The sequence below is a fragment of the Ammodytes marinus genome (assembly GCF_949987685.1).
Source record: "Ammodytes marinus genome assembly, chromosome: 12".
NCBI lineage: Eukaryota > Metazoa > Chordata > Actinopteri > Uranoscopiformes > Ammodytidae > Ammodytes > Ammodytes marinus.
This window is the reverse complement of record NC_137216.1, coordinates 21368569-21501613: the sequence shown is the minus strand read 5'-3', so window position 1 is coordinate 21501613 and position 133045 is coordinate 21368569. Positions and strand designations below refer to the sequence as shown.

Sequence of the window (133045 nt, the reverse complement as noted above, 5' to 3'; positions counted from 1 at the left end):
TCTAGCTCAGCTGCTAAGGCCAGGGGATAACCGTGCAGCTGTCTGGGCACTGCAGGGGCTATCGTGATGCTAAAGCCTGGCGCTTTACTTCTGCTGCAAATACAGACGTGTGGAAAGGTCAAGTCAGGCAGACCCCATCATCACTAGTGGACGGTTAATCATTAATGCCACAGCAACCAATTGGGCTGGAATTTCTCTGTGTCATCCAAGATCCAACATGATCCTCTGGAAGAACTTCACTTGCGCTACAGACGGTCAAACATCTTGAAATGGATACTGGCAACTGATTTCAAGAACGTGCAGCGTCATAATAAAGGTCTCAACTGGGCAATTAGTACTGATGAAGAGGGACGGATTCATTTTTGGGCTCCCACTGTGGGAATAGAGTATACTTGCGGCTTAGCAAGTGCACAGCAGGAATTTGTTTCAGGCTGCCAAAGCCTTGATTTGCATCGAATACTTTTCTTGCTGAGAGAAAGGTGAGAAGGAGGTTGCCACCCTAACAGTATACATAGCTGGTCAATATAAGGCTACATCCAGCAGCCGCTTAGCCAAGCTTAGCACAAAGGCTGGAAACAGGGGGAAACGGCTAGCCCAGCTCCGTCCAACTGTATCCAAATGCACCTCCATCACCTGTACAAGTTTAAGTGAGCGGTTTTGAGGGTCTTATGTGCCAGAAATGTGCCTACATTTTTTTGCCAGAGTCTTCAGGGAAGCTACTGCTCACAGCCAAGAATAGTCCAGACAATGAGGAAAAACCTTAACTTTGCTTTTTGTACTGATTTGTGCTATAAGCTTGGCTAGCAAGTGGCTAGCTGTCGCTCTATTATACTGTTTGTATATATATAATATTCTTGGCAAGAATGTGAATAAGCATCACTAACATTAAAACTATTGCAAATAAGCCCAAACAAGTTAAGCTAAGCCTATACCTCTCAATCGCTTACCACATAATGGCCCTTGTGTTGTGATTAATGAGTTTTTGTCGATTTGTTTGTTTTTTAACAGGCAGCAATGCCTAGCAGGTATTCCATCTACCTGTACATTTACTGTCTATTAATTAGTTTTTTAAGAAACGGCAGGAAAGTGGTGTTGAGGGAATGCAGGAGTGAGAGAGAGGGAGTAATTGTGGCATTGAAAACACAGTGGAGAGGGAATCACAAGACACTGGTGTAGGCTATATGCTGGGGTACAGCCACAGGCATCACACACTTTCATGAAATACCTTACATTTAGGAATAATGTAATCTTCTCTTATAGCTTAATTATCGGCCATAATATTCCGTAATGGTTAAATCAATGGCTACATGTTCTTTTGAGTAATCCAGTTCTGCTGTCAATGGGATGGGTCATCTGACTATTACAATAAATAAATCACGAGGAAATACTGTGTTCCTTACCCTACAAAAATACTTCAAGCACTGGGAAAATATATAACTTCCCTCGTCCAGTGGCCAACTACTGACTTCGAATCCTCTCATTTTAGATAAAACTTTTTCATGTATGCTTTTTTTTTCTTCAAATATGGACTCACTTAGTCCGACATTGCTGCGTCACCTCCTCAAATTTTATTTTATGAATTATGAAATGAAAAACATTTTGATTGCCCTTGCGCTGGTAAAAATGTGACTCTTTTATGGTTTCCTTAGATGAGAAAAAGTTATGTCTTTGGACTGCCAACAATTCAGAGCTAATATCCCAAATAGAAGGTCTGTCCAGTCCGAGGTCCCATTGTTCATTGACAAGCTAGACAGGGATGTGTGGGTTACCTTTTATCATATCTTAGCACTCAGTGTATTCGTCTGCAGCACAGTGGCTTAAAACCCAAACCTTGTTATATTCAAATACTTTGAAACAGTTTAAAATACAAATTTATGGACAAGATTTCTGTTGTGTTTATATCTATAATTTAGTAAGAAATTATTCTCTTGCATATTTGCGTTAACCCTCTGAGACCCACTGTTGTAAATTTGCAACATCTATTGGAAGCTGTTTTGTAGTCATTTTCCAGGACTAAATGTACACAAATACTACATATTCCAGCACTCCAGACTATACAATGTATCAAATCACCAATTTCGGCGGGAAAATATTAATATTGTAAGAACAGCAACATTTCAAATTCAAACAACATGGATGACTCCCACTGAGCTCCCAGCTCTCTCTGTTGGATCAATTTTAACAATTTTCCAAGTAAGTACTTGACCTTTAATATTTTTTTCCTGTATTGTAAAGTTGTTCTGTAACATATTACTTCAATAACCAAACTAAAAAAGTTAAATTTACATGATTTTCAGTGATTTCTTTTAATGTTGCAAAAACGCAACACTGGGCTTCAATGGGAGTAATTTTTCCAAACAAAAGGCCCAATCACTTATCATGAGTAAATTGTGTATTATTTGTGTTTTAAGCTAAAGTTCACTAAAGTTTAAGGTTTAAAGTCATTTAGTTTTATATAAAACTAAATAACCTTAAACTTTAGCCTAAAACTATAACACAAATACAAAACTTTTGTTTTGAAAAATTACTCCCATTGAATCCCAGTGTTGCTTTATAGAATAATAATTTACAGTATATACATGTGTGAGATCTGCAAAAGATAAAAAGGGTAACCCTAACCCTAACCCTCTAACCCTAACCCCAACCCCAACCCTAACCCCTAACCCTACCCCAACCCCTAACCCCTAACCCTACCCCTACCCCTAACCCTAAACCCAACCCTACCCCTAACCCTCTAACCCTAACCCACATTCCAACAAAGGAACCTTTTAACCCAAACCCTAACCCCACCCTAACCCTAACCCTAACCCTAACCCCAACCCCAACCCCAACCCTAACCCTAACCCATAAGGACCCACGGTGACATCCAGGTCACACACACTTTGAATGTCCCAAAATTACGTATACGTCACATCGGGCCGTGAGCCTCAAAATAGTCAAAAAAATTTGGAGTGACGTATTTGTCACAATAACAAAAATGGTAATAAGCTAATCAATTAATTTTAGTGTTTCATTTATTTTGAATTAATATATGTTCTTTTGCTAAATTCAAATACATTTGAACAAATCTAAACAAAAATTAATGACAACACATTGTAATATTAGGGTTAAAAAAAAAAATTTTGGATAATATTTTGGATAAAAAAAAATTAAAACTTCCAAAAAAATAAAAAATAAATGAGAAAACATCAGAAATGTGTTCTATGTGGTCTACTTAGTCTGTGTTCCATCCCTCATATTTTTCCTATAAGTAGAACTGGGTGCGGGTTCTTATGGGCTAAATTTGTAACCACTAAGACCCGTTGTTGCAATTTTGCAACGTTTTCACAAAATCCTCAGGAATTATAATTTTTTTTTTTTAAATATATTTTCCTGATCAGAGGCTTGCTAAAACAATTTTAAAAAGGAGAAAAAAATCCTACATCAACAAAATCAATGCTTGGGTTTCACAGGGTTGCTTCTGCTCATTAATTCCTGCATCATTTTGTCCATGCATATAAACCTGGCTTTTTATTCCGTAGTACCTGCCAGGCAGGCAGGGAAACCATCTGGGGCATCCTACCACTAATGTTGCTTTTGCAAAAGCCAAAAACCATTGCTAATATTTCTCAAATATGTACACTTTTATACTAAAATATTACTTATGTCTGTTCTCAAATACCATTTATCTTGTGCACATTTCTTTGGTCTGAGTGGTTGGCCCCTGACATTCATCTCATGTCCACGATTAAAAGCCTCCTGTACTAATTTTCACTCTTTCTCCTTGCAGCGCCATAGCAATGATGCAGTTCTATATATATGACAGAGCAAATCTTCAGTCATTTAGCCTGGTGTTGTGTTCCCAGAGCGCTAAATCCCCGCAGAGATTGGTGGGATGTTTCAACCCCCGCAGTCACCACACACTTTATTTAGATGCTGAAGTTTGTCTTTCCACTTTGTTCCTTTTACTTTTTACGTATACAATCACGCAAAAAGTCAACCTGACACCAACATACACAGAATCACTAGGATCTGCTTTCCTCTGGAATCGGCTGGAAGTTACACCGACACTTGAAAGTATGGTTGCCAAAGCTTTTTTTAGAAGATCTGCAATTAATATGGAGAGCTTTTTTTACAAGTAGAGCAGGAAGGATACTTATAACAGCATTCATATTTAAATATGGGAAAATGATTCCGGATTAACGGATCTGTTAATGTCGTTATCATGTTACTGCCTTCCCCTGAGAAAAGCTCTCTTCTATACTCACCAGTGAAGTAAGGCAACTTAAATGAATGATCAGTATTATTTCCTTGAAAAGTAAAACGCATCTATTTTATGAACTAGTTGGAAGTACAACGATATTTTGCAGATTTTTTCCTTCGAGGTGCTCCAAGGTACTTTCAGTTTGTGTTCAATCTTGTATCCCCTTTGGATAAATGCGGTACTATTTTTACTACGCCCGCTGGGTGAGCGTACCCATGACAAACGCATTAGAACAACGACATAAAATAGCATTCTTTGCACTTATTGTCCTGTTTGCTGTTACATGGTAATTTATGATCATCAGAGAAAAAAATAGACTATTTCAGAAATATTTTAAAGTTCCTCGTAGCACCTTTTACTAAAAGTTCTCATCTCAAGGGGACACGTTATCATCTCCTCCCTTTCTGATGCTACCTCAGAAGAAAATCCTGCTCTTCTAAATTAGTTTTTGTGAAAAGTCCCAGTCTTACTAACATGGTTGTTCTGTTATGTTCCCTTCACTAAGAGGGTAAGGGACTGCTGTAGGCTCATCTGACCTCACTTATCTGGACACAGCTAACAACTGGGCCCCTCTGTCTCTGGCGGCGTTTATCCTACTAATTCTGTCCATTGCAAAGCAAGGACAGCTGTCATGGTGGCACTCTCTGGCAGCTTGTACCGAGCTCCATGACCCAGAATTTAGACGCTGTTGGAAGATCGAGGCTGTTGGTGCGGTGGCAGCTGAGGGCCAATTTTGCCCTATTTTGTAATTGTGTATGACTTTTATCTATTTGGCTATTCTTACGGCAAATGCCTGTTGGTTTGGCAAGATAGATGTTTTAATACCCTAATCCTAACCCTTGCAGAGTCAAGAAATTATCACCCGGAAGACAGCCTCGCTAAACCAGCCTGATCTTGTGGGGCTTTACGTTTGTTTCTCACCTGCAGATCTTTCAGGCCTTTCCCCAATCTCCATGAGGAACCCTTAAAAAAAAATGCCCGGGCCAATCAGGGCTCACATTAAGACCTAACATTTGGACTGCAGCTTGTGATTGGTTTGTGAAGCCATCAATCAACTTGTGTGAGACCAGCCTTATCTCAAGATATTATTTGTCAATCAATGTTTACATCGACGGTAACAATCAGGGGCTGCCTTCCACTCTCGGACAGAAAGTGGGGGAAGGCCTGGTCCGATTAGGGGCTAGATTGACGACTTCATGAACCAATGAGGCGCTGCCTTCCACTAACAAATGCGGCCGGGATCCTCCCCAATGAGATTGGAGAAAGACCGGACTGATCGGGGGAAGAGAAACAAATGTGAAGCTCGCTCGAGATCAGGCTGTTCTCGTACCAAAGACGCACATGAGTTTAAAATTAGTCACGGACTATTGATATATATTTTCCTTTTGGTAATAGTGATCCACCCTACCAGCAATCATAAAACCATGATAGGTCTTATCCCCAGAAGACATTTATGACATGACATAGCTGGTAGAGCACAGGTGTGAAATGATCCACAGGGCTGCACTCCATTTATATTTTTTAGTACAAGGGCCGTGCCACTGTGCTAAATCACTGTCAGCTTATTGTTATACTTACATGGAAAAGATCCATCATTAACTGGAGTATTAACACCTGTGCTTTTCCTGCTCTGTCATCTCAAACTTTTTGCTGCAAAGTAGGTGTTTCGTACACACTGGCTGGCTCACTGTCACATTGTCGTTGCTCACTGGGCAACTTGAATAGACCTGAACCATAATTTACTATGAAAACCTGTGCTCCCTCAATATTTTCACCTTGCTCTTATTATTATTATTATTATTATTATTATTATTATTATTATTATTATTATTATTATTATTATTATTATTATTATTATTATTAGTAGTAGTAGTAGTAGTAGTAGTAGTAGTAGTAGTAGTAGTAGTAGTAGTAGTATTAGTAGTAGTAGTAGTAGCAGTAGTAGTAGTAGTAGTAGTAGTAGTAGTAGTGTCATTTATTAATTTTGAATCAGGTGCTTTATAACATAGAAGCAGGGATAGAATGACATAAGAAAATATGATGGAAAATAAAACACATAACGTAGCAGAAGTTAGATAAAAGGAAGTATGTTAAAAAAGAATGCATTAAAACTCTCCACACTTTACTTAAAAAAGAAAGTTCTTACCTTGCGTTGCCTGGCCTCCCATTTTCCAGACGGACACATATTCACCACCAGTCTGGATTAACTAATATAATTGTGTTCCCCATGATGACAGTGACGTGCAGTACTGTTTTCGACTCAGTACTAAATTCAGTCAGTTTGGCCACCAGTAGTGATAGAAAGTATTTTTGCTAAGCAGTTGGCTGTAGCTTTAAACAGACATTTGTGAGAATGGTATCAATCTTGTCATATATCTAAGATAGTAATAGGCAGATACCAAAATGTTGCCAATTTAGGAAATAGTTACAACTGGGGTTTATAATAGGTTTTTTTAACATCACCACCATGAGAAACTTGTTTTTATTGCAGGACTGTCACAATTAACAGCTTAAGCATGGTATTCTAAATAAACTGACTGGCACAAGTGCTTTTAAACACTTACAAACGAATTGAAAGATTGAATCAGTGAATGTAATCATATCCCTGAGCAACAACATGGTAGCAGTGTGGTGGTAAATCTTTATTTGCAAATAGTAGGCCTACTCTTGTGTCCTGACATTCTTTTTGTTATACTGTAGAATGGTTTGGAGAAAGATTAAAATAAATACAAACTACTTTCAACTTACTCATCTTGTACATTTTACTTGATAAAGATTCCACTGGAGCCATGGAGGTCGCGCAGAAAATAAAATGTAGCACGGGAGCTATTATTTACTATCTATGCACGGGAGCCATTGCTTCATTCTGTACGTCATCACTTCCAATCAAGTGGACTTAAAGAAGCCGGGCTACTTTCTGCCAAAAATAAAGGTCTAGTTTCATCAGCATTGGAAACTATAGCTCTGCTCAGCTGCAGGGCTCTCAGCAGTCACTCAGCGTGATGATTTGATGTGGCTGGTGTCAATACGGGGTGCGTGGATCTAAAATGGAAGACATCCTGGTTATAGCAGTGGCAGATAAAGTGTTGACAAGTGGTACTTAGCCATGATTAATAAGTCAAGCTCTCCCTGGGCTTAAGAGAGGAGGGGTACGAAAGACAAACTATTCCAATCATTTTGAACTTTTGCAGCAGCATTGAATCCCCCCCCCACCCCCCACCCCCATGCACAGCACTGATGCTAGTATATAATGTTTCTGTCACAGACTATAAGACGTCAAATAACTTTGAGCCATAATCTAATTAGACCAACTGTAGGTCCGATAGCACGCATGTCAGCTCTTTCCAATTATCCTTGAATAGTCTGTGTTAAAACAAGCACGAAGTAAAACTTGTACAACAAACAAGCATGTGCTTGTACTTAAGCATGTTATTGCTGTCTAATCAAATTGATCATGAAATGAAAGTCTTCTTTCTGTGTTGCATTAGATTTGGGAGTTGCCAGAGAAAAGGTTGAGCAGTGGGTTTGTTATTGTAACATCCTCACACCACAGTAATTACCCGGTAAAAGTTGGTTTGTGTGGCGTGCACAAACGATGATGATGAAATAGTGTTTTGCTTTTTCTTCTTCTTTTTTTTGCTAGGGATGCTCTGCCCCCTTGTGATGGGGAAATTCAAACACAAAATAGTTTTATTATTATTATGAATGTATATGACTTCCTTCACATTTTACTTTAGAAATAAAAGTACTGTTTTTTCCTCTAACCAGTCACATACAGTTTGGTATCTCATTATCTCTGATGAGTATCTCAAATCCTTTAGTGCACATTTTCCAGTGTAGGAGTAATGATTGGACACAAGGGGGCGCTGTAGAACAAGTGATTAAATCTGATTCAGTGTACCTCGCATGAGAGACATGGGTGAAGTGGGAGGTTGTGGCTAGAGCTGATTCCAGTTTGTTTAGACTAGTTTCAGGTGTGTGTGGTAGGTTGAGAGGCTGGTGTCTATAGCTATAGCCTCGTTCGACTTGGAGCCGTCTTGCTCAGACCTGCGCAACTATGACGCGCGTCTTGCTGAGCGCACAACAAAAATGCTGCAAAAATGCTGTGCGCTCAGCAGTTGCGCAGGTCTGAGCAAGACGGCTCCAAGTCGAACGAGGCTAATAGGTTAGGTCAGTGGTTCTCAATTATTTTCTGTCATGCCCCCCCTAGGGGACAGGAATTTTTTCGCGCCCCCCCTAAATTGAAATACTATTGAGAACCTGCTAATATTTATTTATTTATCTGTACAAAACCACTTTATGAGTTTCTGGCACGAGCATTCTGCATACAATCACCTTATTATCAAATTAGATAACAATTAGCTGAGATAACTTCTGCAGCAAAAAAATTCAAAGTTCAGTTTATCAGCTCAATTTGTAACATTTAAACAAGACTGCTCAGTCTGTGTGAATCTCAGGACAGAGAAACAAGAGCAAATGATTCACTGAGGTTTGCATTTCATTCAAAACATTTTTAAATGTTAAGGTGGTGTTTTTTATTATTATAGGCCTTCTGTGATGCGATAACCAATAATTAATTAATGTTATTATTAGTCTACTTGCTTGATTTCTTTTTAAATAGCCTACAGAGACACTTGGAGACACATGTGGACATTTATTTACTGGAAATTGCGGCCTTTTGCGCGGATATGACCATACACAAGCATACATCGCGCTTGCTAGCACTTAAAAAAAAAAAAAAAAAAAAAAAAAAAAAAAAAATGTTTTGGTCATTTGGAAATCAAGGCAGCCCGCGCCCCCCCTGACAACTCACGGCGCCCCACCATTTGAGAAGCACTGGGTTAGGTGACCTAATATGCTGCAATCTCCATTGTTATGTCATGAAAAACAGTGAACAATTAGTAAATAATAACCTATATACGTTTGTGTGTGTGTGTGTGTGCGTATATTCCTATAATAAACTTGTTTGTCATCATTAATTACTTGTAACTTCTTGATTTGAGAGATAAAACAGAAGGACTTGGATTTTTTTATTTAAATTATAGGTCTAATTATATTTATACTTATTTCTCACAAATAGAGTCCATGAAGCCAGATATCTGAATTTCTATATAGAGGGATTTTGGTATGTTGGTGCATACATTAAATATTTGCATATACGATTAAAATATTCCAAAATATTTACCAACTACAATTTATGTTCAGAATGTAATAACGTGAGATAGACAGATAGGGCCTACTATTTAATTTAGTACTATGCAACACAAAAATTAAAAAGAAATGCTACATGAGTATGCATGATTAACGTTGATCCTAAATGTCAACCTTCTTTTAATACCGAGAAAGGATTGACTCATGTTTACCTAGTTGTAAAATGTAGCATGTGACCAGTGACTCACTATTACTTGCTACAGGCTAAAGGTTTAGTCATCAAACAGTCATCTATTGAGGGCGAACCACTCACATTGTGACGATGTATTTCAGCTTCTTGCATGTCACTGATGAATATATGAAAGTGGAAATTCCCCCAGGAGGGAATCTCATTTCTCTCTGATCATGACTGAAACCCTCAGTATTTTTAAATATGACACCTGTTTATTTAACGTCCTCAGTGTTCAATATTATTAGGTAAAAATCTTTTTTTATTTACTCAACATCCCAGGACATAAAGCATAAAGGCACAAATCTGTTGGAAAAAAATATAATAATACATATTAATTAAAATGTTATTGATTTATTTCATTTAACAATAATAATAAGACTCGGTGTTTCATAGATATCACTTATAGCCTATTATGTTTAAACACTGTTTTATTCATGTTTTTTGTTGTAATAGCTTATATAAGCCCATATATTGTTCCCTTATGCACCTAGCCTACTTTTGTATTAATTCTGCTTCTGTGACACTTCTTTGAATTTAATTAAAGAGTTGATCTCAATTTATTTAAATGTAATCTGATTTTGTAAACTAGAATATAGTTGAAACCAGTTTTGTGTAACCGGATTACACAACCAGAGTGAAAACATTTTATATTGTAAAATGCCTATAAATAAAATATAGGCTAGGCTATAAAATAAATGTTTTGATAATTATATAATATTTCTACTAGGCCTATTTAGTGTAGGCTAAATAGGCTAGTAGAGACAATCCAAAGGTAAACATACAATAAGATATGGTAGCCTACCCAGATTTGCACTTTGTGCAATGACAATAAAGAGATTCTGATTCTGATTCTGATTCTGATTCTGATTCTGATTCTGATTCTTTACTTTTCCGCCGCCGTTGTAGCCTACTAGTCCCGGCGTTGGTGACGTCACCAACGTGACCGGCTATTAAGGTAACCCAGGTAACCGAAGACAGCACCTGAACCTGGGTGATGTTCATTCGAAATACAAGTTTTTTTGAATGGAGCAAAATGCTGAAGGAGGTAAACTGCACAGAGGATATAGAAAATTAAATACATTATTATAAATGAATACAAAATTATTGTAAAAAACAGAACAATAGATGATAACTAAGTGAAGACATTAGTCAGCAAACTCGGTCACAATCACTTCAGCAAACTGCTCACGTTATTTAGGCTACAGGAACAGAACGGGGGGATCTTTAACCAATTATTTAAATTTTTTCTGCTATAGCCTAGTTTAAGGCATTTCAATAAAAACAAGTGTAACCTAGGCTACTTGAATTTTATAACATAAAAAATTATTAGCCTATAGCTAAACGTTTAAAACCAACCAGCAGTTATTAAATTAGTTATATTAGCATCACCCCCAACACTGAAATATAGGCTAGCCTACTTGAATAAACTGGCAGGCTAATAGGCCTTCTATTCTGCCTGCATGACATGAGTAGTTCACTTTTATTTTCTTGATGCATTGATTCTCACAGCACCATGTGGTAGGCTCTATGGGTAGGCTATAGCCTCTATGTGACAACTAAACTTGAAACTTTAATTTTTCATATTTTTTGTGTATTTTGCTGATAATTGCCTGGGCTACTTAAACAGTAGCCTACATTTACACAAGTAGTAGGCCTACTTTAATTGTGACTAAGACATAGCCTAAGTTGATTTCAATGTGAATATTTCTTACAACATAATTTGCTGATTTTTGGCAAAACGATATTTCTTATTACTGATATTGAGGTGTTTTTTAGGGACACAATTTGTCAGTAACACCACTGAAATGTGTTGCTTATCAAAATACTCGCATCTACTGCCTAGTGTTTTATTTTGAAATTTGAGACCGGGAGTCGATTGTTCATGCGCACTAGCTTGACCGTAGAGATCGATGTGGAGGCAGTCAGCCTGCGACAGAAAACAAGCGAGGGTTGGTCGGGCAGTACATGCTCAGTCCGTGGTTTAAAAAAATAAATATAGTGGAAACCGAGGATATGTGGATTTAAACCTTGTTTCTGTCGCTTTCACGCGGGCTTAGTTACTTATTGTTTGGCGCGCGGGTTCCCGTTTCGGCGTGAGGAGCGTGTCGCCGTCTGCCCATTCTCACTGGAGTGAACACTAAGGTAAGCCTGAAAACGCAAACATACTGTGTGGCAAGTTGGTGCTGTTGGGCGGGTTACTTTGCAACCGCAAGCGCCGTTTAAACGCATGCCCTTTGTTTTCATTTCCCACAAAGAATGAACAAACAAACAGCAAACAATCGTAAAAGTTGGGAGAGAAATTGCAGCTCGCTCGTCTCACTTTCTCGATCTGACGCTAGGTCTTTGTCCACTCAGTCAGATGTGGTTGAACCGGGTTGAACAAGACGTTTTGCCTGAACCTCGCTTTAACCTGGATTTATGCTTAATTCCATAAAAAAAGCGCACTCTGATTGGTTTAGTTCTTCAAACCTTGCAACCGAAACTGGTAGTTGGAATGTAAATGTTGCATTATTTGCACGGTGCCACTTAAAAGGCCTGTTAACGTTGGCTACCCCGACGATCCTACAAGATATCTCTGCTCTCCGAGACATCTGTTTTCTTTTGATTTTACTTTCTACATGTCTGTTATTCATTTATTCAATACAAATCTAATTTAGTAATTTTTTCCATGTCAGAGCCTATGTTTATAAGCATAATAGCTGACACACAATGAACCACATTTGCCAAAACACCATGGAGTGGCCACTGGTGCCACATGCCAAGCTTGTCAATGTTATAGTGGCGCTTCATGGTAACTACACCTTGTAGCCTATCATTCCCATTTATCTGACGGGTTGCATTGTCTTCCTTGCTTGTTTAGTTGCACACTAGCCTAATTCCCTATTCACGAGTTCTTTCTCTGGAAGAGACTAAATCAAGTTGTTCCCCCTTCACTTGCAATGATACAGGTAAATTGAATGGACTGGCAGCAATTGCTCGTGCAGGTTCACTTTCTTGGCACACCTTTTCTGCAGACACACCCTCTGTTAAGGGAACCATGGTAACGCAAAGTGTAGGACAAGGTTCGCTCAGCAATGACAGGTATGTGGAAGGCAAGTGCAATAATAGACTGCTGGGCCTGTATTACAGAAACTTCCCACCTTACCTCATAGGTCAACAATTCGCATGGTGATTCAACATGCTTTGAAAACCTCATATTTTCAACATTTTATAAAGCATACTAAAAGGTTAATACTCACTTGGTTGCAGGGAACACAGAGCAAGACAATGTTGTACTTGCAATACATTCGAGCTATAGCCTACTTGAACAAGGTATCTCCATATTATGCAATTTTTTAGGCTAGTTCAAGGCTACTCCACTACATTTCACATTGAAATATTGTACTTTTTACTCCATTACAATCATCTGAAAGATTAAATTAATATTAACTTTGCAAATTCTGTTTTGAATTTTAAGAAATATTTTGAATACATGACTTTAACTTGTGAAAGAGAGTAATTGATACTGTAGTGGCAGATATTGCATATGATATATCTCTGGACTCAAACGTTGGAATTCTTATTAATGCAATAGGAAACATTGTTATTGTAAAACATGGGAGGGGTCAGGTTGATCTGAGTTGGAGGAACAGGCAAGGGGGGGGGGGGTAGGAGACAGGTAAACTGGGTGGGAGAAAGGAGGGGGAGACGGTTGGGAGGCAGACAGGTTTAAGATACAAACAATGGCTTCAGTTCACCATAACAACAGCCCCTTTTACACAGAGATTGCGGCATATTGACGGAACAACATCACTCCAAAATGCCGGCTTTGCTTGCTTCTGTGTTATTTACACAGAACCAAGCAACGCCGGCCTGCTGGCGCATCAGTAGCTCCTTTTACACAGCGTTCCGGAATGAAAGAGGTGCTTGTAAACAGCGTCAGGTGTGACGTACACATTTAGCGCCGCGCCGGTCAGCTGCTTTACAACAACAACACTGGCTGGTGAATTGAGAGCAGAAGTGCTGGAGCTTGCAGTAAGAGGGCCGTATTGACAGACCGCTGTCAAGGGTATAATGACCGTTGCTAAGGATCTACGTCATAGTTTTGATGGATAGACGTCTACAAACAGGGCTACTACTCGTTCAGAAAACAATGGAATACTTTTTCAACATGACTCTGCATGTATCAGGAGAGCAGGGAACACAGGAGTCATGGTTAATGTCCGCAGGAATCCAGTCAAGACGACGTGAGTATGTTTGGCTGCATATTGACAGTTAGACAGTAACTTCAGGCTGCAGCCCGCAATGTAAATGTTCCGCAGTAATTTTCTCCGTCAATTGTGTTATTTATGTTGGGGGATAATGCTTTGTTAGCTAGATGGAGCTCTTGTTAAACATATTGGCCGATTAGAATTATTATTTGTAGAGTGTGCGGGTCTTGAGTTGTGTTAGCAAAACAGTTACTCTGTGGGCCGTTCACTATACTTTATCCCTTACTTAGCCTAGCCTAGCTTTCCCATTGTACAACTTCTCCTGGGCAGAAATAGACTCATACACTCTGCAAAATGAAGCGCGGGGGTTTGGATTGAGCAACGGACTTTATGATCAGCTAGATTATACGCCGTTCCTTTTATTTGGTGATTTTTACGGGACATCAGGCCGCCGTGATTAATGTTAAACACACGTCCTTCAACTGCTAACATGGTCGCATGTTTAGAACGTAGGCTATGGAACGTCAAACGCCCCCCTGTTCCGCAACAACAAGCTGGAGCATTTAAACAGAGAGGCGGAACTGATTGTGTCGGGAATCTTACTACCCCCCGAGGTAGTAAAATTCCCGGAACAATCTCTCGCACCTTTCTTCCCTCGTTCCGCAACTGTCGCATTTAAACAGCAGGGCGGAGGGCCGAAAGGCCGGCATATTCCCGGCTTTCACTGGCTGTGTAAAAGGGGCTAACAATGCAATGTTCTCAATTTGGCCAGTCATGTGAGGGGGGATGGTGGGGGGGACAGTTTGAAGATTCAACAGGGGGCATAGTACAATAGGAGAGGTGTGGCCCGTCTGAGTGGTTTGTTGGATACGCATTTGAGGAATCTACATTTCAGTTTACAATTAACCAACATGCAATATATTTCATTACACTTATAAGTCTATACAAGATAATAACAATGTTTCCTATTGCATTAATACGCATTCCAACGTTTGAGTCCAGAGATATATCGTATGCAATATCTGCCACTACAATACCTTTACTGAATTAATAGGTGTTTGTACATCTTTCACCATTGCCTCATATAGTAGCTCCATTTAGTTAATCCCAGATTAGTTAATCTGCAACAATTATTGTCAATTAATGGTTTAATTGCTTCTTGTCATTTTTAGCGCAACAATTAGGCAGTATCTGGTTCCAGCTTATAAAGTTGAGTAATTCGCTGGATTTTTGTTGTATTCTAGGGTAGTAACCTGAGTGTTGGTCGGACAAAATAAGCAATATCAATACGTCAATTTGGGCTTTGGAACTTTTTATTTTCTGACATTTTATGCATTAAGCAGTTTGCTGATTAATCGAGAGTTGCAGCCCCACCCTGTTCTACTGTTTGTATTTGGCTTGACAGTAAGGCTCAGCTTTACCCACTGTGCTTGTCAAAGGTCGAAACTTCAGTTGAGCTGAGAAAGTTGAGCTGTCAACCATTAACTAGTTACTGCTTGTAAAAGAAGCCTGGAAGTCAAACACACATACAAACATGAGTCATTTACTGAGTATTGAAATAAGATAAGCCCATTTAGGCAACAATTCCACAGAGGTGCAACATCATTTCTCTTCAAAACATATACTTTCTGTATGTGTTGGAACTTGGTAGAAATCACTTCAGTTTAATGTTTAAAAATGGAAGGGAATGAGGGTTCATTGACTTACCCTGCGTTCCGAATCACATACTCTTTTTACTCTCATGCCTCTTGCTTCAATACACTGCCTCTTGCTTTTAAATCCGTTGCATCCCTGTTTGTTTTCATATGGAGGCTTTGTCGATGTGACGTCACTTCACGTGCGCACCGGATTGTGGGTCAGAATTGCCCAAATAGGATGCCATTTTCAACACAAACAATCTTGGCCGGATGATGTAGGACATCCGGGTACTTCTAACCATCCTAAATCTGGCCACAAGAATCGGGACATCCTAAATCTTTTTTCTACATACTATATAGTAGAAATTATGCGATTCGGAACGCAGGGATTGTTGCAGAAGATCTGAAGCGATTCATTGATTAGTCGCCCTATTTTGGTTGTCGATTCATTGTTTTATCAAATAAATGTAAAAAAAAAATATGGTCCAAGCATTTGCTGCTTTCATTCTTTGCCTCAAGCTTTGTTGACTGAATATGTTGTGCTTATAACATATTTTAAAACATTTCTGTGGAATATGTGATGGACATTTTCTTTTTTATTTCCTGGCATTTTACGGATCAAATAGTTATTGATAAAATACTTTACGGATGAATTTATAAAGAAAATAAACTGTAGTTGCGGTCCGGTATTTAATGTTTCAGTAAATAGCGTACATATCTTTACCTGTCAGAGGGCGAGTAGAAGACACTTTTCCAAATGAGTCACTTTAAATTACCCCATTTAGCTTCACAGAGACGAAACCTAATGGTGCATTCAGACGGCTCTTATTAATTAGGACACTCTAAAACTTTGAAAGTTATCCTCCAGGAAGTTGTCCCCATTAAGTCAACAAAGAAGTCAACACCAGATACACTTTATCACGTTTTAGTTGACCAGAGTTTACCCTGCGATGATGGATGTTAGTTTAAAAAAATATTGGAAAATTAAATACCAGGTTAATGTTAAATATATAAAGATATATCACATAATTCCACATTCATTTGTATAATTATTGCAACACACTGCATATGTGTAATGATTGACAGAATATCCAGGCTGATACAAAGAACAAACAAAACAGACGTTAACGCTTGACCTTCATAATTTACGGCAGTTCATTTGATGTTTTTATTTACTATTGACTGTCTGATGACCACATGCAAACAAACTCCAGGCAAATATAGTTGTGACCGGTGGTGTCTTACACAGTCGATAAAAGGAATGCAGGATTTCTCTGAAAACTGAATTTGACATTTATTCCATATTCATAATTTCATAAAGTCTTCACTATATTGCCCTATTTATGTTTGTGGTGTTGGTCTTGAGTGACATAGATCACTAGAAACTAAATTTCTTCTCTTTCATTAGTTGGCATCCTGGGTCGAAACACATGACGTACATATTTTGTCATATGAGCCACATCTTTACAGATGAATTAATCAGCCCAATCCTTTCCTATTTCTTCTCTGTGATGAGCCGAGGCTAATTACTCTGCTTGTCTCTCACACGATGCCTAATGGGCCTAAAATGTCTTCACACAGTGTAAGTGATTAAATGGCACACATTGCCTACGCACCATTTTATTCAACTAATGTTTTGAGGGGGTGTTTTACTATCACTTTGTGTGTACGGTAGTTAACTTGACATTATCTTGTAAAAGATATGATTCTAGCATAGTTAACTGCACACAATCCGTTCTAATTATGAATTTAATAGTCTTTAATAATTTAATAATGAAAGATTCATACTTTAAATAGCTAAATAATTTAAGACATTTCAAAATGGAGTGAAAAATCTGCATTTGTGTGTGCACGCTGTGAGAAAAGAGTTTTAAAGTTGATTGCATCATCCTCTTAGATTTTGTGACCCGTATACCTATTGAGTTTCTCATTGACATACACTAAAACACTTAAATTACAATATGGTGTTTTCAGAGTTAGTAAAGTTAATTTATATATTTTGCGTCCACTTATTTTAAATCTTTATCATATTTTTCGCCTCAACTGCATGTTTTTCATTTGTCTTGACATCCAAAACAAGATACCAAGATTTTTTTTTATATGTGACAATCCGCATCTCCTCTGTGTATGACAAAATAGTTTACAGTTCCCTTGAGGTTTTGCGACTTGCCCTTCGCTTTGAGTTTTTCCAGTAGTCCCACAGGAAGCTACAGTACAGCAGGGGAAAACCATGAAGGCAATAGAGATCACTGTCAAAAATAGTATTTAGTCTTTGTGGAAAGTGTAATGTTTGCCTCCCTTTAGGAAATCCTAGTCTCTCTAGGAGGGGACAAAGATTTAATAAGTGCAGGGTAGGCACAGATGGGCAGTCAGGAGATATAGAGCCATACTTATTAAGCATCATGTTGTTAGTATTATAAAGGTCATCCCATTGTCTTTCGTGTAATCTGGGGAATGGCCTCAGTAACCATTAAACTGACAGTACAGTCATGACAATGGACCCCTTTCTATGACCCCATGGTCTAGGAAGAGAAAGAGGATTTGTGCTACTAATCGGGAGGCACAGTGGGCGTTGTGCCCTTTTCAAGCAAAATCAATATCTAAATATTTTTAATTTGTGCTGTGTTTGCTTTCAGAATTTATATTTTACTTCAAAACATTGATTATTACCTTCACACCAGATAGACTGCTGCAAAATGTTTTTCTCAATTCTTATTTTTTTCAATTACAATTGTTTCAATTACCAGGGGATGGACATATCGGTCTGTCCATCACTTTGTTCCAAACTGTCGATTTGGAATGGATTGCCCCAATGACTTTAGTGAGTCCCTAACATGTTCCTCTGCACTATGACATGTTTGTTTCTTTCTCTGGACTCAACTGTTGGTTAGATTGATATTTGGAACAGCTATTTTTCACGTTGCCAAAGGTTAAATCCTAATGACTAAAGTTAATACAGTAAGTCTTACTTTTCTTGTAATACAGCAGGTCAAATGTTTAACTTATTACTGTGAAATATCTCAAAACATCCATTTTGGATAGACCAATGTTCACCAGACAATCATGATTCCTATGTTATGTATGCTAATGTCATGGGTGATCCTTTGACTTTTCTTTTAGCAACATCATCATGTCAAAATTTAATAGTTTCCCAATACTTCCTACTTCATGACAAAATACAAAGATAATGATATCTTCAGCTGCATCTGTACTCTGCCATAAGCATTCTCTTTTGTTCCTGTTTGGCCTTCTGAAGTTTCTCCTCCTCATCCATCTCTATCATCACCTCCCTCCTCTGCCAGCAGCCTTGAGTTTCTAATTCATGCCCAACAACTGAACTAACAGTCTGTTGGCTCCAGTGTCCTTGTGTCACCACTGGGCACTCTCAGCCTAATCCTACTGTTGGACACTGGTGGGCAGACTGAAGGGAAGGGAGGCAGGGAAATGGAAGTGATTAAAGATGGTTATAGCCCAGTGGGGCAGTATCTCAACTTTACACTCACTCCTGTCCACAAAGCCATAGGAGTGGTGTTGGTAATCTGTTGATGGTGCATTGTGATGTTAAGGCCTGAGATTGGAGGTGATCACAGAAGTGAAGGGGTTCAAGTATCTGAAACATGAGGATGAATAAAGACAAGAATGTGGGAGTAACATGCAGATTATTTTAAAACACAAGAAAAAGGCAACTGCTTCTTGCGGATAACCATGAAGTGTACTCTCTAATGCTGGCAGTGTTTATTAATAAATGTAAAAGATTAAGTGGAGCCGGGACTGTAAATGTGCAGTTTTCAGGGAAATTACTTTGGAGATTGTAAACCCGACTCTTCTTCCCTTAACAGAGAATTGTAACCATAAATGTATAAAGAGACTGAGAACTGCTCGTTAAATAGTAATCAAGGGCCTACGGCTACCCCACACTTCCCTTCAGTGCGTATGGGGTTCATATTACATAGCAGAAAATTAGTACTTTCTGTCTCTCCGCAGGGAGAGGCAGAATGAGAGGTGAAACCAAACACTTCGGTGTAAGGTTGTAAACAAAAGTTCAGGATCCTACTAGCTTCCTCTACAAAACCTCAGAGCTCAAAATATTATTAATAACAGACAAGGACATACGCTTTACCCTTCAAATGCTTGCTTAGTCATTTTTATTATTATTATTTTTTAAATAATCAAATGACCAGTGCATGTTGTTTAGATAGCAAAAGTTTTGAAATGGAGCAGAGGCTGTAGCCCATACATCAATGGAGATTCTGTGACTCATGAAACAAGTTAAGATGTTATTTGAGTTCGTTCCATCATGTTGATTTCAGCTGAGGCTTCGGCAGGCCCTTCATGCTCTAATTGATTTAATTAAGTGGACGTTTTCCCCTTTGGCTGTGCTGTTGCACAAATCGGCACTAGTATGCAGACAAACATTGAGTTATCTCTCACCCAGAGCACAAGGGCTTTGCTTATCTGTGTTTCACAGAATGATCCATGTTCCAAGTTCTCCTTAGAGCATCACAGCCCACGTAAGAGGCAACCCTCTGAGGTTCAGCCTAATTGACAATCTCTTACCACTCTCTAGTAAACATTAAGATAAGGGATTTCTCTAATGAGAGATGAAGAACCGTTCCACACGCCGCTCATTGCTTTTGTGACAGGCAGGCATACACTGCTTTCCTTTATTTCTACAACAACCTTGAGATAATTCTACTCTCCTAGATCTTAAGAAATATAGTGAAACATTTGTCTTCCTTCTATCTTCTAATTATATCTTCTTTGCCCTGTCTTGCGTCCAATTAAGAAAGACCAATTATCTATGTGCTGTCAACTCTAATGTTGGCCTGGGGAAGGCTGCACACAGACACGTGCCTCTTCCATGACACAATGTGTTTCCAGCTGTTCTTTTCTCTTGCCAGTAGCAAACTTCACCAAGAAGAAGTAGCATGTACGGGCTTCACGCTGTCCCACCCAGTTCCACCCCCGACGTTGGTGTACTAACCACGAGGATTGGCTATTGCTGCAGTCTTTTCTAAAATAACATAGTTCTCATGGTCCTCACATTTTTCGGCAGCTAGTTATACTGTATTTAAAAATTAATTGAAAAAAGTAATTGAAATTCAAAGAAAGAAACGCATGTTTGTGCAGTCCAACAAAATTCCAATAGAGTGATAATTTGTCTTAATCTAAACCATCAAGCTATTTGCATTGCATCAGTCCAGGTCGAATAATCTGGACATTTGTGTTCACACATACAGCTCAGTTACATGTGTGAAAGGGACAATTGACTCATGTGACCTAAGCCCTCAGGGAGCATTAGGAATGTGTAATGTCTTGTCTAAGTAATTACCTACAAGATAATTGAGAAATTACTGTGATTGAACTGCCCACGCTGCCCAAGAAAGTAAGATCTCTTGATGCATTAATACGGCCTGTGTTTGCCCGGACACAGACTATAGACCCCTTATCAGTCTACGTCACACAGCGTCACTCCCCGCTCAACTGCGCATGTCAGCCGCAGAAAGAGACAAGAGCGACACGAGCCACAATCATGTCTTGTTGAGCTGTTGGATGCACAAACCGTTTATTTTTAGTTTGAATGGTGATAAAGCTAGTAAATGCCCAAATGCACCGCTGTATAATTACATAAATGAGTTGTGAAATGTTTACAATAAGGACAGTGACCGGAGACGAGGCTATAGCAATGGAAAGCAATGGAGGCTTATTTACAATGACCCAGACGTTATACATCTCCGTCCTCTTCCCTTGTGTTTGACTCTATGGTTTGACTAGGCTGGCAGTAGGGGTTTGCACGTGTACACGTGTAGCCGGAAAGTAGGCTAAATCATACCATTTAGGAAAAATCAATAAATGAAAACCGAGTGGGGTCGACATGTGCTAGCCTACTGTAGGCTACTAAAGCAGATAACACAACACATTATTGTGTTTGGTTATAATATTTATTCATTTAACTATTTAACTGCTCCACCATAAGTTTCACTTTCCTTTTCATCTCCGTCTCAAACAGCTGGTCTGATAAGCTGGTCGGCTCGTGAGCCCAACGCCCCGAAAGCAGGAGTCAGTCTAAAAACAGATGATCACGGCTAGTTACTTTTAAATCAAAAAGCTAAATTATGAAATAAAGGCATCTCTGCCTCTCTCTGTCTATCTGTCTGCCGGTCTTTACTGTCGCTCTCCAACAGCAGTCCGGCCACTGAAGTCGTCGGGGCCATTTCTTCTCATCATTTATCTACTCAACTGCCGGCAACGCATATAGGTCATTAAGACGTATCTCGTTCAATAGTGTTAATGTTTCCGCATAACCAATGTTATCACTCGCTGATAAACTGTTTTTAGTAAGCTGGCAACATCGCTATTTAGCACCATGGACCTATAAAGAAACACCGCAACTGCAATATAACCAAACGGGTAACCATGGCAACCAGCAAAAAAAAATTCTTTCTGCAGCTATGCAGCGCGCGCATCCGCCGTGTTGATAAACAGATAAGGGGTCTATAGGAGGGATTTTAAAGCTGTAAATCCACTTGAGCGAAAACCTGCCACCAGCTCGGCTTCTCTTATAATGCAGGGGCCAAACATTGTGGTCCGAATTGCACTATGAGCGTCACAAAACAACACAGAAGAGCCAAGTGATAGTATGCTGGTTTCTTAATCTGAGACCTGACAAAGGGTACCATGTAGAGGGCTTTGAACTGCCTTCTTTCACACTTTATTATATGTTAATTATTTTTGATCAGTTTTCGGCCCTTGTGTGCAGGACTAACTGCGTAAGACCGCGTTAAGGCCGACATTCATCCTGTATTAAAAATTGGGTGGTTTTCTGTCCGACTGCCCACTGAAGGAAGAGTACCTTTTTTGTCTTTTATTCTGCAGCTGTAGTGCATTTACAAAGAAGTCAACCGACGAGTGCCTTTTTAATTTTTGATGAGTCTCACCTGATGTGTCCCACATTCTGAATATTTCTCACATCAGAATTCGGTTGAATTACTGCCGTGCAAAGGCAAAAGACCGTAACTTCATTTTTTTCAAAAATTAGTTTTTGTCATTTTTGGAACACTGGCCATCAGTTTTATCATGTGAACAAATATCTTGAGTCAATTCTGTTGTTTTCTTATCAAAATAAGATGCTGTTTTTGCCGTAACTTCCAAAAGCAGAGGGAAAGCCAAGGCAGAAGACCGTAACATCAGTTACGGTCCTTTGGCTTTGTTTTTGCGTCGCTATGGAACGTTCGGATGAAGTTACAGCTGAGTTACGGCGCTCTGCCTTTGTTTTACTTCTTTATATGTCCATGGTTTTACAAAGCACCACAGTGGAGTTACTGTTTACAGCGCTGGAGTTACGGTGATTTGCCTGTGTATTGCATGTAATTGAAGCACTTCTGCGCTTCCACATTAAAAGCATTTCACTGCCATCACATTAGCATTTCACTGGACAAACGTGAGTTGGCTTTTATTTTGAAGTAACAGGAAGGTGGGCAGCACCTTCACAGAGCCCACTGAGCTCGGCAGCGCTCCAGTAGCAACTAGCAAGACCGCTGTCTCCACACAGCTATCGGATACATGCCAGATTATAAAACACGCATTTAAAAATGCAGGCTCACTGTAATTAACAATGTGGGACAACGTCTCAAAAGTAATTGAAATGCGTGACTGCCCCGCACAAAGCGGGACATCTGGTCAACCTACTTCTGTCACACACACATTAACTTCAATAAAGTAAGTAATAAGCTGCCTGCCAATGACAGTCCAGTCCACTCACTGACTGAAAACAACGCGAGCGAGATGGCGATGCCTCAAGACACACCTCCCTGGCTCGGAGAAAACATAGCCTGAACGATAAACCAATCCAGCAGATCCTAGATCGCAGTTTACCTTTTCTTGAAATCTGGTCAAAATCCATGGCAAAAAAATATCCACTGAGGAGAAAAATCCATTGTCTAAATCCATAAAGAGTTATCAGTATTATTAGTCCATTCGCTGGCTTGTATATTTTCCCGTGCGGTGCCATAAAGTGATCAGCTGTCATAAAGTGATTTTGGTCTCACGGTAGGCTACTTGCTGAATACCACTTTTAAACATATGTAGTCTAGTCTAAAAGTAGGCTATGTCTTCATACAAGAACGCAAATTTGCTCGTGCTATCTCTGGATTTTCAGGGTATGAAGTGGGGCCTAACCAAACACCAATGTGTTTGTGAAAGTGTGTATTACAAAATGTTTTTTCATTTTTTCATATTTATAAAGAGTAGCCTATTAGAATAGTTGTGGGAAGAATTAAGTCCCTGAAATCCGGACTCTCTCTCTCTCTCTCTCTCTCTCTCTCTCTCTCTCTCTCTCTCTCTCTCTCTCTCTCTCATACACATATACATACATTTTCTATTCCATCAAAAACGCATTGTTTTTTCACTGACTCTAGAAAACTTGCACATAATGGCATCAAACACATATTCCTATACGTTTATCAGAAAATTATAAATGGCATATAAGAGAATACATTTTACTGACATCCAACCTTTCAAATGTAAGAAATATAGGTGGATACTTTTAAGTGTTATTTTATCTCAAATAAGTACAACCATAATTTTTTTTTAATTTTCCAAAAATTAATAATTTTAGCCATAAAATTAAATTTATTTTTATTTTTTTTATATTCAATTTGTGTAGTATTATGCCTAACAAGACACCACTCACTTAATGCTATCATTGTTATAACAGGAAATGTTGATATAGAGTGATACAAATCCAAATTGTCAATAGAATAGAAGTTAAGGTCTTTTGCCTTTGCATGACCCATTATTGTTTCGCAGATAATACAAAGGCAGAGTACAGTAACTTCCGAATAAGGGTCAAAGGTCAAGTTAAAATTTTAGATTTTTGGGGGATAAATAACTTCCTTTTCATACAATAACATGCCAAATTTTCAAGTATCTACCTACAACTGATTTGGCAGGACAACAAAATAACTTTGAACTCATTTTTCTCAGTTCTACACTCTGGTGAGTTAAGGTCTTTTGCCTTTGTAGGGCAGATTATCCGTTCTATCTTCTGTCTCTTTCCGATTACATGCTGTCCTGTTATAATTCAATCTTTGGCTTGTCACATTTTTATTCCATGACGATTGTTCTGTATGTCCTGGAGTTAACTGTAATTTACCAGCTGTTATAATCTCTTGGTATTTTTTTAAAATCTTAAAATACCAATATGTCGACTCACATCCAGCCATTGACACTAACGGTTGCCCGCTTGCCCGGGGCAAGTGAAAATAATGTTCGGGAAAGTTGAGATTGCTTTTTGTTTGCCCGGACGGGCAAGTGGATATCAGAGGGGTTGTCAGTAGTCTAGGCTATTTATTCGTGTGTTTTAGAGTCCGAAAAACAATTTTTTTCCCGCTAACCCACACAAAATAGATAGGCTATGCTATATTTGCAATTGAGCAGCTGCTCGCGGCAGCCAGCAGCATCACGCTCTCTCTCTCTCTCGCACTCTATCTCTCTCTCTCTCACACACACACACACAAAACAGCATGTGTGCGCGCAGTTTCGCTGTCTACGTTCCGAAAACCGGCTCTATTAGGGTATACGGACCTGGTTCCGCTATATTCAAAACCCAGAAATCAATAACGTTTGAGCTTATCGATACCGCTATGGAGTCCAGTAGGTCACATGATGTCATTTTAAAGAAAGAAACTCCTTCAACCCGCTTCAACTCCGTCTCCAAAACAAAAAAAAAACAAAAAAAACCCCGTCCGCTGAGCCGCAGCTCGGCACCGTCTCTTCATTCATTCAAAGCAGCGGTGATCAACAAACGAGAGACTGTTTAGCAAGTCCCTAAATCCATATTAAAATCTGCAGGATAATAACTAGTTAGCTTTAAAAAAAAAATTGCAAACGGTTCAAATGTGATGTGTAAAGGTCGGCTCAGTAAAATGATTAGGCAAAGGTCAATAAAAGGACATCATGATGTGTTCAAATGTAACATCAAGAAAAAATTATTTTTAGTTTTTCGCGAGAAGCTTGAATAATACAGTTTGGGTGAAAAACTTGTTTTCCCAGCAATATAAAATAATTAGTAGGCCTAAATATGGAATTATGACCTGCTTAAAATCCTTAGCTCTGCTCATCTTATAAGCAATTAAAGCAATAACACCAGTTCTCTTTAAACAAAATAATAGAAAAGCATCGATAAAGATTTGGATTGTGGAGTCTTTTATAATGGTATCGTTATGAATAGAAATGAATGATCCCCCTCCCTACTTACAGTGTAACTGGGCAATAGCTTTAACATGGTGGACTTTAATCATTTTATGGCAGACGATCACTTTTTGGCACAATGTGACCGTTTTAAATAAGTAAAAATGTTCTGAACATATTTGTGTGGAAGCTAACATTCAGCTTGACTCTGAGCTAGACTGAGTTTTCTGAGACCCCCAAAACCAGGCCAGGTGCATGGCAAAAAGAGGCCCTTTCACGATGCTGCAGCAGGACCAAGCTCTTGGCTGTATGTGTGATGTCATGATATCTAGGCTTATATGAATTGTTGTTGGTTTTATGTGGTTAGGATGAGACAAGTAAGCAGTGTTTGCATTTAAGAGATAAGGTTCGCTAAAATGTATATTTTAATAAGCATATATCACTGTTTAACATTTTTTTTGTTTTTTTTGGGCAAGTCAACACGACATTCGGGCAAGTACAACATTACCTGTACTTGCCCTATGGGCAAGTGCTTTTGAAACCTTAGTGTCAACCCCTGGGCATTGGGAGTTCACATTTGAACTGGTGGGAATGTGGTCCGAAACATTGCTTCTTTTCTGTACTTCACTTTCTCTGTGATAACAAATGTAAATTCAGTTTAAAAAAAAAAGTCTCAATTCCAACTTTATTTATTCACAACACTTTACACACCCCATACAATGAAACCAATCCCTACCTCCCTCTCCCCTCCGAATCTGCTCCCTACAACATCCAACCTGTCACAGTTGTCACCACCAGGGCATCGCGTGGGAACACTGTTGTGTGTGTGTGTCTCAGAATAAGCATGTGATATCCTTCACAAGTCGTAGCAGGGAGGTTAGTCTAGTAGTGTGTTTTATTTTGTGTGTGTGTGGTAGGGCTGGCCCGAATTATTCGAATATCCAAGTATTCGTTTGTTAAATTAGTATTCGGAGCTCAATTCAGTATTCCGAATATTATTATTATTATTATTTTTCAAAAAACATATTTTCTTTTTGCAAAGGTAGCTCAAACTGCAACATATTGTCAGAAAATAATATTTTAGATACACAATTTATACAACAGTTGTAAAATACAACAGACGTTAATTTAAAATATATTATCGAATAATTTGAACTTTGACCTAGTTGGACGCTGACCTTTCAATGCGCAGCCGGTGATATCAGCTGTAGGCTACGTGATGGTACCATAGCGAGGCAAACTAAAAGCGGCACCAAGCCCAGTTAGGAGAGAGAGATGGAGGAAGAATAGAGTATATGTTCCTCTTAACTCTATATATAGAAAATATAGAAAATGTTGTGGTATAGATACCACAACATTAGCGCAATTTTGGAAGGGAAAGTAATGCTTGGCGTAATGCTAACGTTAGCTTAGTGCTGTTTGTGAAGGCTACGTTCGCAATGCAGCACTGCTATTGCCCATCATCTACAGTGACTTGCTTGCATTATGGGAATACGTGGTCAATAATGGATATAATATTATGGACACAAAAGCCTATCAATATTGGATCTTTGTATGGATTTATAAATCACCGAAACAATGCATGTTACGGGATGAATTGAAAAGCTCCTGTAAGGATTACGGTGACAGAGAGGCCATCTGATTTGGAACGGAACAACAGTATATTACGTTTTTGTTTTTGAAAAGTGTTACTTAAGCACACTTAGGCCATGTTTTGACTCGACATTACCTGTCGGGATGGCTGTTGTCTCGCTCGTTCTATTCATCTCTCCTTGCTCACCCAGATCATGGGCTTTCACATCATCTCATTTGGTCCGCACTTTCTGACGTTTACTTTTGGTCTTAATCAAAATGACATGTGTAACCCCGAATCAGACCAAACAGCCTAATCCTGGTCTGTCAAAAAATCGAGATGCACCGATACACTATTTTTTTGTCCGATCCAATTCCAATATCTGGGCTTTGGATATCGGCCGATATCGAGACTGTCCGATAACATAATTATTATGCATTTCTTTGTTGTTCGTGATGTTATGTGTAAATTTAGGAAGGCTTAAGTAACACAGCAATTCTGATTTAAAGAGCAACAAAAATACAAAATGCATATAGGTTTATCTTAACTTCTTTGCACTGTTTGAATGCAGAAGAACATCAAAACTTAACTTTTGAATTGCTAAATTATAAAAGTTATTTGTACTATATCACATATATTTTTTTTAAATCCGATATCCGATGCATAGATTGCAGCCATATCGCACCCTTTCGATATTTGAACAGATTTCAATATTTTTTATTGAAATATGGTCAAATTATTTGATAAAGTCAACTGGCAAGAACCTATAACAATTCTGACGCTTTCCAAGTATGGGAGAAAGATACGACAAGGACGTTCATTTGGCGCATTTAAACTAGTCTTGGCTACCTTTTGGTTTGGACTTTAAGGTGCCTCTAAAGTACCAACATTTGGCAACATTTTATTTCACGTGAATCAGTACTCTGTAGAAATGAAGTAGTTGGTCTGTAACCGTAGACTACAGAGTTTGGTTATAGAACATACACATCAAATCTTTTTGTTGGGTATAAGAGAACTGCTGCATTAAGAGATTGTTCACCAACAAGCAAACAGCATGTGACGACCTCTCCGAACTGTCAAAATCAATCACCTCAAACTTTGGGACTATACATGAAAATCTTTAAGGGGAAAGATAAATGCTTTGGAGAAAAAAAAGCTTAATTTTTAATGAATTTTTCTCTAAATATATTTTAATATTTGAATGAAGATGATCAAGTGGGAGTACCCGTTCATGTATTTTTGAACATGTGTAGGCTATAAAGATATCATGTTTTCTTTTCTTAGTCCTGCAATGTGCCGCTGCTGCGTGCTTGGGAGGTGATTCGGTTGTTCAATGGAGCAATATGATAGGCCTCCTCCAGAGGTGGGTAGTAACGCGCTACATTTACTCCGTTACAAATACTTGAGTAACTTTTTGAATAAATTGTAATTTTAGGAGTAGTTTTATTGCAACATACTTTTACTTTTACTTGAGTAAATATTTGAAGAAAGAACGGTACTTTTACCCCGTTCCATTTGGCTAGGTGACGGTCGTTACTTTATTGTTTTTATATATTTTTTTTATTACATGCGAGAGCCATTTCTGTCATGATTTCTCTCCCCGGGGACGTCTTCAGCCAACATCTCTATCACGTGACTATTTTAACCAATAACAACCACATTACAAAAGCTTGCCAATCAAATGCAGCCACTTGAGTCACATGACAAGTGTTGTCATGTTGTCATAGGGCTCAACAATGTCCGCGGACTTTTTTAACAGCTCCGGTGTGAGTACCAGATGTGCTCGGCTGCCAGATCGGCTCGGGGTCCTCACACCGGTTCCGCACCGATGTTGTGTCCATGGCCGAGCCATGTAGGCTCCATGCAGATTTTACAGACTATCTGGGTGAGTCGAGAAAATGGAAGAAACCGCTGATTCCAAGGAGCAATAACCACACCCCTGGCCTCACATACAAACTCACAAGCTCTCAATTACACAAACTCACAAAATAACAATCACACAATCACATAGACACAGACTCCCACACACTCGCAATTAGGCCTACAGAGACACTGTTCTTCTTTGACACATGTCCTGTTCTCCCTGTAGTTTACTCACTGGCCCCCAGTCTGGCTGTGTGACAGTCTGAGTGGTCTCTTTTTTTCAGCCTCTCTGTAGTTTCATACGTTAAGTGAGTGTGCCAGCAGGTTTTGGTGTGTAACGAAGTTTAATTTGGTGTGTTTTATATTTTTGACACAACACAACCTAGATAATTTTCTCAGGGCCTGTGACATATTGTAGGAATTAGTTTAAAAATGTGTATGTGCAAAACAATGTTATAAGTATATTGGTTTTAATTAATATACTTTTGGATAAACCTAATTTATTATAATTGTATTTGAAGGGAGATGTAGGCTATTTAATTTGGCAAATAATTAATGTATTATTGTTTTTGTTCAAGGGTTATTAATTTTATTTTTAAAAACCTTATTTATTGTTTCATTTTAAAGGATGTTATTTAAAATATCTTTATTTGAACATTGCTGTTTTATATTTTGTTCGTGTCTATTTTGTACCGTTTGTGTTACTCTGTAATTCAGTAGGCCTACTTGTACTCTTGAGTACTTGAGTAGTCTTTTCACTGCATACTTTTTTACTCTTACTTGAGTAATTATTTGTATGAGTACTTTTACTTCTACTTGAGTAATTATAATCTTAAAGTAACTTACTTTTACTTGAGTACATTTTTTGGCTACTCTGCCCACCTCTGGCCTCCTCTAATCCATTTGTGCACTTTCTTTCTCACTTTGAGACACACACACACACACACACACACACACACACACACACACGGCTGCAGCTGAAGGAAATCCTGCTTTATTTATGAGATGCGTAGCTCAGAGAGCCATAGGGTTCTCCTGAGAGTTCAAGACTGCACACACACGGTATTTGGCCTTTGGTGTCTCTTCTTTGTTGTTCTCATACACACAGTCATATACACTTGCTGCAGGCGATCTATTTGCCCTATCTGTGGTTTTGGCTCAGCAGAACCACAGTTGTTTGAGTGTGACCTCGGTCCTTCTCAGCAGTGCTTGAGGAGCTGCCGGCAGATGCTCGCTGGATGTGGTGCTAAAGTGTTTTATGTGGCAGCAGTTCAGTGGAAAGTGATATCATCTGCATGTAAGAGAAGCAGGAATGCCATCCCATGCTAAGACCACACTAAATCACTGTTAGGTTGTCCATATGATTCAGAGGTGTCAGGTGAAATTGTTCTTGTCCATTACAGGGAGCATTTAGCCAGGTGTCACATTCCTTTTTTTGGACGTGCTGTTATAAGTTTGAAGAGAGCAACTGGGGCGACTGTGGCTCAGGTGGTAGAGCGGATCGGCCAGTGATCAAAGGGTTGGCGGTTCGATCCCTGCCCTGCCACTTTTGTCATGGTTGTTGTGTCCTTGGGCAAGACACTTCACCCACCTTGCCTCGTGTGAATGTCGATAGTTAGCCTACTATCGGTCAATGTGTGTGTGAATCGTAACATGGGAATGGGAACAGGTCTCCCTTGCAAAAGAGTCTCCGGTCTCAGTGGGATTTACCTGTAAAAATAAAGTTTAAAAAAAAAACTCAAAGTGTTAAAACCTGTTACAAGTGGAACCTTAAAGCAGCTATGTATATTGTTAAATTAGGGGTAGCTCGTAGAGACAATGAAAAGCAATGAAAAAGGTGACGTATTCAGAGCGACCTGAGGCTATCTGGTGCATTAGACCTTTGCCCTATCTGGTCGGCAAAAGAGCAAATGCATCTTTCTTGCTAATGAACTGCGTCCTCTGTTAATTTTTTTAAATAAAAAGCTAAGTCCAAATAGTTAGGTGTCGAGGCCAAAGCCGTTTCAAACAACATATCCGCAGCCATCTTTGTTTTACTATCACAATTTTGACGGTTACGCCCACCATATCACTGAAATTTCTGACAATAGTTAATGAGCTCCAAAATAGGGGTGTGCACGGTTACACGTGTACACGTGTACACGTTTGTAAATCATAACCGTTTAGGAAAAATCAATAAACGAAAACCGTTCTTTTTTTTTTTCAAATTTTCTTTTTTTCAAAGTTTTTAATTATATTCTGGAGACACGCATTTATTGATTTTACCTCACTAATAAAGTCATTGGGGATGATAAAAGGTAGTCTGCCGAATCTGTCTGTCCCTCGGCGAGTGTGTGTGTGTGTGTGTGTGTGTGTGTGTGTGTGTGTGTGTGTGTGAATGAGTGTGTGTATCGGCGCACACACACACATAAGGGGGGGAGTCGCCGTGCTGGGGCTCGTCTCACAGCCACGGAAGAGAGATGAAAGATAACGTTAATATTAAAGTTACCCGGTTGACGTGAACTACGCTCGTAAGTAGCCCGAACTTAATAACACCTGTTCAACCTGCATACACGTGGACATGTATAAATCGTAGAAATGTGCGATAGGCTATATTAATCAGGAAATTAATGAAGCGCGATAATGACGGCGCACATGACAGCCAGGCGAACGTGTGTAGGCTATGTGTGTGCCATGGACCTATTATAAGAGGTTTGTAAACCATAGAAAGTATATAAAAACGAGCGTGGTTCATGTCAACTGTGTGTTTACAGGCGAACGAACGCGTGTGTGTGTGCGCGCACCTACAAGACGGCGGGCGCACGAGGACAATGACGTCACGGTTAACCGTGTACACGAAAAAAAATCCGTCATGTACACGGTTAGACATTTTTGTAAACGTTCACACCCCTACTCCAAAGGTTTGCTCCCAAGATAAGCTGCAGAGCATATTTAATATTTTTCTTACTTTGGAACGATCTAAAAAAGCCCTAACTCAGACATGCGTTGGCACATACATGGCGTTTCAAAGGAATTGTTGCTGATAGAATTTCTATCAACTTTTTAAAATATGCTTTAAGACGGGATGAAGAGGACAGTATATAGACGGTAAAGGATAACCATATTCAACTCATTATTGCTGTGTTATTGTTTCCTGGTCTCATTCCCATAACTTTTTTCTTGAGGCAGGATGTCGTTACAGAGGTCATTGCCTTCTCCAGAGGTTTGGCTCTGATGCTGTGTAAGAGAGTTACGGAGAACAACAGCCTGCATGAGATTGCTGTTTGCCTCCAAAGAACTGACACGTATGTGGTCTATGTATACATGGAAAAGAGATGTAGCCTTTAAATATGGCATTTCCATTTACGACATGCTGTTCTGGTCTCCGCAGCTTTGAGATCAACTCAACATTATGTAACATAGACAAACAAACATGGGCAAAAAAAAAGACAAGGGGGATACCAGTTACAATTCTCCAGTCTTGCTCCTCAGAAAGAATTCCCACGTGTCTCAGAAAACCTGGATAAATTTAGACTGTTTTCAGTCACTGATGGAAAATAACAGTCTCTAATGGAAAATAAATAACATGTTAAAATATCCCAGGTCATTTTCTATTGCCTGAAAATATTTAGACACATTTTCTATCAATCTGCAGAATACTCAAGAGCCTTCATACTTATTTTTCGTTATCACCTTCAGCCTGAAATAATAATCATCACGCTTTAGTTTGTATAATCCACTTTAGACCTATTTCGTGTCTGTGTCACAGACTATGCAACCATTCACTGTGACCGTCCACTGAACAGTTGACTTTAAATAAATGTAGTAACCACATCTGTACTTGGGAGATGAGGGTGTCATGCATTTAACAGGTCTGCATTGCATTGAACCTGTCTCTCTGCATTGCTCTTCAACATTGCTACAGCATCAGTATGAGCTCTCTCGGGAGCCTCCAGGTAGCACCTGATCAAAGAGAATAATTCAGGTCCAGAGCCAAGGGAGGAGTAGAAAGAAGACCGATGGAGCAGAAGATACAAAGAGAAGGTGAAGCTCAAACTGGGATTGAGTCAACAGTGGTTTGTGTAACCCAGGGAACAGGAAAGGGGTAAGAGAGATTTTTTGAGAACTTTTTCTGACCGTATCCAATAAGGGAACCTCATTTTACCACATATTCTACCACAACTTCTCCCGAGAGACGTTTGTTTTAAAATAAAGTTGGCAGCCCATTGGGGATTATTTGGCAAGTTTATTTCCTCCTGCAGCATAGGTTTATCAGTGATAGAAAATGCCTGTGTACTCATCATATCACATGGAGAACATGGTAAATTAACTCAAAGATGCAGATTGTGCACTCAACACAATTACACAGAAGGCTTGTTTAGTTTCACTCCCTCTTACCTCTTTAAAAGCTCCCCCCTCCCAATGTATTGCTTTCAGGGAATCTTATAGATGCACTATTACATATATGAGTGCACATTAGATTTTGTGAGATTTAAAATCCATTAGTGAATTCCTCAAGGAAAGTATTTTTTACCAGCGCTCTATTTTTCCTATTTCAGCCCTCTTTTTAATCCAAGCACGCACTGGTCCCACAAGGAAATCCACACTGAGGTCTGTGGATTAAATAAAGTAACTGGGGCATCATTTCTGGAAAGAGACATTGCTGCTGAGTTTTTCAAATGTAATTTTTCACTTCTGCGGGCTTTGCAAATGTAACATTATTCCATCTCCTCAATTGTATCGAAGTGGTGGCAGACATGTCAAAACCTGGACCAATAAAACCAAAACTTTCTGCATGGTTAGAAAACAAAAAAGTCAGGAACATTATATATTTGTGTGGTTTCAGTGAACTGACCGTTGAATATAACCAGTGTGATTGTTTTTACAGTTTAGACACTGTCTGTTGAGTGTAGTTCGATTAATCGATTATTAAAGAGGACCTATTATACTACTTTTCTGGTCTTAATTTCTTGTTTTACACTGCTATAGAGCAACCTGACACGAATCACATCACAAAAAACTATGTAGATTTTCGGGAAGCTCTTTCTCTTATTTTGGCGATCCAGCACGTCCTGTCAACACTTGAGTGTGTGTGCTTCGGCAATCTCCGCTCCCTCCGCCTGTGATCGGCCATCTCCTGCAAACCCCACTCCGTTGTGATTGGTTACCTTCCTTCCGGAACACTTTCAGTGGCGGGAAGCGCGAGCATGGACCTATAAGGGCGCGAGGCAGACGCGAACAGGGAAGTGACAGCATTACCATACATGGAAACATCCGCGTGGTGACTTCACAAAGTTACATGCGACGTCACAAAGTTACGGAAGCTTTGAACACGTGACTTCTCGACTGGCTAGAATAGTGTTTAGTGCTCTGCACAGACACCCCAGACGGTCAGCAGGGAATACGTCGAAATGCATGTAAGTCATTATTTGATAATTTAGTATGGTTAAGCATGACTATGAATCATCATAACAACGTTTATAGGTCATAAAAGTCAAAAAGCATCATAGGTCCGCTTTAAAATAATCGTTAGTTGCAGCCCTAACTGTTTTACTTTCCTATGATAATATCATGCCTCTGGACTGTATTGACTATATGTGGTGTGAGAAAAGCTGAGATGAAGAGCTTGTTTTCCTCAGGGCATTTTGTCTATTTGATTATACAAGCAGCTTAGTTAACAAAGTAAAGTTTCCAAGCCGATAAGACAACAGTGAGGAAATGTTTCTTGGCTCCAGTCTCAAAATGCTCAAGATGGCTCGGAGAGCATCGCTTTTCTCCTCCCATCTTGCGGCACTTTTTTTCTTCTTGTCAAACTGTTTTTCTCCACATATTTTGACAGGAAATGGATTTGCAAATCGCTGTGAGAGAGAGAACACCAGGCTGGCTCATTTTGGAATTGCAGTTTATTTAAAAAAAAACTATTTTGAGCATGGTTTCACAAATCGACATCTGTAAAAAAGAAAAAACAGCTAAATCTTAATGTTATTAAGTGATAACTTAATTCCTTGGCCGTGCTATAAACAATTAAACCATCTTGTTGATGGCTGTTCATCTCCATCCAACACGATATCGGTCAAAGCTTCAGAAACAACAAGTAGGTCTGAGGCTTTCTTGAACCTTTTCAATGGTCAAAAACGAACCTGAAAGATCAACAAAAATACAGCAAAGTCGAAACTTCTGAATTGTGAGATATAAAATAAGCAAGACTTACTGCCCCCAAGTAGGTTTGCTTCATAAATCTTTACAAAAGCTACTTTCTCATCGCCCACGCTAAAATGTGTAGCAGGCTTATTATGATTTATGCACTGTGAATACTTGTTTTCGAAAATCTCAATATTTGGGCATCCGTATTTGTCTGGATGTTCTCCAAGAGAAGCTGCTTTTTGGTAAGGGGTGGCATTTTTTTAAATATTTAGTGTAATTCAGTGAACATTTAAACAATACTGTAGTTTTGAACCATTGCCAAATCTTTGCTGTTTGAACTGGAAGTGAACTGTTTATCATCCACATTTTATTTCTCTCTCTCTCTCTTTCTCTGCATTGGACACAAACACAACTTCACCTCTGGGTTTTTCTGTCTCCTCCAGTAAAAGGAAAACAAACCTGCATTGTACATCAAAGCTGTGTTCATTGCATTTGCCTTACAGTGCTTGCCTTTTGTTGTTGTGCCGGGGGAAATGCAGACAGTCACATATACAGTTAAAAATAGAGGTTTCCCACTCCCCACCCACTTTACTTATGAACCAAAGCTCCAAAAACAAAGTTGAAAAAGACGTGAGGAAACACTGTTAATAGATGATGGCATGCATCATAGAGACATTGTGGAGAGGATGGTGTTGGAAAAGCTTTCCAGAGAACAAGCTGAAAGGCGCAGAAGGGACGTCTCATCGTGTGTGTAGAGTGCGGGGAGGCGTGCAAAGTGAACAAATGCTGTGCTGTTATGGAAGGAGGTAAAGTGGGCATCGAGGAGTAGAGAAAACATCCCAAATTTTGAAGTCGGCTATTTATTGCTCAAGAGAAGTAGAGAAAAATAAGGATATAATAAGACTTCAGGAAGGATTCAATGTTGTTTATAATTGTTCAGCGCAATCATAATAATAGAAAAATTATATCAGATTAGCATGATGCAGTGGTGCCTTAACTAAACAGATACTAATTAAAACAGCAACTCGCATAATATGATCTCTAAGAGATTATGGAGGTTGATGGATCAGTAGGGTAAAAAACGTCAATACCATCTGTCTGTTGCCCAGATAATGTGTGATGCAGGGATTTCATAACAGTGGTGCAATCAAATTGTATCGTAGTGCCATCATGTTGCTGTCAAAATAGGGTGTTGAATGCATATTCTTGGGTAATTTTATTATGGAATACATAACACATATTGGTAACTCCATTTAAAGATCTCTCCTATACTCTCCTCTTTTCTTTGAATTTAATTAAAGGAAAGAAACCCCTTTGTTTTAACCATCCCGTGGTTTCAATCTCCTTTTTGTAGAAAGAGAAAGTTGATCCTTTGTAGATATAGATTGCAAATCGAAGAGTAAAGGGATAAATAGTCCAATTCTTTGGTAATAATGGGACCACCCAGCGATTGTTGTCATGGAGACTCCCTCAACAATGTTGGCTCTACTCAGGGGAGAAGGGCTGAAGCAATGACAGAAAATGGAAGTGACATGAAAAATTGCCCCTGAAGAAAAGGTTGGGGGGAAGGGAGGAGCGGTCAAAGAAAGAGGGGGATTCCACTTTTCCATCATCATCCATTTAGGGAAGTAACATTTCAAGGCATTTGTCTAAAAGTGTGTAACAGTGTAGAATAGACATGAGTTAACCAGTCATACCAATTATTTTCTTAATGAATCTTGGTTAATGAAATGAAAAGTGACATCATCAAATTGCTTGTTTTGACTGACCAACGGTGCAAAATGTAAAGGCATTAAATTTACTATCACAAAGAATGATTAACCATGCACAAGTTTGGATTGGCTGCTTGGTCGGCTTGGTTGGTTAATATGGCACTACAATACCCAATTGTGCTTTGTAGAAAAACACGTTTTATTTCTCAAAAGATAAGCTAAATTTCACAACTGTTGCTTTAGTAAATTATTAAAATTGTATATTCCTGATCGCAGAATGAGTAATCAAGATACTAAATTCAAACTTTCAGCGCTAATGATATTTGGTGCAATGTGCACATTTCAGTCTTTCATTTCGATATCCAGTGCCTCGGGAAACGTTTAGATCACAGCTTATTTTGTAGGCAGTCAAATCATTTTACACCAGAATCAGTCATTACACTAACTAACACTATGTGATCTTTTAATATGAGTGAGCATGCCAGATATCATTTGGTGCTTTTGAGTAGCACTGTCCTCTGTAAAGTCTGTGCCATCTGTGTGCTGAATGCACAAGATGATGATGGCTCATGAGCCTTGTGGGAAGAGTCAGGTGCTTTTGTGCTTGTGCAGCAAGAAAGTAACCGAGGCTAAAATAAGACAAAACTGAATTCTCTCTTTGTTAAGGATGGCTGTGGTGCTTAAAGTAGCTATAATTTGAAAACTTTCATAATAAGAATGTATCAAATGTCAATGGGAAAGGGGTTGCTTGAAGTGATCGACTTAATGCGAGAAAGCGAGTTCTCAAGAAATGTCTATGTTGGGTGACAACAACGTCTGTTATTGTTGGTTTAAGTTTATATTGCATTATAAATGTCTGATTATCAGACAGTATGCAATCATCATCATATAGGATTTCTTCTGTCTTCAAATATCAGCAGTGTCAGTCATGGGATGTGGTGATGTATAGGCTTTATTTGTGTGGTGCCTTCGTCTCTTCTCTGTCCTATTTTGGGCTGATAGCTTGAAAACCCTGGTCGGTGTCATATTTGAGATGTCCTTGTGTAGTTTTTGGTCTTTTTAACATAATTTTAATAGAATCCACCCGTACGGAGCCCATCCCCCCTCCTCCCCTCTGAAACTGTACAAAACCAACCAGCACCAACCTCATCACAGAGAGGCAGCTGAGCTCATGCCATACACCACACCCTCTGTTTGGGGCCTTTGAGTGTGTGACAGATATGGAAACATTATTGCATGTGTGTGAATGGCAGATTGAGAGCTTGTTTACATTGTAACATATTGCCTGTTTCACAATATAGCTGTCACTTCATTTTCATGGTTTTGTTACTAACGGGGGATAATGTGAGGTGACAGAGACGTCCGTACATGTTGGAAAAAATTGTCAAACTGATTATAATTGAAAGGCATACAGTATTTCTGCACTGGTCCTTGGTTTTGTTATTGGAGACAATTATTCTGTGATGAAGACCGTGATAATATCTTCCTTAAATCATGGAGTCATGAGTATCTGAGGTGGCTATAACAGCCTTTTCAGTTCACTTCAAATGCTTCAGACACTGACAGCCATAACAGTCCCCCTTCCTGTTAGAAGCAGCTAGTGTGTGTGTGTGTGTGTGTGTGTGTGTGGAAATGTTCCCCATTGGCTGTGGCCTCCTGCCTGTGTTTGACCTGAATGCCAAACACCCCTTAAACATCCCCTCTTTTTTAATAATCCTCTTTTACTTTCTCTTTGTGTTGTTTTGAAAGAGCCTCTGAGTAACCCCAATCCCCCTTCCACACACCCCCAGTGTAGGGAGTTGTGAAGTGGTGGTGAAGCCTGGCTCAGCACTCTGTCGCTCCTCTCTCCTCTTCCAACTCTCAGCAGAGGAATGGGGGGTCACGAGGAGCATGAGCTCCCAGGCTTTTCTCTTTTTAAACCCGGGTCTCTCTCCCCGATCTGTTTGTTTTGCCTTTGTGTATGTTTGTTTGCGGCTCTCTCACAGGAAAAGCCTTTTCGTGTTCAAAGTTCTCTCTTCGTCATATCAAGGAGCCCGAGGTTTCGCCTCTGAATAAATGACGAATTTATCATACAATGTTCTGTAGTGGATCCACTTTTCACCCAACCAAAGAGACTTTCAGATGTATTTCCGCACAAACCGGCCCTCATGGATTTCATTGGCACATCCAGAGTGACTGCACGTTTCCAGGCATCAGATTGAGCAATGGTACAGCCGCCACTCTGACATACGCAATTGCCCATAGAAGAAGAGGGTCTTGATTTGGAGTGGCATTCCCATCGCTCTGCCAAATGAACAAGGTTGTCATGGAGACGGAGTAAGCCAAGAACCCGTGCAGGGATGGAAGAATATCCCCGTCACAAATGGAAAGAAATGACGATAAGTTAGATCAATTGTGGATGATATTCTTGTGTTATGATATCCCTTAAGAGGCCTTGATACCTCACCTGTTTGTTTTGGTTTGAACTAACTGGTGAATCTCTAACAACTGTGCCTGTAGTCACGAATAATTTCCATAATCAGGTATCAGTCATGTATAGATCTTTGCTAATGCAATACAGTAAAAAATGTGGTTATTCGTAGTTCTGATGATGTAGGATTATATCACCATATCTTTCCAATGAAAAAGTTACGATTCGGATGACCTAATTTGCCATATGACTGTAAAAAGCCTGTGTGAACACAAACCACACTAGACCAAAAAAATAACGGCGGAAACACAATTTTCTTTTTTTACTAGTTCCTAGCCAGGGTGACCTTCTGCTGGTGTTAAATTTGCATGACGGTAACACTCTTTTGAATCATTGCTGTGTATAGGATGAGAATGAGGGGAAATAAAGCATAGAATCCAACCTAAGCCAGCAGCATACTACTACAATAGAACCCTTCTGAGCTGCTTTGTATTTCAATATCTCAGACGTAGAGACGGTAATACTGTGGAACATCCCAGCAGATGTCATCGGGTTGGCTCATCCTTCCATCCACACCATGTAGAATGAATGCAATAAAATGAAAGGAGAGAAGTGTCCTGGTCTAATCCAGCAGTTATATAGCCCTGAGGTATATAGAGGCAACAGCAGGTTCACATACCTCCTGTCTTTAGGAAGAGTTGACATCACCGTCCCTCATCTCGTCATAAATCTGCCCATTCGCTCTCTTTTTTCCCCTCAAATAGTTCCGGCGTTGTTTTTGTCTCTTCCTGTATCTTGAACTGACCCTTTGGCCACCCTCCTTATGGCTTTGTTGCTGTAGCCTATTTCAAGTTGTCACATCCTAGAAAGTTGAGTAACTTTAAAGTGAACTTAACCTAAACTTTCCCAGTGTTAGGTTGCACAACTCCCCCTCCCTCCTGCCTCCTCTCCCCTCCCATCCCCTCCCAGCTTAACTGATAGCAAGCAGAGACACATTCACAAGTGCAACGCTACTGTACCAACTGTTGTACTATAATTTTGTTTGCTCTTTGTATAGATGGCAGTCTGCTCTAATAATGTGTCAAGAATATATTCAGTGATGGCTGCGCTGTCTCTGTGGTTGTGGCCTAATTGAAGTGAAATTGAGTGTCTTGGTTGAAAAAAAAACAGACAGCACTTTAGAGTGTTCCCATTTGCATTTCATGAAATGTAGCCCCACACAGACGATATCAATCTTTCCACCAGTAATGGAATCTTTTTATATGACCCAATTTGTGCAGCTTTACTTCTCAAGAGTCATAATTCTCCTTTGTGGTTACGCTTTATCCGTGCTTTGCCCTCTCATTAAAGAATAAAATGGAAATGGAAATACGAGTAAGGGAATATACAATCCCACTGCATCTTAATATGTGTTGCTTTTTCCCTATGGACAACTTTGTGTTGATGCAGCACGTATGCTAAATATGCGTGAAGATACTCTTGCACGCATCTATCAGTACTGTTTTCTCCTATTAACTGTGTTTTGATTCAGAAACACAGTTATGCTTTTAGAAATGATGTCACCATTATTAAACAGCTCTATAAAGTATCTTTATTATGTCATTGTGTAGAGGACATCAAAGCACAATAGAAGTAGCTTAGCCTCACATAAGATAAGTAATGATATAGACATATTTGTATTATGTCTTATTTGATTATTTATGCTAACTAATTGCAGACATAAAAGCTTTACAACACAACATGACTAATTGTTCTGTATCTTCAGCCCTTTCTTCATAAAACCTCTTTTCATCTGAACCATTTTTGCGTTTGTTCATTCATTCCACTGATCTTGTCTCCAGGCGCAGACTCGGATTGCACGGATGGTTCTCATACCGTGAGTGAGACGCAGAACAGGAATAGATAAAACAATCTCAAACCGAAACCATCTCACTCATTCCAAAGAAAAAAAGATGATAATCCTTCTCGTCGTTGACCTGTCTCAAAACGGATACCTTTAATTCCTCAGCAGTTGAGAAAGTAAAGCAATGCCATGTCAGCGCCTAGTCTATAGAACAGGCTACATGGATTGATTTCTTGTTTGTACTGCTGATCTTCATTCAAGGAATGATCAGGTTTAGTGTCAGTATTGGTGCGATTATATTACCACAACCTTTAAACTCAGTTTGAGCGTTGTGATGTTATGTAATGTTGCTTTGTGATGATGGACTGCCAACCTGTCCTGGGAGTATCTCCCCTCTAATGCCCTATGTGAGCCGGGATAAGCGGTTTAAAAATTGTGCGTGTGTGTGTGGATGGATATGGATTATTCTGTAATGACTTGTCACTTGTTACAGCAAAACTTAAGCCTTGCACGACACACACACAGACACACACACTCGCACATATCAAAAATGACCCTTTATATTAGCAATAATAAAACGTTTACAGACATAGTGTCATGTAATAGGTATTTTATGTGTTTCAATGTTGATGCCCTCCATCCATTGTGCGGGATTTGGCACAACTGATCATCAAAAGATACATTTGTGTGGGTTATTTGTCCCTATTTAGAATGCTTATTATAATGTATCTTGTCAATAACTCATTGGCACATAGTATTTCTTGATAATTGTATTATTAATTGATATACATTTATGAATTTATGTTCCAATGATTGAGTCATCTGACCTCTAGTGGTGAGCTGAATGTTCAATGTTTACAAATGGCTCTCTAAAGCCAAATATCTCACTATTAGTCTTTTCAATCATCTTTACCCCTGTGAATTTGTTCTTGTGCTAATGCTCACTTTGAAGCTGTTGTGTGCCTTCTGGTGAGGCAGTTTGCGAGGCGTGTTCCACCTTGACTCACCGCAAGTCCCCATCTTCTCCACAGGAGGACTCCATGAAAGATGACAGAGGAGGTGATTGTTGTAGCCAAGTGGGACTACACGGCCCAGCAGGACCAGGAACTTGACATCCGTAAAAACGAGCGTCTTTACCTCCTGGATGACACAAAGACCTGGTGGCGCGTCCGCAACGCCTCCAACCACACGGGCTATGTGCCGTCCAACTACGTGGAGCGCAAGAACAGCTTGAAGAAGGGCTCGCTAGTCAAGAACATCAAAGACACACTGGGTAAGAAGAATGCACTTTAACTCTAGACTAGATGTTAAAGGTGGAGTCAGCGATCCCGGGGAATGCTTGTTAAAATCACTTTTTGTCAAAAATCTGTGAATATCTCCTCACGTCCAGAATAGCTGATTCCACCTATTAAAGGTCACATATTATGCTAAATGCACTTTTTAAATGTGTTCTAACATATCCATGGGTCCACGGTGTGCCTAGAGACTGCCAAAATAAAAATAAAAATAACAATCTCTCCTTTTCTCACTCTCCCCCTTTCTGAAACCCCCACCCCTCCCCCCCAATATACTCGAGTCAGAATTCTCGCCGACTATTACGTCACAGTCGGCACGGCCACATCCCCATATTTTCTTTATATGTCCATGCTTCCCCCCACATTAGTAACCAGAAACGTCCACCGTATGATAACCCCCCCCCCCCCCCCCCCATTTCTTATTGGTCCACGGCCCCGATGGAAAAACAGCCATGTTGCTTTCCCCGCTAAGCGACAAGATGCCCATAGTACAGCCTGAATGTTACATACACCAACACAGAATGCTTTTGCTCATACTCCCACTAATTTATCTTAACCACAGCAGTTTATTAATGCCTCGTTTTTAATAACACAACGGATAGGAAGCTACTTGTGCTTTTTTTTAAACGGTGAAACTAAAATAATTGTTTTTATTGGTATTTTTGCCTGCCTGGTGTATAGCTATTAGCTTTGGGACAAGCAACCAGCTTTTGCTCATAACACGCTGTTTATATTCCCCACAGCAGTCTGACAAAGCCTCGTTTTTAGCAAGACAAAGCATAGGAAGGTAATAGAGTCGAAGTCTAGCTTTGAAGCTAATTTTTTCACTGATTTTCGTGATATTTTTATCCGTTAGCTTCCGAGCTAGCTTCGGGAAAAGCATTGATATTTTGCCCATAACAAGCTCTTTATATTCTCCACAGCAGTCTTAAAATGCCTCGTTTTTAGCCAGACAAAGCATAGGAAGGTAATAGAGTTTAAGTCTAACTTTGAAGCTCATTTTTTCACTGATTTTCGTGATATTTTTTAGCCGTTAGCTTCCGTGCTAACATTCAGTACAGGCACTGTGGACAGGCTACTACTACAGGCTATGGACCCGTTGCTTCCAGAGAGGGGCGGGGGAAGCTCATAGATTGTACAGTGTTTCCCGCAGGATTTTTTTCAGCAGCGGTGCTGTGGTCCCCGAACCCTCTAGGGGGGTCCGGGGGCATGCTCCCCCGGCCGAATTTTTTTTGTACCCTGTACATTGGAATGCACAAATCTGGTGCACTTTGATAGGAGAATATGCACTTAAATCCTATTCACACAGTCCTGTGTATTACTGTAGATAGGATTATTGGTGTTGTAACTTTGCCTTTTGTGTCTTCATTTACAGATTTTGACATTTTTGTATAGAAATGAATATTTAAACAAAAAATGCCACAACGCAAAAATAATTTGCACAATTTATTTACAGATTTTTGCCTAATGCTTAAACACTAAAAGTGGTTGCTATGCCCAAAGCATCACAACCTCTGACTTTTGTAACCATGCCCTAAACAAAAGCACCAACCCTACAAACACAATAAGTGCTTGCACTGTGTTTGAAATTCTCCAACGCACTTCTTTCAAAACACTACACACTGTTTTTTACACAAGACACATTGTTCAAAAATTAAATCTCCTGCAATCACGCATGGGCAAAACACCTCTCAGGATCTACCACTGCACCCTCTCTCTCTTGTTCTCCTTGCTTCTCTGTCACTTCTCTTTCCTCTCTTACATGGTCTACCAGTATTTTCTGTAATAAACTTGAGCACTTAAACAACAAGTAAGAAATGCTAGAAATCTTATTTGTTTCCTTCAAATTACCCTATATACATGTATTTGTAATGTTCAAATAATATCACCTAGCATTATGCATTCAAATCCAAAAGAAAATTCTCATTAGCTTGAAAGTTTGCTTCCCTAATTTGCTTTACTAACCTCAGCTCCTCCATCGTCCCCGTCTGCCTTTCTAATCACCCAGCTTTTTAGACTCATCTGCAAATGTAATATATATTATTTAACTATACATTGTGCACAGTGCATCCATTAAGAGCTTGTACCAGCCTTTTAACCTTTGAGCCCTAAGCCAATTTTTAGACGTTTTGGTTTGCCTGGATTTATTCTCTTATTAAGATTGCATTCATCACCCCTATAATGCATAGCTGTCAAGCTATCATTTATTTGGGTCACAACCTGGACTATCAGAATATGTGTGCTGCAGTGATGTCGTTTGAATGTAGGAAATTATCAATTAGACAGTAAAAAAGCAAAAAATATCTCACAATTATTTATTGATATAACACAAAAAGGCAAATGTATTAAGCTTGTTATTGCTTAAAACACTTCTTCTTAGTCTTGGTAGTCAAAAAGTGATGAGAAAATTATAAAATAAATATAAGTTATACATAATAGAAACTATTCTGCTCTTTTAAAAAGTCCATAGGCTTTTTCCCTTTCCCTGCATTTATGCTAATGACCACATGCTTACAGGCGATTAGCATAAATCCCAAACTAAAATACGCGATGAAAACGGATTTTATATGGCAATAAAGAACAACATCGGATCTAACAGTATGGATTCATTTTTCAAAGTTCCCGAAAATATACACACACACACACACACACACACACACGAAAAACGGCACGGTTGCGGTTTATAGCCTAGATAAAATAAAATAACGATAGGGCTCAGAGGGTTTTTAACACTGGTGGTCATGTAGCGACACATTTTAGCAACTTACTCTCTCTCTCTCTCTCTTTCCTTCTTTCTTCGCTCTTCCGCTTCACTCGCTGCTTAGTCTGGCATGACCACTTCCGCCAGCGTCTATTCGCTTGCGTCGAAAAGCTACGCAGCCCTGACGCAGCCCCCTCCTTTTCCGGTTGCTGGCTTTCCCCTATTGTGATCCCCCTCAAATTCGGAAACAATACGCTCACAGTCAACCCGTGTGCTTATGTGCAGCGCTCTCTCTCTCTCTCTCACACACACACACACACACACACACACACACACAGGGTGTGAGAAGTCACATTACTGTAGACAGAAATAAAGTGTGGCGATACTTCGGGATAATAATATTGGCGGCGGCGGTCCGGGATGCATCCTAGCTTAGCCTAGCTGTCCAACTTCATTGTACAACTACCCCCGGGCAGAAATACCCTCATAAACTCTGGAAAATGAAGCGTGGGGGTTTGAATTGAGCACCGGACCTTATAACCAGCTAGATTAAGATCCGCCGTTCCCTTTCTTTGGTGAATTAGGGACTATGCAGCGGTGTTTTAGCGACGGGGAAAGATTCCAACGGCTTCCACTATCACCTAGCAACTCTTACGGCTACTTGCTGCAGTTGGTGTAGCGCTCACAACGTCAAAACCCTGTTCTGCCTGTAAACAGACGGACTACGGCTCTGACTACAGCGATAGGAGGTGGTGACATAAGTTCTCGAATGCTAAAAATTCTACTCGACCGCCGTAGCCGTCCTCTCAACCGCCGATGATAATGTTACCAGAGATAACACTACGTGGGTGGCTAGTTAACTCCGGTTAAGTTATCCCGTGAGCTCCTCTGGGGCTAAAGTGTATGGTGTCTTGACATGCTGGTTAGAAAGCAACACACTATGTATATTCCTTTTGTCTTTAATAGTTTTTGTGTGGCGTTTGCGGGTTTAGCCATTTCTCTGACAGTCTCTGGACGTGAAGACGTTCCATCAAAATAAGTCCCCCCCCGGCACTATTTTGCAGGACACCGCTGCTGCTTCCCGGGGTTAGCCCCGCCCTAGATGATTGTGATTGGTTTAAACAAATACAAACAGGCTAGCCCAGTTTCCCCCGGTTTCCCCACCCGAATAGACGGCTCTAAACAGAGTGCTTCCAGACCCTACTACTTGCTGTAGTTTGGTCTGGCTTTGCGAGACTACTCGCTGCTAGAATCAATAGCCTCGTTTGAGAAGGAGCCGTCTTGCTAAAACCTGCGCAATTATGACACTCGTCTTGCTGAGCGCACAGAATTTTTGCAGCATTTTTGCTGACGCGCATCATAATTGCGAGGGTCTGAGCAAGACGGCTCCTGCTCAAACGAGGCTATTGTAACTTTGCAACCGTGTAGGCTACTACTGCCAACAACTGCCACACTCGCTGTTAGGTTATTTTTCTTCTTTGATGTTGGCTACGTGATGATGTGCCGCGTGCTGCGCAATTTACGTTACGTGCTGCCCATTTTCTAAAAGGAGCTACGTACCAAAAAAATAAATAAATAGAAAATGCGGAGGAGAAGGATTTTTATAGCAGCGGCGCACGTTCACTCAGCAGCGGCGCACGAGGGGAGCTGCAGCTCGGTTTCAAAAATAGGCCATCGTGAGATTAGCTGAACATCAGGGTATATAGGCATACTACAATAAATGATCTGAATGTTTTTTTCAGCAAACAACTAAAGAAAAACGTATTAGGGACCTCTAAGACCATATAATATTGACAGAAAAGTGTACAATATGTGAGCTTTAAGAAAGGTTACCTGTGTGTACAAGTTCCCACTGTCAATCAGGCATGCAAACTCGTCACCTTTCGGCGAAATCCGCCAACTTTGTGATTCGTGGAGATCCGTTGAGAAAATATTTTTTTTTGGGGGGGGGGGGGGTCTGATGGCCAGCATTGTGTGTGTGTGGTGCATGGACCTATTAAGAAAGTGGAGTGACTAACTATGATTGACGGATGTTAACTCCTATCATGAGTTTGACGGTCATTTGGCCAATCAGAAACAGTATTTGTCATTGAGGGGCGGTGACATCAGTCAGTCAGTGTCTGCAGGGAAGTTTATATTTTTTTCTCTCCGAGTCATGGGAGCGTTCAAGTAGCTGCAGCCGCAGCACTATTTTACCGTGTTAATGTGCCTACTCGGTTTATGTGAATCACTTTTTAAATAAATTCACAGAGTTTGCCAACCGTTGTTTTACAGCCATTTGCATTGCTTTATGCGCGCGCTGATTAACGGCCATGGTTGGCGGATTGCCACTGCAGATTAACGTGTCACCTCAATAATGTGCTTTTGTCTATTGCTGTTTTCACGGTTTTTGAATGGTGAGTGGTGTTCTGGCCAACACACCTGAGGTGAATGTAGTGATTTTAGCAGATCAGCGCCGAAACAACACACTCACTTGCGTCCTCCACTATCGTCCCATTTTGCACCATTGGGTTCCTGGGCACGACTGAGGTGTGTGTGTGTGTGTGTGTGCGTGCGTGCGTGCGTGAACACGAGATTAGCTGTGGTGACAGAGTGTATTCTTATGTGTTTGATTTATGGTTGCGTAACAAAGATGAGGCAAATCCTGTTTGCCACAATATAAATAGTTAGTTTATTGTAAGGGAATTTGGTGTGATTGATTTGAGGCTCCATGTTATTTTCTGTCTTATTTAAAGCTAGTTTTGCCAGCATTTTTAACCGTTTTTCTAAGCTGTTTTTAACGTTTTTCTTGGTAAATAGGCTACCTACACACTTTGTATTGTAAAAGTCAAGAAGGTTGGCTTACTAACTTGTTTTGCTCATTTTACTATTCATCTGACAACGTTTCTTTTATCCTTAATTCTCTTTACCAGAATACATCAAATTGCTTCTCTTAAAGGTTCAAATCACAAAAAAAATCTTCTGGGGGGGATGCCCCCAGACCCTCCTACCGGGGTTTGTTTTCGGACGTTTGCATGCCTGTGTCAATAGATTATTTACAGTAAAAGTGGAAAAAAATCTCTGCACTTCTTTTTCAATATCTCCCTGGTAGAGGAGATAAGATGTGGTCATAAACGTGTGTGTGTGTGTGTGTGTGTGTGTGTGTGTGTGTGTGTGTGTGTGTGTGTGTGTGTGTGTGTGTGTGTGTGTGTGTGTGTGTGTGTGTGTGTGTGTGTGTGTGTGTGTGTGTGTGTGTGTGTGTGTGTGTGTGTGTGTGTGTGTGTGTGTGTGTGTGTGTGTGTGTGTGTGTGTGTGTGTGTCTGAATCTCCTCAGAAGTAATATGACACCCTCACTGTGTCTCCGTCCTAGCTGGGAGCTGTCACTGTACACTCCAGGGATCCTGTTGAGTTGGCCGTTGCTCTCAGCTGTCACCACATGCCCTCTCAGTCCCCATTCATGACTTGAATAAATAAGACTGTGTATGTAACCATAGCTGTCAATCTTTTGAGCCGGACTGTCGGTGCATGTATTAGTGGTTGATATAACTCAAATTGTGCAAAACAAAAAATGCTAAACATGCTATTATTAAGCTCATTAAATAAGTTATTTTAAAGCCAGCGATGGAAATAAAATGGTTGTCATATGCACTTTGTGTCTATTTATAAAGCTTGCTTCTTCATTTTGCAACCAACCCATCATTGTCAAATCTTTTCTTGCCCCGTCACGATAAACCAGTAAAAAAGCACCAGCATGTGACGTCAGGGAAAAACAGAAAACATGTGATACACTTAAAAAAAGGGAAATTAATAAAAAACTCAAACTAAATACAATTGCTACATAAAGACATGTTATCCCCTAGAGCCGGAAATTGCAATACTTTAAAGTATTGACTGAACTCTGTCCTTAGCCTTGAGTTTTTACAAGAATGTTTCTTTAGTCAAAAGGTGATAGTAACATGTACACACATATAAGCATAATTGAAAAATGTATTCACATCAGCATGTGCTTAAAACCCAAATATACCGGTATTGCCTGAAAGCAGAGCTACACATGTCTCTGTGTGAGTGTGTGCGACACACATAGCTCCCCTACGTGTAGCTGAGCAGCGTCTTTAACCTTTTCCCAACACAATTATCTTGAGCATTGGCATTTTGATATTTGCCACTGAGCTCACTGTTACAGCTGTCAGGAGGAAAATGCCACCTCCCAGCCAAAACATCTGTTATTATGTCATTCGGGCCTTTATGAAATTTGTTCAATTTACTCTGATTGATAGTTGGGGCAAACTATCTCATTACCAGTTTTTAAAAGATATCCAGCTTCCTAACTACATATTTTATGGTTTCTTTTTCATGGACACAACATTCTATTTGCCAACAAGAGAACACAAGCCACAAGTGTGACGACCACAGTGCAGCCTTGACAGAATGAGACGTCATCAGTTATAGATGTGTGCTAAATGAGATGTGTCGTATGTGGTTCAGGCCAAGAAGTAATGAATCAAGCAAAACACGATGAGCTTGTTTTACTGTCTTGTAGCAGGAAAAGAGCAGGATGGCGCGCGGCACAGACATTCATCTGTTTTGACAGGTAAACTCTCAGTAACAACTTTGTTAGGATGGAAGCGAAAGAGAGAGACAGAGACCAGGAGAAAATAGTAAAACATGTGGCAGTTTTTCTAATGAGTCAGAATAATCAACAAGTGCACTTGCAGAAAAGAAAAAAAACATGCCGCTGTGGAAGGTAGCAATATTTCAAATAATGGGGAAGCTGGGTGAGGAGGGGGTGCGGGGGGGGGGGGGGGGGGGTGAGATGGGTGGAATGTGCTGATTTCCCTCTCGGCTCCATGGATACCAGCCCTCTGGGAAGCTCTGTGGCTTTATGTGGGCCAGCAGCAGCAGCAGCGTGGCACAGCCTGCCACTGTCACTCTAACCAGGGTTCATTCATTGTGCACATAGACGTCATGCGTCTCTCCCCCCCCCCCCCTTCAATAATGTTCCCATCTCTCTGTCACTGTGGGTCCCTGCTCTTCTATGATCAGTAGATTGATTAGTGGAGACATCAGCAGCCTAATGGTTGTCCTGGAATGACGGATTACCTCTATGTGTCCCTTCCCCCAACAATGTTACATATCGACTTCAACATTATGGCCTACTTCCATTTCAGTGTAAGTAGTTTGCTTCAGACCAGAAGCTCTTTGGTTCTAAAAGCCTGAGCACATCCATGGAGCGAGAATATTTTCACAATGAGGTGATGAGCAATAGGTGAGGTCAGGGGGCTAATGGAAGTCATTACGTCATCCTGTCCATAGTCTCTGGCTCTGTTTTCTTTCTTTCTCAGGTCTTCGGTCATTCTGCATTGGTATTAATATGCACCACGCATTGCTGTTATCTCCAGCTTTGCCTCTCCATTTACTGTGTTTTAATGTGGTTGTATCATGGACATTCACCCAGGCAGAATTGACTACCTCTCACAGGAAATAAAAACAGTAATGGGTGAAAGAATTCAGCAAAGGTCCTATGTGTTGCTGAAACTGGGACAGCACTCACCAGTACATCGAGCTTCCAAGTTCAATATCTCTGACCTGAGTTTTTAGATTGTTGCTCTTCTGCCATCGTTGTGTGTGAGTGGGTGAATGTGAGGCGTTTAAAAGCACTTGTATGGCCTACCTGCAGTTCGTTTTACTAGGTAGTACTTTCTAATGGAAATATTGTAAGTAATGACTGAACTAGACCCATTTTAAGCTCATGCAAGGCTGTTATACGACTGTGTGGTCATGTAAAGCACACTATGCAGCTCTATAGTAGTTTACTTAGAAAACTAGAAATAAGAACTTAGATTTCTGCCGAAGCCTCCAAACTCTTCTGTCTGTTGATGGTCTATGCAGAGCCTAGCAGGTATGGGGTACATGTTATAATTATTTTCTTCTCATGCAGTACCATTCATACTTGTGGTTGCTATTTAGGGATTATGTGGGGTAATCTGGTAGCCGAGTGGTTTTAGACAAATTCAGGTAGATATACAACCAAACTTCCCCTAGTTTAATTCCTTCATTTCATATCATATCTTGTGCACCCAAATATGGAGAACAGGGCAACACTGCTAGGGTTATTTAAAGGGCCACACATAGCTCATCACTTCAAGCGCTCTTTAAAGTCACACCACTCGCTGAAATAGCGGTAATGCTTCATTTGGGGATTTTTATTTATTTATTACAGTACACGCTCAAATGTGTGTGGTGGGTGGTTTGTTAATGTGTGTGGGTTTATTTCGTACAGTAACTTCCACACTATGCGCTCCACTGTCGCCTGTGGAGTGAAGCAATATGCTGCAACATGTAGTCACCAAGGCTTTCATCAACTCACTCCCCTCTGAGTTGAAGTCCTCTGGGCTTGAAAATCTAGTCTCCTTCCACAAGATGAAAAAGGGTAGGTGAATGTGTGGGAGGAGGGAATGTAGCCCGCTGTTGCTCTAACCAGCAGGCCGGTGCCTTGAAGTGGAAATGAGTGAAGGAGAAAGTGTGTGTGTGTGTGTGTGTGTGTGTGTGTGTGTGTGTGTGTGTGTGTGTGTGTGTGTGTGTGTGTGTGTGTGTGTGTGTGTGTGTGTGTGTGTGTGTGTGTGTGTGTGTGTGTGTGTGTGTGTGTGTGTGTGTGTGTGTGTGTGTGTGTGTGTGTGTGTGTGTGTGTGTGTGTGTGTGTGTGTGGTTAAAGTGTTTTTGCTTAGCTCAAGAGGAGTGAGTGTGTTCCCCAGCCTGCATGTGTGTTTCCCCTCTGAACCCGATGGTAGTAGTGACAGTTTATTTTATTTTCCCCAAGAGACTATTTGAAGTGGTCCCAAGAATCTACTTTTGTCTTTGCCTTACAGTCAGTATAGATACAGGATCCTGTCACACACACCGCACAGCTATCAGATATTTAGGATACACAGTGCTGCTATCCATAAACATGATCTGCTTGTTATTCCCGTCTCATCCTATCTCTTTGCGTTGTTGTCAGCTGTGGCCTCTGGTGTGTGTGTGTGTCCGTCCGTGTGCGTGCGTGCTTGTTCGAGATTTTGAGAGAAACAGCTGCCAAGGGACCCCTCGTCTTGTTTCCCAGTTCTCCTCCTCTCCCTCTTCTCTCTGCCAACAACTTTCATGCTACTCTGTGTGAACCCAGTCATTTTCCAAACAATGTAAATGTTCTATTCACCAATGACATTTCTGTGGCATTTTAGCTGACTCTGCGGAGGGGGGAAAAATGCGTGATTAGCTGTCGAGAAGCTCACTGTTAATACTATAGCACACATGAGCATACGCGACAGTTGAGGCTGACACCAGCCTCAACTGTCAAGTTAAACAGTGTAAATGTTGTCAGCCTCATAGTGTATCATTAATATTGGAACAAGAGTTTGAAGAACAGACCTCCTTGTCTGTGTTCAGCTGGGAAACTTAAAAAACTTAACTGTGTGAAGTGTGCAGACACATGTTTTTTAAAGATGTCTTTGAAAGTGCACACATTTAAAAGTTAAAGATGGGGAAGACAGGAGCTGACTTTGTTCCTGGATCTGCCTGTCACTATCAAGCCCATGGTGCCTGCTCCACTTTTCATTCCCTGTCTACCTCCTATTTTCAGCCTTTTGATTAGTATGGATGTGTATACTGCATCCGCAGAATAAGATGTAGATGGGAACCTTTTTATTTGATTGGGTATATATTTTAAGTTGATGTGGCCACCACTGTGTACATTCTAAATATCAATCTGCCCTTCACCGCTGGGGTTTCTCATAGGAGATCTTGTATCCCCTATTTTCTAAAGTAGTTTTTGTTTTCTGTGCCTCCAATGGCCCACACCGAGTGCAACTTGCAGCTTCAATCAGGAAACTAACTTTGGCTTCTCCCCAGGGAGCTCAGGCCTCTCCCTGCTTTCCAAAAACCTGCTTTTCAGTCTTCACATCCTCTCACCAATGCTCCATTGCAGAAATACAATAGTCTTGGACTCATAAATGAGGAGTGCTGTAATCAATATATTTATAAAAACTAGAGATCACATGACTTCTTCTAAAAGGGGTCCCCAGTTTATGAGACCCATCACCTAACTGCAGCTCTCCTCTGCTTTATGTAACATTTTAGCATCTTTCACCTCATTGTTTTGACTTCACGGCTTGCAGACTGACTGTTTTGGTTCACTGGTCCCCACCATTTCCATCAGCATGGTTTACAGAAACAGCAGGCATCTGTTCAGTGAACAATTTTTGATAAATTGTATGTAAGATTGTATCCTTCCTAAAGTTCCGTCCCAGCAAAAAGCAGAAAATAGGACAGTTATCGTCCAGATAGCGAACATGTTGGAACATTAAGAAGACCAAAACAGCCATAAAGAGTGTGAATATTGGACTTCTATTCATTAATGGGACACAAACATGCTTCCTAATGAATGCTAATATTGCTCCATGTCTGCTGGATTAAACTTTTTACCACCAAGTTTTGCCATATTTAAACGTTGTGTTTATGGTTGTTTTCAATCAGTGTCACCATTATAATTTTTTCCTTTTCACACCGCAGGTTTGGGGAAAACCAAGAGGAAGACGAGCGCCCGCGATGCTTCCCCAACGCCCAGCTCCGACACAGAGTATCCTTCCAATGGCAGCGGAGGAGGTGGAGGTGGAGCGGCTGAAAGAATCTACGACCTCAACATCCCTGCCGTGGTCAAGTTTGCCTACGCGGCAGAGAGAGAGGACGAGCTGTCCCTGCTCAAGGGCTCCAGGGTCACCGTGATGGAGAAGTGTAGTGACGGCTGGTGGCGGGGCAGTCAGGCGGGTCGCGTGGGCTGGTTCCCCTCCAACTACGTCCAGGAGGAGGGGGTGGGGGCGGACGACAGAGGGGAAGGAGGAGACACCTCGCGGGGCTACCACCACGCGGGCTCCCAGGGCACTCTCTTGGCCAACGGGCGCGCCGGCGGCAGCGATGAAGTGCTCCACTTGGTGCAAACGCTCTACCCCTTCAGCTCCGTGACCGAGGAGGAGCTGAACTTTGAAAAGGGAGAGGTCATGGAGGTGGTGGAGAAGCCCGAGAACGACCCCGAGTGGTGGAAGTGTAAGAACTCTCGCGGCATGGTGGGCCTGGTCCCTAAGAACTATGTGAGCATGCTGGACGAGCGGCCCGGCCCCCCCTCATCATCCACTTCGAGCTCACCGCAAAACCGCCTGCTGCAGCCGGCAAGCTCGGGGAAGTTTGCCGGCATGGACTGGTACTACGGCAACGTCACCAGGCACCAGGCCGAGCAAATACTCAACGAGAGAGGCGAGGAGGGAGATTTCCTCGTACGAGACAGCGAGTCGTCGGTGAGTGTGTGTGGGGTGAACGGTGAAGTCATGGCAGAGTTGCATTAGGAAAGGCTGGCAGAAGCTGAGGAAGAATAGGAGATTTGACACATTTTAGTTGAAAGGAGTCCAGAGATTGGAAATAAAGATTAAAAGTAAGACATGAGTTAGTTGCATGACATTAAGGGTCATATTTAAAGGTTGTTCAGTGATTCTGGAGCACGCTTGTTGACAGAATTACTTTTTGGCAACATCAGTGAGTATCTCCTGATGACCTGCTACCTGTCCATACTGTGTGTTGAAAAAAAAATGGTTTTACTACACTGCCTAGGCTCTTTAAACAGGTATGTAGACAAAGGGTATTGTTTGAGAAACCCCTGGAGCTCTTAATTCTGTATCTTTAATTTAAGTGGAATTGTTATAGGCCAATGTTATTTAATTCTTTTTAGATTAGAATAAATAAGGGAGCTTTACCTATATATTAAAAGTTCAAAACTTCACAAGTGGCAGTTTCATAAATAGGATGCCCAGACATTTAAATGTGAGAACACACTGCCACCTGCTGGAGTAATGTAAATCTTCTGTCGGTGTGATCTTTTTAACCATATATCAACAACTGTCTCCCTCTTTATTTTCGCAGCCGAATGACTTCTCTGTGTCTCTGAAGGCGGCCGGTAAGAATAAGCACTTTAAAGTGCAGCAGACGGAGGGAGTGTACTGTATCGGCCAGCGCAAGTTCGGCTCCATGGATGAACTAGTGGAGCACTACAAGAAAGCCCCCATCTTCACCAGCGAACATGGAGACAAGCTGTACCTGGTCAAAGCACTGCTGTGATTCACACACCCTCACACCTACACTGGATCTAACACACACTCAAACACACACTCTTCATACACATAATACTAATGCCACTCCCTAACTATCTATGGACCTATGGAGCTATGGCGCCTGTACTACATCCAGATCCTCAAGTGTCATCTGTAGCAACAGGTGCCCCTCCTTCTAGCTCCACAACCGAGCAGTTGACCCAGAGACGGCGAGCACTGTGCATAATAAGCCTCTGTCTCTTGGATGATTTAACATTCGCAGCGACCACATCTGCTGCTAACAGAACTCTGGATCCCTTGTTTGGGGGGCGGAGCTCCTCTTCTGATGTCATTCATACATGTCCATTTACTACCACGCACATTATAGGTTACACCATTGCTCTTAATTCACGAAGGAGGACAGATGTTTACCAGTTCAAAAAAGGACTCAAACTTCTTTAATGGACCTTACTCTGGTGTCCATTTGTTGGCCATTGTTTTATTTTGTTGCTGTTGAAATGCTTGTTCCTGAGTTGTTGTTTCTTTTGTTTTTTTAAAGCTAATTTAAATTCCTCTCTGGAGGTTTGAATCATTGCTCTTTCAATACAATGACTTCACAAAGTGACCAGAATCACTCTCTTGCCTTTTTCTCCTCATTTTTATCATTCCTCTACATGATTGCTCTACCTGTTTGAACTTGTGTCTTCTGTAACCTTTTCAAATTCCTCCTTGTTTTCTGTCTCCACAGACCCAGTCTTTAGTAGTAGAGTCAATATCACCATAAGGTGCCTTTGAGACTTCCCCATTTCCAAAATAAAAAGCTGAGATTTTCCATTGAACTTCATATTCATTGTATTAAGTAGATGTTATGCTGTTAGAAATGCATGTTGGTCAAGCTCCAACATTTTTTATTAATTAACTGCAAGCAGACAATGTCCATGCAAACAGCAAAATATGTCCACCCTGTCGTGGACAAATTCAAAGTAGAGTAAATACATTGTAATTACATAATGATTATAAAATGTACATTTTCAGAAAGCCATTTAGTCCCTTTCTCAACAATATATTTTAGTTAATGGGAAAAGTATTAGGATAACAATGAAATTATGGCAAACTATTTGTTTCTCTATAAAATCTGCGAGAGTTGCACTTTCTTTTCTAAATAAAATCTAACAACAAGGATATCTGGTCAAACTTTCAAACAATACTATTTGGGGCTAATTTGTTTAAAAAGGAATCATACAAAAGGTTTCACTAACTTGTGAAAATATTTGGTTTATTTTCATAAAACATGAACATCACAGGGTGGACAATGACATGACAGGGTGGACCTTGGACATGACAGGGTGGACACGTTGTGAAAAGTCATCGAATGGCCTCATAAATGCAATAATTCTAAAGTAAGTGATGTATAAAAAAAATGTCAGAGGTCCTTTTCCCATGTAAACTAAACTTAAAATGTGTTAAACTTTGTACATCATTCTGCACAGTAAAAGTCAAACATTCAACTGTAGAACAAGAAGAAAAAGTGGAGAATGGTTGATTTAAAAAAAAAAACGCATGTTACAGAGGGATCACACACCAAACAGTCTCTCCCTTTCTGCAGATATGTGGCTTAATTCTGCAGTTGCTGTTCCACATACTTCCAAGCAGACGCTTCAATCTGTACAGAGCGCTTGTTCAGAGCCTGTGGTTCTGGTATTAGGCAAAGTACCTGCCCGTCATGGTACCAACAGATGTCCTCCCGGAGACTTGGCCAGTGGAACTTGTTTATGCCATTGCGGTGCATACACTTTACTTTCACACTGTGCCCTTCTGCATCCATGATGAAACCTGGGTATGCTTCATTGTCGTAATTTACGACGCACCACTCGCCAATGTGCTTTGCCTCAATCATTTCTGGTCTCCTAGGGTTATCTGGTGTCTTTCCACATGCTGGGGACTCAGATGAAACAGGAACATCAGCTAGAGTGACCTCTTGAAGGTTAAAGCAGGGGCAGTCCAAAACACCTTCCTCCCTTTTACACAGACATGAAATGTCTCGGTATTTCATCTGGCCGGGTGTCAGACTGATAGCTTGGTGGATTCTCATAGTGCCTTTTATGGCAGCTATTGCAGGTACCTATAGTGAGGGGGTGGAAAATCAAACATTAATACATTTAACTTAACCACAACACATGAAAAGATCAGATTTGACAAAACTAGTCTGTAATCTGGATGGGAGAGAAACCGGGACAGAAGGACTATGGGTTGCATTGGATAATGGATTATAGTTTTTACCTCAGTCTTTGATTCAATATCCCTCTCTGGGACGAAGAACAGCTCGACAGATGTGTCCAGGCTTTTCAGCTTTTCATACAAGCTCTGGGCATCAGGGATGTCTCCTCCATGGGCCACAATCCGGTCTGCTGACCTCTTGAGGGCCCCACCCACACCGTCTGGTGCCCCCTTCCCATGACTAGCCTCAAAAAAATTCCATGTTATTTCTTTGAAGCCATACTTGTAGGGTTCCGTTGAGAGGTAGAAGAAATTTCCCTTTTGTCGATACTGCGTTGCAGGCCCGTCGCTGAAAAAATGAAGTATGCTGACTTGAGGGTGTCGTTCTCTCACTACCTTCAGCACTGGATCAAGGTGGGCCCAGATGGCCACAGGGTCGTGTCTTCTGGAGGGTGATATGGAGCAAAAGGTGTGTGGCGCTTGTTCACCAGCGGTGTAAAGCACTCCAGTGTGCAGACTGGCCTGCTGATGTGAGCCTCCAAAATGCACAGATTGTATTTCTTCGCTGTACTTGCATGAGTAATTTTCGCTAAAATCTATATGCAAGAGGGACTCATTGTGCTTCAGGCTCCTCCTGAGCTCCCTGTAGGCATCAAACTGCCATTTAATGTTGAAGACATGGCGCCTAAAATGGAGAAGCCTCTCCTGGAAATCTGTGTTAAGGTCATGCTCCTTTGTTGTTATCTCCCTTTTCACTGTGATTGTTGACACCTTCTCATCCTTTGTGATTTTCTCTGTCATCCACTGAGATAAACGAATGTTCCCTTCCCCAGGAGTTTTCAGCATCGGGTGACAAGTTAGGAGGCATTTACTGCACTCACCGTAAGCACAGACCTTGGCTTTCGGGTCGCACATGGTTACTTCAGACATTTCCTCAATGTTTCTTGAGGACAGCAACCCTTGGCTCTGCAAGGCATTGGCCATGAATTGCAAGTTCTCATGTTTTTTGCAGAGACATGTGTCACGGTCAGAGGAAGAGGGGGTTACCACCCAAAAGGGTCTGAGACGGCAAAAGGAGGTGTATGACATGTGGCCAATGTGCTCAGAGAGAAACCTCCTATGCAAGTTCTTCATTGTATCGGTAAGCAACCTCTTCTGCATCTTCTTCTTCAGCCGCGTGACTGTTTGTTTGCGGCCAGTCGTCATTCGACTAACATCATCTCGAAGAAAAAATGATGTAACTTTCTTCCTAATCTCATTTCGACTGACGCACCTCCTCCCATGGTAGGTGAGATCCACAGGATACTTTGCTCTCTTCTTAGAGTAGCCAAAATAAGTCTGGGCATGCTTTTGGAGCTTGTACTTATTCAGAATGTTTCCACTGACCACTTTTGCAATCAACTGCTTCTCTCTGTTTGTTTTTGCATTTTCATATTTACTTCTAATATCTTCAATCAGGGATGTATGGAAAAGAAGAGCTCTTTTGATGGGTGAATTCACTTTTTGACGTCCCAACAAAGCCTTGACTTTTGCACGTGGTGATTTGGACGCACTTTCTTTCTTGGTCCTATGGAACCTCTTCTTATATTTCTCAGTTTTAGTTTTCTCTTTTGCGAGCTGTGCCTCCAATATTTTGATCTGTTTTTTCAGTTTCCTCTTCGAACTCCTTCGAATGCTTTCCCCTTGACGCCGTTGCCTGAAACACAAAATATTTGTAAGGATTTTTGTTAGAGTTTAGTGAGTTAGCTATCAATGTGTAATTTTATGGGGACATAAACAGTTGATAATTGTCCTTCAAATAAATCCAAACTTTCTAATAAGTCTCATCAGCTAAACTTCCAATGATCTAACCTGGAGGGCCCTGGCTCAGGCTGATTTTCAGGAGCTGCAGGGGAGTTGGGTGGTGTCTCTGACTGCAGCAAAGCACTGGCCCTGTTTCTTGCTCTAGCTTGACTTTTTCTCTCTCTCCATTTCTTTCTTTTTGCCCTTTTCTCTCTCTCACTGAGCTCATTGACACCCTTCTTCTTTCCAGTCTCTCTGTCTTTCTTCCATTTGTCCCTCTCTTTCGCAAGGTACTTTCTTCTTCTGTCTGGGTCAGCATCACGACGTTCCCTATATCTCCTTGCTATCTCAGCTCCTTTTGAGCTCATTCCTTGAAAAAGACAAATCAAAATGTTCCCTTACACACTGGTCCAGCTTATAATTGGCTGTTTTTGACTACTTTTGATTTAACCCTAACCCTCATTGTTTTGACACACAAACCAAAAAAATGACTACACTACACACTACACATTACATAACACACTAACTATACACTCCAAACACGCTAAATATCACAAATCTCTCAACTCTCAAAATTCGCTATCTCTATCGCTCTATCACAGTCATTGTCGCTGTCACTCTTTTGCCGCCGTCCCTCCCACAACTTCCCCCTGTTCCTCAGCAACCAAATCATGTGCTTTGCCATATAATAAGGGGATTTCAGGTGTTTTTTGCTTGCAAGCACTTCCTGCTTGCAAACACTTTCGTGAGAAAAGCCTGTTTTTACCGTTTCTTCCTGCACCAAATGCACCAAACGTGACGGCAATATTCACGAAAAGCGTACATTATTTATCGTAAGTCCAGTTTTACTTGGCCTATCAACACAATTTAAAACTGGTATATAGTTTGAAGGCCGAACCTTCCCATAAATTGAAACGGAGACTCACTGAGGCTGCGTGTTGCTCACGTGATTTGGATTTGCCGCTTCTGTCAACCCCAGAGGGTTTGGCGGTCCAGGTAAACTAGGCTTGCCTTATCAAACTAGGCTTGCCAATACCGATATTGCCAAAAAAGTCCATATTGTCCACTCTTTTATGTGTGTAATAGTTGTAATATGTGTAACATTATCAGCATGTGGCGTAAACTATGCGCATGTCCACCCTGTCACGAACCATGTCCACCCTGTCATGGAAGGCTTGATGACAGGGTGGACAATGACAGGGTGGACATTTTTGGCTAATGTTAGCATTTAATGAGCACATGGTGGACCTTCAGTTAGCAAGATGATTCAGTTAGCAAGGTGACTGTGTACCGTTTAACAAATATATTTCAAATTTCTGAAAGGTTTTTATATTAATTGATATTTCACTATGACAGAGTGGACATGTTAAGCTTGACAACATCCAACTACACACATAATATGATGAAAATTACGAAATAAAAGTATAAATACTTACTCTGCAACTAGCCACTGTTTCAGCCTCCACTGAAGAAAGACAAAATGGTGGTAGTAACGCCCCTGATGACATCAGAGCGGTTCTTAAAGGGGCAGTTACCCCATAATGACAGGGTGGACAGCAATTTCAGGGACACATGCAAAACGTTTAATATGATTATGAAAATAGAATATACATAATCAAAATTACTCACTTTATCAAATAACTTGTTGTGGACAAAACAACCATGTAAAAAAAATTTTGATTTAGTATCATTTAACCACTTATTACAGACACTGTAGTAAGCAGAGCAGTGTGTGGGACATGCCAAAATCACATACATCCAATTAAAAAAAATGGTATAAAATGAAGGAAACACATTTCAAGAGACTTATCATTGTACTGATATGTGTGTAAATGTTTGGCCATTTATAATAAGACCTCAGAGTTTCATTATTCTGCTACATTTTCATGATGACTGAGTGATTCTGATGAGGACACCAAAGGCACTTTATAGTGATATTGACCCAGTAGTGACATTCATGAAAATCTGGATACAATATATCCTGTAATATTTCTAAAAGGCAGTGGGGGAGGGGGCATTAATGCAATAGGGAAGACCTCTGATTTCCTTTAGAGTCTGAATGTTTATCAATGTAACCAAATGTGCCACCCTGTACCCATTCTATTGGCTCCAGGTCTGCACTGCACTCACCATACACGGCATTCATTCGTAGCTCTGTGCTTATGCTTTATATTGTGTCACATTGAACATTGTTCCTGTTCTGTTCTCCAGTATGTTTCTGTAGGATACTGACTGAGGAATAATAAAAACCTTTTTGGTAACACTTTTGCGTATACACTTGATATTAATGCAATTATAAAGGAGAACCCCTTCCCATGTAGTATTTGTCAAAGTGAATCATGTTATTACAGAGAATTTTGCTGGAAAAATAATTTAGTGATTGACTGAGTAAGAATTGGTGAAGCATGGTTAATGTATCCCTAAACTTTATACAATTGGGGTGGGGTCCACCATTCTAATCCAAAACACATTTTCCCCAAAAAATCTGCAAATATCTCCTCACAGCCTTTACCGTGTGTGCACTGATTAAAGACAGGTGTTTGTACACAGCCCAGTCTCCGTAAATGGCTATGTAAACAAAGGGAGTCAGTCAGGTGAAGCCTGGCAACACTCCTCCAACCAATCGGCTACAGGCAGAATTCTTGACGTTGGTAACAACAATGTTATTGTATTTAGTGACGACTGCTGTTGCTAAGACAAAGCATGTCTGGGGGCAGAGCCTCTGAAGGAGCACGAAGGGAGGGGTTATTTATTTTGGTGATCAGTTCAAATAACAAGCTAATTCCAAAAGAGTCCCTCCAATCCATAATAAATGGATTAAACTGTTTATCTGCTGTTATTTAGAATAATTAGTGGAATGCCCGGCTAACTAGCTTACTTTAGTGGTAACCCAGCGTCACTTCCAGGGCCGGAGAGTACATCATGGATTAGCTAGCTATCTAGTCAACTACACCCAATTATATCTGCTTGCCATTGCTTTCATTTAAGATGGCAAAATCGACTGAAAACAAGGACCTGTTGTTTTTAATTAATACAAAGTAAAACCACCTATATCACTTTTAAACTGGGAGGGGTGGGGGGGCTTGTCAATAAGCCAATTTGTAATAAAAGTCCTCTTTTACTGTCATGAAACCAAATATACTGTCATCTGGTTTATGGTTAAACAAAGGTTTAGTTCTTGTCCTGGTCAATTTGATTTTGCTTTGTGCAATTGTTTACCAACGGAGGTGTTTTTGATCATGGGGTCCTAAGCTTTTATATGATATATCTGAATGTTATTGAGCATTGTTATTTAATTCTTGTCTCCACTGTATGTATATATTCAAAATAAGATGAGGTGCATATATGAATCGTTAGGATCAAACTATGGTACTATCACCGACAACATGAGACGAATTTAAATACTTTTGTTCAATAAAGTTTTTTGAAGAATACTAAAATGATGTCTTGAAATGTGTAATTGTGATATTTGCTATCGTACTGGTTATTATTTAAATAACTTGAAAAGGTTTGGACTTATCTATGGCAAGTTAAAAGATATTAGGCCGATTGTTTGCCTGCATATCTGGACTGGCACACCCAAACACCAACCAGGGCCGATAAGAAATTGACAGTGTGGCTCGACTAATGAAGCAATTCTACCCTAATACTGTAGTAAAGTAAACCTATAGAGTTCACGTTATAATAATTTGGAAGATTGTTTTTGCACTAATTGTGTTGGATTGTATCCAGGTATTCAAACACATTGTAGTTGGAGCAATCGGGTTCAGTGTCTTGCTCAAGGACACCTTCACATGTGGACATGAGGGGCCACAAATTGAAAGATCAATCCTACATTTAATGGCCGTCACACTCCACTGCACGAGCTACAGCTGCCCAATCTGTTATCTGAATCTGTCGGCCAAATCTACTAAAAGTGTAACCCCAAATTACAGGATTGGAAAAGGGAGGTGGCATTCTTAAAAGTCATAACTTTTCGTTTACAATTTTCTCTTTTAAATCTAGCTGTGAACACTTGAGGGCACTGCTGTGGCTTGATATTGTGGTTTTTAGCACAGGGAATGATCTGACCCAGAATGTATTGAATAAAACTCTGTCAGACATCAAAAGTCCCTTCAGGGAGGTCCTGTCCCTTCTGGCAAACAAAATTGTCCTTTACCAGCTTGTATCTGCAGTAGGGCAACCTGAGTCTGGCTGATGTTTGAGCTCACCTGAGAAGAGTGTTTGTGTCTGCGTCAGTCACGATTAAACCACCATCTGCCTCAGCTTCCATGGCACAGAGCTGCCAACTGTCGGGATTTGGTATCTTCATGTGAGACTGCTGACTGGAACACCTGAGGAGACCCCCATACTGCATTGTGATGTGTTTGGTCTATTTGGGAATAGTTAACACTATAACGTTATCTTTGGATGAAGATATTTCTATCTGTGTTTTGGACCAAATGCTGCTGACAGAGGGACGTCTACCTGTCACAGGAACAATAACACAGAATGACAATGTTTAAAAAAATATATATTCAACACAAGAGGAGATGATATTTTTTTTTACGTTACAAAACGGTCACTGAAATGTTCTTTTTGAAGTTCCACATGATGGCAGTATTGCGCTTCTTGCATGCTCACCAGACAGCTGTTGTGGATGTTTGCCTTATATTTAATAAGTGCATTCACCCATGTGATAAAACCCACAAATGGCCAAATTCATTATTCTCAGTACATCATAATTGTCATCAAATATTCCGAAGTGTTACATTTATTACAATAGGAGAACAGGAGATAGAGGAAAAGCAGCGTTTTGGGTGGCTACCAATTACCTCCCATTTCCCAAAGTGTCAGTGAAAGTATGTGTTTCGAACAAGTGACGGCAATACATATTGTTCAAGCTCCTATCTTAAAGTAAGTTGTTCTTAATGCATAACCAAACTTCAGCATTGTGACTGATTGTACCATTTCAGTCTCACCAATGCAATTGTGTTGTGTGAATTGCTGTAATGTTGTGTGAATTGCAGTTGTGCTTTGCACTTCAGGGCCACCGTAGGAGGACAGTAGCTCAGCACTAATAGATTCAAATGTAACATCAAATCCACTTTTGAGTTAATAAATAACAGTATACGTCCGGTTATTTTGTTAGGTTCTGGTCCCAGTTTGGTGTTCATTTCAACAAATTTGTGCCTGCAACCTAACAAAAGAAACCCCCTTAGATAAGATGCACCAGCGCTAACCGAACTTCGACCAAAACCAAATACTTAAGGATATAACCAGGACAACTGAATAGAAAATAAAAATTGTATTGACTTGCAAACAAGACAAAACCTAAATTAACTCATGGACATGTATTCATTTTGCCACAATAGATAGCAGCTGCACGAGCTAAACCCATCCTAATAATAAACAATACTAAAAATAATAATTATCTAAAAGTACTCCATTTGTCGTCATTGGCAACATGAGAAGCAGATGTATTTGGGAAGAGTAAGCGGAGAGAATAACAGACACCACAGTAAAAGATTACACTAATTGGATGTGTAGAGTTTTGTGACAGCTTGAATACATAAGCCCCTGTAAAAATAGCAACAGCGGTTGCAAACCTGGTGGTTACCAAGCAGTGATGTATTGACAGGATAATGGCTCCTGCTCTTTTACATTTCGTATTTACAGGGATCTCTCCGCCTTATTCGGTCCCTTTTACCATTTCATCCAACAGACCTTTAGATTAAATCTATACAACACATTCACGTTGATGGGTTTCCTACAAACAGCCTATACTAATGGAAATGCTTTTATCTTTTTATTTCCCTCAACAATTACTCACACACTACATTTTCTCTTGATCGCAGTTGGCTTTTTATTTCAAGGGGGAGGCTGGAGATGCTGTGAATTTTTCTTTTTTCTTTTGTAATGATGAAAACAAAATCAATGAATTTGTCCGGTAACATCATTTCTTGTGCATTTTTTTGTTGAATTTTAGTCGATAAAACAACATCAAACAGTGAAAATGTCCCAAGGTGATTGATGTCTGAAAATGTTCTGTTTTGTCCAACCTACACTCAAAACCCTCAACATTTTAAATTTACTTTATGTAAGACCAAGAAAATCAGCTTATTCTTGCACTTAAAAACCCAAAACCACTGACTGTTGGGCTTTTTTGCCTTAACATTTTAATTGCATTTGTCTATCTTTTGGTCTTTTCTTATTAAATATTGGATCATTTTAACTATTAAGACCATACGTTTCTACTGTAGTATTTAAATGAGGCAATCTGAGGAAGACAAAGGTGCCCACAACTAATTTTCACACTGAAGGGAAACAATTAACCTGTGATAATCAGACAATGACATACAAATCCAAAGACTCTATAGTTTTGTCGAGATTTTGAGTCAAACCAACCTAGTCTCGCAAAGCCAGACCAAACTACAGCACGTAGTATGGTCTGGAAGCACTCTGTTTAGAGCCGTCTATTCGGGTGGGGAAACCGGGGGAAACTGGGCTAGCCTGTTTGTATTTGTTTAAACCAATCACAATCATCTAGGGCGGGGCTAACCCCGGGAAGCAGCAGCGGTGTCCTGCAAAATAGTGCCGGGGGGGGGGACTTATTTTGATGGAACGTCTTCACGTCCAGAGACTGTCAGAGAAATGGCTAAACCCGCAAACGCCACACAAAAACTATTAAAGACAAAAGGAATATACATAGTGTGTTGCTTTCTAACCAGCATGTCAAGACACCATACACTTTAGCCCCCGAGGAGCTCACGGGATAACTTAACCGGAGTTAACTAGCCACGTAGTGTTATCTCTGGTAACATTATCATCGGCGGTTGAGAGGACGGCTACGGCGGTCGAGTAGAATTTTTAGCATTCGAGAACTTATGTCACCACCTCCTATCGCTGTAGTCAGAGCCGTAGTCCGTCTGTTTACAGGCAGAACAGGGTTTTGACGTTGTGAGCGCTACACCAACTGCAGCAAGTAGCCGTAAGAGTTGCTGATAGTGGAAGCCGTTGGAATCTTTCCCCGTCGCTAAAACACCGCTGCTTAGTCCCTAATTCACCAAAGAGAGGGAACGGCGGATCTTAATCTAGCTGGTTATAAGGTCCGGTGCTCAATTCAAACCCCCAAGCTTCATTTTCCAGAGTTTATGAGGGTATTTCTGCCCGGGGGTAGTTGTACAATGAAGTTGGACAGCTAGGCTAGGCTAGGCTGCGTCCCGGACCGCCAATATTATTATCCCGAAGTATCGCCACACTTTATTTCTGTCTACAGTAATGTGACTTCTCACACCCTGTGTGTGTGTGTGTGTGTGTGTGTGTGTGTGTGTGTGTGTGTGTGTGTGTGTGTGTGTGTGTGTGTGTGTGTGTGAGAGAGCGCTGCACGTAAGCACACGGGTTGACTATGAGCGAATTGTTTCCGAATTTGAGGGGGATCACAATAGGGGAAAGCCAGCAACCAGAAAAGGAGGGGGCTGCGTCAGGGCTGCGTAGCTTGCCGCCGCAAGCGAATAGACGCTGGCGGAAGTGGTCATGCCAGACTAAACCAACCCAACACACACCTTCCTTCCTGGCAATGTTAATGTTGCAAAAAATGTTGATGCTGCTTACACTGCTCTCTCACAGCTTCAACTTGCGTTTAATATTGTACATAAACCTTTGCATGAATTAAAAGAAAGCTTGTCTTGAATATGGATGAACCTACAATTACCGTTTGTTTTCCCCATGTATTGTCCTAATTACTGTAACAAACCTTGCTCAAACTTTCAAATGTCTCTTTCCATAGTATATTCAGGATTTGTCAAAGGCAACTCTCTTTAATTTAAAATCCATATTCAGTAGATTGTAACAAAGCTAAAGACAAATGATAGAATTTGTTTTTAATCTTGGAAAAAGAAAAGGCCTTCTTCTTCCACTTGTTTAAAAATGTATTTGTCTTAGCCTCTTCTTCGCCTTTGAGTGACTTTGGGAATATACTGTACACGCTTGCATCTTCCAGTTATACATTCTGAAGAAACTGGAGCACCAAGAAATCAGTGTGCTTAGCTGGCAGACACGTATATTTGCAACAACCATGTTCTCTTAATTTTTCAGCTCTATGTTTAATAACAGTCCCAGAGATATTTACTGGGTCTTCATGCCTCTTTAAGAGGTTGACTTTTCTTTAACTTTTTTTTATTATTATTATTATACTTTTGTGTTTTGTGTATATTTTTTTTGTCTCTATGCTACTGTAAGAAATGCATATCTTGGATATGTACGGAAGCCAAGAACAACCGTTATTGTGACAAAAGGCAATTTTTCTGGAAATCGAAATATTATCAACTCATAATCATGAAGAAACGAGATAGGACATAAGACAAGACAAACTTATCATGGAGAAATCAAATAATATTATAAGTAATAAGAGGAAGGGACCTTTTGTTTCCTAAAGATCAAAAGATAATGAACATAAGAGGACACAATCTTCTTTGATACGGGTTAAGATAACAATTTAGATAAACTCTTGATCTCCAGATAACGAAAAAACTGTATTAATCTGTGGCTTATAGCGCCCAACAAATACAGCATTTACTCGTGTTTGCAAGAAACTACAGTGCCTTTTTTGGTTTTATTAACTATTGTACTATTCACTTTTTATATGTGAGCTTTTCTTTAAGTTTATTTCTTCAGAAAGTATTGGTTGCTTGGAGTGCTACAGTTTTAAGAAGTGGGACGACACATTGGCGGTTTTGGTCTTTCCTTTTATGTTGACAGTATGAACAAATGCTACATAACACCAACTTTCTCCATTAACATTTCACCGGCTAATTTCATATGCACTTTATGAAGTAGCTGCTAGTGAACCAATCTGTGAGTTTTGTCCTCTGGGAAAGCACTGCTACTGCTGCCTCCAGCCAACAAGAGAAAGACACAGCATGGGTTCAGTAATGACCCCTCCTTCTTTCTGCCGATGCCCTAAGAGAGAATCAAGCATCCACAGCAAGGCAAAAAAATAGAAGATAACTTTTGGACCTGTGGCTGAATGTTGGTACTGTCTGTCTGGATACCAAGTGTGAAAATCTGCTTCTCCCTCCTCTTTTCATCTTTAAAAAACCAAAATATTTAATAATACTCCAAACAGCTCAAGGCCAAAAATCTCACACTGAGCTCCAGAAAGTTCTGATAAAGTAATTAAATATGTATCATGTTTAATAATAATTCATGGGTATCTATGCAAGATGTGACCTCCAAGGCGAGGGCAAAGGCCAGTTTTCCAGCTACCATTCCCAGGGCCAAGGCCAGGATTCTGGCTACCAGGGCCAGGTCTCCGACTACCAGCCCAGGGCCAAGGCCAGTTTTCCGGCTACCATCCATATGGCCAAGGCCAGGATTCTGGCTACCAGGACTAAGGGGCCACTCACACTAGGGCCGCGGCCCCGTGCCCGAGCTCATTTGCATACTAAAGTCTAGAACTAGGGCTGTCAAGCGATTAAAAAAAATAATCTAATTAATTACAGGCTCTGTGATTAATTAATCTAAATTAATCGCATACTTTTATGACACTTTTATACCTGTTTGTAAACAGCTGTATAGCCTGCTACAGTTTGTTTCTCTGTCTCTCTCTGTCTCTATCTGTCTCTCTCTCTCTCTCGCGCGCTCGCTCTCCGTCTCTCGTAACTTCTGTCTCCTCCCCTCAGCCAGCTTTATACATGAACTAGAGCCGAATTTTCTCAAAAAAACAAGCAGACAAAATTACGACTTTCCATCTCCCACAACAGACAGCGCTGCACTGCCACCATTTCGTAGCCTACTCATAGGCAAAAATATTGACACACACACACACACGGGGCGGGTGCTAGACAGCTAGCAAACAAAATTGGAGGAAGATTGAGAGATATGGCCTACTCACTGTTTTGAACCTAGCCTACATTGTTGCACCCACTAAATAAATAATGCACGGACACTGCGGAGAATTAAGTAAGATGTCTTCCTACCTTCATGCATCCCATAAACCGTCCATAGAGCCCTCGAGTCGGCCCCTTTCCCTTGCTTCTCTCTTTACCTTTCTCCCTTTAACCCACACGCCCGGCCCGGCGAGCTATAGGTGCAGCTCCGCACCACTTTTGCACCGGGTCAAAAGGCATTATAGAAGTGCGATTAATCTGCGTTAATTTTTTTAATCGCGTTAATTTTTCTGTGATTAATTAATCGAAATTAACGCGTTAATTTGACAGCCCTATCTAGAACGTTTGGCTAGTGTGACCATGCCATCCGTATTCCAGCACGGAACAGCCCCTTGGCCACGGCACACTTGGGAGAGGTGTGCCGTGGCCAAAGTACAGATGCTAATGAGATGACACGCGCACAAGCAAGCGCACAGGCGGCGTTCCTGACGTGAATTTATTAAGGATGCATAGTCCGTTAACGTCCGCTGCCTTACTAGTCGGCACCAGAATTGCCCACCACTTGGACTTGTAGCTACATAAAATGTGTGAGAATTAAGGTGTGTGTAGGCCTAGGTGTGGGCTAATAAAAGAGGGAGAGAGCTAAATAGGTGAGCGCAGAAAGCAAAGCAAAAAGGTTTTTGTGTACTCACGTTCGTCAGATGATTTTTTTCTTTTTCCTTCCGTCAGCTGTCGCATGGCGGTTGAGACAAACCCAAAACAACACACCTACTATCCTCAGGGCCAAGGCCAGGTTTCCAACTACCAACCCAAGGGCAAGGGCCAAGGCCAGTTTTCTGGCTACTATCCCCAGGGCCAGGTTTTCGGCTACGAGTGCCAGGTTTTCGCCTACCAACCCAAGGGCCAAAGCCAGGATTCTGGCTACCAACCCAAGGGCCAATGCCAGGTCTCTGACTACCAACCCCAGAGCCAAGGCCAGGATTCTGGCTACCAACCCAAGGGCCAAAGCCAGGATTCTGGCTACCAACCCAAGGGCCAATGCCAGGTCTCTGACTACCAACCCAAGGGCCAAGGCCTCTGACTACCAACGCCAGGGCCAAGGCCAGGATTCTAGCTACCAGGGCCAGGTTTCTGGCTACCAACCCAAGGGCCAGGGCCAAGGCCAGGTTTCTGGCTACCAAGGCCAGGTTTACCACCATTCAGAATATAAGTCTTCCTGCAACGGTTAGGAGCACTTCTAATGAGCCATATTGCTCAAAGGGGCACACTTGTTGTTTCTCATTTTGTTCAGGAAAAATGCTGTTGTATTCAGGCACTAAATAAAGAGTTGTGCATATGAATACTCAATTGTGACTTTATTGTGTTTTTTTGTGAATTTAAAACGACTGTCCTCATATGTGGCCATCATTTTGGTCAGAAACTACATCATGTAAAAAGATAATTCTTGGTGTTACACTCATTAGGTTCCAATCAGCCCAAATAGCAAAGAGAAATTAAAAATACATGCCATGCAAGAGTTCGGGTTTTAGGAGATAAAAAAAAATAAGTTTTACACTGGAAAATGAGTGGCCGCAATGTGCATCCTTTTATACAAAGCCAATGGACATGAGAGGTGTGAGAGAGACTTTATGATGTGCTCTTTGAGACGGGGAGGTGTAAAGTGTTGTGAAAAGCAAATATAACCGCCTTCGCGTCTGCCTCTAATGCTGGGATGCTGTCGTCAACCTGAGATCAGTCTGAGACAGAAGGACTAAGGGACAGGGACACAAGTATAATCTCCTGCTGATCAGGTATGATGAGACAAGATGAGATGATTATTTAGGAAGCAAACATGGCCTCGAGACATGGATGATTTTGATCCTATCTATGGATAGCTCGGTGCCTCAGCGCCGGTCTTGTAAAGAACATCCTGCTTCTCTCCCTGAAAATATCACCATGATATTTACTTTTGTTGGTGTTGCTAAGATATTGTATATTTGCACCTGAATTCACTCACGAAGACATTTAACTCCGTGCCTTTTTGTGTTTGACTTGCATCAGATTCTGAAAGCATGGAGAACATATACAGTCATATGAAAAAGTTTGGGAACCCCTCTCAGCCGGCATTATAATTGACTCTGCTTTCACTCAAAAAATATAAAAGTGGTATGTCTTTAATTTACCAGGAACAGCTAAGTACTGGGATGTTTTCCAAACAAAGATTTTTTGAAAAGCAGTATTTGGTTGTATGAAATAAAATAAAATGTGAAAAACTGGCTGTGCAAAAATATAGGAACCCTTGTGGTTTTGTTGATTTTAATGCCTGTAACAGCATGTAAAACTGATGACTTTAAACACAAAGTTGGTTGGATTATGTTGTTAAGCCTTGAACCTCATAGAAATGTATGTTTAATCATGAGAAAATGTATTTTAGGTGCCTAAATGCAAGTTGCACTTCTCTTTGACTCTGCTGAAGTGAGACAGAATGGGATCATCAAAACAGCTCCCAAAAGATCTGAAAAACAAAGATTGTTCATTGTCATGGTTTAGGGGAAGGCTGCAAGAAGCTTTCCCAAAGGTTTCAATTATCAATTTCGACTGTAGGGAACGTTGTCAGGAAATGGAAGGACACAGGCATAGTGGCAGTTAAACCCAGGCATGGCAGACCAAGAAAAAAACAGGAGCGGCATAGGTGGAGGATTGTGAGAATGGTTGCACACAACCCACAGATCACCTCCAAAGACCTGCAAGAACATCTGGCTGCAGATTGTGTATCTGTACATCGTTCAACAATTCAGCGCAATTTGCACCAAAACATTTGCTTTTTATAAAGACCAAATAACTTAATTTTTGTCTCATCAGTCCAAAGCATTTTCTTCCAATATGAAGCTGGCTTGTCTAAATGAGCTTTTGCATACTCCATGCAACTGTATCTGTGGCGTGGGCGCAGAAAGGGCTTCCTTCTCATCACCCGGCCATACAGATGTTTTGGTGCAAATTGCACTGAATTGTAGAACCATGCACAGATACACAATCTGCAGCCAGATGTTCTTGCAGGTCTTTGGAGGTGATCTTTGGGTTGTGTGCAACCATTCTCACAATCCGCCGCATATGCCGCTCTTGTACTTTTCTTGGTCTGCTAGACCTGGGTTTAACTGCAACTGTGCCTGTGTCCTTCCATTCCCTGACAACGTTCCTTACAGTAGAAATTGACAATTGAAACCTTTGGGAAAGCTTCTTGTAGCCTTCCCCTAAACCATGACAATGAATAATCTTTGTTTTTAAGATCTTTTTGGAGCTGTTTTGATGATCGCATTCTGTCTCACTTCTGCAGAGAGTCAAAGAGAAGTAGAACTTGCATTTAGGCACCTAAAATACCTTTTATCATGATTAAACAGACCTTTATATGAGGTTCAAGGCTTAACAACATAATCCAACCAATTTTGTGTTTAAAGTCCTCAGTTTTACATGCTGTTACATGCATTAAAATCAGCAAGACCACAAAGGTTCCCATATTTTTGCACAGCCAGTTTTTCACATTTGATTTAATTTCATAAAACTAAATACTGCTTTTCAAAAAATCTTTGTTTGGAAAACATCCCAGTACTTAGCTGTTCCTGGTAAATTAAAGACATACCACTTTTATCTTTTTTGTGTGAAAGCAGAGTCAATTATAATGCCGGCTGAGAGGGGTTCCCAAACTTTTTCATATGACTGTATATGTTGGTGCTGCTTTGTTCCATTCTGCTCGGCTTCCTGCCTCCTACAGGTATGTCAGCTACTCATAGAAAATAAATCATCACGCATATAATTATGACATGACTGCCACAGATGTGACACAGTGTTCACACCTCTTTTTGTCCAGGGCCTTTCTTTGACAAGAGCGTAGGAGAGCGACGCAACAGGCAGCAGCAGCAGGGTGGAGAGAGAGAAACGTGGCATTCCTTACTGGGGCATGTGGTCCTCAGACTTTTTGGGATGGCTAGAGGAGCTGCGAGCCCAGGCAGCACACGAAGGAATGCACGACCTGGCCCGTACCTTCTGGGCTCACTTCCCCATCGCCAGCAGTTTAGGCTACGATAGCCCAGAGTGTATAAAACCATCCGGTACGTATGGTTTGATGACGGGCCGATATATTAATAATAAACAGCGTGCTGCACAAATATGAGACTGTCCACCGCGACCTATTACGTCAAGGCTACATTTACAAAAAACAATAGCCTAAGGATTATCGTTGCTCTAATGTGGAAGTGGAATATATGATGCAAATTTGGCCGGATGAAAATATTCACAAACAGTCGTATAGCCTACAAGTAGACTACGCTCCAAATCCTAAACGCCCACGGTGACGTAGGCAAGGTGCAATCGTGCCCAGTGGGGAGGGGGGGAATCGTGCTGAATTTTCCTGCAGCACAGAACAGGCAAACTTTCCTAGTGTGAATGCGCCCTAACAATCCAAGGGCCAAGGCCAGGATGCTGGCTACCAGGGCAAGGTTTCCGGCTAACAATCCAAGGCCAAGGCCAAGATTCTGGCTACAAACCCAAGGGCCAAGGCCAGGTCTCCGACTACCAACCCAAAGGCCAGGGCTAAGGCCAGTTTTCTGGCTACTATCCCCAGGGCTAAGGCCAGTTTTCCGGCTACTATCCCCAGGGCCAAGGCCAGGTTTCCGACTACCAACCCAAGGGCAAGGGCCAAGGCCAGTTTTCTGGCTATTATCCCCAGGGCCAGGTTTTCTGACACTCAAGCTGAGCTGAGAAGTGGGGGGAGAGATTTAAGAGTCCGAGGGGAAATGATAAAATCAACCTTTACATGTTTTTAGATGTTTAGAAGAGCAATAGTAGGTTTTTGGAGAAGTGCCTCAGCGTTGACTGTTGTACCCAATCTCTGTATAATGCTTTACCGTTCAAGGCAACCAAAGACTACATCTTATAAAATGATCACATAATATAATCCACATTACTCTGACACAACGGTTATGAAAATAAATCCTCCCCTCATGAAGATTTTTGTTTAAACTCTTCTAGACTGCATTGGTTTTAGCTCAGTGTTTCTGATATATAATCATTTTGTCATCTTTCCAGAAATAAAAGGCTTCCATTTTTGTCTGTTTTTGACTCTTTTTTTCACTTTGCCAAGGGAGGTATGGCAGTGAGAGGCCATCTGGGATGTCTGTGTGCCAAAGTGTCAAGCACTACATCAAATCCAACGCGGGTAACACCATTCAGACTGTCAAGTCAAGTGTGAGGAGAAGGTGGGAAGGCAAAGAGGGAAGCGGTGACAAAGAGTGGGACAGGAGTTAAAGCTCCCATATTATACACTTTTCGGTACTATTATACACCATATTATATGGTCTTAGTGGTCCCTAATACCTTTTTCTTTAATTGTTTGCTGAAAAAAACTTTCAGATAATTTATTGTACTATGCTGATGTTCAGCTAATCTCACAATGGCCTATTTTTTAAAAAGAGCTGCAGCTCCCCTCGTAAATATACAATCTTTGAGCTCCCCCCGCCCCTGTCCGGAAGCGAAGCCAGATACGCCTCGCCCTCTGTCTGTCAGGGCCGTGGACCAATAAGAAATAGGGATGTGGGCTGCACAGTGGAAGCTTCTGGCTTTCCAGTTTGCGAGGTCAGAAACGAGGAGAATTCTGACTGGAGTATATTGGGGGGAGGGGTGGGGGTTTCAGAAAGGGGGAGAGTGAGAAAAGGAGAGATTGTTATTTTTTAAAATATTTTGGCAGTCTCTAGGCACACCGTGGACCCATGGATATGTTGGAACACATTTAAAAAGTGCATTTAGCATAATATGTGACCTTTAAAGTAAAATGTGTTCAACGTTCAATTTTCAATATATTTCTGCTCTGATCCCAGGGATACCAAACAAACTGATTGCACTGCCATGCTGTATATGAGAGGATTACCTTATTCTGCCATATCTTTCCTCAAGAATTCTCTAGCCCGGAGATATTTCATTGAAGGCTTTGTGGGCAAATGAAAAAGAAAGCTTTGCATCTGAGTCTGTGTGAGAATGTGCACATATATTCCAATATTTTTTTCCTCTATCCAGCTTATAGTTTGCGCTACATTTCGATGGGTGAGATGAGGGATTCGTAGGCTATGAACTTCTTCATCCCCATCGGAGACACCGCGTTCTCTCGGCTCCTCACATCTTTCATCCCCAGTTCTCTTTCTGCTCTCTCTCGCTCCAATCTACTCCATGTCGTTAGGCTTTCAAGCTACAGTTTTTGAATCTCTAACAAAGAGAATATAAATGTGCATCATATAAATCCACAGCCATATGTTTTCCCTTCTATTTTTCTTTGTATATCTTTAATGGAAACATTGCCTGAGGACAGTGGACAGTGAGCCTTTTGACAAGATTCCCTTTAAGTAGAAGCGAGGGATTCAGAATGTTTTATAAAAGTCACTGATGAATAATAACAAAGGAGAAATCACGTCTATAGATAGGCATGCCCGCCTCACGGAGAGCGAACACTTATGCCATTCCCTATGGTTAAAAAAAGACCAGCCATTGACACTCATTGTTCAGTTCGATTCAGTATTTTTTTACAATAGATTACAGGGTAAAGGTTAGGGTTAGGGTTAGGGCCTGTAGTCCTACATAGGCCTATTTTCCGGTTAAGGTTAGGGTTAGGGTTACCGAGTGGAAAAAATATCAGACTGGGGAACATAAGACCCTTTTTCAAAAAAAGGGTCCTATGTTCCCCAGTCACATTCAAAGCGGGGAACATAGGACCCGGGAAACATAGGTACGCTCCTGTCCATGTGCATAGCATGGGACAAACACTAAAGGTGCGAACACACAAAACGCGTTGGGTGCGGTGGCGGCGTTGAAAATTCCTATTTTTGCATAGGGAACCATTGGTTTAGGCGCGATGATGCGTTGGCTGCGGTAAAGCGGCGCTTTGGGCGCGGTAGCCGCGTTACCAAAGAGTCACCGCACCATCGCACCACCGCGCGAGTTCAAAAAATTGAACTTTTAATGCTCCAACGCGTGACGTTTAGCCGTGTTGGCCAATCAGCGGTGAGCTTGACCCGACGTCACGGACATCGGCACGGTGGGAGGACAACACAGAGGCTGAGAAAGACCGAGTAGGAAATGCGGCTGGCTGGTGATATGAAGCCGCTCGGGGTTGGGTTAGAAGACGTGGGGAAAGTGAGCCAGGAGAATGGGCTTCCTGGTTAATTCAGTGAATATAGCGGCTGTGCTTTAGCCGATAAACCAAGTTATCACCGGTCGGATAGCGTTAGTTAACTCACCCGGTTGTGTGCAGCCACCACTTCCATAATGAACCCAAACATAACGGCTAAGTCTGGGGAACTTTCACAACGAGTACAGCGAAGCACCGGTGTTTATGCCTATATCTACGCCAGCCACGGTCCCGTCACAGCCAGGTAGGGTAATGTAGGCTACTTGCCTTTATTTTCTACTGCCCTGTGCACAATGCTGCTGTAGGCCTAAATGTGTTTGGTATGGTGCTGCCTTGCTGTTTGTGTTCATTTCCGAGTGGCGTGAATCTGCAATGCTGTTTTAAGGCTATTTGTTCCGTTCAGTTGCTGTTTATTTGTCTTTTGGCACAATTGTTGGCCGTGTTGTTGTTGTTTTTGTGTGGACATGAACGCTGTTGTGTCGGGTCGGGTCTGATCGCAGCCATGGTTGACACACTTTGATTCCCAAAGTGTGGTGCGCGCACCCCTGGGGGTGCGTGAGCTGCTGCTAGGGGGTGCGCGAGATGAAAAATGTAATGGCGGTCCGATCATTGCACAATCCATATTGGTCAGAGTATAAGAGGGTTTTATTTTCGCGGAAATAGGTCGTAAAAAGTCGGGTCGAGTCGTGTTTTCCAAGTTGTGTTTATTTTCTTTTTTTAATCGGGTGGAACACTAGCTGTGCTCTTGGAAGCGGCCGGGGCGTTTGTGCGCTAGGAGAGAGAACGCTTTGTGTGGAGAGAAAAAAGAGGCACGGGACATCGACAAAGCCGATTCAAAGCCTCAAATCATTATGTTGCAAGTCAACGTGTCAGAGGCAGGAATCGGCAGAGCGATCGACTTTAACTGTGGCTTTTTAGCTGCTGCTGAGGAGAGATGCCAACTGCGCTGTCCTTTACGCACCATCACTGCTGCTGTAATATTCAGATTTTATCATTTGCATCAAAGCCCTAATGATTTTAAGAATGAGACGCTTTATTTAAACGCTGTCCATGTGGTGGTGGTGATTGTCATTTTGTCGGCTGTAAACTGAAACTAACAGAGATCGCGGAGGCCTTCCCCTCGACAACGTTAACGTGCCCCGGTTATCATTTCAGCCTTAAACCACGGCGTTGATAGCTTTTGTTTCAGCACTAGGCTATGTGATTAACTATGAGCATTAAATAAATGCTGCGTCTCAGATGCCGAGGACAGCAGCGAGGATGACCCGCTATGCACGACCGAACCAGAGCATAGAGAGATGACAGCGAGAGCGATCACAGCGGGGCAGAGGAATTTGCGTGTGAGGAATAGTCTGTGGTGAACACATCAGAGTTCGGTCTATTAGCACTATCCTACTGTTTATTTGCAATGAAGAAAAGTGTTTTTTTCAATGCGTTTTTATTTTCGTATAGGCTATTATTTAAATAAATAAAATTAATTGAGTTGAGTTTTGAAAAACAGGGGGTTCGTTTTATAATCGGGGTTGTCTTATACTCGGACCAATACGGTACAGTGTTTTTTCCCCACACAATAAAGACATGTAAATAAACATTTCCTTTGTAAAATTTAGAATCAAAAACTTGAATTTTAATTAATAAATAAATGGAGGCTATTCAAAATGAAGCAAAGTTATCTTCTTCTACGCATATATGCGCACCTAGTTTGTGGCCTCTACATTCATTCTCGCAATTTATTTAAAATGACTGGCGTTCTAATTTTATTTCCATAACCTGTGTTATGATGACGGGGTTGTTTGCTCCACGGTCATTTAAACTTGCTGCAATTGTTGCTCAACGTGACTCAAAATATTAGGCTATAATATTTTCCCCATTTTATCTGGTTTCTGCCCCTTGTTGTGATCGTGATTATTTTATCATGTGTGTTCTGGTCATTTGAACATGATTGAACATGCCACCTTTAATATGGCTATAAAAAAGCTTGTTGCATTTTTTTTAAGGTGTGGGGGATTGGGGGTGCGTCAACCCGGTTGGGACATACAAGGGGGTGCGCGGCTAAAAAAGTTTGGGAACCGCTGGCCCCGGAGACTAGCTGCGTAGCGTTGGGCGCGTTGAACCATTTTTTGACACAAAATGACCAAGCGCCAGATCAGGTGCGTTGGGCGCTTTGGCCACCGCACCCAACGCGTTTGGTGTGTTCGCACCTTTACCGCAACCTTTACCAAACGCACACCAAACGGTGTGTTCGCACCTTTACCGCAGCCAACGCATCATCGCGCCTAAACCAATGGTTCCCTATGCAAAAATAGGATTTTTCAACGCCGCCACCGCACCCAACGCGTTTGGTGTGTTCGCACCTTAATGCACATGTGCTGTGAGCCGCACAACGCCAATGCAGACCAACAGGTTTGAGAACTTCTGTGGCACACATGCCTGCTGCCAAGCACATCATTTTTCATGTGTTTCATGAAGGGGCTCTAGAGTCAAGTTGAAAAAGAATACGAGAGATGTGTGTTTTACAACGCCCCAGTTAAGGATGATCAAAAGATCAAGGCCAGATAAAATGCAAACCATGTACGCTAAAAATTTAGCACCAAGGGAACGTGGGTTACAGTGGTATCTCCCTGGGCAAAAGGTTTTATTTAATCACTCAAGGGGGAGGTTTAGCTGGAGCTGAAATGGCAATGGAGATCAATAAACGCAATTAGCGTGACATGTCTCAAGCAAAAAAATCAGCAAATTTCCTTTGCAGCATCACATTATATTCTCTCAGCAGTATCAACTGAATTAGGCCTGATAATCCTGATAATGAGATTCCAACCTCAATACACTCTATCGCATACTGTACAGTAAGTAGGTTGGTGAGTGATATAAGAAACAACAGCAAAGAGGTTTTCTGCAATTAATATAGCTATGTGTATTGTTTTTTTTAAAGCTGCTGTAATACATATACCTTCAACATGTATACAAATGTTTGAGCGATTCAATTACTGTGCAGTTCACACTGTCTACACACATCCTGCTTCAAAGATTTCCTATGACAACATTTTAAATCCATAATATCTCTCCACTGTGCAAACCTATGTGACACATCATCCCATTCTGCTTTTTTGTTCCCTTCTGGTGAACTGTTTGCAATGGAAGATGGAAAAGTACTTGTGGGACACACATGAGAATTCATTTAAGAGTGCAAAAAGCTCCGGTTGCAGTCTTGTTTCTGCAGGCAGGGAGGTAAACGACATTCCACCGCCATAGGCCAGTTTCCACTTGGAAAATCTGTGTTGCCGCCCACCCTACTCTCTGGCTCTGTAGCAGTTTATGCACAGTTGTTGGCCTTTGAGTAGCTCTGTAGACTCTTGAGCGGGTACAAGATGGCACCCCAGCAGCTTTATTTGAGGTTAATGGGGCTGGCTGTATTGCTGACACTGTTTGCTCTTAGAGGTGAGCTCAATCTTGTTCTTTTTTGAGTGGGACTTTTCTTCTGCTTTTCAAATGTCAGATTTATTCCACATTAGTCTGTCCTTCAGCATCTGTCCTTGAATTTATTCCTATAGTCTTTTTGTCATAGCTTAGTTTCTCACAGCACTGGCAGGTAAAAAGATGAATGACTGCATGTAGGCTAGTATAGAGTGTGGGATGTTTTTATTTTCTCTAAAGGTGTTTGAAGACTATTAATTTTCTCCCTGTCTTCCTCCATGTCACGTGTTCTTCTCTCTTTAATGTCACTCACAAACCGTTAGTAACTTTGATGTGTGAAATGAAGTTGGTCCCATCAAGAGCAGATTTAATGGGGGAGTCAGTGATTCTTTATTTTTATTTATTTAACCTTTATTTACCCAGGCAAGCAAATTAAGAACAAAATTCTTATTTTCAAGTGCAGCCTGAAGGGGAAGGGGGAGGGGAGTGCTAAAAGTGAAAACAAGGTTATATATATATTACACTTTTACAAAAATATATAAAATACACTTTAAAAAATTCAATATAATACAATACAATAAAATAAACAGTTAATCAATAGTGTATGACAAGAAGGGCTACTAGCAGGTGCAGGAGTCAACTAAGATTTTATGCAGATTTAGTTTGAAGACAGAGAGAGAGGTGAAGACAGAAAGTTTAAGGGTGTTTTGAAGGGTGTACCAGTCAAAGGCTGCAGCGAACCGGAAAGCACTGCGTCCAAAGACAGTGCGGACAGTGGGGATGGAGAGGATGATGAAAGCACTGGACCTTAGATTACGGGCAGGGTGGGAGAGGTGTAGAAGAGAAGAGAGGTAGAGAGGTGTTATGCCGAGAATGGATTTGTAGATGAGCAGAAACCAGTGATTGAGCCGTCTGGTGTGAAGGGAAGTCCAGTCTACCAGGTTGTAGAGGTCGCAGTGGTGAGTAGTGAATGGAGCCCCTGTAGCAAAGCGGATGGCAGAATGGTGGAGTGGGTCCAGTTTGCTGAGAGTGGAGTGAGATGCAATTCTGTAGATGGTGTCACCGTAATCAAAAATGGGCAGGATGGTCATTTTGACGAGTGTGTGTTTGGCTGCATGAGTGAAGGAGGCCTTATTGCGGTAAAGGAAGCTCAGACGAGCTTTGACTTTTGATTGTAGGTGCTTGATGTGGGTGGTGAATGAGAGGGATGAGTCCAGCCAGAGGCCAAGGTATTTGTAACAAGAAACAAATTCGAGTTCAGAGCCGTCGGCACAGAGGATTTTTGGGACAGAGGTGGGAGCGTGTTTCCGGTCAAAGATAATGCATTTGGTTCTAGAGAACGCTTGTTGTACAAATCCCTTTTTGTCAAAACTAGTGGTTTTCTCCCCACAATCCACCAAAGGCCCCTGCTCTGTGTGCTCTGTTAAAAAAAGGTGGTGTTAATACATAGCCTAGGTTTTGTAAATGTGTATGTAAAAAAAGGGTACGTAATCAAAGGGTTCCCACTGTAGCTAGCAAAACACTTGTTCACATACCCTTGTTTCAATCCTCTAATAGTTTCAGTCGTGGGACACTGCTTTTTAATCTGTGCAAAATACAACATGGCAGTTTAGTCAATACATTTACATGTTTGTACTCTACTTCTTGGCTCAGTTGGTAGAGCGGGTTGGCCAATGATCCAAGGGTTGGCGGTTTGATCCCCGACCTGCCACCTGTGTCATGGTTGTTGTGTCCTTGGGCAAGTCACTTCACCCACCTTGCCTGGTGTGAATGTGTATGACTGCTGTACGTTTGAGGTGGTGGTCGGAGGGGCCGTTGGCGCGGAATGGCAGCCATGCTTCCGTCAGTCTGCCCCAGGGCAGCTGTGGCTACTATCGTAGTTAACCACCACCAGTATGACTGTGTGTGAATGAATGGAACCTGGAACCCTGTAAGCGCTTTGAGTCCTTAGGGAATAAAGCGCTATATAAATCCTATCCATTATTACAGTTCTGTGGCTCCCAATGAAAAGCTTTTAGGCTTATCGTTACACTGAGAGTGTACAGCTATGGAGGCATCACTCTGAGGTTGTAAGTGAACCATAAGTGATGATAAATGGTGTGGTCTCTAAATGCACATTTTGAATGTGGTATTTTCACAGCACCAAATCTTTACCCGTATTGTGGATCTGACTTCAGCTTGATAGCCCATTACCTTTTGAGCTGTGCCATTTTATCCTTTTACTGTCAATGTGAAGCAAATGTGAATGAATATTGAATGAAATGCACTGAATAGCTGATAGATTGCACTACCACAGGTGTCAAGAGATTCAACGTTGTTCATCACTAGTCCACAAAGCAAACTGGAAAATAAATCCATATGCAAGCAATTTTCTCCAACTGCATCCTTCCACTTGAAACCGCACAGTGCAAAAATGTTTTGCTTTAGGCAAAACGAAGTAAACCCTAAGAGATGGACTGGATTTATGTACATATACTGAGGTGCATGGTATTCTTCAGAGGTAGTTTTATCTTAGAAAAGCCTTAATTTCATGTTTTGCCTTTTCAGAAAAAAAAGTAGATGAATTAAACCCTGTGAGATTTAAGGAAATGTGGCTCACGTGTAGGGAGGAGATTCAGAGCTCCAAGAGAACAGCCTTGTGTTGTAAAAGTTAGTGTAAATGTGTCATGAGAATGATCTGGCTTTGAGCAGTGAGGTACAAGACACCTCTGTAATGATATGAACCTTCGACACACATATTATTGCTCCACTGCAAACTGACCAACTAGTTTAATTGGATTTGTGATGGCAACTTCTCCTTTAACATTGTTAATTGCTCTACCCTGGCATTTGGAAACTGAGTATGGTCTCATGAAACATGAAATGAGAACATGAAACTGTTCAGTTAATCTAAATGTGCCACATGTCAAACTACACAACTGCACCAGAAAACAATCTGCTGCACTGCAAAAGGACTTTTTCATGTAGCTTTAACTAAAAACATGGAGCAAGTGGGTTTATTACAAAACCATCTGTTTATGTGTTGACTTAAATATATTAGTCCAGTAGTAAGCAACTACAGATTGGGCCTTAAAGGTCCCATATTATGCTAAATGCACTTTTTAAATGTGTTCCAACATATCCATGCGTCCACGGTGTGCCTAGAGACTGCCAAAATATCAAAAAAAATAACAATCTCTCCTTTTCTCACTCTCCCCTTTTCTGAAACCCCCACCCCTCCCCCCAAAAACACTCCAGTCAGAATTATCCCCTTTTCTGACCTCACAAACCGTAAAGCCAGAAGCTTCCACTGTGCAGCCCACACCCCTATTTCTTATTGGTCCACGGCCCTGACAGACAGAGGGCGAGGCGTATCTGGCTTCGCTTCCGGACAGGGGGCGGGGGGAGCTCAAAGATTGTATATTTACGAGGGGACCTGCAACTCTTTTTTTAAAAATAGGCCATTGTGAGATTAGCTGAACATCAGCATAGTACAATAAATTATCTGAAAGTTTTTTTCAGCAAACAATTAAAGAAAAACGTATTAGGGACCACTAAGACCATATAATGTGGTGTATAATAGAACCGAAAAGTGTATAATATGGGAGCTTTAAAGCTCCCATATTATGGTCTTAGTGGTCCCTAATACGTTTTTCTTTAATTGTTTGCTGAAAAAAACTTTCAGATAATTTATTGTACTATGCTGATGTTCAGCTAATCTCACAATGGCCTATTTTTTAAAAAGAGCTGCAGCCCCCCCGCGTAAATATACAATCTTTGAGCTCCCCCCGCCCCCTGTCCGGAAGCGAAGCCAGATACGCCTCGCCCTCTGTCTGTCAGGGCCGTGGACCAATAAGAAATAGGGGCGTGGGCTGCACAGTAGAAGCTTCTGGCTTTCCAGTTTGTGAGGTCAGAAACGAGGAGAATTCTGACTGGAGTATATTGGGGGGGAGGGGTGGGGGGTTTCAGAAAGGGGGAGCGTGAGAAAAGGAGAGATTGTTATTTTTTAAAATATTTTGGCAGTCTCTAGGCACACCGTGGACCCATGGATTATGTTAGAACACATTTAAAAAGTGCATTTAGCATAATATGTGACCTTTAAAGGTTGGCCTATAAAAGTCAACTTCACGTGTATCCTTCTTGACTATAACCGGCAAAAATCCTACAATCTGCACTCAACACTAACATTTTGAAAAGACGGTTTGGAAATGATTGCCAGCTGACGTTGCTCGTGTTTTATTATCAAGTCTGAATGATAGAATAACTATAATGAAGAACGATATTTGACTCTTGTTAACAGATGTGTCCAGTGAAAGCAGCCTGCACAAGATCTTGAGGAGAAGAGATGGTAACATTTTGACTTCACAGTGTTTTCATTCTGCCGATTCAAAGATCAACTCCAGTGAAAAGTGTTAAAAAAGAGAATAAAAACTCTTTCATTCTCTTGCCCTATTGTGCTTCCATCCAGTGGTGGGAGCTGGTACTGCCCCATCAAAGTCATCTGTTGCTGTCCCCTCCTCCAAGGCTAAAGAGTTCCTGGGCAAATTGAGCAGAACCAAGAGGAACCTTTGGGATCGCAGCAGACCAGACGTACAGCAGTGGATTCAGCAGTTTATGTACATGGGATATGATGAGCAGGTGGGTTGCATCTGTTCCACGGGGGTTTAGGATATACTTTTAATCTCCTGAAGTATTTCCAAACAACAAAATAGAAATAAACTTTACACCTTGGGTTGAGCCGTCAACCTGACAGATTCAGCAGAGTAAACAAACACACATAACAAAGGAATCACAAAGATGTATCGCCTTTTGAGAAATGACTCACTACATGAGGAACAAAAGAAAAGGAATTCCCACACACACCACTCACAGTCTCTATACCAAGAACTCATTTAGTTCATTAAATAGCAGTTTTTTCACTTAAAAGCATACATTCTGATTGCTATGCCAAATGATGTTCGGTTTCTCACATCCTCATTTAACCAGGTACACATGCATGTTATCTTAAAAGATCACGCCAGCAGTCAAGTGTTTCACTTACATGAAGTAAGTTTACTTAATGTGTATGATTTCTCCTGAGCCAGAAAATACATTATACAACTCTTTAACTGGCCCTTTAGATGTCTGAAGTCAATCACAGTTGCAAGTGCTGTTTTTTTTTGTATAGTTTTAAAATAATCAAAAGCCATTTTCAGCTTCTGACCATGAGCAATGTACTCTGAAGTGTAAAACAAAAACTAAATATACTTCTGCTAAATGGTATAACATTTTTGTTATTCCAAATTTCTTTCATAGATGTCTTTGTGCTGTTTTCTCTGCCCTCTTCTCACTGGTTTGGAGTGGGTGGGGTTAGATTAGAAACAGTCCCTTTACCCTTGCGCAAATCAGGATTAAAGGGATAGTTCTGTAGTTTTGAAGTGGGGTTGTATTGGTAACATAGGCATAGTAGCCTGCGTGTGTTACCTTATGGAGCTGGCGGTCAGCGCAGCCATTTTAAGGAGTTGGGGGCGGGGAGGGGGGGGGGGGGGGCGGGGGGAAGGTCGCTGTAGCAGAAGTCAGCCTTGTACTGTTGCGGGGCCAGAAGAAAAACTTTTTTTCTTCACATTTAATAATGATGACTAGAACCTAAATATCTGTTCAACTCTACGCTTAATAGAGAGTCTTTCCACAGCTTTAGTTTGCTGCCAGACAGTTGTTTATTGAATAATCTGCAGTAGGCCTATCTCTGAGACGAGCAGCTGATTGGGCTGTGTGATATACAAAAATAAAAGGCTGTATGGCAGCAAACCATAGCTATATCCCATTTCAGAGACCGCGTCCTTCTACGCGGTCTATGAAGGCTATAGCCTGTGAAGGCCGATTCGAAGGCCGAACGAGCATTGTTAAACGAGACGGTCTCCGCAGGTCTCCGTTTACGAGCATTTCCGGTTTGCGTAACGAGCCGTTACCTTGCGTGACAACCTGACGACTCGCCGCTCCTGTGCTGCCTAGCAACCCTGATTGCTGCCAACGGATACAGCCTTGTCAACGGAGGAAAAAAGAAAAAGAAGTTGCCTACCAGACGAAAACAAAAAAAGTACAAGAAGAAAGAAAAGAAAAGACAAGAAAAAAAGAAAGGAAGATAAAGTCAAGAAGATGGAGCAACACGTTGCTGTTTTGTTATTTTTTATTTTATGCCATCTCTGAAAAAAACGCAATGAATCTAGGGATATGTTGGACCGCGAAGGATACATAATGTTGCAGCCTTCAAAACCGTGAAACGAAGGCTGCATTTCTCGGACGCATATGAAGGAGCCTGCCAAATGGAACAAGCCTTTACGCGCCGCTATGACGCAATCGGTCTTCAAATGCAGCCTTCGTAAGCTGCAACCCCTGAATTGAGATTCACCCTAAGGCTGTGGAAAAAAATCTCAATTTAGCGTACAAATAAACAGATATTAAGGTTTTTAGTCAGCATTTATACATGAGAAAAAGGTTTTTCTTCTGGCCCCCTCCGTAACAGTACAAGGCTGACTTCTGCTACAGTGACACCTCCCCCAAACTCCTTAAAATGACAGCACTGACCGTCAATCCATAAGGTAACACACTTCCTATGCCTAAGTACCCCATACAACCCCACTTAAAAAAATAATGAACTATCCCTTTAAGCAATATCTGAAATTAAATTTGTTGACACTTCAAATCCGATCAAGTCACACCCTCACAGTCTGATGAAGCAGATTTGTTTTTATAGCCTCAAACTAATTCTTATATTTAGTCATGAAAATATTATCTTATTTGAACATTTTCTGAGGCTTTCAACCTGATTTAAAGACTAATTGAGAAACATAAAAATAAAACACAAACACATAAAAACAGACAACAAATGTTTTAGTCATTTGGATGTTTATCCATCTCAGATATGTGGCATGACACTGACGGTGTAAACCTGCATCTGGTTTGATGTCTGAAAGACGGCCTTTTTAAAAAGATAGTTATTCTGGCAACTTTGCTGTCTGAATGAATGAATAATAAATACAAACCTGGAACTGAATACATGACAATACATGATTTTCTTCCTGTTGCACACAAATAAAAGCCCACTTAAGGAGCAAGTTTGGTGTTTCTCTCAGGTCAGTGCATGTCGCGTGGAATTCTCCGGGGACAATGAGTAACGGAGGGAGCCGATAATAACAGCAGATAAAAGGGAGCGGAGTGCACGAAAATTATCCCCTTGGCAGCTGACAGCATTTTCGTTTCAGCCAGTGTTTCTCAAACATCACCACCACCACGCATGTATGGCTTCTGCTATTGCTTCCTTAAAAGGCCACCGCTGTGAAAGCATTGGCCTTTCGACGTTTGACTTTTGTGCGTGTCTGTGTTGCCTGGCAGTCTAAGAGTAGACCTTATCAGCTGCCTTTATCAGCGTGAGATTTGGATGAGGCTGAGTTTCCTAACAAGCAACGTCTGTGCTGTTTTCTTCCCTTTTCACCAGAGGCTTGAGACAGACCTGGCTTACTGGATGGACCAGGCTCGCGCCAGTGACCAAGGGCGACAGCACCGCTATGATGAAAACGCCCCCATCGGCCCCCGCGATCAAAGCTCATACAGACATGGAGCTGATGTCAACTATGACTACTACTAACTCCAGCCTGTGCTAGTCTGTAGCCACGCAACAGTCAACATCCATGTATTGATTGATGGCCCACATTATATACCCAATTTCAACTATTTTTCTATCTTTTCATGTTAGTTATAAAATTGGAAACAACACAAACTCATTGAAAATCGCCTATGCTCTACAAGTAATGTTTTGAAGCTGCCAATTTGTTTAACATACTGTTCAAATCTGACAATATGAATGAAATAAAGATGGCTTTGTACTGCCAAAGTCCCCTGTTTTTTTTAATTTCCAATGACAACTGTAGAACCCTCTCTCTCTGACTCTTCTACCCTAATTATATCCAACGCAAAATATTGGAAATATTTTATTAAAATAGCGTCATCTGAGATTTGATAATGCACATCCTGACATGAGATTTCACAAAGTAGAAAACAGCATGATGTTCTGACAAACACGAAAATGATGCTGTAACAGTCTTTCTGGAAGGTTTTTTCCCAGTCCTTCCGTGCGGTGCGTGAACAGCCATCAGGGTGGAGGCACGCCATTTTACAAGAGAAGAAAAAAAAACATCCAGTGGAAAAACAAAAGTCAGGAGGCTCATCTCAGAACATCACAAAACTGATAAAATAAACACAAAGCACTGATGCACAGTACAAGCTGTGTGCAGGATTCTAATGTCCGACCCTGATCCCAGAGCGCTTTACTCAACAGTGTATTTCAGAGAGTAGCTCTTGGAGGGTTCCTCCGAGGAGTCCTAATATCCTTCTATGTTTTTGGGTGAGTCTGCGCTGGGAAAACCCCCAGCTCAGTTGTGTCTGGGTCTTCCTTTCTTCATGCGGGCGGCTTTAGGTTTGGGGATGTACTGGTTGTTGGCCTGGTGCTCCAGTTCCCTACTGAAGTACTGGATAGTTTTGTTCAGGCCTTCCTCCAGGGGCACCTGTTCACACAAAACACAAAACACATACCTCATATATAAAAAATAAGTAATTGAAATGATAAATATGTACAAAAATTTTAATATCGTGCAAAAGTTCCTTTATTTCAGTAATTCAACTTAAAAGGCGAAACTAATATATTATAAAGACTCATAACATGCAAAGTGAGATATCTTTATTTGTTATAATTTTGATGATTATGGTTTACAGCTTGTGAAAACCCCACTTTCAAAATCTAAGAAAATTAGAATATTACATGAAATCAATAAAAAGGGAATTTTAAATAAGGAAATGTCGGCCCTCCAGAAAGTATAATCATGCATATGTACTCAGTACTTGGTTTGGGCCCCTTTTGCATGAATTCCTGGCTCAATGCGGCGTGGCATGGGTGCGATGTTATGGAAGCCCAGGTTGCTTTGAAAGAGGATGATTTGAGGTATCATGTCATCTGCTGGTGTTGGTCCATTTAGAGCACTTCATGCTTCTATCTGCTGACAAGCTTTATGGAGATGACAGTTTCCTTTTCCAGCAATATTTGGCACCTGTCCACAGTGCCAGAAACCACTAGTCCCAGTAATTGGTTGACTGACCATGGTATTACTGTTCTTGAATGGCCAGACAACTCTCCTGACCTGAACTCCAAAAATAATCTTTGGAGTATTGTCAAGAGGCAGATGAGACACACCAGACCCAACAATACAGAGGAGCTGAAGGCCGTTACCAAAGCAACCTGGGATTCATAACACCTCAGCAGGGAAAAATAGAGAATTATATTTGTACATTCTGTTGAAGAGACACACTGATCAGCTGTTGGGGCAGAATTGCAGTGTGGTGACAGTCAAGTGTTTGAGTTTGAGTCTCTGCTGTGTGTCAAACGTACCACGGGCTCCCAGCCGAGCATCATCTTGGCTTTGCGGATGTCGGGTCTTCTCCTCTGGGGGTCGTCCTGGGCCTCGGGGAGGAACTGGATCTGACTGTGGCTCACTGTGTGCAGGCACGTGTGAGAGTGTGTAGACACATATAAGGACATGTTGTTATTCTTCCCCTTTGCTACGTCTCTTCATACTGCTGTTGATCAAATAACTCTGAACAGGCTTGTAGGCTAGAGATAAGTGGAGTCAGGTTGAGGCCTCTTTGTCAATGTTTTCGTTTGCGGCTTCAGGCGTACAGGCGATAACTTTGAGCTACTACAGCAGGTGACGTGTATCCCCTCAAAATGGAACTACAGTACACGTTCTGCTTTCTGGAGATTATTCTCATTAAAGAATAACAGAGCAGATTGAAAAAAGGCTTTTTCAACTTTTTATTTTAGTGTTGCTCGGTATATTTATATTTAGTTATGTAGCAAAGCCATTTCCTGTTCAGATTTTGTCCTTTCTGCCATTGTAACTTCATCGCAATGAGTGTAACAATATAATTATATTCATAACTTTGTGTATACAGTAGAATGATTGCAAGATGCAGCCTGACAAAACAAGACATGTATTGCTACAATACATGAGTTATTTCCTTTTTTGAGAAAAATATTAATTTCTACGCCTGCACCAGCATGACTCAACCTTGAGAAAAAAGCAGAAAGAAAAAATGGACAAAAGCGCAACTGAAGTGGGAAAAGGTCATCAAGCCATTGATGACTATGGCAATCTAGGATGCATGTCCTTAATGCCTGGGGGTTTTCTGAAAAAATACTACAAATTGTCAACTTCTACCAAAACCTTAAAGGAATACTTCACCCATACGGAACAGGCGTTCTATCATTATAAAATCACTATTATAATATAATGAATGAGGTTTTTCTTCCCTCTGTCTTCCCTCAGTCTTCCCTTGGCCCAGCTGTCCTGTTAATCCTAGTCCTTACTGTGATGTCACAGTAAGGAAAATGTAGGGTTAGACAGTGAGACCATAAAACACTCTTTCTGCCTTTTCTCAGGCTAGGATGAACCAATTAATTTTTTTTTGCACATTTATACTAAATAGCATCTCAGAATTCAATAAACCTTCATAATCCCACCGGTGAAGTAGGTCTTTAATATCTAAGCCTATGTAGCACATAGAAACGTTTAATATAAAATAAATTTAAAAAGGTAAGGTTCACAGGTTTTATCTAAACATGCTCCCTTAGCGCTTACAAACCAACACATTTTTCTAAAAATCGTCAATAAGATGGGGGAGGGGGGAAAAATATATATATATATAATTCAAAAATAATGATCTAAATGAGGTTATAATCCTGCTTCCTTTAAGCATGGATAGTAGTGACTGAGTGTGCAGTGGAGAGATAAAGATAGACAGATAGAGGAAGGAAGATATAGCTTTATTTTATAATTTAGTTCAATATCACTGGCACCATAAATCCGACTTCCCAGTACAACTGGAATGCAGACTGACTCCCGCTGTCAAACAGCTGTATATCACAGAGATGAAAACTAAACTGAAACTTAACTATCGCCTGGCTGGGCTGAATTTGAGTTGGAGCAGCAAAATATAGCCTAAATTCATAAATATTGTTAATAAATAGATGCAATGTGTTGTGTGATTTTCGTCAGTAGACTATAGTAGACCTACAGTAGATTCTGCGCTCCGAACACCACTAACTGTTCTGTAATACACTATAGCCGACACAGCTGGCTTATTTTTTAAATTATTTTTATTTATTTTTGATTGACGTGATTTTCGGCAAACCACACAACATTTGGGTGGTCATGTTCTTAAAAAAAAATCAACAAAACCCACCTCATGTGTATTTGAACCAATGACGGTGCATTCTATGCTGCGCGCACCATGAAAATGAGATAAAACAACAATGCTGCACTACGCAGTAGCCGGCAGGAGGTACAATGTTGCGTCGCGCAGCAGCCGGCAATCAATAGGTTAAGTCGAGCAAAAAAGCCTTGACTGGACAGGGACTGATAATGCACGGGTCAGGGGCCTCATTTAGAAAACTTTGCGTGGGATTCACGTGGAAAGCTGGCATATGGAACAAACTCAGGATGTGCTTGCGAACAATTTTTTTTCGAAAAACAGTGCGCACTCACGTCCTACGCTGTTTCCTTTTCTAAATCACATCAACTCCAAATGTTGGGCAGCCTTTGCGGGCTCACGAAACGCCCATATTTACCCATAAATAGTCATTGAATGCCCCGAATTAATATAATTTACTGAGTGCATGAAGGCGGTAGTGGCAATCGCCGACTGAAAGGGAAATGGAAAAATAGACTCCACACGGACTTTCTTTGTCACTCCATGGAGTGAAATCAATCAATCAATCAGGCGATTCATTAGCCTGGAAATCCAGACCCTGATATCTTGAACGATAGAGGGTCTGGCGACGATCAATAGTAATTTCCAACTCAAGGGGCGGCTCCTACTCGTGCATTTCAAATGCCACTGCACGCAGTTGGATAGCACTACAACCAATCAGAGCGATGCACAAGGCGGCGTAAGCCCCTTTCGTTTAGCGAACAGCTGTTAAACTGTTAAATAAAACGTTTGCCGTTGTCGGTCGGCAAAATAGAACATTCCACTTACTTGCTAATGAAAGATTTGAGTGCCGTCTTCCAAATCGTTAAGGGTCGAGGCCAAAGCAGTCTCAAACTCACACAACATATCCGCAGCCATCTCTGATGTTTACTATCACGGCTTCGACGTCGCATGCACGTCACTGTCGTCATCCGGTTACGTCCTCCCCAGAGTACCATATAAGGGGCTCTGGCGCGCCCATATTAGATAGAACCAATTGAAACGTGAGACCCAGATTTCTGGTCTTCTTGATAAGCTTCAACGGAGCGTGTCCAGACCAACACGCGCAGCAAATTTAATTTGCCAGCGCCTAGTGGCAGGTCTGGGAATGCCAGGCTAGCGATTCATTATTCTTTGTAAGAAACACTTTATCCAAATTTGCAAAAGGAACTCCTTATATAAGTGGCATGCCATGTAATATTTGGATTAATTTTGCACAAATTCATAGTTTCTCGCGTTACATGATTCTGCCATCCGCGTCGCAGTTTTTCATAACTCCCGTTTCTGCGAGTACGCCTGGGTCAAAGTGTACATGGAGGACCGCACATTCTCCCGTCAAGTTTGTTTTTTAGAAATCCCAATGTTTGCGTAGAAAGTGGCGTGCGCCCTCTTCTGGGCATACGCCACGTTTATAAATGAGGCCCCTGGAGATCGCAAATACACAGATAATTACAACTATCTTGATCGATCTAACGACTTACCGACAAGACTTTTGATGAGCTGGGCAAACTCCAGTATGGTGTGTTCCTCTGGGTTCCCCTGCAAACAGATAAGTCTCACTCATAAACCTCACATCGGTGTCAACAAGACACATTAATCGACTTACTAATAAATTGTCTGCCTACACGGAATTCATTTTCTCTTCCAATTTGTACATGATGGACTCACCAGATTGACTGGACTGCTGATGTTACTGTTCATCAACAACACCAGGCCGTTCACCAGGTCGCTGGGGAACAAATCAGACACAGAAGCAGAGACAGGGACATTAAAATGTATTTCCTTCTTTCTAAATTCAACTGTGTAGCTTTGATTTGTATGAGTGGCACTGCGTGAACAGACAATTACGGTACATGAGTATTGCATGTGTAACAACAATGACTCAAAATCGCTTCAATATTGATTTCCTATCAAAACTATAGCGGAAATGTCGGCCCTCTAGAAAGTATAGTATAGAGGGCCGACATTAAAACCCCATATCACTAATAAATGTACACACACACTTACGTTGCACTCAATCAAAATGAAAACAAATTTAATATCCAATCTTGCTTTGTTGTCCTCACTTTTTTACCACATCTTGCCCAAACAGGAAATCCCTTTGTACAATTCTGTGAATGTGCTTTATATATTGATATTAGCAGAAGCATGACGACAAAGATAATGATATGACGGGCTCCCTCAACCACCACTAGTCGGGGAATAGTCGGTGAAGGATTACCTCAATCACCTAATCACCAACACTGCACCATATTCATATCAATCAGCTTAACTTCCGCCAAAATGTCAAATTTGCATTCAAAGATATGTATATATCATACTGAGGCATGTATTTTGTCCATTCTTGTTTATCAATGTGGGGGATAGAGTACAGCGGGCCCACACACTACAGGATTCAAAATTATCTTTAAAGATGAATTAATAACTCTCTATAACATTTGTATTAATGACCTTCATGAAATGTAGGAGGGCTGTTGAATTAGAATGTGTTTATGCATAAAACAACAATTTTAATACATCTTTTTATTTTACATCACACAAAAAAAGGATAGTTAAAAATGATGGATTTTAGCCTAAACTATTGTTTTGGTCATTCACTACACTTTGCAGAAGTGAGATGGTTAGTTGAAGGTTCCCTGTGCAGTTGTCTTGCATGGACTCATGTATACACAGTCAAGGAACACATGCATTTTATTCCACATCCATTTCACAGCAATACTAGGAATCCTTTGAATAATACAAACAGTGTGACCATGAGGAGAACGGGGATGTCAGCAACATAAGGTCGATAACGCAGGTGGTGAATAGCTTTAGATAAGCAGCTGTTGCAGCAGAATAACTAGCCTGCTGCAATTAATTATTAACAGTATCCGGGCTAGTGTTAGTCACATCACTGCTAGTTATTTTGCTCAGCTTCTTGATGGAGGGACCAGATTTTATACAGATTGGCCATGGAGTATTTGAGTGCACAAAAAAACAAATAACTCAAAATCACCATGGCAGGTTTAAAGCATAGGCTTTCACAGGAGGAGAAAAAGAGAGAGCATCCTGAATAAAGAAATGTATCAGATTATGGTTAAGGTGAAAATGTTGCAGCTTGTGAGAAAGTGGACCGATTACACTAAACAGTCCATAAACTTGTTCAAGTATTCTAGAGGCAAAGCTAACGAGAAAGGTAATTACTTGACTGATTATACCGAGAACGAAAACCCCTTTATAATCTTTCTAGGAGCCAGCTGGGTTTCAAATTGAATAAACATGCCAGTCTCAAGCACAAGATGTCCTGAAAAAGGAGCTGGTCCAATCGTACAACCATGGGCGGATACAAAGATTTAAGTGCTGGTGCTCACTTCTTCTACAAAAAGTAAAATGGCATCTACATTCTGTATGTATTCGGTATTCATGTAATTCTGTTCAAGTCTGAGAGGTATCCACTGCCGTTCCTCCACTACAAAAAGACAAAACTGAATCTCTTCACGCTTACTAAACAAGACTGAGTCCTATATGAATATCAGCCCAAGCAGCCTCTCTTTCTCTTCTCACACCTTGGCTATTAAAAGAAGTCTTCCAAATGATAGCTATCTGATATTTACAAACCTTAAAAGCACTAAAGCACTAGGGCGCATCCGCCATAAACATGCATCGTTATCAACGGTACCAGACTTTCAAGTTTTAATCGCCATTTTAAAGAAACCCTCAAGTCAATGTAATAAATTGTATTCATATATCCCTGTATCACAAATAGCATTTTTGCCTCAGGGGGCTTTACAATCTATTTAGCATATGGACTCTCAATTTGGATAAACCCCCCCTAAAAAACCCTTCATGTGAAATGCAAGATACCTCAGGAAGAGCAATTGAATTTCTGCTAAAGCCTAGGCATTTGGTAAAATGGGTGACACAGAAATGCAACTCACAGAATAGATCTGCTTTTCTTGAAACTTGGATGTGATCCGTATCAAGACTTTGATCCCCTAAGTCGCTGTAGCAGTTCATTCATATTACACAAATCTCCCACTGTCTTGTCATTGTGTTTGAAATGGTTTGGGGAAGCCTTACACACACACTATGGACCTTAAAGGCCCCACATTAACTATGAGTTTTTTCAGTTTCACTTGAGTGAAATACATTTCAAGCTGGGATGGACAGGGAGAACCAACATGACCAATCAAGTTGTAGACGTTAAAACAAAATTATATTATAGCAAGTGAATCAGTTTGACTGGCTGGCTGGTTTCAATCAAAGGAGTGTTGACAGGAAGACCTTGTTTTACCCTGGTTTACACAACATTCAACTCAACAGTGCAGCAGGTGAATTATTGGAAAAGATTGCAGAGCTTCAAAGGCTCTATGTCTCTGATCTGTTCTTCAAAGTGATCAAAAATCATTTCATTATCACCTGCGCACAGACACACACACAGACACACACACACCAATAAATACCTTTAACCTGCCACGTACACGTAAATATCTGTTCTTCCAGGCAGATACATGTGAAAATGTTGGCATTAGAAAATAAACTTTAAAGTGCAGCATAACGCCGCAGCAATCTTTCCACCTTATCTTGAATTCACCAGTCCATGTAAGCATCAACACACACACATACATTTGAAAACATTAGAATAAATGTCTTTTTACTCTGGTCTTGCAAAGTGGAGGAAATAACTCATCTAACTTAGGGAAAAAGTTACAACTGTAATAAAGTGAACACAAATTATTATTAATTATATTGTAAATGTGTTTTTAATATTCTTCCCTGACAAAGGAAGATGATGCAATTTGGGGACATATGAAAAAACAGCTGGAATTTAACAACCTTACCTTACATACTGAAAGGCTCTTGTTTGGGAACCACTGCCGTACACCTAGAACAACAACAGATGGACATGTTGAAGATGAATATGTTCTTAAACAATACATTTCTACTTAAAATAATTTGCACACTGCAAGTTTTTTTTCATTACGAGCAAGTCCAATTGACAACGCCCCCCATGATCAATTTATTGGAACTGCCAAGATTTTTTTTTTTTTTTTTTTTACTTTTACCCAAATCTACATACAAATAGGAAACGTGTCATGCACAGCTTTACCATTTCCTCTTCTTTAAAGTTTCACATTCATTTCACATGTGCACTGCTCGTGATCCTTAACAGATTAGGAGCGCTGAAACGTGTCTGACTTTTAATTTAAATTCAGGTTCAGTCATAGAAGAGTGCCATTTCTTTATATGCTTTTGATTAAAAGATGAGCATACAACAACAGCGCTGGGACACCTGCTGCTAATTCTTAGAAAATGAGCCTGGTAGAGGTTTGTCTCGAGCAGATAAATAAATGAGGTATGATTCAATTATCAGCAAAAATCGGAAAAAATGCGTACTGTGAGAGGTTCTCCCTGTAGAGCCTGCAGGATGAAGTTGCTGACGACACGTCCGTCGTTCATGTGCATTCGGGAGCCAAAGGTGTTGAAGATCCTTGCCACCCTCACCTCTACTCCTTCCTGTGAGCAAGGACAACAAGAAAAAGGGTAACTCAGACCTTTGTAAAACATGTTGCTCTTTTCCTTTTCTTAACTATATTTTATATACTCAAATAGTAGTTCAGACTCCTGGCAGGAAACGGTTGAAGTATTTTTGAGTGAAAATATAATCTGTGCCCTTGAAATAATATTTATGCATTAATCAATCAATAACTCATGGCAGTAAGCAGCATTATAATTCTGATCTGGATGACACCAATAAATTAGTCAGTGAAACTCAAGATACATGAGCAGATTCTTAACGTGGCCCCCACAGCAACACAGTGTGCAGCATGGAGTGCCCGTGTGATGCTAGGCTCACATATAAATCAAAATACACAAGAATAATCCAATATAGGATCAATCTATCACCTTCAGGGGGAAATGATAATTACTGATGTCAAATAGATGTTTTTTTGCTGGCCGTGTATATCTTTGAAATCTGTTGTCTGAGCTAATTCCTAAAATTTCGGTCCCAGGTCTAAATGTCAAGATGATACCAATTGGAAATGTGCACATACTTGTAACTCTTTGCCACTAATTGGATTTTTGCCTACATCTGGCCAAGGCTCACTTGTCTATATAATGACATATTTGCTCCCTTGACCTATGAGCCACATAACCTACATAGACCATGAAGTGGTATGTTAGATTGTAAGATAATAATATACATTGCATGTGAAAGAGATTTACCTGCATTATGTCAGAGTGTATCAAATCGCACAGATGTATACAACCGTCCCTTTAAAAATCCATGGCCTTCATAAGTTAGCCCTCATGCTTCAACACATTCTACTTCGGATGGGACAAGCACCCATTTTAGGTCACATAACATGAATAAAAACATTCACATTATGTAGATTGTCCTTTGAAAATGTGGAAGATGCGCATATATATTAAGTATTGTGAATAGCAAGGACACAATGAGGACACAATGATGGAGAGTTCTTGGAAGGTGTGTGTGTGTGCATACTTCTACACATAGATGGATGTATTTTTCAGGTCTGAAAACACATCATAGCCCACACAGCCAATTGAGCAGGTTAACACTAATACTATTAAAGTGTACATTCTTAAAGCTGTGTGAAAATGACAATAGTTTGTAAGAATGGACATGTGTTGTTTACCAATTAAATCCTGTACATGTGTTACTGCGTCTGATTATCCATGATAGGAATGATATATATTCTAAAAGGGAGACCACTCTGCATTGCAAATATAAAATTCTTAATGTATGTGCATCTACACATATATCACTGCCCATCTCCCTAGAGACCATCATCCAATCCGCATGCATATAAAGAAAAAGAAAATGTGAAATGCAGAAACAAAATTATGTGTTTCTTTGTAATTTATTCTTGAGAAGGGAAATGTACAGAGATGGGAAAAGGCTGATTTTTCAGTTATTTCCGCGTTTCAGTGCGCAACCATATTGGAATAATTTATAAATAAAAAATAACATTAACAGTTGCTTAGGTCTCCTCATGGATTAGGGTTAAAGATGCCAAACTGTGAAAGGCAATGTCCCTGTACTGAATTCGGAAAAAAATACCTGGTGCCATACGTTTAAACAATGTGAACGTACAAAAACATGATGTTCCTTTTTTCCCCACACACAAACTGATATGTACTATAGAGGAAAAATGTGTACACACATATTTCAGACAAGATCTATAAACTGATTTCAGGAAACAGCTGTAGATTAAATAATTAGGTGGACGTGAAATATAAGGTGAGAGACACAACCTATACTCAAACATTGTTGGACAATTTAACCGATTGTGTTATTGTTCTGGCGTTCTGTAAAAAGTTACTTCAAATCAGTATAAAACATTATCAGGCCTACATGTGCGGCTAAGATATATGTACTGTATATTAAAAGGTGAAGTAAGCGGTTTATTTATGTTAATATAAGTGTTAAATCGCTCTTTATTCATACAGTGATCACTTATGTGCCCGTTTCATAAAGCTGATCTCTCAGTCAGCTACTCTGCATGTAATCGGCAAATAAACTTATTGGAGGATCCCGAAATTTTTATCCAATCACAAGAGAGAACGCTACAAAACGACACCCGTCTCACTCATGTTCTCACTGCCGGTGCACGCCAGAGCAACAGATGGGTGAATGTTTATCCGCCTACAATGGCGGAGCAGGTAAAAATCCTTCCCAATGTCTGTTTTGATGGTTTTTATCATGTTTTATCACACTTATGGATCTGAGATCTCAGATGATGCTAGATAACTCGCTGCTTGAATACCGCAGTGCATTAATGTGGTGACGTAGGGACGAGCGAGGGGACTGCTAATTGCAGTAACTGACAGGAAGTTAGCTAAAAGAACCATTCCGCTTACAGCACCTTTAACACTAACTCTATAAAAACCTTAAAGGCAAATATGACACTTTGCTCTTTGCAATTCAGTGTGCGACCGCTTGTTGGGGGGACACACTGTATTTATTACATCATATGATCGCAAGAAGATTGTGTGGATTTTTTAAGTCCGCCACACCCACAGTAGTACTGGGTCTTCATTGGTGAAGGGACCTCGGTGATTGCATCAGTTTGATGAGTCAGAGTCTTTCAGTTAAACTTTAATTTCTATATTGTTTGTAGTAAATGGTTAGCTTATCAATGTCATGGTTTTCAAGACCTCAAGTATATGGAACATAAAGCTTGGGAAAAATTTGGCGTGCAAAAATACCTGCTTTTTCATTCTGCGCGATACATATATAATCAACATTTCAAATCTCCAATGGTCAATGCTGCTCATCATAATAATTTGAGGTAGTTTCTAGAGATTGTGAACTTTGATTAGCCTGTCATTCGTAACTGTCATTTTCTGCCTTCCCAGCCAGTTCTATTAAAAACTTAAAGATACTTTCAAAAGATTTGGTGCTGAATTCCATTTGATAAAGTGCTATAAAACTCCAACCCTAACAGCAAACCCTAAAATGCCTGAGGTCGGAATCTACAAGTGAATCCAGATACAATAGTAAGGCACAATGCACCTCCACCTTTTTTGGGTCCCATCACTAAATCATTCCATCATAGTAAAGTCAAACATATGTAACACATACGGTGTTACATATGTCACACTTTCTCAGGGACCTGAATACAGTATGGTGAAGCGTAAAATCTGTGTATGTAGGGGAGAACGGGGTTGGTATGCACACTTTTTACTCTAGTGTGAATTGCTCATCACCAAAACATCTTTCAATAGTCATGCCTACATTAAATTGAAGCTTAAGGTGTTGGCTTGAAATGTGTATACCTCTCATTTTCCAACGTATTGTAATAAAGAAGAAATTAATCATCAAAGACACCCCGACACATTGTGACAACCAACCCCATCAAGGGCTCGGTTGTCACACACTATGGGGTTGTTTGTCACAATGTTATCTTAACCCATTGATGACTATGGCAATCTAGGATGCATGTCCTTAATGCCTGAGGGTTTTCTGAAAAAATTGTACGAATTGTCAAGTCTACCAAAACCTTAATATCTAAGCCTGTGTAGCACATAGAAACATGAAATAAAATACATTTAAAAGTTAAGGTTCACAGGTTTTATTTAAACATGCTCCCTTAGCGCTTACAAACCAACAAATATTTCTAAAAATCGTCAAAATTAGATGAATTAGAAAAATATTAAATATTATTAATAAATAGATGCAATGTGTTGTGTGATTTTCGTCAGTAGTCTATAGTAGACCTTGATTCTGCGCACCAAACGCCACTAACTGTTCTGTCGCCGACATAGCTGGCGTATTTTTTTTTATTATTTTGTTTTATTTTTTTATTTTTTTGATTGACATGATTTTCGGCAAACCACACAACTTTTGGGTGGTCACGTGGTCTTAAAAAAATCAACAAAACCCACCTCATGTGTATTTGAACCAATGACAGTGCATTCTATGCTGGGAATGCCATGAAAATTAGATAAAGTAATAATGCTGCGCGATGCAGCATCAGGCAGGAGAGCCAATGTGGCATCGCGCAGCAGCCGTCATCAATGGGTTAATGAGAAAAACTTAAAAAAAGGCAAGAAAGCGGAACTAAATTTGAAAGTTTAATTGCATTGTCAAGTTGACAAATAGGCCTATATAACTTAATGTATCTTAACACAAAATGAGCAAGGAAAAAACGAACAGGAACCCCATATTAAGACCAGCAATGTAACAACATAAAGAACAAAATAAATAGGTTTAAGAATAATATCCTACTCAACTAGGCTACACATATTCACGATCTGAGTTACAGTGATGGCATATGTAGAGTCTGCTCACTCCAACTAAGCAGAGCTTGTGTGCCCACTTGTTGCACATCCAACATTTCTCCCATACCTAACCTGGACGGCTGTTGGAGAACGTTTCCATACAAACCAAACAAAAACTATCCTCTTCATCTGATGAAGACTCCTCCTCCTGTCTCTGTCTCTTCTTCCCCAGCTGGGGTTGAGTGCACTGGGCTGCAGTAGCCTTGGCAGCTGGTCTAGATTAGGATGCACTGGGCCGTTTTGATTGTGTTGCCCTTTTTTTCTTTTGCATGCTAGCTGCCTTTTCCTGCTCTATTCTCTCCATTTCTTGGGTGTCAGTGAGGAGGATACAGCTTGACATTTTCTTTCGTTTTTTGGGTTCCTTTCCTGGCTGCAGCCTTTGGATAACATGTGACAACCAACCCCCCAAAAAATGTGACAACCAACCCCAACTGGAACTTCTTGCTAGCATCAAGGCTTACAACCATACAACAACTAGTTAGCTTGCTAACTAAAATCTAAACTATAGCTGTCCCTTCACACTTTTTAAGGTTAACAAGTGTTTTGTTAGAAAAATACTGAGGAGTTAAATATTTTAAATTTTATATGAAAAACACAAAAAGTCCTCTTACCTCAAATTCAGCTGTCTAACTCCAAAGAGGACTAAGTAGGTGACCTTTAATCCCAATTCTGGATATTTCCATACCAAAATATCACAGACAGTTATTGCCTCTAATAGGAGGAGAACTAATGAAAATTAATGTGCAGCCTTTCTACTTCCCCCTGGCTTCAAGTTGAACGTTGGGAATGTATAATGATGGGGGAAACATTTGCACATTCATCTCTGTGCAATATAAATTTATTCTATTAATAATCACTAGGAAGACAATGCCAAGGTCATTTGACTAAAAGGTATTTTGTTTAATTGTAGTCCTACTCAGGCAAGCACAGACCTCAAAGCGGAGTCTGGCATATGCCATTTGACAAATTAAGAGATACATTGCACTTTTTTTTCTACTTTGATGAATACATAGATTGCATAGATGCATTTAGCGCAGAGCATGCCCGTCAAACAGATACAGTATATTGATTGAATCAACGTTGCCTCCAGGAGACACCCCCCCTCCCTGTTTCCTGTCACAGTGTGAAAGAGAGCACACACACGAAATTGCACGCTCATGCATGCATAGGTCTTCAAAGGTCAGCATGAAGACATACTTTGAGGTGGCCAAACACAGGACAAAGATACTATAAACATTGTGGGTTCATATTGATATTGGGATTTGCACATTTGGCAAGTAGAGTGAACCATTTAAAAATAATGTTTTCTTTATTTGTTTGCATATATCATTAATTAACTGTAGCAGTGTCCGCAGCAAAGCTCAGTCCTGTGTTTGTTTTTTTAATATTTTATTTTTATATCTGTTTATCAGTAATATTCCAGGCATACAATTATTTTGCCTTTTATGAATTTTGGACCCCTGCACATCCCTGGTGCCCACTTCGTCTAAAAATAGCCTTAGAAGTGATCATGTGGCTGCAGGTGTATTCTTACTGGTTAATGCTCTGCAATAGTCTTATGAAAGTCTACTTCATTTGTAGTAAGTCAGCAACAACACTTCCAAAAATATATTTTTAGTATTTCTGTATGGTTTCAGAAAAAAGCCTAAACCTGCCTAAATCCCGAACATTAAACCGCAGCTTATAAAATTGCGACGGTGCATTAAAATCTTTATTATAATGTTTGCCGTCTGTAAGAGGAGCAAGTGAGACATGCTTTTTCATCCCCTCCTGCATAAGCTACACTCATCACTTTTTCAAATGTTAATGAATTTTGATTAGATGACTGGACAATAGATGTAGCGCGTGATATTCTTGTCCGTGTTCACAAACGGCTGACAACTGGATATTGAAAGCCGGCCGCGTTTCCTAGAATCGTCCCAGTGGGTGTGAAAACAATAATGAGCAGCTGAGGAGGAGCAGGAGATGAGGCAGATAAATAAATATCACCTGCCTGGAGGAAAGGCAAGAGGAGTCAATCACATCTAATCGTCAAAGGCTCGTGTCAATCAAGTCATAATGGGAAAAAAATAACAAAACGTCTGGACAACATTTGGATATTTAAGGAAACATGCGTGTGATTGTCAAGAGCTTCACTGTTATTGTGATTGAAGTGTGCTGGTTTTTTTTCTTCATTAAAGCCCAACTCAGTACTGTATACAGTAATTATTGATATATTTTTATTATTATTATTTAATGATACCAAACTGTGCTCTCAGAAACAGCCTATGATCAATGTTATATTACTGTTAGAGACCGGGTGGAATACAGGCACAGCTAGACATCGTCCTTTTTTCCTGATAAAATAAACCCATTCTGTTCATTATAATATCATACAGATCTAAAACGGAAATCATTTCTAGAGTGAGGCATCGGACACGACTGCATGTAGCACCAAAGCGTTCCATTTGCATTATAATCAAGAAATGGTTCAGTTATTTTAACGGTAAATGAATGTCTACATTTCCTGTATTTTAGTACTACTGACGAAAGTCACACAAACTCTAATATGATTGTCAATGTCAACCAAACAAAACAAAGCAATTACTTCACCCTCCTCGATTTTTTTCAAATGCGTTCTTAACCCATTGATGACGGATACTGCGTCGCGCACAGTGTTAATTTTGTCAGCAAATTCTGATTTAGTCTTAGTCTTTTGAATATCACACCATTTAGTCTTAGTCCTATTCTAGTCATCTAAAATATTTTAGTCTTAGTCTAGTCTACTAAATATAAGCAGATTTTAGTTTGACTAAATCTACAGCGGACTTCGTCGACTAAGTGTTTTTCTTCATTGAATGGTATTAAGGTTTGAATATGCAATACAGACACAGATTTAATGGTTGTAATACAAAACATGTATTCTATTTCCTTAGTAATAATCTCACATAAAATCAGTGTACCTGACTGGATAGGGGGAAGTGGGGGCTTTAAGAGCCTGTGCCCGGGGGTCCATTATCTCATGATCTGTCTATGAACCAACTGGATTCCACAATCTGTTTTCTTTTTGCGGGGAGCATGCACAAGTATTATTTATAAAAAAAAAAAAAAAAAGTAATAATATTTTAAAAAAGTGGGGGGCCCCACACTAGGTCTTGAAACGGGCCCCGAGATTGTTAAGGCCGCTCCTGTGCAGCAGCAGCAGCACGCAGTTGAGGTGCTGATAAATTTGAGCAACTGCGCCTTCCTTTAAGCAACACTGCTGCCGCTGTGTGTGTTCGGACTTCTTTTGCATCAAAGCCTTTTAGATAATACAATTAGAGGTTTTAATTGAACGCTGTCCATGCGTCGGAGTTGATTGTAACTTAAAAACAGAAACTAACGGACGGAGGCGGCAGTTTCACATGGCTCTGTGTATTCAAACTCGAGACAGAGCCTACTACAAACAGATCGCGGAACTTAGCTGTTCCCCTAGACATCGTTAACGGGCAGGATATCCCTGACTATCATTTTTGTCCATCATACCGCAGAGTTTTTCAGCACAGCGGCTCACTCCACCCGCTCACACCTGCAAGGTCTCCCGTCGATTTTCACCGACACACAGGGTTGCATTCGCTGCTTTGCACTGATTGGATTTCTTCCCAACTTGTCCCACAAAAAGAGTAGTTCTGATTGGATCTCTTCTCCATTCGTCCCGCCCTAACAGTTTCGTCTAGTTCCTATTCGTAGACTTTAGTGTCAGTTAAATTAGTCTCAGTCTTCGTCATCACAACTGCCTTTTTATTTAGTTTTTATTTAGTTTACGTCCGTGAAAAAGGTTCGTAGACGAATATTTTTCGTCATAGTCTTAGTCTACGAAATTAACACTGGTCGCGCAGCATTGTTACTTTATCTAATTTTCATGGCGTGCGCAACATAGAACCGTCATTGGTTCAAATACACATGAGGTGGGTTTTGTTGATTTTTTAAGAACACATGACAACCCAAATGTTGTGTGGTTTGCCGAAAATCACGTCAATCAAAAATAAATAAATGAATAAAAATTATTAAAAAAATAAGCCGGCTGTGTCGGCGATAGTGTATTACAGAACAGTTAGTGGCGTTCGGAGCGCAGAATCTACTGTAGGTCTACTATAGGCTACTGACGAAAATCACACAACACATTGCATCTATTTATTAACAATATTTATGAATTTAGGCTATATTTTGCTGCTAAAACTCAAATTCAGCCCAGCCAGGCGATAGTTAAGTTTCAGTTTCGTTTTCATCTCCGTGGTATACAGCCGTTTGGACCAGTTGATCGGCTCCTGACAGTGGGAGTCAGTCTGCGTTCCAGTTGTACTGGGAAGTCGGATTTATGGTGCCAGTGATAACTGAACTAAATAATAAAATAAAGCTATCTTCTCCTTCCTATATCTGTCTATCTTTATCCCTCCACTGCACACTCAGTCACTACTATCCATGCTAAAAGGAAACAGGATTATAACCTCGTTTAGAACATTATTTTTAAATATTCTATATTATTTATTCTTTTTTTTCTTCCCCATCTAATTTTGACGATTTTTAGAAAAATACACAGGCTTAGATATTAAGGTTTTGGTAGGCTTTAACCCATTGATGACTATGGCAATCTAGGATGCATGTCCTTAATGCCTGAGGGTTTTCTGAAAAAATAGTATGAGTTGTAAAGTCTACCAAAACCTTAATATCTAAGCCTGTGTAGCACATAGAAACATTAAATAAAATACATTTAAAAGTTAAGGTTCACTGGTTTTATTTAAACATGCTCCCTAAACGAGGTTATAATCCTGTTTCCTTTTAGCATGGATAGTAGTGACTGAGTGTGCAGTGGATGGATAAAGATAGACAGATATAGGAAGGAGAAGATAGTTTTATTTTATTATTTAGTTCAGTTATCACTGGCACCATAAATCCGACTTCCCAGTACAACTGGAACGCAGACTGACTCCTGCTGTCGGAAGCCGATCAGCTGGTCCAAACGGCTGTATACCACGGAGATGAAAACGAAACTGAAACTTAACTATCGCCTGGCTGGGCTGAAATTGAGTTGGAGCAGCAAAATAGCCTAAATTCATAAATATTGTTAGTAAATAGATGCAATGTGTTGTGTGATTTTCGTCAGTAGCCTATAGTAGACCTTGATTCTGCGCTCCGAATGCCAGTAACTGTTCTGTAATACACTATCGCCGACACAGCTGGCGTATTTTTTTATTATTATTATTTATTTATTAATTTTTTGATTGGTGTGATTTTCGGCAAACCACACATTTTTTGGGTGGTCCCGTGGTCTTAAAAAATCAACAAAACCCACCTCATGTGTATTTGAACCAATGACAGTGCATTCTATGTTGCGCACGCCATGAAAATTAGATAAAGTAACAATGCTGCGCGACGCAGCAACAGGCAGGAGATACAATGTGGCATCGCGCAGCAGCCATCATCAATGGGTTAAGGACATGCATCCTAGATTGCCATAGTCATCAATGGGTTAAGAGGCACGGCGGATGGTACCTGTTTCATGTAGGCGTAACACATGGTCTCGGCTACACGCTTGCCCTCGTCGTAGCACGCTCGAGGACCAATTGGGTTCACATGGCCCCAGTACTCCTCGTTTTGTGGGTGTACCTCTGGATCTGGAGCACAAAAATTTCAGACACATTTATAACAGCCAATGGGATTCAGTTTGTCTGCACAGAGAATCAAACAGGGTCTATTTGGAACAGCATACATGATTTTGAAGGTTGACATTTTTTACTTCATCTTATTTCACTTATAACTGTTCTTGTTTGAAGTGTTTTGCTTGCTTCATTCTTCAGACTCCGTTCATTGAGTACCTTTATTTTATTGCTATTTTATCTATTTTCTTATTTGTATATCTTTTGTCTATTTTTTCTTCTTCATCTCACTTGGATATATTTCTAAATGAGGTTCTTAACTCAGTATATGAAAAAAAAATTAAGGTTATGAATATGTAGGAAGGAACATATTCCCTGCATGTCTGCCCAGAACAGGGAGTCAGGGAACACCGCTACTGGTGCAATGTACTAATGCCTCACTGACCCGTCTCAATTAGTTCAAGGGTACAGATTTTTTTCTTCTTGTAAAATGCCGTCTTCTTCAGGGGGGCACCCTTAGCTCAGTTGGTAGGGCGTCCCCCCCATGGGCCTCGGCCAGCAGCGTACCCGGGTTCGATTCCGGCCCGCGATCGTTCTCTGCATGTCGCTCCCCTCTCTGCCCCATTTCAACTGTCTCTACACTGTCAATAAAGCATAAAAATGCCCAAAAAATATCTTAAAAAAAAAGTTATCTTCTGTCATCTCTATCTCTCTCTTTATACAACATATTTTTATGTTGTCAGAAGAGCACATACATGAAATAAACAAATACACAGAAACAAATAAAGATAGATTTTGTGTTATGATTCTAAACATATTGTCACAGGATGTGGTTCGGGCAGGGGTCTGAACTGTATTTTATTGAGGGCTGCTAGATGGGTCACAGACATAACACACAACATTTCTGTTCACAGATAGTATCACTAGACATCAAACAAGTATCCTGTCTAAATAGGTCCTTAAAGTTAACCATTTGCTCACACAGTCGTAGGACAGCACACCTAGCACAAGTTCAACTTGGGTACAGCCACCTAAATATGTGTGGCAGGCATCTTTCTCACCTCCATAAACCTCAGAAGTGGAAGCCAGGAGAAGTCTGGCGCCCACACGCTTGGCTAGACCTAGTGGGCGAAAACAAAGGAGGAAAAACAGAGTAAATATATACATTTTACAGTTGTAAGAAGTAAGACAATACATCCTGTAGACTGTCAAAGCTGCAGAGAACAAAGCTACAACTTCACAAAACAATCCATTTTAATGTCCTCAATCTAAGTTTGTGTTCATTTTCTAAGAGGGCTTCGTAAAACATTATCAAATAAAGTAAAGACCAATAAAGCCCTTCATTTCAGCTATGTAATTATTCTGATGTGGTTCTGAAGTGGGACGGACGCCCATTTCCACTCCTCGAGATAAATTCTCTCATCCACCTCATTATATATTAATATAGGATTATGCTGCATAATGGCAGTGTCTGACAGCACCCAGACAAAATACCTAGACATAAGGTTTTACTTTGCATTTAAAGTATAAAGTATTCTGCTAGATATTTAGACTGTAAGCAGATGGCATGGATGCAAGTTGAAAACTTAAGAAAGGAGAATAAATGTGCTGGTATGTATTGTGGTATGTATGGTGGACAGAGGTGGGTCGTAACGCGCTACATTTACTCCGTTACAAATACTTGAGTAACTTTTTGAATAAATAGTCATTTTAAGAGTAGTTTTATTGCAACATACTTTTACTTGAGTAAATATTTGAAGAAAGAACGGTACTTTTACCCCGTTCCATTTGGCTACGTGATGGTCGTTACTATATTTTTATATATATTTTATTTATTACATGCGAGATCTATTTCTCTCATGATTTCTCTCCCCGGGGATGTCTTCAGCCAACATATCTATCACGTGACTATTTTAAACAATAAAAACCACATTACAAAAGCTTGCCAATCAAATGCAGCCACTTGAGTCACATGACCAATGTTGTCATGTTGTCATAGGGCTCAACAATGTCCGCGGACTTTTTTAACGGCTCCGGTTCCACACCGATGTTGTGTCCGTGGCCGTGCCATGTAGGCTACACGCAGATTTTACCGACTATCTGGGTGAGTCGAGAAAATGGAAGAAACCGCTGATTCCGACGAGCAATAACCACACCCCTGGCCTCACATACAAACTCACACAATGACAATCACAATCACATTTACACCTAGACTCCCACACACTCGCAATTACAGAGACACTGTTCTTCTTTGACACATGTCCTGTTCTCCCTGTATGCCCCAGTCTGGCTCATGGACATATATCTGGCTGTGTGAGAGTCTGAGAGTGTTCTCTATTGTTCAGGCTCTCTGTAGTTTCATACGTTAAGTTAATGTGCCAGCAGGTTTTGATGTGTAACGAAGTTTAATTTTGTGTGTTTTATATTTTTGGGGCTAAACACAATCTAGATAATTTTCTCAGGGCCTGTGACATATTGTAGGAATTAGTTTAAAAATGTGTATATGCAAAACAATTGCAACAGTGTTATAAGTGTATTGGTTTTAATTAATATAATTGGACAAATTTATTATAATTTTATTTGAAGGGTGATTTAATTTGGCAAATAATTAATTTATGATTGTTTTTGAGTTCAAGGGTTATTAATTTTATTTTTAAAGACCTTATTTATTGTTTTATTTTAAATTATGTTATTTAACATATCTTTATTTGAACATTGCTGTTTTATATTATGTTCGTGTCTATTTTGTACTGTTTGTGTTGCTCTGTATATTTCAAAAATAAATCCGGAGTAATTCAGGAGGCCTTCTTGTACTCTTGAGTACTTGAGCACCGTATTTTCCGCACTATAAGCCGCACTGGACTATAAACCGCAGGTGTTATAATGTTTAATTACCATATGTAAGAGTTTGTGCACAGAGGGGATTATCGGGAAAGAGATGGCTGCTTGAGGAAGCTCCCATTTATTGACATTTCAATAAACAAGTTGCATATTTGCATAACGTATTCAAGTGTGCCATTTAGTGCAATAGTAGCTACTAGGGATGGGCACGAGTAGTGTGTTGGCTACTCGAGTGATCGCTTGCGTTCCTTGAGGTTCAATCGATTCCTCGTTAAACTTTTTTCTATTTTTAGAACGCAACGCATCTGTCTGCAGAATAACGGTTCACCGCAATAAAGCGCTCAATGCTTATTGTCAAACAGTCACAGTTGCCATATGATTAAGGATTTTTTTCAACAAGTTTAAAACTACGGTGGAGCATTCACCAAATAAAAAAAAGTTTCACAGCAGGATCTCGTAATTACGAGATAATATCTCGTAATTACGAGATAAGTATCTCGTAATTACGAGATAAGGATCTCGTAATTACGAGATAAAGATCTCGTAATTACGAGATAAGGATCACCCTCTCATTCATCAATAACGATGTCTGTGTCTGTGTGTGTGTGTGTGTGTGTGTTTGTGTGCATACGAGGTGAACCTATAGCCATAGGAAAACGTAGGCAATAGCCTTGGTTTCCGGACTACAATGGGCCCCATAATCAATACACTTATTTTAAATATTTGTTTACTGTTCATTCATTAATCAGCGATCGCATCGGGTACTGAGGGACACACTTTCGGCTTTACGCCCGTGATCAGCTGCTGAGGTCCGACTGGGCTTTTCTCCTGAATAGTCCCAGTGACTGCATATCTGCACAAAGTTGACATGGCTATAGGCTACTCATTGTCATGCCCTCCTTGTAGAAAGTTCTTATGTGTTTGTATGAGTCATGGATTACACCGAGTTTAACGACTGCATTTAATCAAAGCATTCAATAAAACTGCGTTCCGATACAGTAACAAACAGGAGGTAAAAGTGAACTAGCCCACCGGGCATTCTGATTGGATGAGGCAACACAGTACGGTGGCTCCGGTGGCTCATAATGAACAAACTGCATATAAAAAGTGAAAGTGTGTCCCTCATTTCCCGATGCGATCGCTGATTAATGAATGAACAGTAGGCCTAAACAAATATTTAAAATAATTGTATTGATTATGGGGCCCATTGTAGTCCGGAAACCAAGGCTATTGCCTACGTTTTCCTATGGCTAGGTTCACCTCGTCTGCACTCTGCACACAAACACACACACACAGACATCGTTATTGATGAATGAGAGGGTGATCCTTATCTCGTAATTACGAGTTCCTTATCTCGTAATTACGAGATCTTTATCTCGTAATTACGAGATACTTATCTCGTAATTACGAGATCCTTATCTCGTAATTACAAGATATTATCTCGTAATTACGAGATCCTGCTGTGAAACTTTTTTTTATTTGGTGAATGCTCAGCGCCACCGTATAAAACACCTTTTCCTCACTGAAAGTAATTAAATAGATGGGCCACAATTTAAACCGATCGAGTAGGTCTGCGGTGGGGAGAAAAAAAATAAAAAAAGCATGGGCTGTAGTTGTAACAAAAAAAAATAGCCTAAGTCACCATTTAAAATAAAAAGGATAAATTGTCCTACAATTTAAATACATATAAGTAACTCACCAAAGCAGTAGACTTAGTAGTTGTAGGCCTATATCCAACCGCGTAATGCTCACTCCGTGTCAGTGAATAATTACCGCGACTAATTCCTCATTAACGGAACGTTACACCGGTCGGTTTTTGAATCTCATCCCCATATTCCCAAGGCTTCTTAACTGTTGTTGGCTCGGAGCGAATGTGCCTGAAGTAAGCCTTGCTTCTTCTTTACTTTTCTTTCCAAGCGGAGAGCACATTGCATGCTCACCTGGAGTCTACTCGAGTAACAGGTGTCATCTCCCCTTTTTATAAATGTAACTTTATCATCTGCTTTGAAATAATTGGACAGTTATATTCCTGAAAATGTTCTGGAGAAAGGAGAGACCGTGTTCAGCTCCGCGGTGCTGTGGAGACCACAGGCTGCTCTGCGGTGGCACGGAGGTGGCAGTTATTTGCAGTTGCTGTTTGACACGACGCTCAGTTTATTGCACTTGCATCAACATATTTTTTGATAAAATTGTTAAACTTTATTTTATCCGTTTTGTACACGTATATAAAATTTTAAAATAGGGGCGGCCCGCCGGCCTAAAGGCTACAGACACTAAAAAAAAAAAACTACTCTTTTGGCTACTCTGCCCACCTCTGAATTGGTGGATTATAAGGGGGTTCCTTTCCCTCTCTCTTTAGTTATATGCGATTCAGAGTACTCACCAAGCATGTTGAGGGTGCCAATAGTGTTGGTCTTTAGTGTTTTGATGGGATTGTACATGTAGTTGGGAGGCGAGGCTGGAGATGCCAGATGATAGATCTGGTCCACTGTAAAAAGCAGGGGAAAAAGCAGAAATCATGTCACCATGAAACACACATCTGCCTCTGCAAAATAGAATGGCAGTGAAAAAAAACTTTTTTGCCTTTATTATTAGCCAGACTTGTGGGTCAGGCACTTTAACTCTGTAGCAAAAATCAACTTGCATCACAAATCTGGTCCACTGCAAAGAGCAGGGGGAAACAGAAATCATGTCACCTTCAGTGGATAAGTGTTTGTCATTCAACAATCTCCAGCCCATTTTCTGGCACTTGTCATAGCCTTCCCATTTTCTAAACCACTCGATTCCCCTTATTGCTCATTTTCCAACTGAATGCCATTATCTATTGAAAGCTTGACCTCTTGATCCATGACTCAAAATGTTTTCTTTGCCGTTGTGTGTTCTCCCTCCCTCTCTATACTTACCGTACTTTTCGGCCTACAAGCCGCGACTTTTTCCCCGTTTTTCGACCCTGTTATTACACAGCACAGTATATATTCTGTAGCTACTGGGGATGGGCGTTAGTAATCGAGTACTCGAGTACTCCTCGTTTCAAATGATCTCGATTGGTGGATGAGGAAAATCGTTTTTTGTTTTTTTTAGTGTTTGTAGCCTTTAGGCCAGCCGGCGGGCCGCCCCTATTTTAAAATGTTATATACGTGTACAAAACGGCACAAAACGGATGTAAAGTTTAACAAAATTAAATATTTTGATCCAAGTTAAATAAACTAAGCGTTGTGTCAAACAGAAACCGCAAATAACTGCCACCTCCGTGCAGCGCAGCCAGTGTGTGGTCTCCACAGCACCGCGGAGCTGAATGCGGTGCTGGAAAACTTGGAAAGGCACGTAAAGAAGCCAGGCTGACTTCGGGCACATTCGAGCAAACGATAAGAAGCCTTTATTATGGAATATAGGATTGAGATTCAAAAGCCGACGGTGTAACGTTCCGTTAACGAGGAATTAGTCGCGGTAATTAGTCACGGACAGGAGTGAGCATACGCGGTTGGATATACTAGCCTACTACTTCTACTGCTTTGGTGAGTTATTTAGCCTATCTATGTGTTTAAATTGTAGGACAATAATTGTATTGTATTTACTGCCCTTCTTATTTAAAATGTCTATTTTGAATGTTAGCCAACTGCAGCCCATGCTTTTTTTCTCTCTTTTTTCTCTCTCCACCGCAGACCTACTCGATCGGTTTAAATTGTGGCCCGCTTATTTAATTACTTTCAGTTAGGAAAATGTGTTTTAAACTTGTGGAAAATAAATCCTTAATATCATATGGCAACTGTGACTGTTTGACATAAGCATTGAGCGCTTTATTGCGGTCAACCGTTGTTCTGTAGACAGATGCATTGCGTCCTAAAAATAGAAAAAAGTTTAACGAGGAATCGATTGATCCTCGAGGAATGCAAGCGATCACACGAGTAGCGAAAACACTCGTGCCCATCCCTAATAGCTACTATTGCACAAAATGGTAACACTTACGTACGTTATGCAAATATGCAACTTGTTTGTTGAAATGTGGGAGCTTCCTCAAGCAGCCATCTCTTTCCCGACAATCCCCTCTGTGCACGAACTCTTACATATGGTAATTAAACATTATAACACCTGCGGCTTATTGTCCAGTGCGGCATATAGTACGGAAAGTACGGTACTTTCCTCCCCATAATACAGAGATATTAACATAATTTTTTCACGCAATGGCCAATAGCCAGAACTCTCCAAGTGTCTGTATCCAGTTAATGTTTATTAAAGTGATTTAGATTTTCTAGTTTACACATTGACGTCAAAGATGTGAGAATTCAAAATATTACCGGGCATTTTGTCACAACAAACAGATAATTTAGAGGTATATTATGCTGTGTTTACCAAAGTCATGCAGTTTCACAGCTTGTCTTTTGTTGTCTGTATAAAGCTATGCATATTTACGCTTTAAATGGTAGTGCTGCTGCTGCGCAGCACCTCAAATGCACTTGTACATATACAAACTAAATCTTTTCACTACAAAACATATCCAATGCATGCTTTGAAATTAGTAGATTAAAATAAAAAGGGGCTTTAAACAAAAAAAGACCATTAGATAGAACTGCATTATTTAGAGAGAAAGCTGCACATGTGAATAATGATTGTAATGACTTGGCCTAAGCAAAGTTTTCAGATGCAGAGTATTTGCATTTGCTTTTACGTACATCATGGCCGCTGTAAGAAATGGTTATTTTCTGAGCTGAACACCACCATATACTGTAATCAATAGACAAATAATAGAGAGGAATATAGATAATGACATGGTGTATGCCACTCTCTGGCTAAATTTACATTACAAGTGGTGTATGAGTCAGTCCGAAGGTACTGAACATACTCTGCAATGCACTTGGTATCCGAGTATCTTCGCTTTTTTTCTGATTTGAAATAACAATAATGGGATATCTTGCCTAACATTGTTTTTCACAATTGCCTCCAGTAAAAATAACATAAAAAGGCATCTCCACTTTTATTAGAAATGCGTTTAGCTACCTACATGCACAGTGAGAGCAGAACGACTGATTATTCTTTAATTACAGTAAAACTATTAGTAGAAAGATTATTTTGAAGCCCTCCTTGACTGTTCTGACCAAGCTGGTCCTATTTGGATCCCCAACTACTACAACAACAAAACGATTAACCTCCCACAGTTACTCGCTCACTCACCCTCTATATACAGAGGCTCCACCACATCATGATTAATGAGCTCAAAGTTTTCGTGTCCGATCCAGTGCTCCACATTCCGTTTCCTCCCTGTAAAGAAGTTGTCCACCACCGTCAACTCATGGCCGTCCATCATCAGCTTGTCAGTCAGGTGGGAACCAACAAATCCAGCCCCACCAGTAATCTAGTGCAAGAACAGGGGAGAGCAGCTGGTTAACGGTCAAAAATGTTAACGGGCAAAGGAAACTTGCTGCTGTGTGCGGCGCTTTGGCGTGCTGTTGCCGTGACGCAGAGTTGGCTTGTTATAAGCCACTAACTACATGGGTTAACTCTCGTGAGCTAGTTGGCTAACAATGACATCTTTAACATCTATTCAGGGCTTAACCCCCATGCTGTTATTGGTGGAGACAGCCAGCAAGGCTGGTTTTATGTAACTTTAAAAAATTTCAAACTTGAAAATATTATTTGTGTTGAAGCTGGAGTGAAGGTATTACCAGAAATTTGCACACTAGTTAATTTTGACAGCTTTTTTAAATGAAGATGAGCAAATACTGCAGGAAAATTCAAGTCTTTCATTATTTTGATATAGGCTTATTTTGTACTGACTGACTAAAGCCAGACTGGTGTGGTATTTTGCACCGGTTTATCTTTTGTATGGACATTTAAGTTCCAAGCAAAAGATGAAAAAATAATATTATTTGATTTAAGTACAGTACGGTTATTCCATTGAATTTAAAGGAAAAATACTATACAGTGATATACCCTAATGTACATTTACCTATAACATGATATAAGATTTGGTCCATACCGCTCAGCCGTAGTTCAGGTTATTTATTATTAAATGTTACATCAAGTTAAATGTTATAATAAATGTTATTTAAATAAAATGCTTTTCAATTTTTTTTTATTGTATCGAATTGTGGGTCAAACATCGTGATATAAATCGAATCAGGATTTTTTTTGTCTCGTTACAGACCTAATATAATAGAGCCACATTGGTGGCAAACTAAAAATAAGAACAACCATTCCAGCTGCATGTGTTAGATATGAATCAGGATTAGGCATATAGTCCATACAGGCCAAAGTGGCTCAACTCAGGGTTATGACATTGGTATAATACTTATGGTGAAGGGGATGTTCGTTCGGTGGAATTGTCACATACCAGGATTCTCTTGCGATCCTTTTCTGACAGGAACTTCACAGGTGGGTATTTCTGAGAAAAACTGTGAGAAAGAAGAAACAGGCTTTAATGATGAACATATGGAATACAAACCAAAGCCCGACTGATGATTTTTGAGTGCCGATGCCGATTATTTTTTAGAGAAAATTCAGTAAAATGTAGCAAAACAAGCCAACATCAACAAGCTACCTATAAATATAGGTTATAAATACTAAATAAATGGGTTCACTGCATTCTTCTGAACACTCTGCTCTCTTAATGTGAATTCCTTTTTTATGAGAAACTATTGTTTTCTGCCGATATGTGCAACTCTCTTTCTTTAACATGTTTGTAATTTTTATTCTAAAGCCTTTTAACTATATTAAGATTATATTATAACTAAAAAAATATATATTTTGGATGGGCTGATGACTTAGAGATGAGATCTATACGATTACTTTTCTGAGTAAAAATCGTCCTTAATTGAAACGCAGGTATAATCTTTGAAAATAAACCTTGAATTTGTAATTAACCACATTTAAAATATATTTCTCTTTCATCTGTATTCAAGGCATCAAACACGTCTCTCTAATAACCTCCTTAAACTCAGTGTTTATGTCATCATTATCTGACACATAAAGAGTATGTTCATTCGCCCATAACCCTTAGCCTACATAATGTGAAAAAATTCACCTGCAGCAGTTCACTGTGACTTTTCAGAAGGATCACGTGGAATATGTTCCTTTTTAAAAGGTCTTGTAATCCTGTGGCACATTGCAGGTTAAAAAAAGCAGCACACATTAGGGAGCCAATCATCTCAATAGGTGTATAAAGCTGCCCGATTAGTATTCAAGGCATCATGTGGGGACACAAATAATTACCAAAACTGGATAGATTATAGATTATAATATAAGCCCTTGACCCTTTATTAAAGTTGGTGTTGCAATAGAAAAAATATGTTTACACGAGAGTGAGAAGACATACACATTGTCAAGTCAAGTTTAATTCATTTGAGCATGTGAATACGTGTGTGTACATCAAAGTGATCCGCACCTTTGCTCCAGATCACGAATCTTCTCCCTGAGAGGAGCCACGGCCTAAAGTCAGATGAGAGGTTTGAGATATAAGAAATTAAAGCACAAGTCAACGCTTAGTTTATAAGTAATTGATCCTCCAGTGAGTCTTAAATGCCACGTTACCACACCAGCATGTTAATGTCAGGGCACTTTCATATTAATTTATTACATACAAAGCCATGTTATAAGAAGCAACAACATTAAACACAGAAATCAGACAGAAGTATTTTAGATATTGACATCAACATAAAACATTTAACCAGTTACCAAGGTTATTCAACACAAACCTTGGTTCTTCCCCTAAAATATTGAAAAACCTATGCTAAATACGTAATTTAACAGTAGGAGACATGGCAGACTTAATAAGTATTAAGGTGCTACTATGTGATATAATTAGTTGCCATATCTTAGGACCAGCTCTACTCTCAGTCTCAGTACAATGACAATCATTTGAAACATTGAGACAGCATGCCACAAAGAGGCTACACTTACAGAATTATAATAATACAAGATTAATATCACATTAATCTTGTATGAAGACTGGATATTTTACATGCAGTAGATAAGTTGGATGTGAAAGGTCATGTGTGCCCTCAGGCCAGGATATGATGGAAATTGATCTGATGTTGTATTGACATTTCACAGCAGACGTTCACAGAGAGCTGTATTCACATGGTGAAGATTTGTCCAAAGTGCTTCACATTCATTAATCTTTTTTAAAATCAATATTCCACTTTTATATGACGATCATGTGCAATTGTATTTCACTGGATGGTTTCTAGTCAAGTTCGTGTCCACCCTGGCTTTTTCCAAATGAACCAAGAGGAGCAACCATGAAGTTAAAACAGGTCGACAGGTAACTCATTCGTACTCCTGCAGCATCAGCACCACATCAGCACCCACTTGAGCAAATCTAAATTTGCTGACTGACAGCAGGTCCTACAGCACTCAATATTTTACAGAGCCAACACCAGGGAAAGCCAAGTGACGATGAACATATTTTTCTGTGTCCATACATTTAATTAATGTTCATTTAAGATTGATTTTGTTTCTCATTAGTTTTTCTTATTAAATTGTTGTATTCTATCGAATGCAACAAAAAAAAATGCAATAGAGTGATGTTGACATTATTAATCGGCCATCAACCGACCTGGGGCCTCATTTATAACGGTGTGCGTAGAAACCATCCTAAAACATTGCGTCCGCACAAAGCCAAAAATATGCTGGGCAAAAAAAAAAATCTGATTTATAAAACTGTGCGGTGCACACCTGCACGCAATCTTCCCTTTATAAATACCCACCTGCGGTGAATTGTGCGCAGACGATCTCCACCTCGTGCCCTCCCACTTCACCTCCCAGACAGTTTAATCCTACAATCTACCATACATGGCGAATGCTAAATAGGACCTAAATATGGTGACGCTCTTAATAAGCACGGAATTTTGACTGGCATGAGGAAAAAAGGGAGGCAACCGGCTGCAAAGAAAGCGACTAGGAAGGAAGAAAGAAAGCCTGTGCCGTGCATGTGCTGCAGTAACTGGCACACAAACACGCGCGCGCGTCGCATATCGTGATTGGCACAGTCGTTATAGTCTTTGTAAAGCAGTTTCGCCCAACTTTGTACAGTATGCAATATCACATATTAGCGTACCTGTAGTACTATATGTAGGCCTATATAAAATATGGTGTGACAAGTGAAATAATGCCTATAGTCTATTCAAGCCACCAGGCCATTGCTTAAATAAGACATGTTTCTTAGCAATTTTTGCCTGTTTAAATAAAGGTTGATGATGATGATGATGATGATGATGAAGAGCATTGTTTATCTCCCGTGAGATCCACATATTTCCAACAATGTCAGATTACGCTATAGTTTAATCTTCCAGGGTGAATTGTTATGGGAAAGAGATGCGTGTAATGATTTGCTAAATTCATAACATGATTTTATCTAACGAAATATACAGTTTTAATTAATATCTGTTGGGCTTAACTTTGTACAAAACTACTTTTTACACACCGCTTAAAATTTGCTCTCCCGCTGGCCACTCACGGAAACACCTCCCGACGTATAGGATATTATAGAGTAGCGCTATAAGATTCAATTTATAAAATATAACCAAACATGTAGACCTAGGCTACTTGATAAGTAATTCAACCTACATCACAACTGCATGCCATAGACTATAGTAGCCATATATTCGCAACTATAGGTAAGCTTATACATTTTATTGACTAAATATATTGGGTGCCAAGCATTTCACAGTCATTTGTCTGTGTTTTTCTGATGACTGAGCTTTATTTCGTGGTGTTGCCATTGAGTGTCGTGATTCCCCGAGTCAGGAAAACCCTTCCGGTAGCTCTACGCATGGTCGAAAGTTGGCGTGGGAATACGCACACTTCTCCGCAAAGAATGTTTTTATAAATACCAACGTTTGCCACCGCACATTTTGCCGCACATTTCTGACCGTCTACGCAAGGTTTTTGTGCGCCGCAAGCTTTATAAATTAGGCCCCTAAGGGGTATACTACGAAGCGAGATTAAGGGCTAAGCGAGGTCTGTTGAGTCTAAAGCCAGAGTTTTCAGTATCACGAAAGGTGGCTCTCTTTCTACCTGGCTAGATCACCGTGGTAAGGCTGCAGGGCTAACCTGCTCAGACCAGTTTTTGAGCTTAAATTCGGCTCTTAGAGCGCTGCCCTTTGGGGAAACTACACATTTTGAAATCCCGCGGACCTGACTATATTGCCTGAGCGATAGGCCAACATTCTCACTGAGGAAACTGGTTAAATAAGTCAACTTATTGATCAGTAAGTTAATGAACGAAACGAAGCCGTGACATAAGGCTTACAGCGGAGTGAACTGGCTTTTTGCCACATGCATAGTTATTGATGCAGAAAATGTAAAATAGCCTAGACCTACTGTATGCAGCGCCACTCTACGCTCTCACCTCAAATGATTTTACCTGGCGATCTACACACACTGGCTCTTAATGAAGCGTTCTATAAAATCACAGGTTGCAACATTATTTCACTGTAGGCTTCTTTCTTTTCATCAGAAGCCATTACAGTTGGGACGTGACAGCTGTCACAGTTCGGACATCGCTGCAGACTCGCAGTTAAGCTTCTCACAGTAGATTCATATTTGTTGTTGTATTCAAATTAATCTAATTAATTACAGGCTCTGTGATTAATTAATCTAAATTAATCGCATACTTTTATACTTGTTCATAAACAGCTGTAGCCTATTGACTGCTACAGTTTGTCTTTTTCTCTCTCTCCGTCTCTCGTAACTTCAACACAACAGACAGCGCTGCACTGCCACAGATGCCTATGCCCATTCACACACACACACACACACACACACACACACACACACACACACACACACACACACACACACACACACACACACACACACACACACACACACACACACACACACACACACACACACACACACACACACACACACACACACACACACACACACACACACACACACACACACACACACACACACACACACACACACACACACACACACACGGCGGGTGTCCATTTATGCGGGAGACGAGACAGCTAGCAAACAAAATTGAGACAGACGGAGGAAGATTGAGAGATACTTTTGAACCTACATTGTTGCACCCCCTAAATCAATAATGCACAGACACTTGCGGAGAATAAAGTAAGATGTCTTCCTACCTTCATGCTTATTTGCCTGAAGCATCCCATAAACCAGGGGTGTCCAAACTTTTTTCACTGAGGGCCACATACAGAAAAATCTACGAAGGGCCGGGCCACTTTGCAAAAATAACACATTTATCAGGACATGTAGCTGCTCTGATGTTTAGTTTCATAGTGTCTTCGTAAATTGTAATCCTTCTTCACGGCAACACTTTACTTGCACATTAAAAAGATACATCCCCCCTCTTGTTAAATGCCATTAATACACCCAGTGTTTTCTGCTTTTACGTCTAATGTCCAGCTTGGTGAAAATAGTAGCCAGCCGAGATCCCGCCCCTCCAAGGGGGGTCCGGGGGAATGCCCCCCCGGGAGATTTTTTTAAGTTTTTAAAGTGAAATGTATGAATCTGGTGCACTTTGAGAGGAGAATTAAGAGGCTAAAGCTGAAGAATTTTGTATGAAAAAAAATGTAAACACTGTGTCAGATGAATTAGAAGCTATTGGAGAAGGACATAATATTAATTTAAATTAAAATATTATGCAGGGTCCTCTGGGATGGGCTTGGTGCTCTTTTTCTTTTATGGGACATATTTCTCTGTAATATAATGAGTGCATTTAGATTATTCAAAAATGAAAAAGGGCCATATTACATTATATTTTTAAAATGTGCCAAGGGCCAATCAATCAGTTTTGACACCCCTGCACTAGTGGGTTAACGAAGAAATGCAAAAAAAAAAAAAAAAAAAAAAAAAATTATTATTTTTTTTTTTCAAATGGGCCATATTTCATTATATTTTTAAAATCGGGCCGTAGTTTGGACACCCCTGACATAAACCGTTCATAGAGCCCTCGGCCCCGCCCTTTCCCCTGCTTCTCACTTTACTTTTCTCCCTTTCACCCGTGCAGGCTGTGTATGCAAGCTACAGGTGCAGCCTGGTGCAGCTGCGCACCACTTTTGCACCGGGTCAAAGGGCATTATAGAAGTGAGATTAATCTGCGTTAATTTTTTTAATCGCGTTAATTTCGATTAATTAATCACAGAAAAATTAACGCGTTAATTTGACAGCCCTAATATTTAAAAGATGCAAATAAAGGGCTATTAGCCTAAATCAAAATCAAAATTTTATTAATTTTGATATGGCCCAAAACTAAAGTGATTTTCCACATATGCTATTCATTAGGGGACAGTGTCAGACTTAAATCACATTCTTAAGTGTATGACTATCAACTACGCTAAATGGTGTACTGTTTAAATCCGAGTTCAACCTTTAATTGCTTTATAATGTCACGTTACACACTGCGAGAACGATCTGTAAAATAAATTAATCAATTCAGTAGCCCAATTTTCTGACAGCATTCCACTCTCCCCTTATTTGATAAGAATAGCCTCTGTACAGGGTACTTAGCTGTTACTTATTCTTATTTTCTACTTTTCTACGATTCTTCTTATTTTCATTTTTTGAATTTTCCTGTTATAATGCTATTTATACATTGTTTGTATTGAAGCTGACTCAGGGAGATTCGCACAAGAATCCCAATGCACTTGTACTTGTACCTATGCAAATGGCAATAAATATATTCTATTCTATTCTATTCTATTATTTGCAGTAAGAGTTTTTTTTCGGCTCTCTGTTTTCTGCTGTTCTGTGATCATTCAGACTGACAAACTGTTCCTCTTGAGTGAAGTCAGCGACGCATTATTATTATTTTTTTTACTCAGCTGCTCGCAATCAGTCTGTTTGTGTAAAGTTAGCGGCACAAGATCAGTCCAGTCTGTGCGGAAGCAGAGTCAAATGACGGGTCAAACGCCCCCTTTCATGGGGACGCACAGAGCCTGAAGCTGAAACCCTCGCTCAACATAAGAGGTTGATAACTGCCTTTGTGATACCGGTCAGCTCTGAGCGAGGGTATGAGTTATGTTGAACCAGATCAAGAAAAGAGAGCCAGGCTTTGTTGAGTTTGCTTCGTAGTATACCCCTCTGATCTCTAAATATCAGTTTTGGCCATTGCAAACCCGTATCGGTCGACCACAACATTAAATGAATAATAAAAAACAGATAGAGATGGGCTGAAAACTAATCATTTTGTACAGCGATATTAAGATTTACTTAAGTTTTGAACGGACACCATTAACTGCCACGGAGAAAAGGACAGATACAGGTTTAAGGCAAAAGCCCCACACTTACATGCTGACACGCATACTTGTTACCAAGGATACCAAATGATTGCATAAATACAGTGGCTTGAAAAAGTATTCATACCCCTTGAACTTTTCCACATTTTGTCACGTCACAACCACACACGTACATTTATTTTATTGGGATTTCATGTGATAGACCAACACAAAGTGGCGCATAATTGTGAAGTGGAATGAAAATGAAATATGAGTTACAATTTTTTTTATAAATAAACTGAAAAGTGTGGCGTGCAAAAGTATTCAGCCCCCCTGAGTAAATACGTTGTAGAACCACCTCTCGCTGCAATTACAGCTCCAAGTCTATTTGGGTATGTCTCTACCAGCTTTGTACATCTACAGACTGACATTTTTCCTCGTTCATCTTTGCAAAATAGCTTAAGCTTCAAGATTCGATGCATAGTGTCTGTGAACAGCAATTTTCAAGTCTTTCCAGATATTCTCAATTGGATTTAGGTCTGGACTTTGACTGAGCCATTCTAACACATGACTATGCTTTGATCGAAACCATTCCATTGTAGATATGGCTGTACGTTTAGGGTAGTTGTCCTCATTGAAGGTGAACCTCCACCCAGTCTCAAGTCTTTTGCAGACTCTAACAGGTTTTTCTGCCCTGTATTTGGCTCAATCCATCTTCCCATGAACTCTGACCTGCTTCCCTGTCCCTGCTGAAGAACAGGACCCCCACTGCATGATGCTGCCACCACCATGTTTCACGGTAGGGATGGTGTTTTCAGGGTGATGTGCAGTGTGAGTTTTCCGCCATACATTGCATTTTGCATTCAGGCCAGAAACTTCAAGTTTGGTCTTATCTGCATATGCTGCGTCCACCGAGTGGTTTGTGGCAAGGGTTGGAGGAAGGTGCTCAGGTCAGATGAGACCAAAATTGAAATTTTTGGCCATAATGCAAAATGCAATGTGTGGTGGAAAACTCCCACTGCACATCACCCTCTGCACACCATCCCCACCGAGAAATATGGTGGTGGCAGCATCATGCTGTGGGGGTCCTGTTCTTCAGCAGGGAAGGGGAAACTGGTTAGAGTTGATGGGAAGATGAATTGAGCCAAATACAGGGCAGAAAACCTGTTAGAGTCTGCAACTGACTTGAGAGTGGGGTGAAAGTTCACCTTCCAGCAGGACAACTACCCTAAACATACAGCCATATCTACAATGGAATAGTTTAGATCAAAGCAAAGTCATGTGTTAGAATGGCCCAGTCAAAGTCCAGACCTAAATGCAATTGAGAATATCTAGAAAGACTTGAAAATTGCTGTTCACAGACACTTTCCATCCAATCTGACGCTGAATCTGAAGCTCGAGCTATTTTGCAAAGAAACGTTTTAGTCTGTAGATGTACAAAGCTGGTAGAGACATACCCAAATAGACTTCGAGCTGTTATTGCAGCGAGAGGTGGTTCTACAACGTATTGACTCAGGGGGGCTGAATACTTTTGCACGCCACATTTTTCAGTTTTTTTTATTTATTAAAAAAATTGAAAACCATGTTTCATTTTCATTCCACTTCACAATTATGCACCACTTTGTGTTGGTCTATCACATGAAATCCCAATAAAATAAATATACGTGTGTGGTTGTTACGTGACAAAATGTGGAAAAGTTCAAGGGGTATGAATACTATTTCAAGCCACTGTATATGCATCACCTTTACAGTTGTATTGAAAGATTTCTTCCGGAACAGTTCACGACCAACAGATGGCTTTATTAGTAGTTTAGCTTTTGAAACTAAAATCACATATTTATTATCATGTGGTTGTTTTGTTTGCTTTCACACCACAAATTAACCGCATTAGAGTGGGTAGAAGTCTCAACCAGGATTTGATTGACCACTCACACAACTTCACACACAGCCAAAAAAAACATACAAAAAGACAAGAGTTAAACAGGCTAACTGTTTAAAGCACCCTGAAGGTCTACAACCCCATAAGTGAGAGTAAATGAATGGTTAGTTCTGTTATATTGGAAGAGTTGACTCATAAGTTATGATGAAATATGCTATTTCCCCCCCACTGTTAAGGTGTTACATACAACTTTTAGATTATTGTTAGCAGTTACCCGATATGCGCTTTGTTAAATGTGTGCGCAAACCATAGGTTTAAAAAGATGTGGGGTCGAATTTTACACAGTATCTTAATTCATTTCTATCCAGTGTGGGAATGTTCTGGGTTAGGCTGAAAACTGAGGGGATTCAGGCTGCATCAGATTGGTTTGGCCCAATCTAAAATCCAGGTTAAGCTGAAGCATGGAGAGGTTGGGATCAATAAAGAGTCTTTTGTCTTAAGGGATGTAATCTAGTTAATGTGTAATAATATGCTCTTGAGAACAGGAAATACTAACACACACACACACACACAGAGCTCCTTGGACCTACGAAAGAAAACACGTCGATAAGCTGAGAAGAGCTTTCTAAGTAGAACTCACTTCATCAATTCTTTGCTCAATCTTCATTTCTCCGTGCTCTTGTATTGATCTATGATGAGAGAAAGACAAAGATCGTAAGTCGAGGGCAGACGTCACCACAAGGCAGAGAAAATTAATCTTGACTTCTATCTATATCAAATAACTCAATCCCTATATCTATACATGTACATTTGTTCAGAAAGTATCCAGATCCCTTCACTATTTGCACACTTTATAGTGTTATAGATGTCATTTTAATTAATAAAATTGGCATTTTTGACCATAGATCTACCCTAATTAAGACATAATGACAGAGTGAAAACATGTAGGGATGATTATATAAGCAAGGTGATAAGCAGTCCCTGGTGTTTGCCAGACATGGTGCTTGGAGTACAGATTATAAGCCTTGATTTACATATGACATAGCATGATTAAGCACACATTTAAGGGGGAGAAATTACACATTTGTTTGGGCAATATCTTGAAATTAGTCTGTGAAGCTGTCATCGTTCAACATAAAACACATATTTCAACTTGTTACTTTTATCACCATCTCCACGGCGCTGTGGTTGTCACGGCTCAGAGTGCCATGTAATGTATATCAGTGATTCTTGAGAAGTGGGACAAAACAGGGTGCAATGTTAAAAAAATACAAACCCTATGTTTAGGCAAATTAAATTACATGTATCTATCCAACATATATTAAGAAACTGAGCTAAGCTTTGACACAACCTCCCAGCTTTTGTCCTTTTTATCAAAATGGGCTTTTTACCTTGCCATTCCTTATCAAAATGGGCTTTTTATTTTGCCATTCCTTATTTTGTGTCAACACCGTCAGACACCAAAAACACAAATACATTTTCCCTCAATTTATGCTAGGCCCATGAGATGAATAGTGATCACAAATATTCACCAAGACTGACAGAGGCCACAAAAAATATTTAAAAAAATGTATATGAACATCATTTTTTTTTTTACATGTGACGGTGTTGATATATTTAACATTTCTTAAACAGAACAAATGGAGTTTTTCTAGTAGCCATTTGGTTTTTCTGTTGATGATAGGTGCTAGTATGAACTACTTCAGGAAAATAAAATTATCGAAACATTTCAAATAACTTCTTCAGAAATTGTAAGTCGGTGTTGACGTATCATGGTTGTGGCGCAGGACTTTCAAGATTTGGAATGTCAAATATTCTAAAACTACAACACTTATCAGAGCCTGTCTGACTCTAATGTACTCTGCACAGATAGCTTGTGACAATAGGTCCTTCACGGAGACAGCTGCCCCTCATATTGCCTGATTTTATTACATTTTAATTGATTGTCTGACGGTGGTGACAAAAAGTGTCCCACCACTTTGAAACCATATAAAACATGAATGTGTTGAAGAAAAACAGTTTTTATTGATATGAGAGATTATTTAGTGTTGCTTTGGATGAAAAAAGCACATTTTAAAATCATTAAAGTATATTTTTAATAGGTTTTATTGCATATGAAAGCTTGAAACCCTCTCTGTGGACACACTGTTTTGGACGTCGTAAGAAGATAACAAGTGTCATATATTTTACATAATAATGATAAAATTAAATTTAAGGGGATAATTGTGCTCCAGACATTCTATTCTTAATCACAAATAACATTTACAATTTGAAATATTTTTATTTCTAAAGATAACAGCAGTTACATGTGGAAGACGTCTTTTTGTCCCGGTTCTCAAGGAAGAATCACTGATATATGTGTGTACTGTGTTGATTAACTACCAGAACCCTGTGCTGTGCATCATTGTATCAAATTTATAAAGCTGCCTGTATGCCTAAATGTGTATTACAAATCTCAATCATTGTGGAAACATGCGCAAATGTACATGCCTCATTTCCACAATCTAAATTAGCTATAAATACATGAAGAAGTGCCTTGAGTAAACGGTTTGCATATTAAGTAAAGTTTGCAGAGTTGCATGTGAGAGCTGTCGTCACACGCCTGTGGCCTGTTCCTCTTGTACACACAACCTCCAACCTGCTAACGTTTTAGTCATCATTATTAAATGTCAGGGGGGTTATCAGTGATTTATATACAGTGCTCATATTGAAACAGATTTGACAAAGTTCTTCACAATTCAGAATTAAATTAAAAGACGGGAAATAACGGCTCAAATGCAGTTAGATAGTGACCTTTTACAGAATGCTGTTAGGAGTGCAAAATAATAACACACTCGGTTAAATTGGTAAACAAACAATGTCTTACTATAAGGTATTTTATCTCACCTTATATTTTCCCCCTCAGCTATTTCATGAAAACTGTCGGTATGCCTGGTCTGAAGTATGCATGAAGTGTGCTCATTATTCTAGTATAATGACCAGTTTGTTTGTGGGAAAAGGCATGATCTATATTTTTCTGTTACTTGTATACATTGCTTATACATCTGGCCCCAGGATTAGGGACGTTCGGTACAGGATGATATCATTCCAACTATAATCAAGTGTCATATTACTTTTTGATATTTCTTGACTTGGTGAGTTAACACACAACGTCAAGGAGGGGAATGGCTCATCTTGAAGAAGCTCACACTCATAATGGTCAATGAATAACTTGGGTTGACGCCACGCCAACTCCTCCCAAAAATCCTGACTTCATAGAGATGACTTATCCACATGCCAGTGCTGATTAGGTTTAATAGGTTTTTTTTTGATTAGTTGTCCACTTTTACTTAACCATTTAAAAGAGGATTACATATTACATATTTGACAGTGTTAACGTGCAGATACCAAATAGTTTGCCTATATGCATTCAGAAAAGCTTTTAAAGTGTTAAAACAAATCTAATTAATAATTATTATCTTTTTTAACAACGTAGTTGTCTAATACAAAACAACCTCCTTGAATGTGGCATTGGGCAAACCATGGGATCAGTTTTAAATGGAATATGGCAAATATTTTATTTAACAGCAGTTAGGTAATAGCAGCATGAATTACCGTACCTCATGTTGGTATACGTTCCCCAGACAGCTGGAAGACAGAAAAAGAAAACTTGTCACAAAAATGCCAGCGGCATGACTGCAAAGTGCATGTTGAGTGCAGTGTCACATTCAGAAATTCCGCTCTGTCTGACAAAGGCCAAGACCAGCTCTGCTATGGAGAGCTGGATGAGGGAAAAAGCTCAAATTCATGATTTTTGTCAAACCGATCCATAACAAAAATCTGACTATTTTTAAATGGATTATAGTATAAAAATCCAGCCAGGTATTATCCTGTCTCACAAATCTGGGATATTTTCTATTTATTTTATTGAGCTTTCTAAACTTGTCTAATTTCAACTTCACTCAAAACCATCAGATCAATAAAGACCTTTTCAATTCCTTTGAAACGATAGGAGGGGTCCAAGTTCTCCAGAACTAACAGAAAACCCAGCCCAGAAAACTTCAGGAAATAATAATTATTTTTCCTGTAAATTGTGCATGACTGCTTTATCAGTGACTTATCCAGGAAGATGACATTTCAAAGTATTGCCAACAGGTCTTCCAAGGTACATTGGGAGGGGCTTTATTAACTATAGTATTTTGTGTGAGGTCATAAATAACTCACACAAGTCTATAGTTTGTTTGTTATGGTTAGAAATAAAGTCACAGGAAATAAGACAGTTAAACAACTGAAAAAACATTCTATTCAATAAGTGAGTATACATGCAGGCAATTGTAAGCAATCAGTAAGAGCCTCTTACTGATTGCTTACAATTGCCTGCATGTATACTCTTACTAAGAGGGCAAAACAATTGAAATAAAACATGACAAATGATGAATTGCCACAGCTTAAATTCTAGTTGGAACTTGGTTTTAGGATAAGATTCAATTGTGTCAGCCTCTGCGTTGAATCTATCTCAAGGTCCTGTCTACGACTTGACTTTGCTCTGTCTTGAATTTAGCATAAGAGTTGCTGACTACAGCCCGGCTGAAACAAGATTTCATTCTTCCTGTTCAGCTGCAGTTAAAATGTCAGTTTAACCTTGTAATGAAAGCACAAGGCTTCTAGACGCCATGATGATAATAATCAGGCAAAATGACCCCCGCTCCTTATAAAGTGCCCACGATATTTGATCAATAAAAACAAGTTTCATACGTATAAATCGACATTGTCAAAGTAATTGTGAAAGCTCTTATTGCCGTAAAGCCTGAAAGAGGAAAAAACACATGACATCATGGGTTTATTTTATTTTATTGAATCCAAAACACAACCATTGTGTTCGGCAAGGCAGGCCAAATATTTTTTCCAATACAGGCCAATCAAAACAAAGAAAATGTTTGACAGTTTCAGGTTTAGTAAGTTTGCACCCATACTTGATGTGAGAAAAAGAATTGTTTATTTACTCCAATGGACACCACAGTGATATTATACTTCATGTGGAATAGATCAGCTGCCTTTATAATGATAGAACATTGTCCATCAAAACTGACCTCTTGAAATTATTTTTGTTGTCAAATCGGCTGTCAAAACCAGCAATCAATGTTTTAGTGATATCCTGTAAATTGAGCCTGATTGTTAGAAAGATGACTTCTCAAATAACGGCCAATACCTAACCCTAACCCTTTATTTAACCAAGTTAGGTCTCATTGAGATTAAGATAAGACTACTCACACCATACAGGTTCACAATATGGTTTGTCATGATTGAAAATGAAGCACAGGAAAGATGATAGTTTAACTAAATCAGGATCAGGATCAATTTAATTGCCAGGCACGTTTTGACATAATAAAGGAAATTGTCTAAATTTTTCTGCACTATGACTTTGCGCTATTCATGTGTTTATGTATGTCTCAAGTGGCTCGATTCACTAGTTTATCTCAGTTGCGTTGTTATCGACGGGTGTCCAATACTCAAGAATTAATTGTAAATAACTGCTCTTGTAATTGTTGTGCACATGACAAATAAAGTGTTTTGAAACCTTGGGATAAGAGTGATAAACTGAGAAGATAAAGGAGTGAAATATAAAGTAGGCCTAGCCTACTGTTAAGTCTTTTATAAAAACTATATAAACGAATGAATTGTTACACCTGTTTCATGTCCATATCCCACTGGCAAAAAAAACGTGTAAAGGATATCAAAGAAACTTGGGAGTCACTAGATTTTCTTAAAATAAATGTTATATTCACATCAACATAGGCTACATTGTGTGGCCCAAAGTTAGGTTTGTGGCTTAAGCAACTTTATAGCCTCAAAGCAAGGTTAACTTCGAAATCCAAACTATTGTGACCCGTCCAAATAAGACATTTTAAGGCCTGATATTCAGATAATTAAATTGTAGACTATTTGCCAAGCAAGAATATAAGTATTAGGCTAAATATGGCAGATACATTTAATTGCAAACATTGGAGTACTTACAAGCAATGTAGGCGATCAAAGCGAAGGCAATTAGTAGCTTCATCATTCTTCTGTTTAATCCTGATATCAGCCAGATGACCCGCTTCATCATCCGCTCAATGCAACAGAACCGACGAGCCTCACGTTCAGGTCCGGCTACAGCATCCTGACCCAAAACATTTTCATGTTCTCGGTCCCATCAGCTCGGTTTTAGAGATGGCTTGGGTTTTAGCAAACTGGCAGTCAGTCAGTGACTTGGAAGCATCTCATTCACAATAACTGGAAGTAGCCTACTAGCTAGACATGCAGGCTAGCTGCTCCTGCTACGTCAACACCGAGCAGGAGCAGGTTACGTGGCTAGCAGACTGCCACAGGTAGCAACCACAGGATCAGGTATCAACACTCACAACTACACGCAAACTCATTTATCGGCGCCATGTGTCCCAAACAAAGCACATTAGCTGCAACGCCTGGCTATTTCTTCTTACGCAAGGGATATCTTAATTATTACAAACTGCCTTACGCTTCAGTAACAACACTGTGAAGCCCAAATGGTTAGCACATTAGCAATTAGCTACGTCTAGCTCACAAGCTAGTAGCCTGACAGCGTATGTTTGTGTGTTGATAGCAAAACGAGAAAAACAGCACACGCGAACCCTACCTCACAAAAATACTCAGGCACGTGCCATGAAAATAAGACAGATATTAATTTTAAGGCTGCAATATTCACACTTGTCGGAGTTTGCTCCTCTCAGTCGGGCCGAGGAATAACAGATGAGCGATTGGTCATAGCTCGATTTAGCAGCCTGACAGCAGAGACTGTGACGTTCATCTGAAATGCAAGCCTCAATAGTGATTTTTTTTTAAAGTATATTATAGTAATTGTAAGCTTACTCCAAGTGCTGCCATGTTTAGAGGACTAACAATAGTTAAATGTTGCACCAAATGTTTGTCGTTCTTTATAACGGGCGTCAAGTTGCACAATCATTTAATTTCAACACTGACACAATGGCTCATTCATTCCAGCACTCCAAACTTTCCACAGCCCATATACGTAGGCTACTAACGTCTTTGTGTCCCCCATTTCAACCACTCTAGCCTATTGGCGCTGTAAATTATTTTGTGTACGTGCGTTAAGAAGTATTTGCATTTGTGTAAATATATACACCTTTAAATTGCAGGTCATGCAACTTATTATTAAAAAGAAAAATAACTTGAAGTGAGTATGACATGAAAAAGATTATATTCAACCTACGTCAAGCCTGGATAGCCTACTGGTTAATAAAAAGCATAGAGCTGTACCAGCATTGTATCTGTTAAAAATGTGAAAATCAAGCTCTAGTCGATATACAGCTCTATAGTTGTTTGTTTTAAGTAATCACCCAAGAAGAAGAGCTGATGATGTGTAGCACATCTTAGTCAACATTGGCTAGCCTTCAGAATCATTACAGTCTGTTGTCCATTATGGTGATCGACTGCATCTCTATCATAGATAGTATATATAAATCTCTATACATTAATACATACAGTATATATTCTGGAAAGCGATGGGTTCATTTAACTTTTAATGACCTTTTTCTCCTATTCAAACTCATGAATAAATACACATTTTGTTTTTGAGCTGGTGGACTTCTTGACAGCATTGCATGGAGAAACAAATAGCACTTGTCGACGAATGATTCACAAGTAGGCTAAATGAAAAAGATTCAGAGATTCCAAGGTTTGTGTGGGTTTTTCTTACAAATCCAAATTAAATATTTAATTTAATTAATTTCTCCCCATATCCTTGCTTCAATATTCGATTTTAGTAAGCATTGTGTGTGTGTGTGTGTGTGTGTGTGTGTGTGTGTGTGTGTGTGTGTGTGTGTGTGTGTGTGTGTGTGTGTGTGTGTGTGTGTGAAGTTTCTGTGACAGCCCTCTGGCACCTCCTGATTGCAATGCTCCCAGGAGGTTATCAGTGTAATGGCTAAAACCCATGCTGGCTTAGCTCCTCAGCTATATAAACTGCAGGAGTCAGCCACTTTGTAGCTCTCTCCCTTTACTTATGGTTTGTTTATGTTTTGGGTTTGCGTTCCTTTGCACATACATCACATCTCCCCACACAAAATCTCTTTTGGAGAAGTATCACACATGACACTTTGGTAGTTCTTTCCGGAGCACATTTGTTTCGTCTATTGTTTGGATTGGGGTAGATTGTTTGGGGTATGTCTACAGGTGCTGGCATTTTCGTATGTGTTCTTTGCTTTGGTAATATCTGGAGTTTGTTTCATTTTTTTTTGTTATGTGGTGAAAACGGGACCAGCTATATGATTGGGATCATGTCTAAGGTGCTCCTCGAGCAACTGCATAGCAGGAGCTTTTCAGGCCCACTGGTTTACAGGGAGTAAATACCCCCCGCCGGTAATCACACAACGGATGACATATCTAGTAGGCTTTTGGGGATTATCTAGTCTAGGGTAGGGGAAGCTCCAGTGTTCCTTTTAGCTATTACTTCTATTGTTAAGCACCTTTTTGGTTGGCTCAGGTTGCGATTGTTGAAGCAGTATGGCTTCTATGGTAGATTAATGTGTTTGGTCTCCTTCTGAGGTGTTGCTTGATATCTGCACTACAGATCAGCTTTTAAGAATTGCGGATTATTTCAAAATTGAGATTGCAGCCACTCATCTGAAGGACACCATAAAACGCATTCCAGTTGCAGACAGATGCCAGCAATGTTGGGGCTGGGGCGGTTTTATTGCAGTCAGATGGTAACGGTTTTGCAAGACCTGTGTGCTACTTTTCTAAAAGTTCAAGCAGTATCAGCCGCATTGTTCAG

General features: G+C 40.2%; 4 protein-coding genes across 4 annotated transcripts; 2 read left to right on the top strand and 2 right to left on the bottom strand.

The window, feature by feature from the left end:
- Positions 1 to 11560: 11560 nt before the first annotated feature.
- nck2a (NCK adaptor protein 2a) lies at positions 11561 to 55290 on the top strand. The gene is made up of 4 exons (XM_080038367.1): positions 11561 to 11768; positions 42200 to 42441; positions 53688 to 54466; positions 55086 to 55290. Exons 2-4 carry the CDS (start codon positions 42216 to 42218, stop codon positions 55278 to 55280), a joined length of 1200 nt encoding a protein of 399 aa, XP_079894493.1. The 5' UTR covers positions 11561 to 11768; positions 42200 to 42215; the 3' UTR covers positions 55281 to 55290.
- A 1577-nt stretch (positions 55291 to 56867) lies between these two features.
- On the bottom strand, positions 56868 to 60704 carry LOC307258714 (uncharacterized protein; the record flags this gene model as incomplete). The annotated part of the gene is made up of 3 exons (XM_080038366.1): positions 60688 to 60704; positions 57533 to 59165; positions 56868 to 57374 (listed from the first exon to the last, which is right to left on the bottom strand). The coding sequence occupies exons 2-3, from the start codon at positions 58673 to 58675 to the stop codon at positions 56868 to 56870; spliced, it is 1650 nt and encodes a 549-aa protein (XP_079894492.1). The 5' UTR covers positions 58676 to 59165; positions 60688 to 60704.
- Positions 60705 to 79588: 18884 nt separating this feature from the next.
- ecrg4a (ECRG4 augurin precursor a) lies at positions 79589 to 87474 on the top strand. The gene is made up of 4 exons (XM_080037449.1): positions 79589 to 79708; positions 83964 to 84011; positions 84132 to 84301; positions 87138 to 87474. Exons 1-4 carry the CDS (start codon positions 79639 to 79641, stop codon positions 87285 to 87287), a joined length of 438 nt encoding a protein of 145 aa, XP_079893575.1. The 5' UTR covers positions 79589 to 79638; the 3' UTR covers positions 87288 to 87474.
- A 143-nt stretch (positions 87475 to 87617) lies between these two features.
- Positions 87618 to 131024, bottom strand: uxs1 (UDP-glucuronate decarboxylase 1). The gene is made up of 15 exons (XM_080037448.1): positions 130252 to 131024; positions 127857 to 127884; positions 124898 to 124946; positions 116564 to 116607; positions 115514 to 115574; positions 114355 to 114535; positions 111569 to 111673; positions 107406 to 107465; positions 106241 to 106362; positions 96317 to 96436; positions 95761 to 95804; positions 92609 to 92669; positions 92422 to 92479; positions 89082 to 89185; positions 87618 to 88203 (listed from the first exon to the last, which is right to left on the bottom strand). The coding sequence occupies exons 1-15, from the start codon at positions 130340 to 130342 to the stop codon at positions 88072 to 88074; spliced, it is 1260 nt and encodes a 419-aa protein (XP_079893574.1). The 5' UTR covers positions 130343 to 131024; the 3' UTR covers positions 87618 to 88071.
- Between the last annotated feature and the right edge of the window lie 2021 nt (positions 131025 to 133045).

What these genes read in the sequence shown, in the direction of transcription:
- uxs1 (XM_080037448.1), bottom strand. Translation starts at nt 130,342, where the DNA reads ATGATGAAGCGGGTCATCTGGCTGATATCAGGATTAAACAGAAGAATG. An exon ending in TTGAGCAAAGAATTGATGAA is followed by an intron (nt 116,608 to 124,897) that starts GTGAGTTCTACT and finishes ATCTGACTTTAG; the next exon opens with GCCGTGGCTCCTCTCAGGGA. An exon ending in TGGCACCCTCAACATGCTTG is followed by an intron (nt 107,466 to 111,568) that starts GTGAGTACTCTG and finishes TTCGCCCACTAG; the next exon opens with GTCTAGCCAAGCGTGTGGGC.
- nck2a (XM_080038367.1), top strand. Translation starts at nt 42,216, where the DNA reads ATGACAGAGGAGGTGATTGTTGTAGCCAAGTGGGACTACACGGCCCAG. An exon ending in GAACATCAAAGACACACTGG is followed by an intron (nt 42,442 to 53,687) that starts GTAAGAAGAATG and finishes TTCACACCGCAG; the next exon opens with GTTTGGGGAAAACCAAGAGG. An exon ending in TACGAGACAGCGAGTCGTCG is followed by an intron (nt 54,467 to 55,085) that starts GTGAGTGTGTGT and finishes TTATTTTCGCAG; the next exon opens with CCGAATGACTTCTCTGTGTC.
- ecrg4a (XM_080037449.1), top strand. Translation starts at nt 79,639, where the DNA reads ATGGCACCCCAGCAGCTTTATTTGAGGTTAATGGGGCTGGCTGTATTG. An exon ending in GACACTGTTTGCTCTTAGAG is followed by an intron (nt 79,709 to 83,963) that starts GTGAGCTCAATC and finishes TCTTGTTAACAG; the next exon opens with ATGTGTCCAGTGAAAGCAGC. An exon ending in GATCTTGAGGAGAAGAGATG is followed by an intron (nt 84,012 to 84,131) that starts GTAACATTTTGA and finishes GCTTCCATCCAG; the next exon opens with TGGTGGGAGCTGGTACTGCC.